We start from the raw sequence: 133,937 nt of genomic DNA, 5'->3' as shown, positions 1-133,937 counted from the left end.
GAGCAGCCCTGCAAGGGGAGGCCTGGTCCCTGCCAGCTCCCCCACCACCATCCTCCCCTGAGAGACACTCGCCACTAGGGTCTTGACCCAGACCCAGACACATGGAGCAAGTGCCTGTCCCCAAAGGCCTGATCCCCTGGGCCCTGCTTGGGAGGGGAAGACCCCCCGGATGTGAGAGCCCCCAGCTCACAGCCTGTCAGACACTGTCTCGCAGCAGAGCGACCAGGGAGGGGCAGGCTGGGAAAATCCCCCTGGCTCACCCCAACCCTTTGCCTGGTCCTGAGCCGGACCCGGCACCAGGCTCTGCACAGTGTGTGGGAGCGTCAGGCCGCTCTGCCCAGTGCTGCCAGGGATGCGGCCGGCTCAGCTAGTGTCTGTGCCCCCCAGGTGGAGGCATGCGGTGCAAGTCCAATTGGCGTCAGGGCAGAGCCGGGGCAGGGCTGGAGACATAAACAGGGTGAGCAGAGGGGGTGAAGGTCCTGGCAGCAGAGCAGCAAGTGACTGGGGGGCCTGATCCCCAGCTCCCCTTGGAAAGCCCCTCAGTGGCCCTGCCCAGATGCTTTGTGGGGTCCTGTGCAAATAGCCCTGCTAGCCCTGAGTAGGAAAGGGGGGATTTCGGCCTGGAGTAATTTGGGAGCTTGCAGTGACTGAATCCAGGGGCTGGGCTGCTGCAGTGGCTATTCCCTGGCCACCCTGGTGCCCCCAGCCAGCCTGTCCTGGCAGCCACACGTCGAAGCACTCACACACACAGCTTGTTATGCAGGGACAGGCTTTACTACGCCCTTCTCAGGGTGCTGCTCTGAGGCAGAGCCGGGCAGCGGCCGGGCACATGCTCGCTCCCCCGCCATGCCCAACCAGCCTCCTGTGCATGGAGGCACCAGTGATGTCACGTGGCAGATGTAGCCCGAGGGCAGCTGGAGCAGCCAAAGGGGCTGGGCAGAGTGAGGGGAGCAGGGGGAGGTCCCTGGAAGCGGGGCCTTTGCAGGCTGATCAGTTCTCGGCAATTGTCTTGTGTGGGTCATGGGGGCGGCATGTCCCCTCTGGCACCTGGGTTCAGGCAGACAGGCGTTAGGGAGACCCTGGGAAGTAGAACGAAGCTGTCAGAGCCCTGCTCCCATATCACTGCTTCCCGCATGCCCAGGGCTCCCTGCGCTCACCAGCGCCGTGACTGGTGGGTCCATGTAAACTGGAGTGACACCAAGTGGAACTCCCAGCCCGGGGGTAGGGGCTGGCTAATGCGGCTGGGGCCCTGGCCCTTCACTGTGTTCCTCCGATTCCTCCCACCTGCTCAGATATGGGCATATCCCCCCTCCGGCCCTGGCAGCCCAGGCTCCCTGCGGAGGCAGGCATTGAACTCACCTCCAGACACTCGGGTGCACTGGTGGCCACACCCGTTACTGCAGCACTTTTCTCCTTCAGGACAGGAACCGTCGCTGGCGCATAACTCTGCGCAGAGCCCAGCGCCGAGCGGCTTTGGGCAGCTCCCACGGCTCCCTGGGACACAGAGGATCATGTGGCCATGAGACACCCACCCTGATGCTCAGCTGCCCCTGCTAAAGGCTCCCGGCTCGCTGTGGGAAACAGGCCAGAGCAGAACTGAAGAGAGACCCCAGCCAGGGAGCCCTGGATGCCGCTCATCCCTCTGCTCCCACTCAGAGCCACACTCCCCACTTCAGCCGCTGCGGGAGGGCAGCTTCACCCCCCTGGCTGCTCATCAGCCTTCTCGCTCTGTGGCAGCACCACGGAGTGGCCGTCACTGTGGCAATGCCGGTGCTTCTCTCATGGCCTCACGGCGCCAGGGAGCGTCGCTCTCAGCCACCTGTAGTGACGTGGGACCCAAAAACCTCACTGCTTTTTAAAAGCAGGAAAAGAAATTCCCCCCAGGGGTGCAATGGGGCAAACGTCTGAATGGCCCCTGCTTCCCAAAGACTGCGCTGCCTGACAGGGCCTGGAAAACCAGCACCCGAGAGGGGGCCCAGGCTGGAAGAGACTTTGTGTTCCCAGCAGGATGGCCCGTCTCAGCCTGAGCCAAAGGGCCTCTGCTGACAGCACGGAAATGCAGAGCTGCCTCTCAGCCGGAGTGCGGGGCCAGAGGGAGCAGGCCAGCCACAGGGCCGGTTCGCGTTAATGATCTCTGCAGCCCAGAGTTGGCAACAGAGGTCCCTTTCCTGCGCCATCTGGAGCCCAGGGTGCAGCCCACTCAGGGCCAGGGCCATTGGGCTCCTCCACCAGTGCAGTCCTCGGAACGAGAGTCCAGAGCTTGTGTGACGAAGCGGGACTGTTCTTAATGTTTCCTCTGAATAGTGTGGGGGTGCCTCAGTTTCCCCTAGGCAGTTCTTAATTGTCTAGGTGGTGGGATAAGGGTGTATGATCATTGCAGAGCCCTAGAGGGCAGGTGTGTGCAGGGGTCTGCACACAGAGAATGGCCGACACCCTGTTTCCTGGCAATGGATGGCCTGGGCCCTTCCCCCCTGCGAGGTGAGAGCTAAAGGGTTGGAGAACAAAGGAATCCGGTGACCTCCTGGCCTGGGAAAGGGACAAAGCCCAGAGGAGGAGGGGCTGGAGAGGGTTTTCAGTTTGGGTCTGGCTGGGGACATGGAGTGAAGTGCAGATGGGGTTGTCTGGCTCACTGCCCCCCAAAATGGACCCAGCTGAGGGGTCCTGTTCTCTGCACCTACAAGCTCTGTGTTAGACCATGTTCCTGTCGTCTAATAAACCTCTGTTTTACTGGCTGGCTGAGAGTCACGTCTGACTGCGGAGTTGGGGGGCAGGACCCTCTGGCTTCCCCAGGACCCCGCCTGAGCGGACTCGCTGTGGGAAGCGCAGGAAGGGGCAGAGGAGGCTGAATGCTCCGAGGTCAGACCCAGGAAGGTGGAAGCTGGGTGAGCTGTGTGTCCTGCAGACAGGCTGCTCACAGAAAGGAGACTTCCCCAGAGTCCTGACTGGCTTTGTGGGGAGCAGTTCCAGAGTATTGCCCGGGGACCCCGTGACAACCCCCCAGTGATGTGGGTTCCACAACCCCCCTCAGTCACCTATTCCAGAGCTTACCGAGCCTTAGAGTTAGAAAGCTTGTCCTAATATCTCAGCTAAATCTCCCTTCCTGCAAACTAAGCTGGTTCCTCCTTCTTCTACCCTTGGAGAACAGTTGATCCATCTCCTCTTTACAACAACCTTTTACAGATTTGAGGGCTGTTATTCCCCTCTCAGTCGTCTCATTTCTATACTGAAGATGCCCAGTTCTTTCAACCTTTCCTCATCAGCAGAGGCGGATTCGGGTTTTGTGGGGACCTGGGCCAGAGGAAGTGGGGGCCCCTCCCCACCCCTTCTACCTGTAGTCCCTCTTGCCCCTCCCCATGCTCCTGTTGGGGAAATGGGCTCGGGGTGTGGGGGCTTCCCCCACTCCCCAGCAGGAGCGCCAAGTTGGCAGAGTGGGGCAAGACCCCATGCCCCAACCCCACTCCCCAGCAGAAGCACTGGGCAGGCAGAGCAGGTCGGGGGACAGGGGCGCCCATTTTTCCAGGGCCCCCCAATTGCCTGGGGCCCCTGGGCCCAAGCCCCATTGGCCCAGTGGCTAATCCGCCACTGTTCATAGCTCAGGTTTTTCTAAACTTCTTATCATTTTCGTTGCTCTCCTCTGGACTCTCTCCAATTTCTCCACGTCTTTCCTAAAGTGCAGCACCCAGTGCTGAGCAGAGCGGGACAATGACCTCCCGTGTCTTACATACGACACCCCTGTTAATACAACCCAGAATGACTTGTACCTTTTTTGCAGCAATATCACCTTGTTGACTTATATTCAATTTGTGATCCACTGTGGCCCCCGATTGCTTTCTGCATACTGTTGCCTAGCCAGTTATTCCCCTGTGGTATGTGTGTGTTTCCCCCGTGCAGTACTTGGTACCTGCCTATACTGAATTTCATAAATTCTCTCAAATTTATCAAGAGATTCATCCGGGGAGTCTTCTAATCTGACATCTGTGTCACCATCTCTCCCTGTAGCTGTTTCCGCTGTGCTCAGCCCTGCAGTATCTGAGCTCTCTACACAGAGCTGAGAGCTAGGACCACTCTCCCCACCAGGCCTGAGCCTGGGACATCTGCCCCCCTCAGTGCCTGTCGCTCAGCATCTTAGGAACTCACAGTGTCCGGCCAGTCTGAAATTCTGTCTGCTGCTCCGAGGGAATCTCTTCCCCTCACCCTGGCTTTGCTGGGGTCAGTCCCATCCCTGTGCCAGTGGCTCTGACAACGGAGACATGTTTCTATTGGTCTCTGCATCAGGTCATGGATGAGACAAACCAACCCACTGCCTAATGGGTCAGGTATTTCCAAGCACCCACTGCCCCTGCTCCCTTCTCTGACGGCTGCCCGCACTCACCTCCAGACGCAGGCGGCAGCTGGGCCCAGAGGGCCAGGAGCCCCAGGAGCAGGAAGATGGCCCCTGACGTCATGGTGCTGCCAGGGGCTGGGTCTGAGTGCCCAGGGCTGAGCCGGGCAGGGATTTAAACCCTGTCCCTGCTGCAGCTGAGAGGGGAGGTGGCTCATAGTGACCTTTGGGCTCCTTCCCTGGGCCAGCATCCAACTCACTGCATTTCACAATAAACCAGTTTCACCTGTAAGTTCCCCTGCATGGAACGAGGAAACAACCCGGATCTTGTGGTCTGAGAAACCCCCCAAAGGAACCTGGAGAAACAGGTAGGCCCAGGCTCCAAGGTCCCAGTCAGATCCAGGGACTGATGGGAGAACATGCCCACCCCATCCTAGGGGACAGTCTCTGCTCAGTGCCCAAGACAAGGAGAAACCCTGGCATAAGTGTGTGTTTGTGTGTGTGTGCATGCACGCGCTGGCGTGTGTGTTTGTGTGCATGCTGGCACGTGTGTGTGTGCGTGCGTACTCGTGATTCCTTCCTGATCCTAGGTCTGGAGACAACCCAGCCCACAGAGGAGTGCGAGTCACCCTTTACTCCGGACACAGGGTGGGAGCCAGGTCACAGCCCGTTCCTCGCTTAGTCCCCAGTAGCTGGTTCTGCCAGCCCCGCTGGGGCCCAGGATCCCAGACGGGATTGGCTCTAGGTGGATTCCATTCCCAGCATTGCCATGTCACCCCTGGCTACTGCTTCAGCCTGAAAGATCCTCATCTAGCCATCACCCCTCCAGAGCTGCTGGTCCCCACGCTGCCCAGGGTTCAGATCTCTAGCTGAGACCCTCAGCAGCTGCTCATCTCTGCATCTTCTCCAGGATTTCTGCTTCCCTAGGAGCTGACATGCCCAGAGCTGCATGCAGGCGTCCTGGAGGGGCCTGTCCCTGGCTTTGGGCGGGGCTTCAGTAACATGCCAGGCGTGGAGGATGTTTGCATTGGCACACGCTGCGGCAGTGCACTGAGGAGACTCCAGCAGGGCTGAGCAGCGCAGGGAGTGTGACGCCCTGGTACCAGCAGGGCAGACAGCCTGTACCATGTCACCACGCCTTCGTTACACCGTGTCGCCTGCTACCCAGAATCCTCTTGTCCTTCTCAGCCCTGCTGCACAATGTGCCCCATCTCCATGCCCTGCTCACAGGAACCCTGGGTTCCCCAGCTCACCTCCCCGTCAGTCTCACTTTGCATCAGGCTGTCTCCCCACAGGGCGCTCTGGACCTCCCTGTTTCTCCAGGCTCCTTCGAGGGGGTTTCCCAAACCCCAGGATCCGGGTTGTTTCCTCGTTCCATCCGGGGGGACTGATTTATTGTCAGACAGCGCGTGCTGGGAGCTGGAGCATGGTAGGAGCCGATAGGTCACTGCGGGCACCTCCCCCCCGCTCCTGACCAGGTCCCACGTGGACTAGGCTTTAAATCCCAGCCTGGCTTAGCGCTGGGCACTCAGACCCAGCTCCCATCAGAACCATGGAGTCAGGCAGCATCTTCCTGCTCCTGGGGCTCCTCGCCGTCTGGGCCGAGCTGCAGGCTGTAGCTGGTCAGGGAGATAAACGTGAGTAAGGGAAGTTGCCCATGGCTCAGATGAGGGTCCCGGGAGCTCTCTCTTTTGTAGAAGAAGTCACAACTTGCAGTGCAAGAATTGCCCTTAAATGTGCTTTCCCTGGGGCCGTCGCTCCCAGACCCCAGGGCTCAGAGTCTTTGCTGGAGGTGGAAGTGGATGTTTCTCTCCTGTGGCACCCACTTTCCCCGGAAGAGCTCTCAGGTCAGGAGTGAACGGCCACACCATGCAAGGCAGAGGCACCCTGCCGTCGCCTCCCCCCAGAGAGCACACGCGTGTGTTCAGGGCCATCCAGTGCAGATCTCTGCTCTCATCACAACCCATCTCCTCTCCTCAGGTGACATTTGCCGACTCCCGCCTGAGCAGGGCCCTTGCAAGGGACGGATCCCTCGCTACTTCTCCAACCCGGCCTCCCGGACGTGTGAAAGCTTCATCTACGGAGGCTGCAAGGGCAACAAGAACAACTTTAAGACGAAGGCAGAGTGTGTGCGTGCCTGCAGGCCTCCTGGTGCGTGGGACAGAGCCCGGCCTCTCCCTCGGTGGGGCGGGGGCAGGTGCTGCCCAGATCCACACCATAAACTGGGGGGGGAGGAATTACATTGGGGCTGGTCTCCAGCAGTTCAAGGAGCCCTGGTATCTCTCACGGTGGGAGGTCTGGTCAAATAAAAGGTCCCCTGAGTTCCAGCCCTGCTGTGGCTGGGGAGGGACCTGGGGGGTCCTAAATCACAGGGCTCGGAGCCGTGGCCCTGTTAGCCAGGAAGTCCTGAGTCCCAGTATAGCCTCCTACTGCGCGGCCCCGGGCAGTCACTGCCACCCTGTATCACGGCTTGACCTGCCTCCTGAAGAAGCTAATGGACACATGGGGCAGCCAGGGACCCAGGTCCCCGGCCATGAGCCTGGGCAGGGGAGACCGCGCTGCTGGCATCTGACTCCAGTTCTGGCACAAGTGGGCTGTTCTACTGGGGTCGTGCTGGAGGCTTCACTTCCACCCGGAAATCCTGACAGCAGAGACTAAACGCCCGGCCCCTCGGACCCAGCTGCCCGCTCTGCCCGTTGTGCAGCGTGGTCTGGCTGCGCTGGGTAGCAATCGCGGAGCTCTGAGCGAGAGCTGGCTGTGCAGTGCCATGGGCTGAGGCTGTCCTCACACCTGCATGCAGCACTAGGGCTGATAGCACAGGGGAAGGGGCCAGAGCGCTGGGCGGGGGGACAGGCAGCTCTGCAGGGGCAGGGGAACAAAACCCAGTCCCATGAGCCTGCCATACCCGATCCCAACTCCCAGGCCCCCCAGCCCAGACCTGTCTCAGGAAGCTGGAAGTGTCTGCTGCCCTGGACCTCTGCCCAGGGGGCTGCCAGTTCAAGGTCCTAAGGCAGAGGCTGGGAGTCTCTTTGGCTGGTGCAGCTAAGTGACAAGGCTGGTGTCTCCCTGCTGTGCCCATTCTGCATTGCAGAGAGACCCGGGGTTTGCCCCAAGACCTCTGGCCCTGGCATTTGCCTGCATGGCTGCGACAGCGACTCTGACTGTAAAGAAGGACAGAAGTGCTGCTTTAATGGCTGTGGCTACATCTGCCTGACGGTGGCTCCACCAGGTGAGTCCCGTCTTCCGGCCACAAGGACACCCTGCGGCTCAGCAGCTGCCCAGAGACGCGCTGCGACCCCGTCCCTCCTGGCACGCGCACCTGTCTGCCTGGGACGGTGTCACCCTCATCAGTTGCCCTGTTGCCACGCCGAGCACAGGGTGTTCGGGGAGCAGCGATACGGGACCAGGGCGCTGACGGCTTCCTCCTATTTTCCAGGGTCTCCCTGACTCCCGTCTGCCAGGACGAGCTGCCTCAGCCCACAGGCCAATTGCCAAGATCGGATCAGCCCGAAGACAAAGCCCCGACCCCCAGGGTCTCTCCCCCATCCCCGGTGCTCTTGCCAGGAGAACAGGTCGAGGTTTCCTGGGATTCCTTCTCTTCCTCAATAAATATTTCCTGACGTCCCAGCACCTCGGCCTCTGCTTCCGTTCTCCAGGTCAGGCCTCTCCCAGCCTGGGCAGCCCCCACCACCCACCCCGCCCCTCTGGGCCTGTCAAGCTGGATCCAAGGCAGCTGCTTCTGTTCAGGGCTGCAATCCAGAGACTGAGAGACGCTGATTGCCTATGGGGTGCTCCCGGGGGTGTTGTGTTTAAGCCCCCAGAGGCTCCGGGGGGGTCAGAGCCTAGAGGGGAGGGCACCTCACACACCCAGACACATTGCTGGGGTGGCGACGCACAGCTGCTCAGCACCTCGAGGGGAGCAGGGCTGTCTCCACAGAACCCCAGACAGCACCTCTGGGAGGGGCTCAGGGGACACAATCCAGAGTCGCTGGGGAACAGGCATTTGAGTGAAAGGGTCGGGAGAGGATTTTCCAAGCCGGCCCCTCCCCAGTAGCTCTGGGGGGAGTCGCTTCGGGGAGGAAGCCCCAGCTCAGAGCCTGTCAACCCCGCTCTCCCCAATGGGGTCGGTCCCTCTCCCCAGCAAGACCCAGTTCTGGGGATCCAGCCGTATTATTGCCATGCAAGTCAGGCACCTCCTCCAGGTGTCCTGGTGGCGAGTGTCTCACGGAAGAACAGATGGGGGGCCAGGCGGACTCCTCCCTCCGCTCTGCATCGCCCTGGCTGGTGTGGGCAGGTCGGGCCGGTCCCCTCAGGTGACCAGGCCTCCGGCCCTGCAGGACTGCTCTGGACCCGCCTGGCTGGTTTCTCAGGGAGGGCGGCTCTGGGCCCGTGTCAGGCTCTGGCAGTTCACAAGGGCAGCAGCACAAGCCCAGTGTGTCCACGGCTGATCCCCCGTTGCTCTGGGCCATGGCCATTTCCTCGTTCCCCTGGGCAGGGTTCCCCGTGTTGGGAAATGGAAGGGATGGGGGCTGGGCCATGGCACCACAGTCCCTCTGGTCAGTCCCTGCTGGAAGACGCAGCCAGGCTGCAGGGCAGGGGCAGCTGAGCAGTAGCCAGGGGTCCAATGGGCGCTGCTGGGAATCGAATCCCCCGCGGGGACTTTTTCCAGAGCCGGTCCCGTCTCCTGGGCCCCAAGGGGGCTGGCGGAACCAGCTACTGGGGACAAAACGGGGAAAGGGCCGTGACCTGACTCCCAGCCCATGTCTGGGCTTAAAGGGTGACGCGCACTCCCCCATGGGCCAAGCTGTCTGTACCCCTGGGGCCAGGAAGGAATTACACATGCGCACCCCCGGAGCCACTGGCAGGAGCCAGGGATTTCCCTTCCCTTGGGCACTGAGTAGGGTCTGTCCCCTAGGATGGGGCGGGCATGTGCCCCCATCAGTCTCTGAGACTGCAGCCAACGGGACTTTTGGGCCTGGACCTCCCTGTTTCTCCAGGCTCCCTTCAGGGGGTTTCCCAAACCCCAGGATCCGGCTTGTTTCCTCGTTTCACCTGGGGGAACTGATTTATTGTCAGACAGCACGTGCTGGGAGCTGGAGCATGGCAGGAGCCGAGAGGTCACTGCAGGCACCTCCTCCCCTTCTGACCCGGCCCCACCGGGTTTAAATCCCAGCCCGGCTCAGGGCTGGACACTGGACCTGGCTCCCGGCAGCACCATGAAGTCAGGGGCCATCGTCCTCCTCCTGGGGCTCCTGGCCCTCTGGGCCCAGCTGCCACCTGCGGCTGGGGGTAAGTGCAGGCAGCAGGCAGTGGAAGGGGAAGGGACCAGGGGATGGAGGGAGAAACCCAGCTCAGAATGGCTTTGCTCTGCCTTTCAGACACTTCTCTCTCTGCTCTGCCCTCAGACCTTTGTAGACTCCCTGCTGACCCCGGGTCCTGTTATGCCATGATCCCTCGCTGGTTCTACAATTGACAGGCCAAGAAGTGTGAGAAATTCACATATAGAGGTTGTGATGGGAACGACAACAACTTTGAGACTCAATCAGGATGTCTCAGGAAGTGCGGAGGGCACGGTGAGGCTCAGGGCTGGGGGCTGGGCCACCCCTAGTCCTGCAGGACAGTTTGGGAAGATGGCCGGGCCACTGGGGCTGATCTCCACTCCCTGACCTGAGGGCCCTGAGCTCTCGCATGCTGAGGGCCCCTACACCTGCTAACTCAGGTCCAGCCCTGCTTTGGACAGGCCACAGATGGGAATGGGGGCAGGATATTCTAAACACAAGCGGTCGGCACAAACCTGTCCGACCCCGTGCCCTGTTCCAGCCTGTGACAGAGGGCTGCCCGTAGGCCAGGGTACCTCCCTCTCCCACTGGGAGATACGAGGAGAAATCAGTTACTGACTGACCATGGCCTGAATGATCCAATGACCTCAGGGGCTCGGGGTCTTTGCTGAAGCAGGAAGAGGGTACTGGTCATTTCTGGGATTAAATGTTTCCGCAGTGAAGGAGTGAGTCTCTTCAAGGCTCATCCCGATCTCTCTCGGGTTTCACACTCACGTCCCTAGGGACTGCAGTGGAGTCACCCCGTTTACACTGAACTCTGCAGTCACAGAGCTGCTGAGTGCAGGGAGGTTCTCAGACCCGGGATCCGGGTTGTTTCCTCGTTCCTTCCAGGGGGACATATTTAGTGTCAGACAGTGCGTGCCTGGCGCTGGTTCGTGGCAGGAGCCGAGAGGTCACTGTGAGCCACCTCCCCCCATCCTGACCAGGCCCCACCTGGGCCATTGTTTAAATCCCAGCCTGGCTCAGCTGGGCAGGGCACTCAGACCAAGCTCCCCGCAGCACCATGAAGACAGGGGCCATCTTCCTTTCCAGGGACTCTCAGACTTCCAGACGTCCATTTCCGGGTCCACGTGCAATCCTTTGTGCCATTCCTCTAGCGCTGGGAGGGGCAATGCCAGCTCTGCAGGGGCAGGAGGGACTCTTCCATCCTCTGGAACACCCTTGCCCCAGGGTGCTGAGTCTCTGCTGAAGCTGGACACGGATATTTTTCCCTGATGATTTCTCACTTTGGGTGGTAAAGGCCACATCACATTGCACAGAGACGCCCATAGGACAAGCCTCTGCTCCTGCGCCCTCATGCCTACCCTCTTCATCTGGGTGTGGGGGAGACAGATCCTTGGCAGAAGTCCCTGCTTCTGAGTCCCTTATCTCTCTGTCCTGTGTCCGCAGAGATCTGCAGCCTCCCCACTGAAGTGGGCCCCTGTACTGCTGCCATTCCTCGCTGGGTCTACAACTGGCACTCTAAGAAGTGTGAAGAATTCTCTTCCGGTGGCTGCAATGGGAACAAGAACAACTTTGAGACTAAAGTAGATTGTCTCCAGGCCTGTGCAGGCCAGGGTAAGACCCATGACAACCTGGACAGGTGCTGCTCCTTATACAGTGCAATGCTGGGAACACACCAGGGCCCCCAGGCTGCTCTCCAGTAAATGGGGCCCCTCGTGTATGCTCCCTACCTATTCCGACGGTGCCTGGGTGTAGTCTCGGTGTGTTTCAGGGCTGCTGCAGTTGGTATGGAGCATAGAATCATAGGACTGGAAGGGACTTTGAGGGCTCATCTAGTCCAGTCCCCTGCACTCATGGGAGGACTAAGTATTATCTAGACGTGGAATATGCACTGTACACGGACAGCGCGTGCATATCTGATGCGTGGAGACGGTGAATGTGTGTGTACCTGTGGTGGAAAGGGAAGCCCTCACTGAAAATGCCAAGGTCAGGACAGGCTGAAAAAAAAAGACAGATCCTCCCAAAACTGGAGGTTAACACTGAAGTCAGATTCACCAACCAGTCACAAACTGTGCTCCTGATCCCCCACACTGGTTACCAGGAAGCTAGAAAAGAAATCACACAGCCCCCTTATTGCATTCCAATTCCCTGGCTCCCAATCAGCAGCTCGGTGCAGTAAGGTGAGGAGTTATTTGAAAACTCTTCTCACTCTACAAAATGTTCTTCTGAACCCCAAAGGGCCAGTCACATTGCCAGGTGAATATTAGGTTGGATCTTACCCAAAATACCAAACTGCCAGCCAATCCTTTAGCGTCTAAAACTAAAGGTTTATTAGAAAAGAAAAGAACAAGAGAGCTGTTAAATGGTCAAAACAATCAGGTCCATACATATGACTTCAGAGTCCATATATCAGGTTTTTAGCAGCATTGGTGAGTTTGCTGACTTGTAGAGTCCCTCTGGAACACATCCACAGCTTGGATGGGTTATTCAGTCCTTTGTTCAGAGCTTCAGTTTGTAGAGAAGTTACTCCAGAGGTGAGAAGCAGGATTGAAGACAAAAATGGAGACGATGCAGCTGCCATTTTATATTCTTTGTCTTGTGGCTTGTAGATCCTGTGTCCCAAACACAAACCTACAAGCACATGGGCATGGAAAAGCAATTGCAGGCCCCTGTCCACAGACTCGTCCCTACATGTCCTGCTGACTCATAGGTGTAACCCCTGCCATCCCTCCGTGGGTTCATTGTGTAGCTGGCTGGATAGTGCTGATGCCAATCTGTCTGGGGGTGTCACCCAGAAACACAGCACAAGTTTGAAATACAAATATACCGCACATATTTATAACTCACAATACAAATAGGATCCATACATATAAACATGATTATCATATTTAGCCAATCATAACTTTTCCACTGATACCTTACAGGGCATATAGAATCATAGAATATCAGGGTTGGAAGGGACCCCAGAAGGTCATCTAGTCCAACCCCCTGCTCGAAGCAGGACCAATTCCCAGTTAAATCATCCCAGCCAGGGCTTTGTCAAGCCTGACCTTAAAAACCTCTAAGGAAGGAGATTCTACCACCTCCCTAGGTAACGCATTCCAGTGTTTCACCACCCTCTTAGTGAAAAAGTTTTTCCTAATATCCAATCTAAACCTCCCCCATTGCAACTTGAGACCATTACTCCTCGTTCTGTCATCTGCTACCATTGAGAACAGTCTAGAGCCATCCTCTTTGTACGATTCATTGCAATTTTGTAACACTGGTATCAATAACATTATAAATGGTCACGGCTAGTCCATACAGCATCACACACTGCATACATGGCCCATCTCTCACTGTCCCATAGCTGCAGACTGAAGGGAGCCCATCCCGTCCTGTCCTCCCACCTGCCCCCACCCTCCAGAGCTGGAAGAGTCTCAGTTCCTTTCTGCCTGCAGCTCTAGCCGTGCGAGTGACTAGCCAAGGAGATGGAAATATACCTGCTGGGTGTGTAAGGCACCCGGGGTCAATGCACCCTGATGCCAGGGGCAACTGAGGGTCAGCTCTGAGTCCTCAGCGCTGAGCCGGGCTGGAATTTAAACCATCTGCAAGGCAGGACTGGTTAAGGAGTGGGGGAGGTGCCTCACAGTGCCATGGTACAAGGGCTCTGATGGCTTTGTCCTATTTCCCAGGGTCTCCCTAACTCCCGTCTGCCAGGACCCGGACTCCTCAGGGGACGAGCTGCCTCAGCCGCACTGGGGTCAATTGCCAAAGATCGGACTAGCAGGAAGACAAAGCCCCGACCCCCAGGGACTCTCCCCCATCCCCGGTGCTCTTGCCAGGAGAACAGGTCGTGGCTTCCTGGGATTTCTTCTCTTCCTCAATAAACAATTCCTGACATCCCAGCACCTCGGCCTCTGCCTCCGTTCTCCCGGTCAGGCCTCTCTCAGCCTGGGCAGCCCCCACCACCCACCCCGCCCCTCTGGGCCTATCAAGCTGGATCCAAGGCAGCTGCTTCTGTTCAGGGCTGCAATCCAGAGACTGAGAGATGCTGAGTTGCCTGGTGGGAAACTTTCCCAGTAACCACAGACAAGCTCTGGGATGTGCCTGGGGAGCTCTGGGAGCAGCCACATGGAGCAGACCAGTCTTTACACTAGTGCCCAGGTTTTCACAATTGTGCAGGTTTTTTGCCTAATTTGGCCTGTGCAGCTGCACACCTGGCTGCCTAGTGCAAGTCACCCATTTGCACACACAGTCACGTGCACTGGGCTCCCAAATGCACTTGTATATTTGTGTACAAGCAGCTCTGGGAACGTGTCCCAGTGCCTGCTCGGTCTGAGGCTCTTTGTGAAGCGGCTGCCTCTGGGGGAGGTCAGGATCTCCCACCATTCCCGCCTTTATTTGGCTGCCTCTGTGTGGCTGTTTTAATGAAACCCTGGGGAGGGCTGGGTCCGGCGGGCAGGCTCCCCAGGGGTCTCGAAACGCTCACATGCCTTGGGGCACTCAAACCACCAAAGAACAAGTAGAATTCCTGGCAGATGAGTCCCGGCACACGAAAGCAGTGGCAGAAAGACAAGGTTCTGTGGCTCCCATCTACACTCGCACCCTGCTCAGGTGTCTTCTCCCTAACACTGCCATCTTCCCCCCCTCCTTCTCTGGCATTTTGCTTTGGCCTTTGGCCTTTCACGCGTCGGGGGTGCCCTGACTGGGCTCGGGGGATAGAATGTGTGGGCACAGGAAGGGGTGAGGGTTCATATTAGTGCAGATCTAATTTGCCACTAGAAATTGTACTGCAGGGACTAATTTGGGGCCCACTCCTGCAAATACCTCTGTGTTTGGCTTTTGGCCCATGACTAGTGTGATGAAGTGGGACTGTTCTTAATGTTTCCTCTGAATAGCGTGGGGGTGCCTGAGTTTCCCCTAGGCAGTTCTTAAGTATCTAGGTGGTGGGGTAAGGGGGTATGATCGTTGCAGAGCCCTAGAGGGCAGGTGTGTGCAGGGGTCTGGACACAGAGAATGGCCGACACCCTGTTTCCTGGCAACTGATGGCCTGGGCCCTTCCCCCCTGCGAGGTGAGAGCTAAAGGGCTGGAGAACAAAGGAATCCGGTGACCTCCTGGCCCGGGAAAGGGACAAAGCCCAGAGGAGGAGGGGCTGGAGGGAGTTTCAGTTTGGGTCTGGCTGGGGACATGGAGTGAAGTGCAGACGTGATTGTCTGGCTCACTGCCCCCCAAAATGGACGCAGTTGAGGGGTCCTGTTCTCTGCACCTACAAGCTCTGTTTTAGACCATGTTCCTGTCGTCTAATAAACCTCTGTTTTACTGGCTGGCTGAGAGTCACGTCTGACTGCGAAGTTGGGGGGGAGGACCCTCTGGCTTCCCCAGGAGCCCCGCCTGGGCGGACTCGCTGGGGGAAGCGCACGGAGGGGCAGAGGAGGCTGAATGCTCCGAGGTCAGACCCAGGAAGGTGGAAGCTGTGTGAGCTGTGTGCCCTGCAGACAGGCTGCTCACAGAAAGGAGACTTCCCCAGAGTCCTGCCTGGCTTCATGGGGAGCAGTTCCAGAGCATCGCCCAGGGACTCCGTGACAAGTCCCATTGAAGTTAAGCATCTGAGTATGTGCAGGATCAGTGTGTTCCTCTGTGTTCCTGGACACTAACTGAGGAACTAGTGAAAAGGGCGTCCTATGGTACCCTGAAATTAGGCCCAATAGAGAAGAGAAGCTCCTGTTTGGGAGGGCAAGGGGAGAGCACAGGCCAGGGACACAGGCTTATGAAACCACAGACAGACATTCACAGCAATATCCTGGCAGGGGTTATTTTTAATATCCACATTTATTGAAGAGAGGTTTTCATTTCTAAAAGAAAGAGACCAAGCTACCTCCCAGCGCACGTCACATGGCAGAGAACACACGCTGCATCAACCAGACAGGAAGGTGGCTCGGACACCCAGCTACACGCAGAATGGTGGGCAAAGCAGCAGAGATAAACACACAGCTCCATTAACAACAGTGTTACGGGGAGGGGACTTTTTACTCCAAGGAAGAGAACGGTGAAAACAAGAAGGGTTTTTACAAAGCCGGGCTCTTTGTGTTCCCTGGTGTAGAGCACACGTACGGCCTAACTCCCCAAGGACACTGGCCGAGCACCTGCAGAATTGTGTCTCTGATCTGCAGGCACCATTACGATGTCTGTCCATGCAACGTGCAGATTAGCCTGCACGGGTGGCCATTTGAACACCCAGTTGCCAAATACACAGCTTGAAGGTGTATCCTCAACACTTGTTCATGGAAATCAGGCAGCCTACGACTGCGCCCAGCACTGGGCTGGTGACTTGTGCAGAATCAGCCCCTACAACCCTACACACAATTTCTTCCCCTACATTCTAAGAGTTACATGTACACATTTACTAAGTGCTGTACTGGTGAGTCCTCAGAGTCCCCAGGAGGTAGGGTTCCCCCCCCATTCCACCCCTGGGGAAACCTACACACAGATAGACAATGTCTTACCCAAGCCAAACAGTTACACATGGCAGAGCTGAGGTTACAAACATAGCAGAGCACAGAGGGAATATACCCAGACCCAACCCACTAGGCCATCCTGGCTCTCTTTTTGCATGTTTCGTAAAGACATGACCTAGTCACACACTGTTAACCCTGGATTCGGGTGCCAAGTGTAAACAGCCTGTTTGCTCGCTCCACAATCCTTTCTCAGTAGCCTGCCAGGAATGGAGCTCAGTTTTTATGTGCACAGCTGGGTAACGGAGTCATACGTATGGTTTCCAACACGTTACCTCAAGTCTACACCGTCCCTAGGAGAATGGAGCGGCAGAGGCCCGTCCAAGCTGCCCAAACCAGGGCTATGATTGCTCTTAGCCAGAACGTCTGGCTGACCTCGGGACAGGGGGAGCCACATCAGAAGGGGAATTTATGAGTAAATGAGTTTTCCTTCAGCTCGGAATTCCGGCTGCCAGAGGAAGACACTGGCCCCAGGCCCAGACTGAAGGTGTCCGGAGGGAATGGCTCTGGGTGCACCATGCGATGGGACAGGTATCTGAGAAGAACTGGCCTGAACCTGGAACACTGCTAGGAGTGGAGAACATCAGTGCCAGGGGCTGGCTAACCCATCAGGAAAGATTTAATAAGAAAGAAAATATATCTCAAGAAAAAATGACCTGAAAGCTGAATCAAAGTGCTCAGACACTAGGGTGACGAGCTTAGAGTAAGAGCCTAGAGAGAGAACCCCAACGTCCCCTTGCACCCTACTCAAGCCAGGGAGCGAAGATCCCTGAACATTGATTTCCTTCACCCAGAGAGAGTGATCCCTGAGCAGTAACCTTGTCATTCGAGGAGGCAGCATGTTCCCAGGCAATCAGTAGTAAAAGAAAAGGGACAGCTGGAAAACGTCAAACAGGAAAGAGAGGCTCTTGTTGCCAGGAATGTATTTGGAGGCTGATCTGGTATCAAAAGTTTTCCAAACCATCAGCTGTTTAGAGCCACCATCCCACAGGTCAGAATTATCACCTCACTTATCACAGTCTTCAGCCCCATCAGAGCCCCCATCCCTCAGAGAAGAATCCTCGCTCAGGTCAGCGTCACCAACTCCCCCGTCCAAGTCATCCTCGCTCAGGTCAGTGTTGCCATCTCCCCCGTCCGAGTCATCCTCGCTCAGGTCAGGGTCGCCATCTCCCCCGTCCGAGTCATCCTCGCTCAGGTCAGGGTCGCCATCTCCCCCGTCCGAGTCATCCTCGCTCAGGTCAGGGTCGCCATCTCCCCCGTCCGAGTCATCCTCCCTCAGGTCAGGGTCGCCATCTCCCCTGTCCAAGTCATCCTCGCTCAGGTCAGTGTTGCCATCTCCCCCGTCCGAGTCATCCTCGCTCAGGTCAGGGTCGCCATCTCCCCCGTCCGAGTCATCCTCCCTCAGGTCAGCGTCGCCAACTCCCCCGTCCAAGTCATCCTCGCTCAGGTCAGGGTCGCCATCTCCCCCGTCCAAGTCATCCTCGCTCAGGTCAGTGTTGCCATCTCCCCCGTCCGAGTCATCCTCGCTCAGGTCAGGGTTGCCATCTCCCCTGTCCAAGTCATCCTCGCTCAGGTCAGGGTTGCCATCTCCCCCGTCTGAGTCATCCTCGCTCAGGTCAGCGTCGCCAACTCCCCCGTCCAAGTCATCGTCGCTCAGGTCAGTGTCACCATCTCCCCCGTCCAAGTCATCCTCGCTCAGTTCAGGGTCTCCATCTCCCCCATCTGAGTCATCCTCGCTCAGTTCAGGATCGCCATCTCCCCCGTCTGAGTCATCCTCGCTCAAGTCAGCGTTGCCAACTCCCCCGTCCAAATCATCCTCGCTCAGGTCAGGGTCGCCATCTCCCCCATCCGAGTCATCCTCGCTCAGGTCAGGGTCGCCATCTCCCCCGTCCAAATCATCCTCGCTCAGTTCAGGGTCGCCATCTCCCCCGTCCGAGTCATCCTCCCTCAGGTCAGCGTCGCCAACTCCCCCGTCCAAATCATCCTCGCTCAGGTCAGGGTCGCCATCTCCCCCATCCGAGTCATCCTCGCTCAGGTCAGGGTCGCCAACTGCCCTGTCCAAATCATCCTCGCTCAGGTCAGGGTCGCCATCTCCCCCATCCGAGTCATCCTCGCTCAGGTCAGGGTCGCCATCTCCCCCGTCCAAGTCATCCTCATCAGCTTCTCCACCAGACACAGGTTTTTCATCAGATCCAGGTTTTAAAACAGACACCGGTTTTCCAGTTGACTCAGGTTCTGCTCCAGACACCGGTTTTGTTGCCCCCAACACAAGTTTTTCCTTCAGCTTGTCTTCTTCTGATATGTGCTTCCCTGGGTCATCGCCATGGAGAGGAGAAGCTGTGCCAGGGATCCCTGAAAATGGGAGAGAAAACAGGAGAGTCAGAGACCCAAATATGCCTCAGTCACATATGGCTACTGCCAATCCACCCTATGCACTTTCTTCACGCTGCAGCAACCTGTCCACAGGATATGAGCATTGCCCCTTACCTTGGACAGTCCCTATGTAGTTATACATATGGTAGCTGATTCTGTTCTATTCAGGTTCTTATACTGCACCCATCCCTGTGGTATCTGAGCAACTTCCAGAAGTGCAGTAAGTGACATGACTGAAGCCCGTTGCTCAAGCTCTGTCTGTCTCTCAGTCTGACCTCCTTGGTCAGATGCCAGGTAAGAGCCCGGGCTGCTTCCAGCAGCCAGCTCTTCTTCCCCCACCTCACCCCCTCCAGTCCTTTGTTCTGGCCAGGAGATAGGGAGTTAGAAACTGACAAAAAACAGATACTGGGAGTCAAGGCAGGGTGGAGACAAGGAGGAGGATTTTTACAGGGATGCAGTGTCTAAGGAACACTCCTCCTGGTGCATGATGTGCTTGCTTTTAGACAATGGTGGGCCCCAAACCAAAATGGAGTCACATGTGCTAACTTTTCCTTAACAGTTCTCGAGCTGAGGGATTGTGCTCAGCTTTCCTCATGAGAGGTGGAGAAATCTATATCCCTCTGCATCACTGGTGGCTAGGTGTCTATGACTTGGTGATTGGATTTTCCATTGTCTTCTTAGGTACTCCATTGGTATGGGGACTGAGGCCCAGACAGCGAGGTGACACTCATATTTATGTTTTTTAGCCTGCCCTGAGAGCAAACAGTCCTTTTCCCCTTACTTGGTAACAATGCAGCATACAGGGGAAATTGAGGCACACACCAGAATCATAAAAATATTACAGAAAATATCCACTTTGTCACACTGAAGTATTGCTCAGACCAGGTCCTCATCTGTCAATATGGCATGGAGTCTCCTAGCCCATCAGAGACAGCAGAAACTGTGACCTGGAGACGCTGCCCTGTGAGAGCTTAACATCAACAAGGAATCCTAACTCCTAAACTACAGACTGACTTGACTTGACTGGGGCATGTATCTTCAACCAGAAGAGGATGAATGGGGGCTGCAAACTCCAAATTAGTTCCCCCTGATAACCGTGCCTGCTAACCAACATGACTGCTGTCTTGCTAGGTTTCAGTTTCAATCAGTTCTTCTTTGATGAGCTGACCCCAACCAAGCAGTGGGCCAGCTTAGTGACAGTGCTGTTGTTGTATGTTGTGAAGGATAAGATAGAGCGATATGTCATCTGCATACTGTTGGCATCTGAGTGATGTCTCATCAGTTCTCCTAGAGGCTGCATGGAGATGCTGAATAGGACAGGAGACAGAACTGATCTTTCAGGCACTTCACAAGTGAGGGTTTAGTGGCAGGAGTGCGACTTCCATCACCATCCTTTGGGTGCGTCCTTCCAAGAACACTCAGACCGTTTTTCTGCCTCCTCCTGAGCCCTGCCTCCACCTTCAAACAGGGAAGAAGTATCTGACAAACACTGCAGAGAAGTCCAGAAGAATAAGAATGGACGCCTGCCCTCTATCCGCAGCAGCAAATCATCCATCAGTGCCAGGAATACTGTTTCGGTTCCATGTCTTGGGCTGAATCCACACCGTGCTGGGGCTAGGATATTGGCTTTGCCTAGATAAGCTTATAAGCAGCTTTCAGCTAACATCTCTGAGCTTGCATAGGAATGGTGGGTTTGAAACCAGGCAGTAGTTAGCTAGGTCCAGTGCATCCAGGGTGGGTTTCTTTATTGTTGGCTGGACTCTTGGGAGTTTGAAGGAGGGAGGGAAGATTTCTTCAATAAAGGAGGCACTAGCTGTTTCAGTCAGGAGAGGCACCAGTTACTTGTGGCCCTTTTTTATTAGCCAGGAAGAACAAGCCTCAAACTCCCAGGTCTTTGCTTGAGTCTCCTTCAGGGTGTCCAGTGCTCGTGGCATCAATGAGCTGAGCTCATGGAAGCAGGTTGTTTCTTGGCTTGCACAAGGGGATCAGATCCTTGAAGCCCAAGAAGACTTCCTGGATGTAGGTGATCTTTTCTCCTCATAGAATCATAGAATATCAGGGTTGGAAGGGACCCCAGGAGGTCATCTAGTCCAACCCCCTGCTCAAAACAGGACCAATCCCCAACTAAATCATCCTTGCCAGGGCTTTGTCAAGCCTGACCTTAAAAACATCTAAGGAAGGAGATTCCACCACCTCCCTAGGGAACTCATTCTAGGGCTTCACCACCCTCTTAGTGAAAAAGTTTTTCCTAATATCCAACTTAAACCTCTCCCACTGCAACTTGAGACCATTACTCCTTGTTCTGTCATTTACAACCACTGAGAACAGCCGAGCTCCATCCTCTTTGGAACCCCCTTTCAGGTAGTTGAAAGCAGCTATCAAATCCCCCCCTCCTCCTCTTCTGCAGACTAAACAATCCCAGTTCCCTCAGCCTCTCCTCATAAGTCATGTGTTCCAGTTCCCGAATCATTTTTGTTGCCCTCCACTGGACTATCTCCAATTTTTCCACATCCTTCTTGTAGTGTGGGGCCCAAAACTGGACACAGTACTCCAGATGAGGCCTCACCAATGTCGAATAGAGGGGAACGATCACGTCCCTCGATCTGCTGGCAATGCCCCTACTTATACAGCCCCAAATGCCATTGGCCTTCTTGGCAACAAGGGCACACTGTTGACTCATATCCAGCTTCTCATCCACTGTAACCCCTCGGTCCTTTTCTGCAGAACTGCTGCCGAGCCATTCGGTCCCTAGTCTGTAGCGGTGCATGGGATTCTTCCGTCCTAAGTGCAGGACTCTGCACTTGTCCTTGTTGAACCTCATCAGATTTCTTTTGGTCCAATCCTCTAATTTGTCTAGGGCCCTCTATATCCTATCCCTACCATCCAGCATATCTACCTCTCCTCCCAGTTTAGTGTCATCTGCAAACTTGCTGAGGGTGCAATCCACACCATCCTCTAGATCATTTATGAAGATATTAAACAAAACTGGCCCGAAGACCGACCCTTGGGGCACTCCACTTGATACCGGCTGCCAACAAGACATGGAGCCATTGATCACTACCCGTTGAGCCCGACAATCTAGCCAACTTTCTATCCACCTTATAGTCCATTCATCCAGCCCATACTTCTTTAACTTGCTGGCAAGAATACTGTGGGAGACTGTGTCAAAAGCTTTGCTAAAGTCAAGGAACAACACGTCCACCGCTTTCTCCTCATCCACAGAGCCTGTTATCTCGTCATAGAAGGCAATAAGATTAGTCAGGCATGACTTGCCCTTGGTGAATCCATGCTGACTGTTCCTGATCACTTTCCTCTCCTCTAAGTGCTTCAGAATTGATTCCTTGAGGACCTGCTCCATGATTTTTCCAGGCACTGAGGTGAGGCTGACTGGCCTGCAGTTCCCAGGATCCTCCTTCTTCCCTTTTTTAAAGATGGGCACTACATTAGCCTTTTTCCAGTCGTCCGGGACTTCCCCCGATCGCCATGAGTTTTCAAAGATGACGGCCAATGGCTCTGCAATCACATCTGCCAACTCCTTTAGCACTCTCGGATGCAGCACATCCGGCCCCATGGACTTGTGCTCGTCCAGCTTTCCTAAATAGTCCCGAACCACTTCTTTCTCCACAGAGGGCTGGTCACCTCCTCCCCATGCTGTGCTGCCCAGTGCAGTAGTCTGGGAGCTGACCTTGTTCGTGAAGACAGAGGCAAAAAAAGCATTGAGTACATTAGCTTTTTCCACATCCTCTGTCACTAGGTTGCCTCCCTCATTCAGTAAGGGGCCCACCCTTTCCTTGACTTTCTTCTTGTTGCTAACATACCTGAAGAAACCCTTCTTGTTACTCTTAACATCTCTTGCTAGCTGCAACTCCAAGTGTGATTTGGCCTTCCTGATTTCACTCCTGCATGCCTGAGCAATATTTTTATACTCCTCCCTGGTCATTTGTCCAATCTTTCACTTCTTGTAAGCTTCTTTTTTGTGTTTCTTTTTTTCTTTTTTTGATCAGCAAGGATTTCACTGTTAAGCCAAGCTGATCGCCTGCCATATTTACTATTCTTTCTACACATCGGGATCGTTTGTTCCTGTAACCTCAATAAGGATTCTTTAAAATACAGCCAGCTCTCCTTCTGTGAGAGTTAGGAAGATCCTTCCTAGCAGGTGGCTGAACTGCTTCAGAGGAAATGAAAAGAGGCCCAAACATCTGACATGTTTGTAGTTCACCTACCCCCATTCCCAACCGGCACCAAAACCTGTTCCACTACCACCGTCCCACTCCTCCTCATAGGCACAGAGCAAAATGTCAAAAGCTTCAATCTCAGTTCTGCCAGGAGCTTAAAACAATACTGCTGAGCGATGTGAACTGTCCCTATTAATCTTGAGGTAGGTTCCCCCTGAGTCCCAATGACAATACACTAAATTCCAACTTTCATATCAACTTCATTGGTGATCACATATGCAGAAGCATCAGGTTAATGTACTTAGCCGGCATCATTTGATATCGTGGGAGGCACTGTTGTGGAGTGCAGTGGGACAGCTTGTCAAGGGTCACAACTGAAGTCTCTCCACTCCCCTCCAAACCTGCCTGAAAGAAGGGTGGAGAGAGGAGGTGCTCTTCCCCCAGGCCTCCAGTGTCAACCGCAGTTTGTGTGATCAAACACAACCCTGACATGCCATCTCTGTTGCTATAACCCCAAATGTCCTCTTTCCAACCGCCAAAACCTCCACCTTCTTGCAACAAAGTCTATAAAGCACTTACTGGTGGACAATACAAAAATCCATGGGACACTGAAAATGGAAAAGCACAGTAAAATAAGCTGAATTTCATATCAAAATAAAGAACACAAGCAATGCTGCACTGACTGTACTATCCTGTGAAAACCTCCATTTCAGAATTCACCTGAATCAGCTACACGGTTTCTAGTTTGCTGCAGAATTCAGGCCTGGTTTATAGGCTCCACACTGCACCTGTGCCATGCTCACTGACTCCACATCATAATTGTGCCATGCATACAGAGCTGCAATGCACATGGCATCATGCACATCTGAGTCCCTCTCCATCCCAGGACCTTTCCTTCACTATTCAGCCTCTGCTCCAAGATGCCACACTGCTTAGACAGGAGGAAGTCATTACCCTCCACAGGGTATCATGTACTCCAAGCATAGGAGGCCTTATGTTCCCAAGGAAACATAGAGCAGGATAACTTGGTGTGGGTCTCCAATGGGAATCCACTGGCATAGCGGGATGTGGACAGAAGTCTCAATGGTTAGAGGGCCATGGAGTTTATTTCCTCTTGTCCTGAAGGGACTTTAAAAGCTAGAATTCAGTGAGTCAGGAACCATGGACAGTCCAGATTAAGGTGCTTGGGGAAGGGGCTGTGGGGAAGATGGGTTATGGTATTTTGGAAAGGATAGATTCCAAAAGGCATTGCCACCAGAGTGTCTCTCTTTGATGGGAATTTCTACATCCCTTCATGTAGGGGGCTGCAGCTGGCCCGCTGCCCACACAGCCCCAGCTATCCTGCTGTTTTCAGCACCCAAGCTCAGTCAGAGCGAGCGTGGGTACATCTACCCGAGTTGGAAATTACTCCTCCAGCTCCAGGGACCGGTGGCATTAACTGCATCTCAGCTCAGCACTGGCAGGGTCTCTCTGGTGAGCCACAGCCTGGTTGTTGTTTTATTCTAGTATATAAAGTCTCTCCATTTAGAAATGTAAGTGGCAAAATGAATGGCCATGAAACAACAGCTGCCCAGCCCACAAACACAACCACCACCCACTCAATAACCCGACGCAGGTCAGCCTTCCTTCTGAAAAACCAGCTCGTCCCTCAGGCAGCCAGTATATCAGCCTGGCAACAGGCCTCCGTGACCTGTCTGAGTTCTGAGCAGCCTGGGAAGACACTGCTGGGAAAGGTTATTCAGAGAAGTAGCGGGTGGCACTATGGATCCATCATTACAAGACAACATATTAAGGGCCATCAAAACCTGGTGGGTGGGGAGATTAAGTGCTGGACTTCCACCTGGCCTAACAAACCAGATGGGCACATAGCACCAGGCCTATCTAATGATCTCTCCATGTTGTGACTCTTGTCCTCCCACTTGTCCTCCCCAATTAAACTGGAAGCTCCTCAAGACAGGGACCTGTCGTGTTGTTTTTCTCCTCAAAGTGCCGTGCGCCATACGTAATAGTAAGTGAATGCTTGCCCAACAAGCAGACTTTGGAGGGTGTGAGTCCCTGTGGGAGGGGCTGGCCGGCATTTCATTTCCAGAATCAATATTCTTTGCATTGTTTGTGTCACTGTTTTAAAACATCCTACTGATCATTTGTACAGGATCAGCAGGGAGAGGACCATGCTGTTCCCAGTTCCTGAGTGGGAAGGCTTCTCCCACACTTGCAGCCACTGCATGGGGCTACAGATACTGGGAGAGGGGTACAGAGGGACTCTCTTAAACAGTAGATTATTCAAAGAGAATTTAAGAATGTCAGCGCTTCCCTACTGGGTCAGACCAATTGTCCATCTAGACCAGTGTCCTTTCTCCAACAGTGGCCATGCCAGAACTTCAGGGAGAGTGTATAGAGCTGGGCAATTCTGGAGTGATCCACCACTGTCTTCCACTCCTGGCTTCTGGCATTCAGAGGTTTAGGGTCACCCCAAGCATGGGGTTGCGTCCCTGACCATCTGAGCTAATAGCCGTTGATGGACTTATCCTCCATGAACTTCTCTAGTTCTTTTATTAACCCAGTTATACTTTTGGCCTTCACAACATCGCATGGCAATGAGTTCCACAGGTTAATTGTGTGTTGTGTGCAAAAGTACTTCAACTTATTTGTATTAAACCTGCTGCCTATTAATTTCACTGGGTGACCCCTGGTTTTTGTATTGTGGGAAAGGGTAAATAACCCTTCCCTATTCATTTTTTCCACACCAGTCATGATTTTATAGACCTCTATCGTATCCTCCCTTTATCTTCTCTTTTCTAAGATGAACATCCTTAATCCAATGGAAGCAGCTCCAGACCCTTGGGCATTTTTATTGCCCTTCTCTGAACTTTTTCTAGTTCCACTGTATACTTTTTGAGATAGAGTGACAAGAACTGCACAAAGTAGTCAAGGTGTTGTCGTACCCTGGATCTATACAGTGGCAATATTTTCTGTCTGATTTTCTATCCCTTTCCTAATAGTTCCTAACATTCCGTTAGCTTTTTTTTACCATAGCTGCACATCTCCTTCCTTAGAAGGTTTTTTAAGGTCAGGCTTGACAAAGCCCTGGCTGGGATGATTTAATTGGGGATCGGTCCTGCTTTGAGCAGGGGGTTGGACTAGATGACCTCCTGAGGTCCCTTCCAACCCTGATATTCTATGATTCTATGATTCTATGATTGAACTGAAGTTTTCAGAGAACTATCCACAGTGGTCCAAGATCTCTTTCTTGAGTGGTAACAGCTGATTTAGAAGCTATCATTGGATATGTATAGTGGGGATTGTTTTTTTTCCAAAGTGCATTACTTTGCAGTTATCGATGTTGAACTTCATCTGCCATTTTGTTGCCCAGTCACCCACCTTTGCGAGATCCCCCTCTAACTCTATGCAGTCAGCTTTGGACTTAACAATCTTGAATAATTTTGTATCATCTGCAAATTTTGCCTCTTCAACTCCCTTTTCCAGGTCATTAACAGACATGTTGAACAATACAGGACCCAGGACAGATCCTTGGGGGACCCCCTGTTTACCGCTCTCCATTCTGAAAACTTACCATTTATTCCTATCCTTTGTTTCCTATCTTTTAACCAGTTACTAATCCACAAGAGGACCTTCCCTGTTATCCCATCATAGAATATCAGGGTTGGAAGGGACCTCAGGAGGTCATCTAGTCCAACCCTCTGCTCAAAGCAGGACCAATCCCAACTAAATCATCCCTGCCAGGGCTTTGTCAAGCCTGATCTTAAAAACTTCAAAGGAAGGAGATTCCACCATCTTCCTGGGTAATGCATTCCAGTGCTTCACCATCCTCCTAGTGAAAACGTTTTTCCTAACATCCAACCTAAACCTCTCCCACTGCAACTTGAGACCATTACTCCTCATTCTGTCATCTGCTACCACTGAGAACAGTCAAGATCCATCCACGACTGCTTAGTTTCCTTCAGAGCCTTTGTTGAGGAACCTTGTCGAAGGCTTTCTGAAAATCCAAGTACACTATATCCACTGGATCACCCTTATCCACATGCTTGTTGACACCCTCAAAGAATTCTAATGAACATAAGAATGGCCACGCTGGGTCAGACCAAAGGTCCATCCAGCCCAGTATCCTGTCTACCAACAGTGGCCAATGCCAGGTGCCCCAGAGGCAGTGAACCTAACAGGTAATGTTCCAGTGATCTCTCTCCTGCCATCCATCTCCACCCTCTGACAAACAGAGGCTAGGGACACCATTCCTTACCCATCCTGGCTAACAGCCATTAATGGACTTAACCTCCATGAATTTATCCAGTTTTCTTTTAAACCCTGTTATAGCCCTAGCCTTCACAACCTCCTCAGGCAAGGAGTTCCACAGGTTGACTGTGCGCTGAGTGCAGAAGAACTTCCTTTCATTTGTTTTAAACCTGCTGCCCTTTAATTTCATTTGGTGGCCCCTAGTTCTTATATTATGGGAACAAGTGAATAACTTTTCCTTATGTAAGCAGTGTCAGGATGAGCTCCACCCTGACATCCGGTGGTGAGGTGTGCCAAGTTGTGGAAAAGAACTTTGGGGGGCGATCTCATTTGCATAGGCACACCCACCCCACCTAGAATGGGGCCATAGCTGCCCAAATGGTCACTTTGGCTGCTGTGGGATCCCCAGTGTCTCTGTTATTGGGGCAGGAAGAATAAATTGTTATTACCCTGATTATGGGAACTGTGCTTGGCCTTTTGTTATGATGAAGGGACTCACCATCAACTAAGTAGCACTCGCTAGGCAAGGGCCATGGGTTCCAAAACTCTGTGAAGGGAGAGAGGCTGGGGACAGGTATTAATACTTGGTGGCATGGGCCCCTTGGTGAGGGCCTTACATGCTAATTGCACTTCCTCCTCTCTCCACTGTGGAATATCAGAGCTAATTTTGATTCCATTAGGAGTCTAGTTACAGGCTGCTGAGCTCACTTTGGGCTAATGGTGCACCAGCACTGAGACTCCCCTACTACAAGCTGAGTTCACCAAAGGGCTGAACCGACTAAGAGCTGAAATCACAGAGCGTTGTGTTAAGGAGTGGGGGAGCCTGACGATATATCGTGGAACAGTTTGCGGGACGGCTGGAGTGCCTTGTGGACAGGCTGGTGGAGCAGTTCATAGGATGGCGGGAGCTGCTGGTGGGACGCGGAGCAGTTCATGGATCGGCTGGTGGAGCAGTTCGTGGGGCGGTGGGAGCTGCTTGTGGGCCGCAGAGCAGAGCAGAGCTGAGCGAAGGAGTTCGTGGGGCGGCTGGCAGAGTGGAGCGAAGGCCTATGGAGCTGTGGGGCAGTCAGCTTCAGATCATGTAAGGTGCCTTTTACCCCTGCCCCCATCTCCACCCAGGCTGGGAGGTAAAGCTCTGCAGATAAACTTTTGAACTCTGGGGCTGCCCTGACCAGGGACAGAGACTTTTGGGTCATTGGACTTTTGGGACTTTGGGTGATTTGGGGTTCCTGGACTCAAGAACCAAAGGGAAAGGGCATGCCCCAATTTGCTCGGGGTGGGTTTTTTGCTCATGGGTTGTGTTATGAATCCTGTTGGTGGTGTTTCCCCAACATAACGCCACATTGTTTCTCTCTGTTATTAAAAGGCTTTTTGCTACACTCAGACTAGGTGCTTGCGAGAGGGGAAGTATTGCCTCTTGGAGGCGCCCAGCAGGGGTGGTATATATTTGTCCCAGCTCACTGGGTGCGGGCTCGAGCCGGTTTGCATTGTGCTATTGGAATGGATCCCCTAGATATTGAACCCGGCCCTTGTTGCTGCCAACTCTGATGGGCAGAAGGGTTACACTTATTCACTTTCTCCACACCACTCATGATTTTATAGACCTCTATCATATCCCTCCTTAGTCTCCTCTTTTCCAAGCTGAAAAGTCCTAGCCTCTTTAATCTCTCTTCATGAACCTCTTTAATCTCTGTAATGGATCTAATGGATTGATGTGACTTCCCTTTACAAAAGCCGTGTTGACTCGTCCCCAACAAATCATGTTTATCTAGGTATCTGGTCTTTCTATTCTTTACTGTAGTTTCTACCCGTTTGCCAGGTGCTGAAGTTATGGTCACCAGCCTGTAATTGTCAGGATCATCTCTGGAGCCCTTTTTAAAAATCAGTATTATATTAGCTACCTTCCAGTCATCTGGGGCAAAGACTGATTTCAGAGATAGGTTACGCACCACAGTGAGTAGTTCTGCAATTTCATATTTGAGTTCTTTCAGAACTCTTGGGTGAAGACTCTCTGGTCCTGGTGACTTATTACTGTTTAAATTATCAATTTGTTCCAAAACCTCCTCTATTGACACATCGGTGTGGGACAGTACTTCAGATTTGTTACGCAAAAAAAAATAGGTCTGATGTGGGAATCTCCCCCATATCCTGTGTAGTGAAGACCGATGCAAAGAATTCATTTAGCTTCTCTACAATGGCCTTGTCTTCCCTAAGTGCGCCTTTAACAACTTTGTCATCTAGTTGTCCCGCTGCCTGTTTGGCAGGTTTCCTGCTTCTGCTGTATTTAAAGATTTCTTACTGTTAGTTTTTGTATCTGTAGTAAGTTGTTTCTCAAATTCTTTCTTGGCCTGACCACCTTCTTCCAATGCAGTTAGACAAACAGACATACAACTCCAAACTCATCCCATGGGTTTGTGGCATCAGCAAATAGCTATACACTGTGTGATCATGCAGATAATGTGGAGCTTAGAAACTCCTTGGAATGGATTTTTAGTAAGCTGCTTGAGAAATGAAAGCCACACATTTCCAAACCCAGGCCTCTAAACTCACACTTAGGAACCTAAATAAGTGGCCTCATTATCAGAGGTGCTGAGCACCCACAGCTTCCATGGAAGTCTATTTAGGGGCCTAAACACAGAGGAAGGAGCCTGATCCCCGGCACTCAAATTCGAGCCTTTGGGCTGAATTAGCTAAAAGGACTCTACAGGATGGTCAACATGGAACATGGCAATACGTGGCTGAACAACAAAGGACCTGATCCAGCTGACTCCAATGGGAGCAGTAGCAGGCTCACAGAGATGCAGGGCATTTCTCCAAAGCACATGGACAGCATGGACATTTCCACCATTCAGGACTTCGCAATCCCCACCTTTGATTTTCTTCAGCCACAGGAAAGTGACCTTCTTTCCCTGAGTATATGCTCTGGGCCAAGGGAGACATTTCCGCTCTTGCCCTTTGGGAGCTAACTGAGGGCCTAGCAACATGGGCACAGCTGATCAATCAAGGAGGAATCAAGTGTTTTACATAAAGCGCCCCACTGGGAAAAAAGCAGAATAGATTTTGTTTGGCTTTTTCTCCAAATACCCCTTTGAGCTGACACACGGCACACAATGCTCCAAACCAAACGGACCCTTTCTCAGAGGTCTGAGCAAATGACCAGAGGCATTTCAGTGGTGGCTCAGGAGTGTCACTAAGGGCTGCGCTGTCATATGGGGATGCTTTCCAGGTCTGCAAAGTTAGTGTTTGGCTGCTGAAATGCCAGCAGGACCCCAAGGTTTGGTTTGTGTTAACAAACCCCGCCAAGAAGAGGGTACGTTGGAAGCAGGTCTGTGTTTCCTGAGCAATCAGGAGTACCCAGCAGCCCACGTTTGAGACGAGAAACAGAGTTCAGAGCAGAAACAGCCTTGGGGACCCATGTGAAGTACCATGGGTAGAGCCTCCCCTCTTCTTTCCCATCTATACCTGGGTTCCTCAACCTTAGACAACCCTGTTCCCCTCGCTGACTCCTGCCTGCCAACCTACAACCAGCTCAGATTGTGGCTACTTCCCTCCCACCCATTTACATGCCCACAGCTTCTGGGGACTGCTCTCCAAGAATCAGAGAGTCGGTAGGTGGAGCTCAGATGCGTCTTCCCGAACAGGGAATTGGGGAGGGCAGTTAGGGACGATGTTCTGTGCCAAAGGCCGCAGGAGCTGGAGCCAGGTGCCAGTGTGGATGAGGAGTCTGAGATGATGAAGCTCTGGCTGGCATGCTAGGCATGAGCATGGTGCACAGCCCCCATAAGACAGTGGGATGCTGTAGTGTAAAGTTTGGGCGCCTGCATATTCTTATATTGATAATAAAAGCCTCCAGTTAAAACAGTCCAGAGCCTGCCAGCCTGAGCCCTCGGATGCCTGGCCCTCAGTGACTGTCACTCAGCATCTCGGGAACTCGCAGTGTCTGGCCAGTCCAGCTGGTCTGTAATTCTGTCTGCTGCTCCGAGGGAATCTCATCCCCTCACCCTGTCTTTGCTGGGGTCAGTCCCATCCCTGTGCCAGTGGCTCTGACAATGGAGACGTGTTTCTATTGGTCCCTGCGTCAGGTCACGGATGAGACAAACCAACTAAAGTGTCAGGTATTTCTAAGCACCCACTGCCCTTGCCCCCTCCATGCCAGGTCTCCCCTCCATGCCCTGCTCCCTTCTCTGCCTGTACTCACTTTGTGTTGGTGCACCCTGTAGCGCTGTCCAGAGGGTGAAGAGCCCCAGGAGGAGAAAGAGGCCCCTTGACTTCATGGTGCTGCCAAGAGCTGCGTCTGAGTGCCCAGAGCTGAGCCAGCCTGCAATTTAAAGTCGCACCCAGGTGGAGCTGGTTCAAGTGTGGGAGGAAGCAGCTCACAGGTGATCTATAAGGACAGCCCATATTTTAGCCTAATTCCACATTCTAAGGAGCCAGCTCCAGATATCTGTCCCTGCCCACACAGAATAAGGATATGAACAGGTCCTCGTCATGCTTAGAAATTGCCTTGGAAGACAAAAGCAAAGAAACCTAAGGAGGAAAGCGGAGGGACTGAGATCCACCAATGCCCAGGGTCATTGGTGACCGCAGAAAACGGGTCATGTAGGATATACTCCTTTGAGCCCAGCAGAGAGTCCTTGCTCCAGGCTTCAGAGGAAGGCAGTAGCTTCCCAAGTTCTTTACCAAGGCCACCTGTGGGGGACTTCTTCTGGAGCCCCAAGAATCATGCTGATTTGCACTGGCCTATGCACAGATTAGGAGACTGATTCCATTTGTTTACTGACAAGCCATGGGCACATGTACAACTCCTCATTTCCCTGGAGGCCCAATCAGTTGGATTGTATCAGCGCCTCCCTGGGCTGAGGATTGGAAACAGCAAAAGCCCTCTGTGCATTTTTAATGCAAATATCATTTCTTTTTCATCCCCAATGACAGGAATTTCCATGAGTCCCCCTTCCTCACCCAAGTCCCTAAGAGGTGCTGAAATGCTATAAAATCTTCTCCTCCCCACCCCTCGGAGCAGAGGTGGGCAAACTACAGCCCAAGGGCCGGATCTGGCCATCAGGGCTTTCAATCCAGCCCGTGGGATTGGTAGCCCTGCGGCGCAGTGGGGCTAAGGCAGGCTCCCTGTCTGCCCTGGCCCTGTGCCGCTCCCACAAGTGACCGGCACCACGTCCCTGCGGCCCCTTGGGAGGCGGGGCAGAGGGCTCCATGCGCTGGCCTCGCCTGCAGGCACAGCCCACCGCAGCTCCCATTGGCCAGGAATGGGGAACTGCGGCCAATGGGAGCTTCGGGGGTGGTATCCACAGGCAAGGGCAGCACACGGCAGAGCCGCCTGCCCCGACCCCACCCCCAGGAGCCACTGCCAGACATGCTGCCCACTTCCGGGAGCAGCACGGGGCCAGGGCAGGCAGGGAGCCTGCCTTAGCCCTGCTGCGCACCACTGCCACCCTGGAGCCGCTCAAGGTAAGCGGGGCCAGTCCAGAGCCCACACCCCAAACCCCTCCTGTACCCCTCACCCCAACCCCCTGCCCTGAGCCCCCTAACCCCCTGCCTTGAGCCCCCTGCTGCACCCCTCCTGCACCCGAATCCCCTGCCCTAAGCCCCCTCCTGCACTCCGCCCCCTTTCCTGCACCCCAACCCCCTGCCCTGAGCCCCCTCCTGCACCCGCACCCCCTCCTGTACCCCAAGTCCCTGCCCTGAGTCCCCTCCTGCACCCCGCACCTCTCCTGCACCCCAACCCCTTGCCCTGAGCCCCCTCCTGCACCCTGCACCTCTCCTGCACCCCAACCCCTTGCCCTGAGCCCCTTCCTGCACACCGCACCCACTCCCACATCCCGCACTCCCTCCTACACCCAAACCCCTTGCCCCAGCCCTACATTCATGACCTTGCATACAATTTCCCCACGCAGATGTGGCCCTCGGGCCAAAAAGTTTGCCCACCCCTGCCTTGGAGCCTTCTCGTCTCCAGACTGTACAGACGTAGGATCTCTAGCTTGTGATCAGAACTAAGGATCTCCATAGATGTGATTAGTTCAGCAGCTCTTCTCTGCCCCTTCTCCTGAATTTGTGATTCTGTAGGGTGATGATGTGCCCTGAACTGCATGCAGGAGTCCAGGAAGGGCCTGTCCCTGGCCTTGGCCAGGGCTTTATAACATGTCTTGTCTGCTTTACAATACTCCTTCTGGTGCAGAATACAATCCTCTTGGTCTTTCAGGCTGCAGCTGAACAAACAGCAACCACTTTGTGGCAATGCTAACATAACCCCATGAGTCCCTTTCATTATCCACAAAGTCATCCTTTGGTCCAAGTGGATGACTTCCGATTTATTCCTGCTATGCCCACCAACCCTTGCCTAGCCTCTCCTGTAACAGGTTTAAATCTTCTGGATAGTGTCTGTGACCATTCTGCTCTACAAGCTGGTGCCATTTACAGGGTCCTTTTGTTTCAGTGACATCCATTTAACTAAGCTTCTGCTATACCCAGCTTACATGGCTGTCTTCTGCTCCCAGACTGACTCGTGCAGGTTATGTGGCACATTTGCTAATGCCTAAATCTAAGGGCCAGATCTTGAAGCCCTGAAGCAAAGCTCCAACTGAAGTCAATGGATAAAGAAAGAGCCAAGACAACATGGAAGGACATTCAGTAACCAGCATTATCCACATTCACCTCTTCAGGAGCTTCTTTGCCCTCTTCAACAGGAGATTAGATCACTCCGGCATGTACCAAATTGGTTTCTGCTAATAATTCCTGTCTCTGCAACCTCTTCCCTCCACCCACCCTTGCTTATGGTCTCCAGAGTTTTACTGACAACTGAATTTAGATTCACTGACCTGCAGTTTCCTGGTTTATATTCTTTCCCTTTTTTAAATTGAGAGGCAATATGAGCCCTGCCCACATGTTTAGGTCTTGCGCATAGTACACTCTACCAGGAACAGGCTTCCTACTACAAACGTGCCTAACAGATGGGTCTGAAGACACTTGGATGGCAATGGGTGCACCATCAAACCTAGACAGACAGGGCCATTCATAGCGACTCCGCCTAGCATTCCACGGTGTACCCAGACAGCCATGCAGGACCCCTAGTCTTCCACTCCCTGGGACCATTCGGGGGCCGAGGGGAGAGGTGACACGTTCGGAGCATCCACAAACTTGACCTAACAGTGCAAAGAAAGTGGCATTAAAATACTAGGAAAGAAAGTACTGAGAGAATCCAGAGGCAAGCCAGCTTAGAGTAACTCCCAAAGCGGAGTCCCTCCTCAGCCGCTGTGCCCCTGCAGTGGGAGAACGCAGCAACCAGCACTCAGACATACACACACCTTGTCTCACCAGTTCTGGTATGCAGTTGTATTTTGAAACAATATACAGAACTCTGAGAAAAACAACAGAAGTCCACGTCCAACAGAGAGCAGATGGCACCTCTCTTTCTCCAATCTCACCAGCTTCTTCTCTGTTGATCATGTTCACTCCCTGCCTCAAAGCAGCTGCGGAGATTGGAGTGAGAGTCTTGTGTCTGGATATAAACGTTCCGCACGTCCCCCAAGACCTGAGCTTGGCGTTGGGACATTCAAGGCAGACACCGCATTTTCCAAAAGGAAGGATTAAAAGCAGACTTGCAGCTGTGGGCAAAGTTAGCTGACTTCAAATCATTCAAAGCTACTGGAGTCGTTTAAGCTCTGACCCTACTTACAGTGCTAAAGGTTCACGCTGCAAATGCAGCTGCTCCTAGTTCCTGCAAGCAAGTTCCAAGTCCTCTGGCAGAGAAGCAAATCTCGGTCTTTCCATCGTCTCCTCACTTCTTCCTTAAAAGCTTTCTCCTGCTTTTTTCCTTCTCTTTCCTTTCAGAATGAAGACAACCGCCTAGAGAGAATCATTAAAGCAGAGAGGTTATTAGCTCCTGAAATTACAGCTTCAGCCTTAAAGGCCACACTTCCAGCGGGCCTCCACTCACCCTCAGACTATGTGCACATAAATGGCATTTGCACGGGCAGATCCGGAGGCTGAAGCCTAATTCTCCCCTTTGCAAAGGCAAGTCCCTTTTGCACTTATGTTGTTGTTCCATATTCAAGCAGTATTCACATAGTTTTGCATTTACAATATTTTAAAAGCCAATTTTGGAAAACAGGACCCTCTATCTGAGACTCGCCTCAGTCCATCCTTACCCAGAGTACTCCAGGCTGGATGATGCTTTGCTCAGTGTGCTGTTGGAACCCACTGGGTTTTGGAGTCTGGATTAATGAGGGCAAAAATTTCATTGCTGAGTGGAAGCCCAGATTATTCCGCAGCACCCTGGACTCCCTCCCCACTTGTTCTCTCTCCTCTAGGCTTGTCCTCCGTCTGACCCCCCTTTGGCTGTAGTGTAGCACAAAGGGGATAGACACATACTCACACAGAGGAAAGCAAACTGTATTCAGGATAGCCGTTCTCCCACCCCTCTCCAGGAGGCACTTCTTCCTGCAAGCCCCAGCAGGCACCATCTCTGGAGAGACACGGCAGGGGGCTGGCAGAGCAGGTTCGCTCTGAAGTTGCTCTCCGTCTGCAACTTGATTCCAAGTGCAGCATGTTTATAATTTTCTCAAATCCCATCAGTAAGCAGCTCCTCTGCCCCAACCAACTAGAGACTCATTCCCAGTGGGGCTTCATGTCATTTGGCTGGGACTCCCTTTCAGAAGGGTGAGATGAGAGCTCTCCCTCACAAATTGCAGCCTTGAACTCCCATCTTCGCTCCCAGGCCAGTTGACCCTGTAAAACCCTCCTGGCTACACAGAGACTCACCAGAGTGAAGGCAAGGCTGAGCAGCCCTTTCCCCAAGTTGACAGCCAACAGCCCCAGGACAGTAGCAAGGACAGGAACCGGTTTCCCCCAGCAGCAGGTGGAATTAGGGCTCATGCTGCTCCCTTGTTCTGAATCCAGCAGCAGAGTCTCCCTGGGTAATGTGGCTGACTGGAGAGTCGAGCACTCTGAGAAGACAAAAAGCCAGGTACAGGCAGTGCTAGTCCTCGGGCTAAGGTCAGACCAAAAGAAAGTGACCTCCCCCAGCCCCTACTACTGACAGCTAGACTTCATGCTGGGGGAGAAAGGGGTTCAAAAAGCTGGGATCTATATGAGGCTTCCACACTCAAGTTACAAACTGCCATAATTGGTATCTGCAACCCCACCTCTGATTACTGCGAGGGGATCTGGTGCGTTGTTATTCCTGAGTAAATTAAAAATAAATATACTGTCACCACATTTACCCTCCTTTTCCTTGGGTGTGATTTCAGGCTGACGGGCTATCTCTAAGCCGTACCAGTTAGTGGGTCAGACCATGGCTTCTGTTACTGGGACATTAACTGATTTAAATGGAGTTACTCTGCATTTACACAAGTTTCAGAGTAGCAGCCGTGTTAGTCTGTAACCGCAAAACGAAAAGGAGGACTTGTGGCACCTTAGAGACTAAATTTGTTAGTCTCTAAGGTGCCACAAGTCCTCCTTTTCTATTTACACAAGTGTGACTCAGGTCAGACTCTGGCCCAGAGTATTTGAGGGCAGACAAGTAGAGAAAACCTCCCTACTCAATTAACTGGCCAACAGGAGGGTGGGTGAGAGAATGGGGGATGAAGCATGTCAGGAGGTCCTAATGATCAGCCTGCACAGGACACAAATGCACCAGCCACAGGGAGGAGATGAGATACCAAGCCCAGAAATGGCTGAAGTTTGAAAGCTGCAGCTTGGCCTGGCAATAGTTTTTATTCCCCCGAACTCCGAGGAACAAGGTATGCAGGAGGAATTGGTTGGAACTGGACATTATTTCTATACCTCTGAACCACTATGTGGCTCTTCACATGAAACCTAGAAAGACAAGAGTCCTCCCTGCCTCAAAGTGCTTCAGTCAGACTCAGCGAGAGGGAGCCATTCAGGGTGGCAGGCTGCTGAGGAAATCTGTGTGGGAAGGCTCCTTGCAAGAAGCAGGTTTTAAGTACAGGTTTACTCCACTCTTCCCAGCTGTGGCTCAATTCTGATGTCAGCACTGAGTGATCCACCACCTTCTATTGCATTTCCAGTATTCCACACCTTGCAGCTTCATGGCTTTCATCCCAGACAGTCAGTTGTTTATCCTGCATTGTTGTTGTTAATCGTTGTTAGACTGAAAACACCATTGAGTTAATTGCTCCATCTACGTGGCTGATGCCCTGAGAGGTGAGAACTGCAGCAAATGCATCCGATGAAGTGAGCTGTAGCTCACGAAAGCTCATGCTCAAATAAATTGGTTAGTCTCTAAGGTGCCACTAGTCCTCCTTTTCTTTTAGCAAATAACAGCTCACTCTGGACACACCCAGCTATTGATCTGAAATATCAAACTACCCCAGCAATAGCACATAGTGATCAGATTTCAATGTACTGAGACTTCACAGCCTGAAGCCACACTACTGAGGCATGGTGTTAGATCTCAGAGCTAAGTATGACCAGGCCAGGTCAATGCTTAGATGAGAGACCTCCAAGAGAAACCCAGGTGCTGCAGGCAGTGGCCCTGGTGATACTCTTCCTTCTGAGGCAGTTCAGAACCCATGCTCCACCCTTAGAGGTCCCTGGATCCTTTTCTCAAGAGCAAGGGTGTTTGCCTTGGTTTCTTGGCCAGATTCCAATGCAGGAAATTACAGTTTGGCTCCCTAAATCCCTGCCTGGATTTTCAGATTAATCAAATATGTGTTGTGCACTGGTGAATAGAAAGTTGTACAGATTTCTCACCCAGACATGGCTGCATATAGCTCCTGGGGGAAGTGACATCTATCTTTGTTCCTATACGGGCCTAAACTGTCCGTCAAGCACGTTGTATGACAAATGTTACCGGTATTCAGGGACTGGTGGTAATTATTAGGCAATCATTTCCATAACCTGGAACCCAAACCAATTCCTCCTGCCTGCCCCAGGGCACTTTCACAAGTTAGCAATGCAGCAAACAAAGACACTGGGCCAAATTCAGCCCTGAGCAGATGTGACTCACTGATTTCAATGACGTGGCACACACTTACACCAGGGCTGCATTTGGCCGCTCGGTGGACAGTCCCACAAAGGAGTCCAAAGGCCCTTCTCTGGGAGGGCACTGTCCTGCAGCGCTAGGAGCCAGTCACAGGCTTCTTGTGTTTGAAAACAACTCACCGTCTCTAGCCTGCATCCTTTTTCCACTTTTGTACATGTTAATAGTTTTGAACCTTTGTAAAATGCTTTTGTTAGTGTCAGTAACTCCATCATTGTAACACACATTTCGTTATTGAAACGCGCACAGAGAGGTGAATCTCGCACCACTTCGTTTTCACAGACATGGGGCAAGATTGTACCCTGGCCCTGTGTGGCTATGCAGGGGAGCAAGGCCTCACGCCCTGTGGGTGACCTTCCTGGGCCCAGGTGCAGGGGCAGAGCAGAGGCAGCGCTCTCCCCCTGGGAGCAAGTGGGCAGAGTCATGGCTGGCCTGGCCAGGCATGAGCAGGGAAGTAAGCTGCATGCTCAAAAGGTGTCACAGCTCACTTCCCCCACCCAGTGCAAGAGCGGGAGCAGGAGAGGAATGGTGACTCTCCAAATCACAGGTCCTTCCTGGCCAGGAACAACTCTATACTGCCCCCTACTCAGGGCTGAGCTTAAAGGCTCAGTCCAGCCCATGGGAACTACAATGAACTGTATCTGGGTGACAGGTTTCAGAGTAACAGCCGTGTTAGTCTGTATCACTCCAAATCTCACTAGTTTCTTTAGCCCATTGCCTTTTGCTGGAGGAGGGCAAAGCTCTGTGCCACAATGTCTTTTTTCAAAGCTCTTTTGTATCCCTGTGATGTTTGGCTGTGATTCCAGCCCTTTTAATATGGTGCTGTGACGATGTGACGCAGCAGGGAGGGGGGAGTGTTGACCTGGGAATGTGCCCTGGGGACGGGAGACCTGAGAGCCTGTCACCTGAGCCAGGAGGGGGAGGGGGAGGTGACACCTCTGCCCGGGAATGTGGACAGAGGCTGCAGGAGGGAGCCTGCTGGGGGGGTTTAGTTTCAGTTTGGGGCTGGGTGGAGGAACACAGGGAACCCCAGGGCTGGGGTCTAAGCTCCCTGCTCCCCCAGAAGGACTTCACTGAGGGGTCCTGGGTGTACCCACAAGCTCTGTTTTGGACTGTGTTCCTGTTGTCCAATAAACCTTCTGTTTTACTGGCTGGCTGAGAGTCTCAGTGAATCCCAGGAAGAGGGGTGCAGGGCCTGGACTCCCCCACACTCCGTGACAGGTGCTGCCAACTCACCTGATATCTGCAGGATAATGTCTGCCTGCTGATTGAAATGCCCAACTCTGGCCCACAGGGAACAGCGGTACGCACCAGAGTCCTCCGGCTGGACCTCAGGAATGACCAGCGACTGCTGCACATCCATCAGGAACTCCCTCTGGGTCCCTGAATACACATGTGTGCTGTTCTCATGTCTCCGAATCAGCCCCATTTCATGACTCTCATTGGCTACCTGCAGTGCCCCAACAGAAGCCCCATTAGCATGTCAGACGTTGAACAGGGATAAGCAATGGGCTATGTTGCCAGAGATCTTAGGTCCAAACATGCTGATTTCCATTTTTGTGCAAACATTTGCATGCACAGCTGACTGTGATCATACAAGTGGGTGACCCCCCATTTGCTTGTATAAATTAGATAGTGGGTCATCCAGCTAGCGGAGCTGCATGTGCAAATGAATGTTTCTTTCATATGAAACAGGTGCAGCCCAATTGAGACAACGTGCTAAAATGCACCCCCAAACCTGGAAGCTGGACATGAAGATGAGTCCTTTAATGTCACTGAAGGGAGAGCCCACAGCAGCTACATGGAGGAGCTACCACCTCCTCCAAGAGTCAGGAGGAATAAGACAGAAAGAAGCAATGCCACAGTCCCTCTCTGGGTCTATTCCCCTATCTGCCCAACATTCACGGCTTGTGAAATAATGTAGAGAGGACAAGATCCCAGGGAGACACGCGCTGGGTTTGGTGGCCATGAGAAGCTTATAATTAAATTTGTTGTGTCTCAGAATGGTTGCGACTTTCCAGGACGGTTAATAATATGGTTACCTTGTACCAGCCAATGGCCCAGTAGTTGTGCATCCCTCCAGCAACAGTGGGACACGGTAGGACTGCTGTTTCCCCACACTGGACTTTTATGGACCCAGCTGCCACAGCTGTTCTTTGCAGGAGAAGCCATAGGCAACAAAGAGCTAGAAATGAAAGGCGAGAATCAGGGTTATGAGCGGCCTGCTTCCCCAGACTTATATCCAGGAAAGGCCACCAATAAATCCACTTCAGAATTCCTTATAGCAACAGGAGCTGTTTCCACCAGGGCTGGAACCCAGGTCACTTTGGGAGGATTTCTCGTCAGTTCTGTGCCTGCCCACTCACATGCCTCTTGCACCTCCTGGCGCTTACAGGTTCCAGCACACCTTCTCCATCTCTACGTGGCACACGCCTCATCCCCAAGTCCTCTGAGCTGTCAGAGGAGTTACAGAAAGGTGACTGTTGTTTCTCTGAGTTGCTATGAATTTATTTGAAAGAGACTTCTGACATTTAAAGCACCTTGGCAACAGCAGAATGAGACCGAGGTCACTCAGTGGCCTTCAAAATGTGTTTTTAAATTTTACAACTATTATGAAAATCACCATTTGCCTTTGTTTTACATACTGACAAACATGTTCAGACCTGGCTGCCTAAAGGTAGGCCCCTACATCCAAATTTAGCCACTTAAATTAATTCTCAGGGTATGTCTAAACTACGAAATTAGGTTGATTTTATAGAAGTCGATTTTTAGAAATCGATTTTATACAGTCGATTGTGTACGTTCCCACTAAGCGCATTAAGTCGGCGGAATGTGTCCTCAATACCGTGGCTAGCATCGACTTACGGAGAGGTGCACTGTGCGTAGCTATCCCACAGGTCCTGCAGTCTCTGCTGCCCATTGGAATTCTGGGTTAAGCTCCCAATGCCTGATGGGGCAAAAACATTGTCGCAGGTGGTTTTGGGTACATGTCATCAGTCGCTCCTCCCTCCGTGAAAGCAACAGCAGAGAATTGTTTCGCGCCTTTTTTCCTGGGTTACCCGTGCAGATGCCATACCACGGCAAGCATGGGGCCCACTCAGCTCACCGCTGCTGTTGTGAGCAGTGTAAACACCTCGCGCATTATCCTGGAGTATGTGCAGAACCGGGCTAAGAGACACCAGCACGAGGGTGATTGTGATGAGGACATGGACACAGACATTCCTGAAAGCACGGGCTGTGGCAATTGGGACATCATGGCAGCAGTGGGGCTGGTTGATACAGTGGAACGCCGATTCTGGGCCTGGCAAACAAGCACAGACTGGTGGGACCACATACTGTTGCAGGTATGGGATGATTCACAGTGGCTGCGAAACTTTTGCATGCGTAAAGCCACTTTTCTTGAACTTTGTGAGTTGCTTTCCCCCGCCCTGAAGCGCAGGAATACCAAGATGAGAGCTGCCCTGACAGTTGAGAAGCGAGTGGGGATAGCCCTGTGGAAGCTTGCAATGCCTGACTGCTACCAGTCAGTCGGGAATCAATTTGGAGTGGGCAAGTCTACTGTGGGGCCTGCTGTGATCCAAGTACCCAGTGCAATCACTGACATTCTGCTACCAAGGGTAGTGACTCTGGGAAATGGGCAGGTCATACTGGATGGCTTTGCTGCAATGGGGTTCCCTAACTGTGATGGGGTGATAGACGGAACGCATATCCCTATCTTGGCACCGGACCACCTTCCCAACCAGTACGTAAACTGCAAGGGGTACTTCTCAATGGTGCTGCAAGCACTGGTGGATCACAAGGAACATTTCACCGACATCAACGTGGGATGGCCGGGAAAGGTACATGACGCTTGCATCTTTAGGAACTCTGGGCTGTTCGAGCAGTTGCAAGAAGGGACTTACTTCCCAGACCAGAAAATTACCATTGGGGATGTTGAAATGCCAATAGTTATCTTTGGGGACCCAGCCTACCCCTTGCTCCCATGGCTCATGAAGCTGTATACAGGCAGCCTGGACAGTAGTAAGGAGCAGTTCAACTATAGGCTGAGCAAGTGCAGAATGGTGGTAGAATGTATCTTTGGCCGTTTAAAAGCGCGCTGGCGCTGTTTGCTGACTAGGTCAGACCTCAGCGCAACCAAGATTACCATTGTTATTGCCACTTGCTGTGTGCTCCATAATATCTGTGAGAGTAAGGGGGAGACGTTTATGGCAGGGTGGGGGGTTGAGGCAAATCGCCTGGCTGCCGATTTTGAGCAGCCAGACACCACAGCAATTAGAAGAGCACAGCTAGGCGCACTGCACATCAGAGAGGCTTTGAAAACCAGTTTCATGACTGGCCAGGCTACGGTGTGACAGTTGTGTGTGTTTCTCCTTGCTGCAAACCCACCCCCTTTGTTGATTTTAATTCCCTGTAAACCAGCCACCCTCCCCACTTCGATCACAGCTGGCAAAGGAAATAAAGTAACTATTGTTTTGAAACCATGCATTCTTTCTTTATTAATTAAAAAAAAGGTGAGATAACAGACAAGGCAGCCCAGGTGGGGTGGGGTGCAGGAGGAAGGAAGGACAAGGCCACATTGCTTATTGTAGCCACACTACAATTCAAAACTGTTTGAATGACAGCCTTCTGTTACTTGGGCCATCCTCTGGAGTGGAGTGGCTGGATGCCCAGAGCCTCCCCCCTCCCCCACGTTCTTGGGCATCTGGGTGAGGAGGATATGGTACTTGGGGAGGAGGGCAGGCGGTTATACAATGGATGCAACGGGGGTTTGTGCTCTTGTTGGCTTTCCTGCAGCTCCAACAGACGCTTCATCATGACCGCTTGCTCCCCCATTAGCCTCAGCATTGCCTCCTCTCTCTGCTCTTCGCGCTCACTTAATGCTTTCCTGGCCTCTGCCACTGAATGCCTCCATGCATTAAGCTGTGCCCTATCAGTGCAGGAGGACTGCATGAGCTCGGAAAACATGTCATCACAAGTGCGGTTTTTTCGCCTTCTAATCTGCTATAACCTCAGGGACACAGATGATAGGGGGAGCATAGAAACATATGCACCTGGGGGGAGATAAAAAGGGAGAGTAAAATTTAAGATGATACATTTCTGAGAACAAAAGGGAGACCCTTTCACAGTGAATCAAGCAATTCACAGCTGACAGCACATGTGCTTTAGGTACAAGGTCGCATTTTGCCTTTTATATTGAGTGCCTGCCGGTATGGTGACACATCACACATGGCTGGGCAACAGAATTCGGTTTCCAGGCAGCCATGGTAAGCCTTTTGGTATGCGGGGTTGGCTTCTTACGCCTTCATAACATGTGGGAATGGTTTCAAACTGCAGCGCCATCCTTTCCCACAGCAAGCAATGCCGGTTGGGTTTCATATTTAAAAGGAGGGGCTGCGGTTTTCGGGTGGATGTGCAGCACACACCTCCCTGCACCCCACTGTGTGACTATTCTCTGGGATGATCCCTTCACCCCTCCCCCCACCGCGAGGCTATTCTGCAGGATGATCCCTTTTAGCCTTTGTTCCCTTACAAAAATTCCCCTATTTCAACCAGGTGACCATGAATGGTATCACTCTCTTGAGGCTAACACAGAAAGATAAAGACCAAATGTTGTTCGAATGCAACCAAAACCCAGGACCATTCGCTGCCATGCTTTGTGCTGCAGTGATTCCAGACTGCTTGCTATTGGCTTGGCATGGTAAAGTGTCCTACCGTGGAGGACGAAATAAGGCAGCCCTCCCCAGAAACCTTCTGCAAAGGCTTTCAGAGTACCTCCAGGAGAGCTTCATGGAGATGGCCCTGGAGGATTCCCGCTCCATCCCCAGACACGTTAACAGACTTTTCCAGTAGCTGTACTAGCCACAAATGCATCCCAATTCTTCAGGGCAAATCAAACATTAAACACTATTGCTTTTAAACCCTGTACTGTAGTTACAAATGTGCACTCACCAGAGCTGCCTTCTCCGCTTCAGGCTTGGGGATCCCGCCTTGGGAGGGTATTGGCTTCAGGGTGATGAAAAGGTCCTGGCTGCCGGGGAGAACGGATTTACTGCTTGCCTGCTGCGCATTCTCCTCCTCCTCCTCATCCACAAAATCCTCCTTCCTGTTGCGTGAGACTCCCCCCCTTGCAGGTGTCCACGGACAGTGGTGGGATAGTGGTAGAGTCCCCCCCTAGAATGCCATGCAGCTGATATAGAAGCAGCATCTATGGGGCTCTGACCTGGAGCGACCATTTGCCTCCTTTATCTTTTGGTAGGCTTGCCTGAGCTCCTTGATTTTCACGTGGCACTGCTGTGTGTCCCTGTTATAGCCTCTCTCCACCATGCCCCGTGCAATTTTGGCATATATATTAGCATTTCTTCTTTTTGATTGGAGTTCGGCCTGCACAGATTCTTCTCCCCATAGAGCAATCAGATCCAGTGTCTCCCGTTCGCTCCATGCTGGAGCTCATTTGTGATTCTGGGGGGACTGCATGGTCACCTGTGCTGCTGAGCTTGCCATGCTGACCAAACAGGAAATGTTTCAGAGTAACAGCCGTGTTAGTCTGTATTCGCAAAAAGAAAAGGAGTACTTGTGGCACCTTAGAGACAAATAAATTGGTTAGTCTCTAAGGTGCCACAAGTACTCCTTTTCTTTTTGCAAACAGGAAATGAAATTCAAAATTTCCCAGGGCTTTTCCTGTGTACCTGGCTAGCGCACCGGAGTTGAAAGTGCTGTCCAAAGCAGTCACATTGGAGCACTCTGGGATAGCTCCCGGATAATTGCGTCTGCACTACCCCAGATTTGACCCAGCAAGGTCGATTTTAGCGCTACTCCCCTCGCCAGGGAGGAGTACAGAAGTCGATTTTAAGAGCCCTTTAGGTTGACGGAACGGGGTTGGTTGTGTAGACACATTCATTTTAAAATCGACCTAACGCAGCTAAATTCGACCTAACCCTGTAGTGTAGACCAGGGTTCAGAGGAACTGAGTACCAGCCATTCCCACTGGCTTCAAAACAAGTTGTGGGTGATCAGTGCCTCTGAAAATCAGGCCAATTTTATTTAAGCCCCTAATTTAGTTTTTGTTTTGTTTTCTTCCCTTTCTTACCTTCATCAAAATACTTTTTAAAAATGCTCTCAGCATGGCCAGTGACCCATGGACACTTACTCATCTCTAGGTGGGCTAAGAGTTTTGGTCTCTTGACTCAGTCTAGTCTTCTTTGTGGCAGCCAGGAACAGTTGACATGTACTTACTTAGGGCTGGTCTACACTTAAAAGTTTTGCTGGCTAACAGAATGTTGGGAATCATGAAGAAAGGGATAGATAATAAGACAGAAAATATCATATTGCCTCTATATAAATCCATAGTACACTCACATCTTGAATACTGTGTGCAGATATGGTCACCCCATCTCAAGAAAGACATTTTGGAATTGAAAAAGCTTCAGAAAAGGGGCAACAAAAATTATTAAGGGTATGGAACAGCTTCCATTTGAGGAGAGATTAATAAGACTGGGACTTTTCAGCCTGGCCAAGAAATGACTAAGTGGGGATATGATACAGGTCCATAAAATTATGACTGGTGCGGAGAAAGTAAATAAGGAAGTGTTATTTACTCCTTCTCATAACACAAGAACTAGGGGTCACCAACTGAAATTAACAGGCAGCAGGTTTAAAACAAACAAAAGGAAGTATGTCTTCACACAACACACAGTCAACCTGTGGAACTTGTTGCCAGAGGATGTTGTGAAGGCCAAGACTATAACAGGGTTCAAAAAAGAACTAGATAAGTTCATGGAGGATAGGTCTACCAATGGCTATTAGCCAGGATGGGCAGGGACGGTGTCCCTAGCCTCTGTTTTCCAGGAGCTGGGAATGGGGGACAGGGGATGGATCACTTGGTGATTACCTGTTCATTCCCTCTAGGGCACCTGGCATTGGCCACTGTCAGAAGACAGGATACTGGGCTAGATGGACCCTTGGTCTGACCCAGTAGGGCCATTCTTATGACATATCTATGTCAGTTAGAAGTGTGAAAAAAATCACACCTCTAACTGACATCACTATGCTAGCAACAGGTCCAGACACAGTTACACCCGCAGAAAAGTCATTTTGTTGATAAAGCTTATTTTGTTCAGGGACTAAATACAAACTCTACTGGCAATATACTGGCTTATATCTTTTGCCAGTATAAGCTGCATGTCCACTAGGAGGGTTTGCTGATATAGCTAAACTGGTATAGCTATACTACAAACACTGTCTAGTGTAGACAAGGCCTTAGTAAAAAAATAAACAAAAAAGTTCAAAACTAGTAGGAAAGAGAGCCGTTGCATCCTTGCAAGCCAGAGGTATGGAATTCTACACTGTCCTTCAGATGTTCTGTTTCAATTAATCTGTTTGTTTGAGTCACACTACAGGATCATAACACAGGAGTCTCAGACACCGGGGAGAATGAACGAGAAAGCAGTGCTTGGAGGCACTTCATAGAAGCGAGTATCTTCAATGGCCCCCATTGCCGTAGTCTCTGAGCATGTCTCAATCATTACATGATTTATCCTCACAACATCCCTGAAGCAGGCAAGTACCATTATTCTCATTTCACAGAGACTATCTGACATGCACAAGGTCACACAGGAAGTCTGTAGCAGAGCAAGGAACTGTGTCTTGGGTCTTGTCTACAAAGAGACTTAGAGTATGTCTACACTTTGAGCTAGAGGTGTAAATTCCCAGCTCAAGCAGTCAGACCTACACTTGCTCAGAGTGAACTAGTGTATGAAAAATAGAGCATAGCCACAGCGGAACTAGCAGGGAGTGGGGTTAGCTACTCAGAGTATGCACCTAGTGTCTCGGGAGGATCACATTCAGGGCAGCTAACCCTTCCTGCTGCTCATGTCGTGCAGCTATGCTCTATTTTTAGTGCGCGAGCTTCATCAGAGCTAGTGTGAGTATGTCTCCTTCAGCTGAGAATCATCCCTCCAGCTCAAAATGTAGATGTACCCAGAGTGAATGGCACGCCCACTCCTGGAGTCAGCACTAACAGCACGTTAGCTTGCCACGCACTAACTGGCCACATAGACCCTGCTACCACGCGCTAAGAGCTCTGTAGGGTAGGGTTTTTGTTACCATAGAGCCTTGAACACATCACAACCACTACTGTATTTAGTCTCAACCCCTCTGGAAGTAGGAAAGTATTATCCTCATTTTCCAGGTGGGAATATTGAGGCTCAGAGAGATTAAGCAACTTGTCCAAGATCTCAGAGTGAGTCTGTTTAGAGCCAGGAACAGAACCTAAATCTTCTTAACCACAAAATCATCTTGCATCCTTCTTTAGGAGACATCTGGGGCAGAGGATAGCTCCCCATGTATCTGGCATATTATTGGCACTGCCAGGATGCAAATAAAACAATAATAAGAGAGGAGACTATTAGAGGAGAGGCTCTGATTGAATTTGGATTTAAGAATAAATTCCACTCCCAAGTTACAGCCACTCAGACAAGTAATAACATTCCCCCTGGAATGTACAAATAAGCCACACAACTCACGATCCCGTAGGGCAGCAGTTCTCAAACTGTGCATCAGGACCCCAAAGTGGGTTGCGGCAGCCCCATTTTAATGGGGTCACCAGGGCTGGCTTAGACTTGCTGGGGCCTGGGGCCAAAGCCCAAGCCCAACTGCCCGGGGCCAAAGCTGAAGCCTGGGGCTTCAGCCCTTGGGTTTCGGCTTTGCCCCTCCTCTACCCCTCCCACGCCTGGGGTTCAGTCTTTGCCACCACCACACCTTCCCCCCACCCCACGCCCTCGGCAGCAGGGTTCAGGTGAGCTCAGTCCCCACTCCTGGAGTCATGTAGTAATTTTTGTTGTCGGAAGGGGATCGTGGTGCAACTGAAGTTTTAGAAAACCTGTCCTAGGGAATTCCACTTAACATTGACCTGATCTGCTTCACTGTCAGGCCCTCATCTTGCTGGAACACACAGCCTGTTGCGGGGTACACTCCCCACCCTCCTTGTATGGAATACAGGCAACAACAAGAGAAAGAAATACAAAGGTGATGAATAAACGCCTAATGAGGACTCACCCAAATGCAGGATCTGCATGGTCTGGGCAGCTTGCAGTCGCAGGAGTACTTGTGCCCTCTAAGCTTCCTGTTCTAGTAAATGGAAACAAGTGGGCTTGGCTTTTTAGAAAATGAAAGCTGGCTCTTCATCAAACCCTGCAACACAATATGACGTACTAGCTGGAACCCTAAATGCCACACAGTCTGAGCATGGGGACAGAGGAATAAGACACAACTTCATCAGATTGTGATAAGGAATTTATTAAATTGTAACTGAGCATCTCCCCACTCACACTCCTAGGGCCATTATTTCTTCCTTTCAGACTTGGGCAGCCATTGTTCTGCTCCTCCCACAAAGGGTTTCATGCTCCCTCCATGTTGCTTACTACATATAGAACTGATCCGTAATGCCAACACATTCTCCTCTTTCAGACTCCTCATCCACATTTCTGCTGGGATGTCGTCCAGAAATCAGCCAGTCGATGGTAGCCATGTTGAAGGGTGCTTAGGAAGAGCTGATATTATTGATTGATTGTGGGGAAAAAAATTCTAATTATTTCAAACCACCACGTTACCCAGGAAATGCCTAATCCTGACCCAATTAAGTCAAGGACAACACTCCCATTGACTTCAATGGATACAGGTTCAAACCTCCATTGAGCCTATGTGGGAGTATGAGCTTATTACTAGCCTTGTCCTTCCTTCCCACTTCTCTCCTCTTGTTCATCACACTCACTTCCTGTGTCTTATCTTATATTAGACTGTAAACTCTTCAGGGACAAAGACAGTTTTTTCCTGTATGTATGAAAAGCGCCACAGTACATGGGGGTGCCAATTCTGATTGATGTCTTTGGGTGCTATTTTAATGCATGCTGATAGATAAAATATAAGCATAGGCAGATAAAATCTGGCCAACAAATTAGTAAATCTTTGTCAAACAACATAATACAATATAATACACGGTAATGTTTCTTTATGTTGTAGGCTGGAGGCTTTGGAGAAGTCCAGTGCCTCCAGCATCTGTGAACTAGGCCTGAATGAAGAGTTTGAAAGAGACAATCCTCTCAACACTTGGCTCACTTTACTAGAAGAAATGGTAAAGTTTCACCCACCCGTATCAATAGAAAGGGTTTTTGTTTGCCTATATCCAAACCTTTATTGAAGCAAAAAAGTTTAGTTCATAAACGCGTATGTTGAACCCTTCTGACTGTGCTCTGCTTTGTAACTGATCAAGATGAAGTTTTAAATCAGATTACAACACAGAAGAGAGACATCTTTCAGGTTCATCAGATCCTAATGTTCCCTGGGCTATTGGGGGAGATGCAAGAGAGACGACAAGCTCCAGCTCCCAACGGAGGATTGGAGCTGCAGTAACTTTTTTTCCCAGTTAAATTCCAGCTTATTTTAGATGGAATGATGGAAATATTTACTGATGATATGATGAAGCAAATGGGTTAATGTCTACGATTGTGGTCCCTCTGACATCCAAAGGGTGAACTGAGTTAGAGACCAAATCCAGTCTTTATAAGATCCCTCTATTCCTGATTTGGAATTAATAGTACAATTTTTCTTACATTTTTCAAGTTTAAAGCTATCTTAATGGGGAATATTTTACTAGGCAAAGCATCCCACTGCTCTTGTAAATTTAGCAGTTACAAGCTGTGTACGATTTTGGACAACTACTCGCTTTTCTTTGCATATACATAAGTTTTTATAGGTTTAATACAAATGACCTTGTGTAGAAAGACTGTTTCTTCATGTAGCATAAGATTTAAAATATTTAAATAGTCATGCAAGTTCTAAGGGCTGGACTTCCTCTTCATTAGCTCCCCATGACATGCTTGTGTTTCATCTGCACACTAAAGTGCAGTTTCAATGCACTTTTCTCTCCTCTTGGTTTATTTATTTGTATTTTGCTGCAATACTGCTTTAGCAAATACATATTTCAAGGACTGTAAATGATTGTAAAGGTCTCTGCAGCTGCTCTGAGTATGGGTTACACTCTCATACTCCTCTGAGCCAATCTATAGGCAGTTTAACACCTAGCTGCTTTATGGAACCAGCACCAGACAGGAAGTGGGAGAGATGACAAATAACCACAGCACACAGTCTCCAGTTCGTGTTGTCTTCTTTATGAGCCCCTTTTGGGTTGGTGGAAAGAAGACCCTGCTAATTTGCTTGATTTAAAAATCATCTTATGTAAATTTCAAGTGCCAAATTTCCCCCAGACTGGTCTGTGGGGAGCCTGTAAGGATGATCTTTGAATGGCACTGGGTTCCAAGTGCAGCAGCTTACACCTTGTCCAAAATCCTTCTTGTGTCCCAGGATATATCTACAACATAGAATCACAGAATCATAGAATATCAGGGTTGGAAGGGACCTCAGGAGGTCATCTAGTCCAACCCCCTGCTCAAAGCAGGACCGATCCCCAATTAAATCATCCCAGCCAGGGCTTTGTCAAGCCTGACCTTAAAAACTTCTAAGGAAGGAGATTCTACCACCTCCCTAGGTAACATCTGCTGCCCAATGCGTGCCTGAGAATTCTGATGCAAAATCCTGGATTTTCATACACACACACATGCAAAACAGGCAGTGTGCACATACATTTGAAAATCAAGATCTGTGTTGTTTAAAGGGCATTCGGAGGGGTTGAGGTAGAGCCAGCTGCTTCTCATTAGCTGCCCAGCATGCTGGGCACAGGCCATGGCACAGTAACACACAGACTGCACCCTGGCTGCTAGCATTTCCAGATGTTAACAAGAAGTTAGTTAGTAAGAGCATTGCCAGCAGATCAAGGGAAGTGATTATTCCCTTCTATTCAGCACTGGTGAGGCCACACCTGGAGTATTGCATCCAGTTTTGGTCCCCCCACTACAGAAAGGACATGCACAAATTGGAGAGAGTCCAGCGGAGGGCAATGAAAATGATTAGGGGGCTGGGGCACGACTTATGAGGAGAGGCTGAGGGAACTGGGATTGTTTAGTCCGCAGAAGAGAAGAGTGAGGGGGGATATGATAACAGCCTTCAACTACCTGAACGGGGGTTCCAAAGAGGATGGAGCTGGGCTGTTCTCAGTGGTGGCAGATGACAGAACAAGAAGCAATGGTCTCAAGTTGCAATGGGGGAGGTCCAGGTTTGATATTAGGAAACCCTATTTCACTAGGAGGGTGGTGAAGCACTGGAATGAGTTACCTACGGAGGTGGTAGAATCTCCATCCTTAGAGGTTTTTTAAGGCCAAGCTTGACAAAGCCTTGGCTGGGATGATTTAGTTGGTGTTGGTCCTCCTTTGAGCAGGGGATTGGACTAGATGACCTCCTGAGGTCTCTTCCAACCCTATTATTCTATGATTCTAAATCCCGACATAACATATGGATTGGTAACTCGTTAAAAGATAGGAAACAAAGAGTAGGAATCAAGGTCAGTTTTCAGAATGGAGAGAGGTAAATAGTGGTGTCCCCCAGGGGTCTGTTCTGGGACTAGTCCTATTCAATATATTCATAAATGATCTGGACAAAGGGGTAAACAGAGAGGTGGCAAAATTTGCAGATGATACAAAACTACTCAAGATAGTTAAGTGCCAAACAGACAGCGAAGAGCTACAAAAGGATCTCACAAAACTGGGTGACTGGGCAACAAAACGGCAGATGAAATTCAATTTGATAAATACAAAGTTATGCACATTGGAAAAATAATCCCAACTATACATATAAAATGATGGGGTCTAAATTAGCTGTTACCACTCAAGAAAGAGATCTTGGACTCATTGTGGGTAGTTCTCTGAAAACATCCACTCAATGTGCAGCGGCCGACAAAAAACCAAACAGAATGCTGGGAATCATTAAGAAAGGGATAGATAATAAGAGAGAAAATATCATATTGCCCCTATATAAATCCATGGTACGCCCACATCTTGAATACTGTGTGCAGATGTGGTCGCCCCATCTTGAAAAAGATAGGGGGTCTGGAACGGCTCCTGTATAAGGACAGATTAATAAGACTGGCACTTTTCAGCTTGGAAAAGAGACGACTAAGGGGGTTATAAAATCATGGCCAGTGTGGAGAAAGTAAATAAGGAAGTGTTCTTTACTCCTTCTCATAACACAAGAACTAGGGGTCACCAACTGAAATTAACAGGCAGCCGGTTTAAAACAAACACAGGGAAGTGTGTCTGCACAATCCAGAGTCGACCTGTGGAACTCCTTGCCAGAGGATGTCGTGAAGGCCAAGGCCATGACAGGGCCAATAAAGAACTAGGTCGGTGCACGGAGGACAGGTGGCCATTCGCCAGGCTGGGCAGGGAGGGTGCCCCGAGCCCTTGCCTGCCCGGAGCTGGGGATGGGTCACTCCCTGGTTCCCTGTTCTGTTCACTCCCGCGGGGGCGCCTGGCCCTGGCCACAGTTGGCAGACAGGAGGCGGGGCGAGAGGGATCCGATCGGATGGGCTCACAGCGCACCTCCGGCCCGGCCTCACCTGGGGTGAGCGGCACCGACAGCGGTGGGCGGGTGGGCCGGCCTGTGCACGCTCTGACGGGCCCGGCCGGGAATCATAGAATATCAGGGTGGGAAGGGACCTCAGGAGGTTCTAGTCCAACCCCCTGCCCAAAGCAGGACCAATCCCCAACTAAATCATCCCAGCCAGGGCTTTGTCAAGCCTGGCCTTAAAAACCTCTAAGGATGGAGATTCCACCACCTCCCTAGGGAACCCATTCCAGTCCTTCACCACCCTCCTAGTGAAAAGGTTTTTCCTAATATCCAACCTAAACCTCCCCCACTGCAACTTGAGACCATTACTCCTTGTCCTGTCATCTGCTACCACTGAGAACAGTCTAGAACCATCCTCTCTGGAACCCCCTTTCAGGTAGTTGAAAGCAGCCATCAAATCCCCCCTCATTCTTCTCTTCTGCAGACTAAACAATCCCAGGTCCCTCAGCCTCTCCTCATAAGTCATGTGTTCCAGTCCCCTAATCATTTTTGTTGCCCTTCGCTGGACTCTCTCCAATTTATCCACATCCTTCTTGTAGTGTGGGGCCCAAAACTGGACACAGTACTCCAGATGAGGCCTCACCAGTGTCGAATAGAGGGGAACGATCACGTCCCTCGATCTGCTGGCAATGCCCCTACTTATACATCCCAAAATGCCATTGGCCTTCTTGGCAACAAGGGCCCACTGCTGACTCAGTGATAGGGGGTCACTGAGCCCCAAACAGATGGGGCCGGGGGCGGGGGCCTGGCTCGTGCTGTGCGGCCTCAGGCCCCGCCGGAGAGCGGGGGGGGGGGGGAGCGAGCCCCCGGCACTGACTGGGACCCGGGACCCGGGACCAGGGACCCGGAACCCAGCCCCGCAACAAGATGGCGGCGCGGTTGCCATGGCAGCCCGTCGCGCTCCCTCCTGGCGAGGCGTCGCGGGTCTGATGACGTCCGCTCGGCCCCGCTCCTTCCGGTGCGGCGGGTCGGGGGCGCTGCGCAGTCGGGATGGGGGCCGCCCGGGATCCCGAGCAGCAGCCGGGGCCGCCGGGGGAAGGGGGCCCGGAGGAGGGGGACGGGCAGCTGGTGAGCACGCTGAGAGCCGGCGGGGCGGAGCCGTCGGTGTCCGCCCGGCCGGCGCCGTAAGGCAGAGCCCGGGCGCTCCAGGCTGGGGCCGGGGGCCGGGGCCCGGGGCCCGGGGCCGGGCGGCCCCTGCGCTCGGAGCGGTCTGTAGGGTTTGCCTGACAGCCCAGAGCACCCCCCCCGATCTAGGGGGGCCATCTGTGCCCCCCCCGCTGGGCCCTGAAGTGGGCGGGGTGCGGGCCCCTCTCTGGGCACTTCCCGCTCCAACCCCCCTCTGCTCCTCCCCCTGCAGAGCCCCTGGAACATCATGATCAAGCACCGCCAGGTGCAGCGGCGGGGTCGGCGCTCGCAGATGACAACAAGGTACCAGCTGCCCCCCGGGCTGGGGTCGTCACGGTGGGGTGCTGCCAGGAGGGGCCGCGCTGGGCAGCCAGCGCCCAGCCTTGCTCGTCCGGACACAGGGCTCTCCTGGCAGACTCGAGATGCCCTGGGCTTGCTGACGGGTCTCTGGCGTGTGAAGTCGCTGCATCCCGAGGTGTGCAGGCGCTCAGGGATTTTCCCCTCTCACGCAGTTAAAAAGAACCTCCCCTGCCACCCACCAGACCCACTAAACAATAGGATTAAACCCAAACAAATGGGGTTTGATACCAGGAAGAAGCAACGTTGTCTAGAGGACTGAGGAAAGGCAGGTTTCAGAGTAACAGCCGTGTTAGTCTGTATTCGCAAAAAGAAAAGAAGGACTTGTGGCACCTTAGAGACTAACCAATTTATTTGAGCATGAGCTTTCGTGAGCTACAGCTCACGAAAGCTCATGCTCAAATAAATTGGTTAGTCTCTAAGGTGCCACAAGTCCTCCTTTTCTTTTTGAGGAAAGGCAGTGTATGGGAGCTCCCAAATTCTAATCCTGGCTCTGCCATTAACTCCCGATGCGGCGCTGAGCAAGGCATTTTGGTGATCTGGGTCTTGGTTTCTCTGTCTGTAAAATGAGGCTTTTTACCCAGGGAAGTAATGTGCATAAAGTTCTTTGAAGACTGAAATGCTCTACAATTGCTAAGTGATGGTGGTCACTGTGAGATGACCCAGAGTCTAGTGGTAGCACAGGTCACTGGCTCAGCAGCCTGTTCAATCCTGGTGAAATGGAGATTCAAATGAGTATAAGAACGGCCATTCTGGGTCAAACCAATGCTCCATCCAGCCCGGTATCCTGGCTTCCATCAGAGGCCAATGCCAGATACCCCAGAGAGAATCATCACAGAAATTGTCAAGTGATCCATCCCCTGTCATCCAATCCCAGCTTCTGGCAGTCAGAAGTTTAGGGACATCCAGAGCGTGAAGTTTGGTCCCTGACCATCTTGGCTAATAGCCACTGATGGACCTATCCTCTCGGAACTTATCTAGTTCTTCTTTGAACCCAGTTATACTTTTACATCACTTGCAAACCCCACTCCTCTCCAGCTGACACTTGAAGCAGTGATGAATTCAGAGGGGTGTTGTATCCAGCACTTCTCTTCTGTTGGGAGACCTAGGTTTGGAGTCAGCAGGTAATTGTGCTGCTAGGTTTGGTGTGGAAATAGGCTTGCAGCCTGTGTTGTTAGAGTTGTGTCCTTTGTAGAGGTCTGTGAACTCTGATGGACATCCATGTGGATGAGAACATTTGGAACAGCATTGTAGAGTGGGATTCTGGGCCTTGAGGATTTTCTGAGCTGTGTGGGGCAGTAAGGGCGGGTGGAGTAATTTATCTCATGTTCAGCTTTACAGATCCTGCTGTCTCCATGGATTTGCTGCGAGCTGTTCTGCAGCCTAGTATCAATGAGGAGATCCAAATAGTCTTCAATAAATACATGAAGGTAAAAGCTCACTAGGAAAGGGAAATCTCTTGGGTGGACCTCAGCCTTTTCCTACCTCCAGCCTGTGCTACTAGGCACTGACCCAGTGAAACCCCAGCCCTGTAGTCCTCTTTACATACACACCACAACCTTGTGAACTGGATAAGAAAGGCAGGTGGGGGCTGCTCAGTCTAACCCTGAAAGGGTCCCACGCAGAGGGCTCCCAGTCCCTTCTGGAGGAGTCGAAATGCACACAGTTAAGATGAAACTTCAAAACCAAGTTCTGGTGGACAACAGCGAGTGACCAGAGAGGATGCAGTCTGCTCCCAAGGGGCACGGAACTTCCTGATAGGATTGCATCCCGGGTGCTCAGTGCTGACCCTGATGACCATACAGTATTTGGTTGTAGCATGAGCAGAAGTGGCTCCTGGAGTCACCAGCCCTGACTTTGTCTGTGCAGATGAGAGCCTTGTCCCCAGGAGGCAGCCTCCTCTGGAATGAGGTTAGAGCAGCCAGCGTCATTCTAACCATCTCTTGGGCCCCTTTCCAGTTTTTCCAGAAGGCAGCGGTTAACGTGAGAGAGAATGTCGGGGAGGAGGTGGACCCAGAGCAGCTCATCCAGGAAACATGTCGGAGCTGCCTAGAACAGGTAGGGCTGTGCCATTGCCACACACAGCTGGGGTCACCGCCCTCTGGGAGTAGCCGTGTAAGAAAGAACACAGGGGTGGAAATATCTGCCCCACAATCTCCTGAGGATGCAGAGAATCACAGGCTGGGTGCCCAAAACCTCACAGTACAAAATGTCCTTGCTTACATGCCTTTGTATCTAGGTCAGGGATACTCAGACTGCGGCTCACCGCCCACCAGTGGCTCCTTATTGTGTCTCCTGCAGCTCTTTGCAGCACACAATATTAAGAGGTGTGTGATTTAATTATTAACCAATCAGGGTGCTTTTACTATGTTGTTAAGCAGTTGTAGCTAATAACATAATACATGCATCTGATGAAGTGAGCTGTAGCTCACGAAAGCTTATTGCTCAAATAAATTGGTTAGTCTCTAAGGTGCCACTAGTACTCCTTTTCTTTTTGCAAATACAGACTAACACGGCTGCTACTCTGAAACATAATACATGGTCAGTCATTTTGCTGTAAGAATTATACAGTAAATGAAACAATGAATTCACACTCCTGTGGCTCTTTTCGGTAATGTTGATCGCTAATTTGGCTCCTGAACCACTGGGGTCTGAGTATCCCTGACCTAGGGAGAGCTGGTTGTAGGGATCAGCCAGCAGAGGGCTCTGGTGGAAGGAACTGCATGCTCTTCTCCAGCTCATGCACACTGTGGTGATGTTGGCCTCATAAACATGACATGGATGAGGAGCCGGGGTATGGAGCCAGCTCTGAGCTGCTTCTCCTCTCCCACCCCTTTCTCTAGTTCTCTCCAAGTCTGGTTAATGCAAAGCCAACCAACAAGGAATTTCAGGAGTGATTCTAGGCCTCCAGCAGCGGTGGGATGATCCCATCACCGCTGTAACCCAGTCAGCCTCACACCAGCCATGCCTGGCCAGGAGGTCGGGATCTTTCTTTCACATCCCGATCTTGACACTGTTCTCCAGGCCTGAGGCACCTGAAGATCAGACTATTGCCGTGTGCTCGGCATGGGGCTGCCCCTTACAGCCAGCTGGAGACTGGCGGTGGTGCAGAACGTGGCACTTACTTACTGAGCGGGGCCCTTCTCTGGGAGCACATGACCCCATGCTCCGGGTTCAGCACTGGCTGCCCATTGGTCTCTGCAGCCCTAAATAGCCTGGGACTGGCCTTACCTCAGGGATCCACACCTCTCTCCCTGGGCCAGGCCTCCACCGCCTCTGTTGGAGGGGCACTCAAAGTGGATCCCTTTAATTATAGAACAGAGAGGGCGGTTGGCAGGACACTGTCTGTGAGGGCCCCCTGGATTCTGAAACACCCAAATGTGGTGACCTTGGAGGCACTGTGCCCAGTCCTCTGTTTGGCGTGGGTTTGGAGGGGCTGAGGTTCTGCTGCTCAGAATGAGGAAGTGGCGGGGAGGAGCCCACTGTGTAGGTGGCTGACTGACTGAGTTCCTATCTCTGAGATTATTCTAACACTGCTAGGGTTTGTTTGTGATACTAATTATCTGTTGGGGCATCTACATTCCAGGAGAGGCGTCTCTCCGATCTTAAATTGAAGTAAATAAATTGATCTTAATTAGATTTCACAATTTTCTGCTCATTAATAGAAAGGAGCTACAACCTCCTAGTGAATGATCAGCTTTGCCTTTCCTCTGCCAGAGTTTGCACCCTCTAGAGTTGGAGAGCGCTTACTAACATGTTACATCAGAACGGGCACGTTGTGCGGGGCAGCAGAAGCCACTCTCTGCACTGAAGCATATCTGAGTCTTCTGACGGGTCTGACGTGAGGGCTCGACTGATACATAGTTATTGTGCCCTCCTTGAAATCATGCCAACCAGAGTGGGCTTACGGGAAACAGATCCTGTGACACTAACTTGGTATCTTTTTGGTGAGGTTATAAGTGTGGTTGATAAAGGCAATAGTGTTGCTGTACCTCGTACACACTAGTGTGGCTGTAAAAGGCATTCGACTCCGTACCGTACATTTCGATTAAGAAACTAGAATGATACAAAATTAACATGGCACACATGAAATGATTTCAAAAGGGGTAAGTGACAGCTCTCTAATGTAAACGGGTACTCATCATCAAGCAGGTGTGCTTTGAGTGGGGTCTCGCAGGGATCAGTTCTTGGCCCCACCCTGTTGAATGTTTTTATCAATGACCTGAAAGAGAACCTAAAATCATCCTTGATAAAGTTTGCAGATGACACAAAAATGCAGGGAATGGTAAATAATGAAAAGGACAGGTCACTGATAGAGCGATCTGGATCACTTGGTAAGCTGGGCGCAAGCAAACCATAGGCATGTAATGTGGCTCAGTGTAAATGTATAAATCTAGGAATACAGAATGTGGGCCATACTTACAGAGTGAGGGACTCTAGCTTGGGAAGCAGTGACTCTGAAAAAGACTTGGGGGCCATTGTGGATAATGAGCTGAACACGCGCTCCCAGTGTGATGCTGTGGCCAAGAGGATGAATGTTATCCTTGGATGTAGAAAGAGGGGGAAATCAAATAAAGCGGTTACATTAACTCTGTATTTGGCACCGGTTCAGCTGCTTCTGTGGCCAGTTCTGATGTCGACAAGTCAGGAGGGATGCTGGACAGGGGGGATCCGAGATGAACTATGGGAATTATTAAGGGATTGGAAAACCTGCCTTCAAGGAGTTCAATTTGTTTAGCTTAAAGAGAAGGTTAAGGGGTCACTTGATCCCAGAGTATAAGTACCCAACTAGGGCACAGAAGTTTGATGGGGGCTCTTCAGTCTAGCAGATGAAAGTCTAACACAGTGCAATGGCTGGAAGTTGAAGCAAGAATATTCAGACTGTAAATAGGGTGCAAATTATTAACAGCCAAGAGTAATTAACCATTGTGACAATGTACGAAGGGTCGTGGTGGATTCGCCATCACTGGACATTTTAAAATCATACTTGTATGTTTTTCTGGAAGATCTGCTCCAGTTCAAACAGGAATTAATTCAGGGAAGTTCTCTGGCCTGTGTTATTGGGGGGGTGTCAAACTAAATGATCGGCCAGGTCCCTTCTGGCCTTTGAGACTCTGTGTTCATGTTATTCCAGTGATCTGAGCCAGATAGGCCACGTGTAAAAGCTGTTACAGGAATCAAACCCATCTGTGAATGCCTCTCGGGGAGAGAACCTGTCCCACATCCAGCCTCCTTCCTGACCCTCCTGGAGGCCCTGAAGTACAGCAGCTTCCTGGAGGCAGATAACCCTTCCCTCTCTCCCCACAGGCCAAGCTGCTGTTCTCTGATGGCAAGAAGGTGATACCCAGACTGACCCATGAGCAGTCAGTGCCAAAGGTAGAGCTGCTGTCACAGAGGGCTGAACTTCAGGGACCTGGCCTGGGAGACTGGGGTTGGGCTTCTAATTGCTTTTTCTCTAGCAGTGGCTTGGCAGGAGCTAGGAGAGGCCCCTAGCAGTATTAGATTCTTACGTGCTGATAGTGATTATCAAGAAATGGAACCAGAACAAGTAAGGGGGTGGAGCAGGGATCTCCTAGCCAGTCTGTCCTTTGTAAAGCCACCTGACTGCAGAGGAGACCTCTGTGTAAGTGGATTTCTTGCCTCTCTGTCAGTCCTTCTGATGAGGAAATGGAATTGGGGAGAGTGAAGGCTGGGACAGGAGGGGCCCAGGCCTGGTCTCTGCCTTGGGCAGGTAGAACCCCGTGTGCCCATCTCTAAGGATCAGGCTGGGGTGACGCTACCTGCTTGAGTGGCACACATTTCTGGGTGCAACGGAGAAGAGGGTAGTTGTCTGGGTGGCTAGGGTGCTTCCGTGAGAGAGAAGGGCTGTGTTCATCCCATCGCTAATTTCTTTGCCAGCGTGCCCGGCAGATGGAAGAGGAATCCAGTCGGCGAGGAAGCCCTGTTCCCAAAAAGGTAAGGCCCATGCAAGGACTCCACCCCAATACACTGCCTCATGAGGAAGCTTGGCCCTCGTTTCTTGTGCAGGCCTCACTGGCTGCTCCCTTCCTATAGCTGAGAGAGGGTTAGGAAGGGAGAAGCCCCCAGGGCAGCCTGTGGCCCCGACTCTACTCAGGAATGCTGGCTCCTTTTGCCCAGTCTCAGCATTTCTTAATAGCTGCTCTTAACAGATTCCTCATGTGGCTGGGAGACCCGCCTTCCCAGCAGGGAATGCACATGTGTGCTTCTCAGATGAGTGAGCTAATGAGGGATTTCTCTCTTGCAGAGGAAGGGACGACCTCCAGGGCAGAGCCTGCTGAACGATCGTGGAGCCTCAGGTGTGGCCACGTAAGTGTGGAGATAAGAGGCGAGACACAAGGTTGGCTGAGGAGGGCGTAGGGCAGCCCAGCTCTCTCTCTCTCCTGGTGTGTCTCACGCAAATGGATCACGCAAGTGGGCAAGATGCTTTCAGCTGAGGTTGACTCGTGCTCTTTCTGAGTCCAGACCCTACAGGGAGGCAGTTCCAAACATGAGAGCCGCAGGGCAGAAGGTTCTTGGCTATGGTGAGATTGTGCATATGGGCAAACAGAAGGCTCAGGCGAGGGGAGTGAAGATACACATGGTCGGCTGGAGCCTGGCCAAGCTCAAACAAGCGAATGAGGAGCTTGTAGATGGGAGCGCTATGGCCCCGCTCCCTGCCAGTGAGAAGGCAGAGGCATAGTGCATGTGCTGGAGACAGGAGGGCGGGGACTCAGAAGCCATAGAGAAGGAAATTGCAGTAACAGAGGTGACGAAGCTCTGCTGAGAAGATGGAGACCTGCGTAGGATTTGGGCTGAGTCAGGGCAACTGCACACAGGGGCAGTGTGTCATGCAGGTGGCAATGACAGATTTGCAGCCATGGGGGATGTAGAGGGAAACTCATGGTCAAGCGTGGCATTCAGGGCAGAGCCTCTGGAGGGAAATGGAAGGTCTGAGTCAAGAAGGAAGAGGAGTGTCTGAAGCTCAACTTGGGGGCTCCTCCTGGCCAAGAGAAGCATTTGTGTGTGTGAGACCTGCCAGCTTTTCTTCAGCTAAATGAGCCAGGTCGTGGGGGAGGGTTACGGAAGGGCCTGAAATATGTGTGGCTGAGTATTGTCAGGGTAAGGTTCAAGGCAGGGATCAGAGGAGCCAGGGGAGATACAAGAGAGCAGAGGGCTGAGAGTCTTGTGGGACTCTGGAGAGGAGAGAGGTTGATGCGGAAGAGGAGCCAGCACCAGAGAAATGGGTGTGTGGGGGAAGAGGGATATTCAGGGGTGCTCTGTCTGTCTGGAGAGGGGGAGGGGATGTATGTCCCGATCAGGAGAGCAGAATCGTTTTAGGCTGTAGGCAGCTTGGATTAGTAAAATCTATGGCTGGCAACACACTGTGGATGACCAGCCCTCCCCACAGGATCTGCTCCTGGCAGGCCCTTTCCTAGTGCTTTTTATCCAGTGTTGATTTAAATTCTTTTGTGGCTTCTTGGCATGAGCCTTCTGGGAATTCAGGACTATTTTGTGTTTTTTCCCCTTCAGGTGGAAGCTCAAATCCTGTGAGCCAGTGCGCCGGGAGGGACCAAAGGTACAGTGTGCAGCTGGCTGTCCTTTCTCTGGGCTTGGCTCAGTAGTGCTCCATGCAGCCTCCCTTCTCCCCATTGCCTCTGGCAGTGATCGTGCTGCCACCTACAGGAACAGAGGCTGATTCTAGGCCAGGCTTTACCCAGCTCTGCCACCTCCCTGCAGTGACAAAGGGGGGAGAGCAGTGGGCTGGGTGGAGGCCCTCATCTGCTGCCTCCATATGCACAGCCTGCGAGCACTCCCCGGTGCAGCCCAGCAGCTCGGAGGAAGTAGATTCCTCCTGGCTATGGATGATCTGTCCCAGGGCAGCACGTTCTGCTGGCAAGGCCAGAGAAACTCCGCCGCCTGTTCGATCAGTCAAGGTAGGAGGCGTATTTTCCCCTCCATGGAGCCCACCAGAGCCAGCGGGGCCCCTGCAGGAGTTTGCTACAGAAATCTGAGGCTCAAAGAAGGGGTGTTGGATCTGGATCTGTTGGGTTTCTAATCTCTGCCGCTTTCCCAATCGTTCTTTAGTGGGATCCAGCCCGGCTGACTGAGTCCACAACTTTTGTGCTGGGATCTCGAGCAAACAAGTAAGGAATCGCCCTGTGGGGTGCTGGCTGTGTGCCCCAGGGTTCTGCGTAAGGGGAAGAAGGGGGCAGCAGCACTGCCTCTGGGGCTGGAGCCCATGGTGCTCCTCTCACGAGTTAAATCTCTCTGCACTCTGAAGCAGAGTGGGAAGGGCACAGGCTCTGGGGACAGAAGGAAGCCTCCATACATCACACTTCAGCTGCCCCTGTGCACAGGCCTAACCCCCTCCCCCCTGCCATGTTCCTGTTTCAGGGCCCTTGGAATGGGAGGAACCAGAGGGCGACTCTACATCAAACACCCCCATCTCTTTAAGGTCAGAAACCTCAGCACAATGCTTCTTTTGGGGTTTGCTCAGAAGTTGCCTGTGACAGGGGTGGGGAATGTCTACTTGTGCTTGTATGTTCTGCCCCCTCACACCCTGCTGACGTTGCTTGTCGGCTCCCGGGGCAGGGACTCGAGTACATTGTGGATGTTACCTCACAGTAGATTGAAAAATTGTATTAAAGCGAATGTAATACACTGGACTTGCTTCCTGTGGGGTGATGAATTTGCCCGGCACAGGAGGCTTTGCTTTGAGGAATAAGCAGGATGGGGCTGAGTCCTTATTCGTAGGAAAATCTCTTACTGGGAGACATGGGGTTACCCCTGGGTTTCCACCGAGGACTGGGCCTAGACTCTGTGTCCACACCCAGAAGTTGCCCCATGATGGTAGCTATAGATGTTGGTATGTTGATCGTGGCGTTCTCACCTTGCTGCTCTGTTGCAGTATGCGGCTGATCCTCAAGACAAGCACTGGCTGGCAGAGCAGCAGCACATGAGGGCCACAGGGGGCAAGATGGTGAGTGTGGCCAGGGCTGGCTCCTGCCACAGCCTGGGACCTTGGTGGGGACAGGGAGAGAATCATAAAGTAGACTGGCTCAGAATTAAAGTGTGCAAATAAGCTGAACCCAGTGCAGTAAGCAACAGGGATTCCAGGGGTCTGGGTTTTCTGATGGGCTCATCCATGCTGTAGCCCCTTCAGAGCACTGTCTGGCAGGCCACTCTCTGCTCCTCATCACTTGGGGCTGAGATTTAGCGACTGTTGCTTCAGCCGAGGAAGTCATCAGCTTTGATGCAACTGTTATGACGATGAGGGTTTGGAAGAGTGAGCAAGGTGGAACCATGAGATGCAGAAACCCACTTCCCCTGGACTCTCAGGAGCAATTCTGCTCACACCTGACCTGGTTTCTTTGAGGTATTGGGGCGTGGGTGCTATTTACAGAGCTAGCGCCGCTACTTCATGCCAGCAGATCTCATTTCTGAGTAGCCAAGTGGAAAATCTTCTTAGTCTGTGTATGTTCAACCAGAATGGCTCCTAACCATCTCTTGTTTCCCAACTGCTGCAGGCCTACCTCCTCATAGAGGAGGATATTCAGGATCTGGCTGCCAGTGACGATTACAGGTGAGGCAAGGAACCAAGACTTCAGCTGTGCTGAAACCCCTGCCATCTCCCCTTTATGAAACTAGAAATGACAGGGGGAGGGGATGGGGGAAGTCATCATGTCCACAGGGAGCAAGAGAGCGAGCAAGGCCAGGAAGCAGAGTGGGTCCTGCCTAGTATTATGCTCTACCAGATGATCTTGTGCTCAGCACCCACGACTGGGATGAGACTTCTCAGCACCCAGTGTGTGCCCACCATGCTGCACTCTCCTGAAAATCAGGCTTCTCATGGGAGCCCCCTTCTCTGGAAAATCTTACCTGAGTAGTGGGTGCTGAGATTTCCTGAATCTGACCAGACAGTGTCTGTGTCCCTCCCACATGCTCACGCCTGTCTCCCACTTGCTCACCAGGAGCTCTCTTGATTTGAAGCTGGAGGAACTAAAACCTTTTATCCCACCTGCATGGATGACTGAAAAGATGCAGAAATATATGGAGACACTTCGCCATGAAGGGGACCCACAGCCTCCAGAGGGAACCCATGAAACATAAGAAACCTCACCCTCCCTGCCAAGCGGCATCCAGTCACAGCCTGTCACAACATGGACTCTCGCCGGGGTTTTTTTTTTAATCTTTCCTTCCTTGGTGTTTCACTGGACATGTTGGGGCTTGTGCTTTCAGTGGCCCAGGTAGCAGAATGCTGCCCACAGGGAAAAGCAGTGCAGCAGCTGTGATTAAACCTCCTGAGAGCTGTTTGGGCCATTCCCCTGAGTCAGTGGTGGCTGGCAGTAAGCAAAGTTACTGGCTGCTTTCTGCTTCTCCTCAGAGCTGCACTTTTCTATGTGAACTTCCTGTTTCAGATCCTCTCCGTGTACAAACAGATTTGTAATAAACGCTGCTGCTGGAGCTTGCTGTGCCCATGCAAAGGCCTTGACCGTGGCGGGGGGGGGGGGGGGACAGCTGTGGGGGGAAGGAGGGAGAGGGAGCTGTTCCTTGTACAGGGCTCATGAGGGAAGGAGAGTTTCTCCCTCTTGGGGCCAGGAGCTGGGGAAGAGGACGGGCAAGCGGCTACTCCTGCCTCCTCCCGGAGCAGGTTCTTTAGGTCCTGCCCTGGTCCTCCGGGCTTTGGCCACAGCCAGCCCGCTGCCACCCGCCGGCGGCTGTCTGCGCGAAGGCTGGGCCCGGCTGTGCGGGAGGGCGCGGCCAGCCCCGCCCGGCGCCGGGCTGGTGGAGTAACGCCCTGGGTCGGCCCTGCGCCGGGCGACACGTGTTCGGCTCCCGCGGCCGCCGGCAGAGCGGGCCCGCGCCCGGGGAGCCCGCGCCGCGGCAGGGGCCGGAGTCGGGGCGCCCTGGCTGGGGCGGGGGGCTGGCCTGCCCCTCTCCCGGCGCCCCGCCCGCCAGCCCCGGCCGGGAGGGGAGCGGCGGCTCCCTAGGGCGGCGCTGCCGCCCCGCGGGTCACTGGCCCTTTAAGGGCCCCGCCCCGCCTTCCCGGCCTCGGCCGCCGCCCTTCGCGTCACGGCCAATCCCGGGTAATTGACGCTGCATCGGGCCAATCCTGGGGCCCATCGGGCCGGAGGCCGGTTGCCTGGCCGCCCCCGCGCCCGACGAGCCGCGATTGGCTGGATCGAAACCAAACGGGCCGCTGATTGGCGGAGGGGCCGGGGGTTCGTTTCAAACGCCGGCGCGGGAGCGAGCGGCTGCGGGAGCGCGGGCGGGGCGAAGTAGCGCCGCGATGGCCTCGCAGAACGCGGACCCCGCCGCCCGCCCCGGCGCCGCCCGCAAGGGGGCCGAGCCCGGCAGCAGCGCGGCCCGCGGCTCCGTGGGGAAGCGGTGAGCGGGGGCCGGGGCGCTGGGCTCGGGGGGCCGGTTGGGCGGGGGCTGCTGGGGGCCTGGGCGCGGGGGGGCTGGTTGGGGGGCGCGGCGCGGGGGGCCTGGGCGCTGGGGGGGCCGGTTGGGGGGCCGGGGGCTGCGGGCCACGCCTCACCGCCCGTGTCCCTCTGTCCCGCAGGCTGCAGCAGGAGCTGATGGCGCTGATGGTGAGTAGGCGGCGCTGCGGCCCGACCGGACCCCGGGCCCGGCAGGGCTCAGCTGGGCCGGGTCCGGCCTGGGCCGGGTCCTGCGGGGCGGCCCCCGGCCCGCCGGGGGGGCTGCGGCGGCGGGGGGGGCCGTGTCGCCCGCTCCTGACCGTTGTCCCGTCTCTGCTCAGATGGCCGGCGACAAAGGGATCTCCGCCTTCCCCGAGTCGGACAATCTCTTCAGATGGATCGGGACCATCGACGGCGCCGCTGGGACGGTGAGCCTGAGGGGGGACAAGCGAGCCTGCCCTACGGCCCCGCCCCTCTGTGCTGTGCAGTGAGGCCCCAGGGGTCTGCCTGGCCTCCCTGGGGCACGGAGGGGCCTGGGTCCGTCCTGCTAACTCTCTGTTTCCTCCCTCCCCCAGGTGTACGAGGACTTGAGGTATAAGCTTTCCCTGGAGTTTCCCGATGGGTATCCCTACAATGCCCCCACTGTCAAGTTCCTCACCCCCTGCTACCACCCCAACGTGGACACGCAGGGCAACATCTGCCTGGACATCCTCAAGGACAAGTGGTCTGCGCTCTACGACGTCCGGACGATCCTGCTGTCCATTCAGAGCCTGCTGGGAGGTGAGGCTGCCTGGGGATTGCCCCATGGTGTCCTGCAGCTCTGAGTTCCTGGGCTTCCCCTTTCCCACTGCAGTCTCCTCTCGCTCCCTTCACTCCCCTTGCTTGCCGAAAGCATGTTCTTGCCTCCAAGTGATTAGCCCACAGGTGGGCTGTGACTGCAGCCCATCATGCTGACCAGTATTGCTTCATCATTTCCTTGTGTCCCCGTCCGTTGTCTCATCCGATACTGGGACCGTCAGCTCACTGGGGCAGGGACAGTGCTTTTGTTAGGTTTGTACAAGGCCGGGTATGATTGGGGCTTTGTCCGTGGCTGGGGCTCCTAGGCGCTACCGTGATACAAATAGAATGACAGCTACAGCTGACAGCAAGCAGGCTGGGGTGTGAGCTAGGGGAGGAGGGCACAGGGTGTTGAATGGAGCAGGGCATCACGGGGGGGGGGGAGCATGTGACCAGATGCTAAACAACCAGTGGGGCCACTGGACAATCGAGGTGCTAAAGGAGCACTCAAGGACGATGAGGCCATTGTGGAGAAACTAAATGAATTCTTTGCATCAGTCTTCACGGCTGAGGATGTGAGAGAGATTCCCAAACCTGAGTCGTTCTTTTTAGGTGACGGATCTGAGGAACTGTCCCAGATTGAGGTATCATTAGTGGAGGTTTGGGAACAAATTGATAAATTAAACAGCAATAAGTCACCAGGACCAGATGGTATTCCCCCAAGAGTTCTGAAGGAACTCAAATGTGAAACTGCAGAACTACTAACTAGTCTGTAACCTATCATTTAAATCAGCTTCTGTATCATATGACTGGAGGATAGTGTGACGCCAGTTTTTAAAAAGGACTCCAGAGGTGATCATGGCAGTTACAGGCCTGTAAACCTGAGTTCAGTACCTGGCAAACTGGTTGAAACTATAATAAAGAATAATATTGTCAGACACATTGATGAACATAATTTGTTGAGAAAGAGTCAACATGGTTTTAATAAAGGGAAATCATGCCTCACCAATCTACTAGAATTCTTTGAGGGGGTCAACAAGCATGTGGACCAAGGGGATGCAGTGCATGTAGTGTAGTTAGATTTTCAGAAAGCCTTTGACAAGGTCCCTCACCAAAGGCTCTTATGCAAAGTGAGCTGCCACAGGATAAGAGGAAAGGTGCTCTCCTGGATTGGTAACTGGTTGAAAGATAGGAAACAAAGGGTAGGTATAAATGGTCAGTTTTCAGAATGGCGAGAGGTAAATAGTGGTGTCCCCCAGGGGTCTGTTCTGGGACCAGTCCTATTCAACATACTCCTAAGTGATCTTGGAAAAAGGGGTAAACAGAGAGATGGCAAAATTTGCAGATGATACAAAATTACTAAAGATAGTTAAAACCCAGGCAAACTGCGAAGAGCTACAAAAGGATCTCTCAAAACTGGGTGACTGGGCAACAAAATGGCAGGTGAACTTTAATGTTGATAAATGCAAAGTAATGCACATTGGAAAACATCATCCCAAGTATACCTATAAAATGAAGGGGTCTAAATTAGCTGTTGCCACTCAGGAAAGAGGACTTGGAGTCAGTGTGGCTAGTTCTCTGAAAACATCCACTCAATGTGCAGCAGCTGTCAAAAAAATAGATATAAGAGAAAATATCATGTTGCTGCTATATAAATAAATCCATGGGACGCCCACACCATGAATACCGCGTGCAGACGTGGTCGCCCTGTCTCAAAAAAAAAAAAAAAAAAAAAATTGGAATTGGAAAAGGTCCAAAAAAGGGCAACAAATTATGTGGGGTATGAAATGGCTTCTGTATGAGGAGAGATTAATAAGATGGGACTTTTCAGCTTGGAAAAGAGACGGCTAAGGGGGGATCTGATTGAGGTCTATAAAATCATGAGTGGTGCAGAGACAGTAGATAAGGAAGTGTTGTTTGTTACTCATAACACAAGAACTAGGGGTCACCAAATGAAATTAACAGGCAGCAGGTTTAAAACAAACACAAGGAAATATGTCTTCACACAACGCACAGTCAACCTGTGGAACTCCTTGCCAGAGGATGTTGTGAAGGCCAAGACCATGACAGGGTTCAAAAAAGAACTAGATAAATTCAGGGAGGATAGGTCCATCAATGGCTATTATCCAGCATGGGCAGGAATGGTGTCCCTAGCCTCTGTTTGCCAGAAGCTGGGTATGAATCACTCGATGATTCCCTGTTCTGTTCATTCCCTCTGGGGCACTTGGCATTGGCCGCTATCAGGAGACAGGATACTGGGCTAGATGGACCCTTGGTCTGACCCAGTAGGGCCATTCTTAAGGAGTGGGGTGGGTGTGTTGCTGTGTAAGAAACAGGCAGCCTCCTCTGTCCTCACACTGACCTCCCAATCCCGTCTCCCAATCCTCAGAGCCGAACATTGAGAGCCCCCTGAACACACATGCGGCCGAACTCTGGAAGAACCAAGCAGGTGAGTGTCTCCTGTTGGGGTCCATTAGGCACTATGGCTCTGGGCTACTTCTGGCTGAGCTGCCTGCAGGCCCAGCACAGGGTTACAGCTGCCCTCCAGCACCTGGGCATGGAGGGGAGGACAGCTGCCTTCAGACCTGTTTGGGTAATAATCACCCTCCCCAGGGACTGTTCCTGATGGGGGGCCTGGGACTTGGCCACTCGCTCAGCCTGGCTTCATTGCTGTGCTCTGGCCTAGTAGAGGAGGATGTCTTCCTTCCCAGCCTGTCACAGGGTGACTTCCTCTCACCAGCTGCAGGAGCTACAAAAAAGCCCAGGGTGAGCCCCTGTGGTCCCAGAGTCTGCCCCTCTCCAACAGCTCTCCCCTCCCTCCCTAGCCTTCAAGAAATACCTGCAGGAAACATACGCAAAGCAGGCGAAGAGCCAGGAGACCTGACGCTTGCCCGAGCCACAGCTGTTTGTCTGTCCGTCCCTGTCTGCTCTCTGGAACTGTCCTCTGGCTGCTCTGTACAGGACTCTGTATCATAAGCTGTTTTAAATTAATTCTGCAGGTGGAACCCACGGTTACTGTATAAATAAACTCTCGTTTTTTAACTTTGGTTTTGCACAGATCGTAATACTTGCATTTAGCTGCATGGTGTCTTGGGTCACAGTGACCCCCTCTGGCTTGGCTGCCATGCCGCAGCAGGAACTGAGCCCAGGGCATTTTGAACCAAGAGGGCCTGACCCTGCCTTGAGGCAGCTCTCAGCTGCTGATCTCCCACTGCCTGGGGCCAGTCACCCCAGCAGATGGAGATTCCAAGCACAGATCTCTGTGACCTCCATCACTGCCACTGCTGTGGGTGCGGAAATGGTTCCCTAGGGGAGGGGCATTTTGCAGGCTCTACAGGAATGAACACAAGTGGGAGAACAATGGCGTTTATTAATCCCCCCACGGTCTCCTCTGCCATGGCTCCTCTTAACCACCTGTTCCCTCGGCCTGCAGTGCTCACCCAGCTTGCCAACGCTGTCCCACGTGTTCACTGAGCTGTCTGCCCTGCTGGCAGGGGTGCCCTCAGCCAACTTGTTCCTACCCCAAGCCAGAGCCCTCTTCCTGGTTCTCCCTGTGAGGCTCTGTGTGCTCCAAGGAATTTGTCTCTCTCAGCTGCTGTGGCCAAGGGTCCTTGTTCTGGGTTTTCTCTTGCCCCTTGGCATGGGTAGATGGTCATGACAATGTGCAGCAGAGTGCAGGCCAGTCCTGACACTGCCCACAGCACCCTAGGCCACCTGCCACCTCTGCAGTCTGCCTCTCGCTGCATGACCCCTCTGCCTCAAAGGCCAAGCTGCTCTCAGGCCCAGTCTCTTCTGTGGCCTCCACTGTCCAGACAGGGACATTGACTCTGGTCTCCATCTCCAGCAGCATGGCCCCCACATACTCAATCTGCTCCTCCAGGCTGGGGGCAGCTCCCAGCTGCTCTGTGCTCCTGGTGCCCTTGCGGCTTGGCCTCCTCCAGGGCTTGTGCCCTCCATCTGTGGTCTTCCCTGTGACTCCAGTGCTCAGCAGCTGCACCCCCCACCCCTGCAGGGGGAAGAGTTGGCAGAGATGATGGGCTCTGCACAGGTCTTGGTGGAAGAGCTCCAGAGCTGACAGGGACAGCACCCACAGCCTCTCCAGCTCCTGCCGCTCCTCTGGGCTGGCCAGCGGCTGCTGCAGCCCGGCTAGGAGCATGTTCCGCAGGCCTGCAGGGAGAGGTGCATTCAGTGTTACCATCCCTGGGAGGGAAGCCAGCAGAGCAAAGCACTGGATGGGCTCGAGTGGAAGGTAATTGAACAGCTGTCCTAGTAAGGAGCCAGCTGTGATGAAATATCCTGGTGATAGAGGGCTAAACTGTGAGCACTGAGTGCCAGCTGTGTGCTTGTCCAGTGGGCTTGCCCAAGACATCTGCATGGTGTGTTCTCACCTAGGGGTGTGGTCCCATGCACATCCTTGCAGGTGCAAACTCTGCCCTCTGTTACTAGAAGGAAACCCCCAGCCACCAAGTCTAATGGGGTGGGGGGCAGTGGGAGGAGGTTAAAGAGTAACTCTCTGAGGGGTAACAAGCAACCTCCCCATGGCTCACAGAGGGGTGAGCTCTGGACTCAGTGCCACAGCTCGAGCCTCTACCACCTGAGCTCCGTAGGTCCGTTACATGGCAATGCTAGCTGGCTGTTACTCTCCATGGGGACAAGGCACTGGTGGGGGATGCAAGCATTAGCTCTCAGAACTGCCCATTGCTGCTGCTGTGTGACCGGCCTGGCTCTGGGGCAGAAGATGCAGGACAAGAGGGAGGCGGACATGGGGAGCGGGCTCCCATTTGAATGCAGAGGAAAGCAGGAGCTGGCCACAGGCAGGGTGGTCTATGCTCTTTGCTAGACCAGCCCAAGCTGTCTGAGCGCTGTAGCCCCGGGCCTGGGGAAGAGCAGGTGCCCAGCGCACAGCCCCGGTGCAGCGAGCACCCAGGGGCTGGGCTGGAGGCTGCTCTGTCTTTGTGCTGCCCTTCAGCTGGGATCATTGGCCGTGCCTCCTGAGCTGCTCCATGGGACGGGGCAGCCACGGGCAGGGCAGCCTGGCATCTCCCCTCCTCTCTTGCCCTGCTCCTGGCAGGCAGTCCCCAGGCGATAACAGGCTGGGCTCAGTTCCTTACCCTTGCTGAGCTCGTGCGCCTCCTTGCTCCGCTGCTGCAGCTCATCCCGCAGCTGGGGCGAGTCCGACGTGCCCCCCAGCTGCAGCGCCAGCTGGTTGTGCCACACAATGACTTTGCTCAGGGAGGTGTGGGTGGCTGCACACGCCCCCCTCACCTCCCCCACGCTGTGGGAGTCAGGCGTGTGGGACATCTGCCAGGGCAAGGACCTTGCTGTGGGGTGGTCCCTCTCCAGCGCCCGCATGCAGCCCAGCCAGGACCTGCTCCACCAGGGCCTCAGCTGGGCCTCGCTTGCTCCCGCGCCTGCTGGTGGCTGGGGAAGCGGCACCAGCCAGTGGGTCGGGCTGCACAGCGGGCTGGTGCCAGGGCCTCCACGCCTGGGTGTAGCTGGTGGGCTGTGCCACAAAGGGCTCTCAGGGGCCTCGTGCAGGCTGGGGGCTGCTGTTGTCTGTGATGCAGGACTCCTCGTCGGCTCCAGCTGCTCTCCGAGAGGCAGGGACCAAGTGGGAAGGTGGCCTGTGCCGAGCTGTTCGCTGTGCACTCCCTGGAGGAGCCGGACTCTCCCCCCCGCCAGCAGCGCCTCCCTGCTCCAGTCCTGTCACCGCAATGCAATGCAGTTCCCTCGGGGGACAGGCCTGAGCCAGCCCTGCAAACTCTGGCTGTCGGCCGCCGCACCCCAGCCCCTCGGCTTCCCAGTCCCAGGAGCAGCGCCCTCGCTCCCCGCTGCTGGAGTCTCCTCTGGCTGGCCAGGCTGAGCCTGAGGCAGATTGTCAGGGGCGGGCTCAGGGGTCCCAGGGGAGCTGCGGCAGGTCTAGGCAGGCGAGAGGCGGCACTGGGCATGGCGCTGCCTCGCTGTTTTCTGGGGGTGGGTTTAACTCATGAGGCCCGGGGGGGCTGGGTGGGGGGGAGTCCTGGCCTGTGAGGCTCCCAAAGTTTCATCTTCCTCCTAGATGGGAGCCTGTCTCCGGATGCCGTGGCGAGGAGCTGCTGTGGCCTGTGCTTGTGCCTCTGGGCTCCCTGGCTGTGGGATCCCACCTGCTGACGGGTTGGGGGGGGCCTAGCCATGGGCAGCAGGGGGGGTGACGACAGGCCCTGCCCCCTGGCCCAGGGCCTGCCCTAGTCTGGCTGTCTCCCTCCCCACCCTGAATGATTTAGGGGCTGTTTGAAAGTGATCCTCTAAAGCATGAAGCCCCTCCATGGGGGAGGCAGTCCCCTGGGGCCATGCATGTGGCCCTGCAACACAGGGGCTGGCCCAGGACCCGTTGGGGTGGGGCCGGCAGCCCGAGCTGTGATCGCTCTGGTGACTGGAGCAGAAGCGGTTCCTGTAAGGGAGAGCAGAGGGGGCCCTGGCATGGGGTCACTGTGCAGCCTCTCTGCCACGCCAGGCTGGTGATGGCTGCCGAGGTTCCTGGCTTGGAGGGGCTCAGTGTGACTCAGCCCCCCCAGAATAAGAGCACCCCCATGTTCCCAGCCCCTGCGCCCTGTGGGCCAGCCGTGCCCTGTGGGCCAGCCCTTCCCTGAGGTAAAGGGATTCCTCAGTGGTGCCCTGGTCCTGGGCCCTGCCCCCTCCGGCTGTCCCTGCAGCCCCACAAGGGAGGGCCTGGGTGGCTGCTTGGTTCCTGCACCGCAGCCCCTGTGCTGAGATGCAAAGCTGCCAGCGAGTGAGCTCCTCCCCTGCGGAAAATCTGAGCTCACTGCTGGCCTGGTCCCCAGCGGCCATGTGGGAAAGGCAGCCCAGAGTGCAGCCCCCCTGCCCCGCCCAGTCGACCTGAGCCCAGCTGCTCCCTGCATGCACAGGGGGCCCAGCTGCGCCCCGTGCTTGCCTGCATGAGCCCCGCCTGCCTGGCGCTAACCCAGGCTGCGAGCACGGGGGCAGGCGCCGCTCGTCAGCGGATGGCAGCAGTGTGGGGCACAATGGCCCTGCTTGTTGAGTGGGGCGCCAGGTGCTGCTATGAGCAGTTACCAAGTGCTGTGAGCGGGGCTGCACCAGCCACACATGGTGATACCCACCCCAGGCACTGGCAGTGTTCCCCCCACCCTGCCCCAACGCCAGTGTCATGCCCCTGGGGGGACCTCACATCCCCCCACCTGCTTCCTGCAGACTCCTCCCGGGGTGCCTGGGCTGGGGTCTCTGGCCAGAGGGTCCCCTGCCCGCTCCACTCCCCATATCAGAACCAGCTAGAATCCAGGCTCCAGCAGGTTCAAACCTTTGACCCTTTTAATGAGGCTTCAGTACTATACACAGCGTTTACAGATGGGGGAAAGGCTCTTTCCAGCCATGTGAGAGGTGAGTCCACAGCGCACCAGCCCCGGGGCACGGCCACAAGGGAGCTGGTCTCGGGGAGCAGTGAACTGTACAAAGCGAGCGCTTCGCGGGGCAGGGGAGACCAGGTGCTCTGGCTGGAGGCTGCTCCCAGAGTGGGCTTGGCTTTGCTGTGCAGTGATGGAGCAGGGCTGGAAGCAGGGTCTGGCTCGCAGGAATGTCCATCCTTTACTGCACACCTTCCATCATCTTCAGGAACTCTGCAGGCACAAGCAGCCAGACACCTGGTCAGTGCTGGGGGGCCTGGGGAGTGGGTGCTGGGAGCTCAGGGGCTGGGTTGGGGATGGGGAGGGTGCACCATGCCCGTAATGCAGCACAACGCTCACTGGCGCTGGGCTATCAGGGTACCCTGGCCCCCACACCCAGCTGTGGCCCTTCTGTACGCGGGGGGCATCCCGCAGCTCAGTGGAGAGGCTGGGAAGGTGGAGCGCTTGGGGCTTAGGAGAGCTCTGAGCACAGATCCGCTGGGCTCAAGGTGGGCTGGGGAAGGGAGGAGCCCAGCCAAGGGTGGGGGCATGAGAGCTGCCCTGGCAGCCCCACAAAGCCTGGGTGAGGGAGCCCTGGGCCTCACCATCAAAGTCGATGCGTCCGTCATTGTTTTTGTCCCCATCTTTCATGAGCTCCTCAATCTCCTCCTCAGTCACGCACTCGCCAGAGGATCGGAAGATCTCGGCCAGCTCCTCGGCATCGATGTACCCGTCCGTGTTCCTGTGGGGCAGGGCATGCGGCTCTGAGCAGGGCTGGCCGGGCAGGCGGAGAGCAGGGGCTGCCGGAGACTCTGGGCCCCCGGCCTGGCCCCTGCTCTAGCAGCCGACCCACTTGGTGCAGCCAGCGCAGGAGCCTGGAGGACTGAGGCTCAGGTGGAACTTGGGGCAGAGACGGGCATCCCCTGGGCTGAGAGGGAGGCAGCAGCGCTAGTCAGGGCACAGGGGTCTGTGGCCACGCGTGAGGCAGCCTGGTCAATGGCCACTGGGCCAGGGACCTTCCTGCAGCCTGCGGGGACAGCGGGACTCAGAAGAGTTCGGCAGTGCTGTGACCCCCCCACGCTGAGCTGGTCACTGCAGGTCCCCGCCCCCAGCCGCGCGGGGGGAGACGCGCGTCCTCCGAGCCAGGCCGGCGGAGCTGACTCACGTGTCGAAGACGCGGAAGCACTCTGCCAGCTCCTCCTCCGACTTGCCCTTGGCATCCTCCTTCATCTGGCGCACCATCATGACCAGGAACTCTTCGAAGTCGATGGTGCCGCTGCCTGCGGGAAGAAGCCGCCCTGAGGTCAGGAACCGCCAGCCCCAGCCCCCTCCCCAGGGATTGTTCCGAGAGGAAGATGCTGCTCACCATCTTCATCCACCTCCTCAATGATGGCATCCAGCTCCTCCTTGGTGGGACTCTGCCCCAGCATGCGCATGACGGTGCCCAGCTCCTTGGTGCTGATGTCCCCACCGCCATCCGCGTCAAACATGTCGAAGGCGGCCTTGAACTCTGCAGGACAGGCCCGAGTTAGCAGGGAGCTTGCCCAGCTCCCAGCAGCTGAGAATGATCCTCAGCTCTGCCCAGTGCTCGGCTCTGGGCCCCTGGCATCCCCCGGGTACCAAGGGGTGGGCAGAGCCATGGAGACAGCCCAGTGCCCTCCCAGGCTTGGGAGTGGGATGTGCTGGTCAGGTCTATCGCCCTCTTCCCTTCCCAGGAGAGGGCAGGTCCTGCAGGCAGGTCCCCCTTCTGCGTCACCCTGGGCCAGCAGCTCCTGTCCTTTCCCCTCTCTGCGGGGAGCTCTGACAGCCCCTCCTGCCCAGTGCCCAGAGGGGCTCGGTGACACTCACCCGCAATCATTTCCTCGCTGAGGAAGGACCGCGCTTCTGCCTGCTGGTCCGTCGTCTGCAAGGCAAACAGAACAGCTGCTCACCCAGAGCCCCAGCCCAGGCCCTGCTGCCTCTTCTCTCAGCAGGCAGGGAGGAGCTGCCGGGTCTGTCCCCTCTCTGCAGCAGGGTGCAGCCGAGGCAGGTCCCTGAGCCACACAGACCCAGACCCCCAGGCTGAGCACTGCCACCCCCACCCCCAGCACAGCCCCAGCACCTGAGCTCAGAGCCATGCAATTCTGGACTCAGCCGCACGTCCCAGAGCCCTGCCACAGAGCACCTGCCACCCAGGCCACTGCCCACCGTGGTCCATGGGCATCCCATGGCCTGGGTGCCGGGCGTGTGCTAGGGAAAGGCAGGCGTGGGCGTGTTACATGGGATTTACACAGACCTGTCAGCTGTGCACTGTCCTGGGCGGTCCCCAGCCAACCCCTGCAGGGCTGCCAAGCATCCTGTGAGCTCTGCGGCTGGCCCCGAGATCCTGCAGGCCGCGGGGAGGGGCCTGCGTGAACAGGCCACTCATGGCCAGTTGCTGCTGCTGGAACCCGGCTTCCCCCCTGCCATGACCTGCCCCCAGGCTCAGCTCCAGGGGCAGCTCCCCCACTCCCCACAATCCTCTGCCCCCCGCAACTCCTCTCCCTCTCTGGTCATTGGGATTGGGGGGAGCAGCCTCGCGGCTGGGCATTAGCCTGAGCGCCCAGCTCCCAGCTCTGCTGGCTGCCTGGTCACTAGCCTAGCCGAGCCACTTGCAGCGGGACCCGCGGGCTGGGGGTTCCCAGCCCTGGACGTGCGCGGCTATTCTTAGCAGAGACTCGGCTCCCTTTTAGGGGACCAGCAGGACGCCAGGCCCACGCACCTGTTGGGAATCGGATTGAGTTACTCCTTGAGGGCCAGGCCCATGCAGCTGGCGGGAGCTTGCAGGCCTGCAGACGGGTGTCTTATGACCCAGAGCTCAGCTTACTGGCCAGCCTGCTGTGCTCAGCGCTGCTCCTGAATCCCAGCCAGACCTCTGCTTCCTCGGAGTCGAAATGCAGCCTCCTGCCCCCAGTGCAGCACTACCCCACCCCCAAGGAATGGGATGCTAGGACGGGGCTGCCTCAGGACTTCCTCTCCCAGCTGAGTGAGATGGGAGCAGCCCCTGCCCATTCCTCACCCAGCCCTCTGGGCCCCTTAGTAACCGTGCCCTGTTCCACACCCCTGGGTCGGCACCGTTCGGGGGGGAGGGGGCGGGACAGTATGGGACGAAACTCTGCAAATCGCAACATCATCGCCTTGTTTTCCCAAATGCCCCAACACCCCCCACCCGCAGGGACCTTGTCCCTGCAGCCCCGATCCGCCTTGATCTCATACAACCAGCCCAGCCGACTTCCCCCTGCTAAAGCTCTGATCAGGAGCCGCCCTGTGCGCAGCGCTCTCGCCCGCGTGCATGTTCCCGTAGGCAGTGGCTCCTCCTGGAGCATAATCTCTGCCCTGCAGGACCTGACCGTCCCATGGCTCCTGTGCCAGCCTCTCCAACGGGCACACGCCTGAGCTGGCCATCTCCCAGCGGGGGAACGCGCCTCCACCACGCACAGGTGCCCCCAACCTCCAGCCCGGCTGCAGCTCCCCGACGCCAGACTCTGCCGGCACAAGCCCAGGCCGCGCCAGGCTGTTCCCGCACAGGGTCTTACCATGTTGACTGGTCGCCCTGCAGCGCCCACAGACCAGAGTCACCGCAGCCTGCAGCACACAGACCCCAGGAGCTTCCCCTCCGCCCCTGGCCCCCCAATTTGTACTGTCCTCGACCAACATCCTGCCTCCCAGCACCACGCCATTGGGTGTCACCGGGTGCGGCTCTTGCAGCAGCCTATCAGCTGCCTCCCGTTAGCCCTCACCCCCTGATTGGTGCCTGGGCCATTTTACCTAATTTAGCAAAAGCTTTATTGGCCGAGCAGTGGGGATTAAGAGCAGGTCAGGGAGCCGGCGAGGAATTCGATGCCTCCAGGGGGCAGGACACTGGAGACACGGCTCCTCCCGGCTGAGCACCTGCCGTGGGCTGGCCCAGGAGGGAGAGGGTCCCAGCTAGAGCCAGCTGGCTCCCCGGGAAGAGCCAAGGAAGAGCCCACGGCTGCCCGAGAAAAGGGGGCCTGAGGGGGAGAACGACCTTTTGCCTTTAACGCAGCAAAGAGGGTGACTTCCATATGGGCCCCCAGGCTGGGGCGGGGCTGGGGAGGGCAGGGGAGTGAGGCGGGGGGGCAGGGGCAGGGCAGGTAGAATGGGGGAAGGAGGATGGATAGGACAGGTGCCTGCTCCCTGTCCCAGGCCGAGAACATCTCCTGCTTTTGTGCTATAAGCTGAGGAATCCCTGTGAGCTCCAGGCCCCCCGAGAGGTGGAAGCAGCTGTGCCACACGCTCTGACCCCACCCAGCCTTCAGCCCCCCCATCCTTTCCCAGGTGCCACTGTCCCATGGCTGGCTCATCTCCCAGCCCAGCCGGGCCATGCAGCTTGGCGTATTTATCCCTTTTTCCAGATGATGTGGGGTCTCTGCCAGCCAATGTCTACAGCTATTTGGGGGGGCAGGGTTTATTCCTTGTTTCTAGCCCCCTCACCCCCCCAGTTCTCAGATGTCCCTGCGTCGTCCTGTCTTTCCCCCACTCCAGTGCTCCCTCTACCCCATGGCTCCCTTCCCTGCATTCCTGTAACTGGCCCCTCAGGCGGGGGCCAGAGCCCATCCTGACTGTCCTCCAAACATCTCACCCCAAGATGCCTCCAGCCGCAGAGCGCAAGGAGCAGCAGGAACCTCCTGGCTCTGCACCCGGGGAGTGGAACGCCCTGCACTGAGAAGCCTGACATGGCAAAAGAGGGGACGGGACCAGCTCGGCTCCAAGAGGCCCCGGCATGGTGGCCGAAGGGCCTGGCATGACATCTGTCTAGCACTGGGTACTGCTGGAGCATCAGCCGTGCCTGAAGGCGCTGTCACAGCACCATGGATGGACACACCTGGGGAGTGCCAGCAAAGTGCCCAGGGCTCTGTCCAAGGAGGGGAGGAGGATGCCATGGGACTACAGGATCCTTGGCTTGCTTCTGGCCTTGCCAAGCCCATCCACTCCACAGCTGAGCCTGGGAGCTGGGCACAGCCCTTGTGAGAAGAGCCAGGCCTGGATTTTCTCATCCACCCAGCAAACAGCATCTTCCCCATCCTTTCTCTGGGAGCGGGCAGCAGCACAGGCCAGAGGGGAGGGCAGGAGCACGTCTCCCCATGCCACTCCATGCTGTGGGAGTGGAGCAGACACCAGGGGCTGGAGGAGAGGCCAGTAGCCCCGGCTAGGTCGCCTTGTCCTGCACGGCGGCTCAGATTCCTGGCGCCCTCTGGAGCTCTCCTGTTGTCACTCTCTTGTTTACATGGGGATCCGGTTTCCCACCCAACTAGGGAAGGGTGCTGTCCTTGGGAACACAGCAATAGCAAAAGAAGTGGAACCCCAGTCCCCTCCGACCCTGAGGGCCCACGGGAATGGCCAGGGCCAGGAATGGCTGCTGGGAGCCCAGACTGCCCCAGCCAGGCCATTCCAGACCCTGGAGTTGGTGCCATGTTTACAGCCATGACTGAGAGCAGAGGGGGCACAAAGGGTCCATGCTGGCCGCTGGCTGAGCGGATGATCCAGGGGCACTGCAAGGCTGGGAACTGGCACAGTCAGTGCCCAGGTGTGTGACGCTTTGGGCATCAACAAGTGTGCTACTCTGGAAGCAGGGTCATCAGCGAGAGTCCATCCCCATTCCCTCTGTTCCTGCTCCCCATCCCCCCTTTGCATGCATAAAGCCCTGGGGAAGGGCACAGAGCTTCCCCCAAATTCCTGTTGTGTCCCTGATGTAAATCAACCTGCGTCTGACATGGATCCCTGCCGGGTTTGTGGAACCGGGGGCCCGTTTGCACTGTCTCATTGCCTAGGGCCCCGCCCTGCTCAGGGCAGAGACAGGCACGGCCTCTGTGGGAGGGAAAGCAGTGGTTCTCGGGCTTTAGGGTAGATGCTGCCCCAGGGCTGAGCCTCCTCCAGCCCTGGATGGCAGCTGAAGGGTGGCGGCCCATGGCCCGAGGAGGCAGGAGTGGGGACAGGGCCCGGGGGCACACTGGGCCAGCTCCGAGGGAGGAGTCCGACTGATGGGAGCAGCTGAGCTGGGCTCCGTCTGATATTAATAGACATTCCTAAGAAAACCTGCCGAGGAGGGAGTGGGTGCATCTCTCTAAATAAGGAAGGGAAGCAGCTGGATCCAGGCTGGGGCTGGGAAGGATGCCCAGGCTGTGGCTGACTTCCCAGTTTGGAGAGACGCAGAGCCCTGGGGAGCCAGCAGCTTCTCACCCATGACAGGGACAGGCCTGCGGGCCCCAGGAATGGGGCTGTGAGCGTGAGTGTGTCTCTGTACCGTGGCCCCAGGACAGTACGTCTGCCAGACCCCTGGCACTTGCCCTCACTCTGCCAGCTGCTCGTGCCAGCTACTGAAACACTCATGTCCCTGTGGGGAGCGCATGGGGGAAGGGGGGTCCCCCTCAGGCTCAGGCTGAGCCCCCTGGTGTGTGGTGCTCCCTGAGGGTCTCTTGGATGCACTCGTGCACTGGGCAGTTTTTAGATAAACCCACCCTGGGCGGAATCAGATCCAGATACTTTGATCCGGGTTAGAGCTGTGTGTAGAGAGCCCCTGGGGCTGGATCCAGATCCTGGGCATGGGGCATAGAATCCTGCTAGATCGAGTTAGAATCCGGACTGGGCACTCCACACACTGGGTTCGATCTGAATTGACTCTGGATTGGCTGGATGGTTGGGGGCGGGGTGGGGGGGGGGAGAAGGCTGTTGCGGTTGGGTGCTCTGCGCACGGGGGTCCGGGACACCCAGTGGAAGACAGGGATGGATCCGGATTGGTTGGGTGCCGTTGTGTGGCTCAGGATTAACTCCGGATTGGGCGGCGGAGGCGGATCCAGATGAGGCGCCGTGCACAGAGGGGAGCCCGACCGGGATCAGCCAGCTCCGGGCTGGGCAGGATCCGGGTTCCCGGGCGGAGGCGGAGCTGCGGCGGGGAGGATCCAAGGAGGAGCCGCGGCTGAGCGGCCATCGCAGCCCGGACCGCGGCCCCGGTGAGCAGCTCGGGGGCCGGGGAGCGGCTCCTGGATAATGCGGCCCGGCCCGGCCCCCACTGACCCCCCAGCTCCCGCGGGCGGCCCGGCCCCCACTGACCCCCAGCTGCCCCCCCTTGATGCTCCATTAACCCCCTAGCTGCCTCTGCCCCCTCCCCTTTGGCCCCCAGCTGCCCCTCCTTCCACCCAGTTACCCCCGCTCCCTCCATGGGGTACCGAGCTCGCTGCCCCGCAGCCGGGCAGCTCCTGGCTGGTGCAAGGCAGACAGAGGGAGCAGCGACCCTGGGCCTGGGGCTGGGGCCGGGGCCGGCTCTGTGCCGGAGGGAGCGTCTGTGTCCTGGGGGGCGCGGGGCCCTGGGGCCTCATTTCCCTGCAGGTTTGTAGCGAAAACCGCAAAGCACTTGGAGCACCTGATTGGGAAGCTGCTGCCTGCACCTGTCGCCCTCCCGAACCCTGGCCTCAGCCTTGACCCCAATCCCGCCCCCCCTCCACCCTCCCACTGCTCAGCCTGTGCCCTCCTCCTCTGGGGTCTCCCTGGACTGTGGCAGGTGCAGAATTGCCCCCGCCGCCATCTCTGACTGCTGGCCACGGTCTCACCTCTCCCTGCCCCATCCCTGGGTGCAAGCACCTTCTCACACGCAGGCCCGGTTCATTGCCCCCCTTCCTGACCAGCCTCTCCTCCTGCAGCTGCTGAGCCGAGCCCCATGGCCTCCCGCCTCCTGCACCGGCTGCGGCATGCCCTGGCTGGAGAGGGCGAGGGTGACCGGGAGGGACAGGGCGGAGGCGGCTCAGAGGCGGAGGAATTCCCAGAGAGCTCCGAACTGGAGGACGACACGGATGGGCTGTCCACGCGGCTCAGCGGCACCCTGAGCTTCACCAGTAATGAGGAGGAGGAGGAGGAGGAGAATGAGGAGGATGCTGCTAGCCGGGAGCTGGGGCTGCCCAAGAACCCCGGAGCCATGGAGAATGGAGGCAGGTGCAGGGTCCCCTAGTTACTCGGGTCTGGGGTGGGGGTGCTGACCCAGCCAAGACCCTTTTCTGCTGGGGTGGGGATGGAGGCTCTGTTATTCCAGTAGCGCTGGCGAGGCCCAGCCATGGGCCCCTCGTGCTAGGTGCTGTATAAACCCAGAACAAAGGCAGCCCCAAGGAGCGTCCAGTCTGAGTGCATGAGGAGACAACAGCTGCCGGGAGAGCACGAGGAACCAGCGAGACCACACCGGCCAGCCTGCCGTCAGGTTGGTTGTAGGCCCCACAGCGTGTGCCTGGGAAGGCAGCATGGGAGAATGTGGGCTGGCATGAGGGGCCAGTGCTAATGGACTGCTCACACCTGCGCCCAACAGGGAGCCCTGCACTCCCCAGGCCTCTCTCTGCAGGAGGGGGCCCTGGGCCACTGGGGGCGAGCCCTCCCCCTCCCCTTACCAGGGTGGCTGGCCTGCGGGGTGAGTGCTTGGCTTGTCTCCGGTGCAGATCAGAGCCCCACTCCAGCTGAGCACCTAGGCAGTAACCTACTGACACGCCAGCTCCACGACTTCTGGAGGAGATCGCGCAGCAGCCTGGCTCCCCAGCGCCTGCTCTTTGAGGTCACCAGCGCCAGCGTTGTCAGTGAGCGCTCCTCCAAATACGTGGTGAGTGACACTGGCCGGGGGGGGGGCCAGGCTGGGATTCTGGAGGGGGTGACGGGGTACAGGCTGCCCAATCCTGTGGGTGCTGGATGCCCCCTGCTCCTCCCACCCAAGCACGCCACTCATGAAAAATGCTTGGGTCCCAAGACCCTTGGGAGTGTGCTGTCCCCGTTGGACGGAGAGGGAGGGCAAGGCGACCGGGGGGGCTGGAGCTGATTCTTGTCTCTGTCTCTCCCTGTGCTGCTCGGATGGCGCTGGCGGCTCAGACGAGCCTCAGGTAACTATTGCTGCTGTTACCCAGCCTGCTCCCCTCCCCCTGCTCCCGCCAGCCCTTCCCTGCCCCAGGCAGAGCCACCAGCAGGTCTCTGCTGCCTGTCCCCTTCCCCAGCGTGTGCACCCAGGTGCAATCGGTTCGCTGCGCCGCCGTCCCCAGCGTTCCCCTCCTGCGTGCTGAGTCTGGGGGCAGGCGGATCCTGGAGAGCCTGTGCACCCCAGCTGCTTCTCGCTCACGGCCCTGCTCTCCCACAGCTCTACACCGTCTACCTGATCCGCTCCGGACAGTTTGACAAGGCCCCGGCCGCCATTGCCCGGCGCTACTCGGACTTCGAGAGACTGAACCGGCGCCTGCGCCACCGGTTTGGCTGCGACATGGCAGGCGTCTCCTTCCCCAGGAAGAGGCTACGCAAGAACTTCACAGCAGAAACCATCGCCAAGCGGAGCCGGGCCTTTGAGCAGTTCCTGTCCCACCTGCACTCCATCACCGAGATCCGCCGCTCCTCTGACTTCCTGGAGTTCTTCTTCCTGCAGGACCTGCAGGCAGCACAGCGCCTCACCTGCAGCGGCATGTACCGCGAGGCCCTGGCCACCTGGAGCAACGCCTACCGGCTCCAGGACAAGCTGGGCGTCTGCAGCTCGGGCCGCTTCCTCCTCACGCTGGCTGGCCTGGTGGTTTGCCACCAGGAGCTGGACGAGCTGAGCGAGGCTCATTGCTACTGCGAGCAGGCTCTGCAGCTCCTGGAGGCCCAAGACAGCCACCCCTTGCTGGAGCCCTTCCTTCAGGCACATGTCCACCTGTCCTGGAAGGTGGGGAAAGACAAGCGCCAGTCGGAGGCCAGGCTGCAGGGGCTGCAAGGAACTGGGCTGGCTCTCCAGCAGCAGCCCACCCTGAAGGAGTTCTTGATCAAGGAGGCTTTGGACTGAGTGCCCAGGCCCCCAGCACTGGGGCTGGGCGGGGACCAAGCAGCGTGGGTCTCGAGGAAGGAGGCTGCATTGTCCATGGGGACTGGAAGAGCAGCAGCGGCTGTAGGTCAGGGATGGGGTGTGTCTTGAGCCTAGGCCTAGAGTGGTAGAAGGGGAGCTGCAGGTCAGGCTAAGTGTGCAGTGGCAGGGCTTTGTCTGTAGGGTGCAGGGGGGAGAGCGGGACACTGGCAGAGGGGTGGGGCGGGGCCCTGGACTGGCCCAGCACCTGCCTGTCCTGGGACCTGTTCTCTTGGAAATGTGCTTCTCCAAGTATGTGAAATGGCCCGTCCCCCAGTGCTGGGCGTGCAGCCTCCCTAGTGCCAGGTCAACTCCTGGCTCCCTTAGGGGACGGAGCTGCTGCTGGGCCATATTGATACAGCACTAAAGGGATTCACTGGCACCAGGCAGAGTCTGGGGCTCTCCTTGGGAACTTTTAACAATACTTGAAGACTTGGTAGGAAAAGGGGCCGAAACTCCCCAGAGTGTGTTCAGATTAGCCCTCCCCTGGCCCCATTGCAAGGAGAAGCTCTCCAGCCTTTCAGCAACAACCCTAGGGGCCAGGGCAGCAGCGGGGGCTGGGAGGACAGATCCCCAGGACCCACCGTGCCTTGTGCTTTGGCTGAGACGTGAAGACAGTCAATCCTCCTCCGCCTCTACCAGGCCTTACTGTGCTAGGCTACTGCTGGAGTGGCTGAGACTCCCCTGGGGCCTCTCAAAGCCTGCCCAGCCTGCAGGGAGAGCGAGAGCAGGGGCTGCAGCTGAGCCGCTGGGGAGGAGAACTGAGAAAGGGAAGCTGCAAGGGCTCTGCAGCAGCTTTCTTCCCTGGCCCAGCCAGAGATGCCCTGCAGCCTGAGCTCCAGCCCCTTGCTCTCCTCATACCTCCTCTGGGTCTCTGCCCCTCCTCCAAGCCCCTGGGGGCTCCCTTCTGAGTAGGTCATAGCTCCAGCAGGGTGCTACTCCAGAGCAGATGTCTAAATGCCATGGAGGGTGGGTGGGCCATGGAGGCTTTATTAGAGGGAGGCGGGGGACAGTGTCTGACATGCCGCTCTAATCAACAGTCAATAAAACGGATATTCCCACGGCTGCTGTGACTGCGTGGTCCCTCTGGTGCAGCCCTGGGCGGTTGCAGACTGGGCTGAGGCTTCCAGCAGCACGGAGCTCCTGCTGGCTTGAGGCTTCTCTCCACTCCTGCCCCAGATCTTGGTCATGCCCATCTTGGCGCGGGGGCCCAGCACTGCCAGCTGCCCAGCCTGCACCCCCAGAGCAGGGGTGGATGTGGCTGCTGCTGACTTGTCCAGCTACAGTTTGCTCTCAGCTGGGCTCTGCGTCACCCTGATGACTCCTTCCTGCGCGCAGGTGACAGCCAGGACTCCATCCCTGCGCCACAGCCGCCCATGCACCAGCCCTCGGCACCCACCTGCCCGGGAGAGAGAGCGTCCATTACCCTGTGGCCAAGCAGCTCCCCAGCACCTGCAGCAGGGGGAGGACTTACCGGCCCAGGGGCTCTCACACTCGTACAGCATCCAGTGGTCAGCGCGGAAGGGGGCGTGGAACCACATGGAGTGGTCGAGGGACACCATGAACTTGACAGGATGCTGCCGGTGCGGGAGCAGAGCTGTGCCCAGGAAGGCGTAGTCGGAGATGTAGGCAGCCACGCAGCAGTGCAGCTTCATATCACACTCCCCTGCCAAGCAACCAGAACCCAGCCTCAGTTCAGAGATGAGCCCTGACGTGCCATGCTCATCCTCGCGGAGCGGGTGCCTTGGGGAAACGTCTGTGGAGCTGCTGAGGGTTCAGCTCCCCTGAGGGGTGTGGGCCAGGCCCCTCCGATGCTGCACTATACCTGGCCACTGAGCTGATGAACACAGTGAATGAGTCAGCAGCTGCAAAAGGCGAGTCCCTGCTGCACCCGAACTGTTGGCCTATCCTGGGTTAGGGAGGCAGTGGGGCTGTGCACGCAGGCCATCACAGGCTTGGGAGCAAGAGGTGGGAGATCACCGGCAGCTCCCCCTGCCCAGAACACGGACTCAGCAGTGAGGCTACACCCAACCTTGACACAGCCTTGACCGGGCCTGCCCCTTCATTCCAGGTGTGGGCAGGCAGGCTCAGCAAGGCAGATCCAAGTGTAGAGGGGCTTAGTGTGTGCAAGTGGGGGGATCCAGGTGTGGGTGGCTCAGTGGGGGACCTGGATGCACAGGGGCTTGTCGCAGGGTTTTGAATGCAATGGCAATGGGACTCTGCAGGGGAGTCCAGGTGAAGGTAGTTGGGGCTCAGCAAGGGGGTCTGGATGTGGGGGGATAGAGCTCAGCAGGAGGGTTGGTGTGGGAGGAGCAGTGGGGGATCCAGGTGCAACTGGTTGGGCCTTAGTGGGGTGGGAATCTGGGTGGCTTGTCGGGGTGGTCCAGGGGGAGTGGGGCTCATCAGGGTGCGGGGGTACTGAGTGCAGGGGGGTGAGGCTCAGTGGGAGGGTCCGGGTACGAGGATGTCTGGATGCACGGGTGTTGGGCAGATGGGGGAGCAGCTCCCTGTACAGGGATCCCTCCCCCTGCAGCTAAGGAGCGACAGGTGCAGGAAGCAGAGGGGGGAATTTGCAGAGCTTCCTGTACCTGGGGGAGAAATCTGGGAATGGGTCTGACCTGGCCCTGGATGCCGTGCAGGGAAAGAGGAAGTCCCATCCTCCCCAGCCAGGACTAGCAGCTGAGCCAGGCGCAGGGTAGGCGCCACCAGCCGGGTCTTCCCTAGTCTCACCCTCTGCCCCACAGTGATTTACCTGGGCACTTGAAACATACTGCTGTGGGAGTCACGTGACTGCTCTTTTGGCTTCCCTTTGCTTCCCCATCAGAAAGTCATTTTTCTGCAGGGAAGCAAAGAAATCTGCAGGGGACATAAATACTGCACATGCACAGTGGTGCAGAATTCCCCCAGCAGTCAGCTTCTCTGTAAAGCTCCAGACCTACATCTTGATTGTGTGGCCACAGGGCCTCAGGCCTCTGCCAAGGGGCACTTCTCTGGCCACCCCAAGGTAGCGGCAGTTACCAATTGCATTGCAGCACTTGGCCCTTAGGATGAAATCCAGTGTCATTATCCCCACGTTACAAAGGGGGACACTGGCAAGTGTTGACTAAAACTTGCTCACGGCCACAGAATGAGTCCATGGCAGAGCTGGGTACAGGCCCCAGGAGTTCTTGGCTGCCATTCCCTGCTCACCTACTAGGCAGCAGAGTCTTTCTGGGAGCCTGGAGGAAGTAAGGGGATGCCCTGGGGGTGCACGCCGAAAGCAGGTACTTAGTCCTTGACACAGGACTTACCAATGTAGCCTCGTGCCCGAACCCAGAGCAGCTGCTTGGGCTCCTGAGACAGCTGGCAGAACGTCTTCGACGGGCTCACAGGCTTGATCTCAACTGGTACCTCCTGGGCCAGGATCTTGTTGAGTCCCAGCCTGTATTTCTCCACCAAATTGGGATCCCTTTAGACAATGAACACAGTGACACTAGTGCTAGATTTCCAGCAAGAGCTGCTGTAGTGACGTCAGGGCTACAAGGGCAGCCCACTAGCCAAGTTGATTTGGTGGGGAATCCCCACATCAGCTGCGGTAGTGTCCGCTCACAGCCCCAGGATGGAGGTGCTCTGGCAGAGCTCTCAGGGAGCTTCCCATTGCCAGACAATCACATGGTCACTCTCCTCTGCTGAAGCTGGACCCCTCTCTCAGGAGGTGGGTTTCCTCCCTCTGGGCTGACTCTGCTTAGCAAGCTGTGAGAGCTGCCTCTCCCCAACCATTCCCCAGCACACACAAATGAGGGCAGAAGCTGCTGCCCTGCTTCCTCTCCGTTCACTCACTGCAGGTATTTCTGAATTAGCTCTTCTTGAGACAGCAGCTCCTCCGGGGGTGGCACAGTGGGCATGGTGAACTGGTGCTGCACAGGGCTCTCCTGGGTCTGCTGGAAGGAGGCCTGGCAGATGAGGATTGGCTTCCCATGCTGAATGGCCTTCACTGAGCGAACAGAGAAGCTCTTCCCTGTGCGTGTGCGCTCCACCTGGTATAGAACCGGCACCGTAGGATCCCCTGGAACAGGGAAAGGCCGTGTGACATAGAGCAACATCTCACTCCTGGCTACCCAAGGGCAGCCCCGAGCACCTGAGCGCTAACAGCTGCTGTTCAAAGGGGATAACATTTACAGAAGAAGGGACTCTCTGCCTGGCCCCCATCATCTGCATTAAGATCAGGACTTGAATCCAGAACTGCCTTGGAAGCTACCAAGATACCTCCTTGGGTAAGTTTCCTACCCAAGGATCCCTCAGTGAGGAGCAGTTTCCTAAGGCATTCCCATGAGGACTCTTTGCTGCTGCCAATGTCTGCTTCAGGCTCACAGTCCCTGGAGGGGACTGGCTTTGCTGGGTGACTAACACACAGAGCAGTGCACTAATTCCCACCACCCCTGAGCTCAGGCTCTTTACCCATTTTACAGCTGTATAAAACAAGGCAGAGAAGTGATCTGCAATATGAAATCCCAAACCCACCACAGATAGGTGCTGTTCCTCCAGCCAGTAAAGGGCCCCAGACCTGGATGACTCTGAAGATCATGTATCATACCTCAGCTTACTCTGCATGTACTGGCAAGAGAAGCTCCCTCACTTTACCCCAGCAACAGCTGGGCACTGCACCCAGATCGGAACACCCAGGGGGCTCCACCAGCTCCTACTACTGACCTCAACATCCTCCCCCACCACACTACAGTGACTCCAGGTGAAGTGTTGCCTGGAGCATCCTTGGCAGATTAGCCAGGCAACCTTTTATTGTATGTAAGTTCGTATACAGCGCTTGTCACCGCAGTATCGGAGCACCTTCCAGTCCTTCATTAAGTGACATGACTATTATGTCATGTGGTAATAGTTCTCTCATCCTCTGACCCCCAGGGGAGAGGTGTCTTGTTTCTGCAGCTACATACAGTAACTCCTCGCTTAACGTTGTAGTTATGTTCCTGAAAAATGCTACTTTAAGCAAAACGATGTTAAGCAAGTCCAATTTCCCCATAAGAATTAATGTAAATAGGGGGGTTAGGTTCCAGGGAATTTTTTTTCTCCAGACAAAATAAATAAAAATATATATATATATATACACACACACACACACACAGAGTATAAGTTTTAAATAAACAATTGAACACTGTACACAGCAATGATGATTGTGAAGCTTGGTTGAGGTGGTGAAGTCAGAGAGTGGGGGGATATTTCCCAGGGAATGCCTTACTGCTAAATGATGAGCTAGCATTCAGCTGAGCCCTCAGGGTTAACATATTGTTGTTAACGTATCCTCACACCCTACAAGGCAGCACGAATGGAGGGAAGAGACACAATAGATGCATAGCAGTGGCTGCAAACATTCCCTGCGGAAACTGAACAGTGATGAAGAACCCACGCTATCCCACTGGAGCACACCACTCCCTCCACTTTCCAACGTGCCGGGGGAGGGGATTGTGTGTGTGTGAGAGCACCACACCTAGCGTGTGTGTCTGTGTGTGAGAGAGAGAGAGACGCGCATTGCCCCTTTAAGTATGCTGACTGCACCGTAAGTACACTGCCTTTTTAAGCAGAACAGCAAATTGACAAAGCAGCTGCTGCCAGCAAGCTCCCTCCCTCTTGAGCCCTGTCATGTGTCATCTCTGTGAAGATGGGGTGTAGGAGTGGGGGGAGAGGAGCAGCAGGAAGGAGACACCCTGACATCAGGACCCATTCCCCCCCCCCCGGGGGGGCTGTGCGCCAAGCAGGAGGCTGGGGAGCAGCACAGGGCAGTGGGGGGAGGGACGGCTGAACAGGGAACCCAGGGGGGCTAATGGGGGGCTGCCGGCCCACCCTGGTTCCAAGTCCCCGGCCCCAGCGCCAAGGGGCTGCTCTTCCTGCGAGCAGTGGACAAAGCAGCCGGCTGCCAAACGACGTTCTGGGGAGCCTTGCGCGACTTTAAACGAGCCGCGTTCCCTCATAGGTCAGCGACGCCGAAACACCGTTCACCGGGAGGAGCCGCCGCGTTCCGGCCAGGCAGGTCGCTCTTTGGGCCAGGGCAGCCGGTCCAGGCCCAGGAAACGCCCCTTGCACTTGGACCGGCGCCAGCCCCCGGCCGAGCGCTCCGGCTTCCCGACGCCGCGTTTACCTGCTCGCACAAAGTAGCAGTGCAGGGAGTGGGCGTGGACGTCCTCGCTCACCGCCTCGGCGGCCGCCACCAGAGCCTGGCCCACGATCTGCCCGCCGAAGAGCCGCCGCGTGGCGGGGACCCAGTAGTGCCGCCCCCTGCGGGGACAGGAACGAGGCCGAGATCAGCCCCGGGACACCGCCCCGTGGCGCTTCCCGCCGGCGGGGGACCGGGCGGAGCGGCCTCCGGTCCGCGCTCGCTGGCCGGCCGCTTCCCGGCCGCGCGGGGGGGCCCGGGGGAGGCGCCACGCGGCTGCCGCCGGCCCTGCCCCGGCGCGATTCTCCGGCGGCGGCGGGGGGGGGGGTACGGGGGGGGCGCGGAGGCCGCGCGCGCGCCAGGGGCCCCGGGGAGCGGCGCCGCCGGCACCTGAACAGGTCCAGGTCCAGGGGCTCCAGGCTGAGGACGCTGGTGACCAGGACGCTGCGCAGGTCGCCGGGGGGCGCCGGCTGCCCCGCCTCGGGCCGGTCCCCGCTCCCGGGAGACTCGGCTCCGGCCCCCGCCGCTGGAACCCGGAAGCCGCCGGCGCTCGTGGGGGCCGCCATCTTCTTTAGTCACGTGACGCGAAGTCTACCCAGAAACGACCTCCAAAGGCGGGCTGCTAAAGGCGTTAACACGAGTGCACCCACTGATTGGCTGTAGGAGCTGCCCATCATCCTGTACATCCGGTATCTTCTTGAAGAAGCGGGAAGTACCCGCCTAAGATATGGGGGCGGGACGTGCGATCTTATTGGACTGCTCAATTGTCAGTCACTTGTCACGTGATCCCCAAGTTCTGTGTTGCTTGGTGAGGTTGCTGTCAATCTGGCATCATAGCCGCTGATTGGCCAATTCTCTGAGGAGGGCGGTGGCTGTGGCTGGGTTAATATGAGCTGAGCTGGCTCACGTACCGTCTCCATCTTCATCAGCAGCTGTAGAGGCAGGTGGGGCTCAGTCCCCGCCCCCGGGTGAGCCCCAGCGCAGGGAGAGGGGCTCTCCTGCCTGCCCAGGCCCAGGCAGTGCTGGGGGCTGGGCTCATTGCAGGCAAGGGGGAGCCGGGCTGGGTGAACCCAGCTGGGGCCTGGGGCGGCGCCCAGCGAAGGGGCTGCCTGGGGGGCAGGGAGGGTTAAGCTCAGGTGCGGCTCGGGGGCCTGGGGAGAAGTCCAGGAATCCGAGAAGGGTTACAGAGGCCCTGGCTCTGAGGCACGCGGGACGTGGCCCGCAGGAGACGCTGAGGTGTGTGGCATGCTGTGCAGCAAAGCTGGAGCTCTTCTAGCACCGTCGTATTCCAGCTCTAAGCTTAGGGTGAGGCTCAGAGAGCCTAGGCGTGGCCACAGGGCACATGCAGGGGACTGAATAGCCATGGAAGTTGGCTCATGCTTTAGAAACTACGATGACTTCAAGGAGTGTTTCAACACTTACAAGAAAGAGAACAAGTGTCACTATGGCTTAAAGAACTGTGTCTCTGTCCGCTTTTACAACCGGAAACATGGGACCAGCATCCGCGAGGACATCACGTAAGGCTCTCTGTGCTCTAGGGGTGGGAGGGAAGGGGACCTCAGGCACTTATGAAAATACTCTCCTGTTTCCTGAGGTAAGACCAAGATCCTTCCTGACCCACCTGTGGTCATTAAAGATCCTCTGGCCTTCTACCAGGGATAGGATATTAACCTTAGTGCCCAGCCAAGTCCCAGCACGGGGTCAGTCTGTGCTGCCTAACTAAATAGCTTCTGCAGTCTACATTGAAAATGGGGTTCTTTTTCACTTTTTGTCTGAAACTGCCATGCAGTGTTACCATATGTAGTTAAATAGCTGCCTTGGTCCATCCCAGAGGTGGGTGTGCTTCACTGGGGAAGAAGTGGGTCCTTTGAGAAGTGTTCTGGGACAATAACAATATCCAACTCTTCTCTGCACTTATTAGTAGATCTCAACATGCTTTACAAAGGAGGTCAATGTGACTATCACTGTTTTATAGAATGGGAAACTGAGGCACTGATCAAGGAGATGTCATGCCCAAGGGTCACCCAGCAGGCTAGTGACAGAACGAAAAATGGAACCCAGGTCTCCTGAGTCCTAGTATGGTGCTCTATCCACTAGGCATGAGAGTTATTTGTACCTGTTTGAAGTGATCAGTTGTGGCTGTGTCACATCATCCTTAAAAATCATGGGCCAGATTTTCAAATTTGTGTGTGCTTAAGTTAAATGCAAATACCAGTATGCAGGCACTCATTGGGTATCTGCCATACTTGCCAGTTTCAAACTCTCATCCTGTTTTGAGTCAACATTCATTTCACACCTTCACCTTTTACTAATGTCTTTTTGGCTAGTACCTATCTCTTCCCATAATATACTCTCTCACTCTCCCCTTAATTCCTCTGGTAGTATTCCCTCATTTTGCGTTTTTTGTTGTTCATAGTTCTTTCCCTGCTGCCTGAACTGATTGTTTGTTAGTTTGAGGGCATGCTCACCCCCTCTCCCTCCCCTGCCTGCCTTTCATTTCCAGGACAGCCTTTTTAACCTTGATCGGTGAGCTGATGACTTGTGAGACCATACACGCTAACTTTTATTTCTTGCAATTTTCTTTTTCCAAGGAACTGTCTGTTGTGTGCCTTAATTAGTGTCGATTAGCATTCCCCAGTCACCTTCACACTAATGGGTTTTAGTATTGCCTTCCATTGCACCTTACTTAAGGTCTGATTAAACAGGTCTTACTTACGTGAGCAGCCCTATTGAAGTAATGGGCCCAATTCGCCGCCTTTATAAGTTAGTGGAGTCACTCATGTGAGTAAAAGGCTGAACGATCAGACTCCAGTTTCTTAATTCCTCCAAACTTGCGTTCTTGAAACATAAATTCCTGATGCATGATAGGAAATGCTTCCTTACTATGTTGAACTAAAGTAACTTGTCATCTGCGCCTCTTGATGCAGAAGACAGCTGTAGGAGTGATTTGGGCTGCAAAGGAATATAATAAGAGCAAATAAAACTTCCTGAAATGATTTGTGTCAGTGATATGCTTTGACCTTGCCACCTCCGAGGACTGGGAGTGTCTGAGACCAATTGCAGAGGATTCGTCAGAGATGGAGATTTCAGTCTAACCTAAGACAGTGATCAAACATTATAAGTATCACTTTAGCCTCTTCTTTCTTGACCTGTATGTAGAACACTAGCCATATTCGGTGAAATCTTTTCATCCTAACATCTCCTATTATGATGGTATGTGCTTGTCATGCAGTCCTTGGCTACAGTGTTGGCATGTCAGAGAGGGAGATGGCTCTGCACCAGTACTGTTTGGTCAGACTACGTTCTGTTCCATTGCTAACTGTCTCTCCACTTCCCCAGGTTCATCCAGGTGAAGTTTGGCTGTGTCCGGACACGGGAATACAGTAAGAAGAGGAAACCACAACCCAGCTTGTGCCCAGCTTTTTTTGTCCTGCAGTATAATGAGGAAATAGACCGGCTGGTGATTACTGAACTGAACAGTAATCACATCCATGTAGACCCGGGGGGAACTTCCTTGGCCCGTACTAGCTCTTCTCTAGTGACGAGAACCACAACCAAAATTGCAAGTTGCATGGCAGATGGCAGCCCTGCAACAAAACTGCGTAGACAACAATCAAGAGAGGCAGAAGCCACTGTAACAATCAGTGAGGAGTGTGTGATGGCTGACATGACTTTGAATGGGTCACCTGCTCCACTTAGCAAGGTTGCTATGCAACCTGAGGCAGTGAAGGAAAGTGTCTCAACTTCAGCTTTAGTCAGAATTGCAGAGGTCATGAAAAACTTCCTGAGGGTGGACATGGGCTCATTGGCCTCTATTAGCGTGGGCAGCAACCAGGACCTAGACAGACTGAACTTCCAGACCAGCAAGATGAGGAGCCTGTTTGTCAAATTTCCTGAGAGCCTTTTGCTGCACAGGGTGCAGAGTGAGAGAGGGCATGTGCTTTATGCCTTCCTTGTGGAGAGTAAGGACCGAGTAGGGAAGATGGTGCACTTTGCTGTCCTGAAGGAGGACACCGGTGAGAATGTAAGCAAAATGCTGACTGTCTTCAAAGAGTTCAATCCCGAGTGGCAGAAGGTCAAGGTGGTCTTTGTGGACATGTCTTTCCTTCACAAAGCCACCATGCAGGAGCTCTTCCCCTCAACCCAGGTGCTTCTCTCTGTCTACCACACTGTCAGATTCCTTGAGAAGAAAGTAAAGGAAACAGTGGCCACTGTTTCCTTCAAGCATAAACTGAAGTTGGCTTTGAGGGAGGTGGTTTTTTCCACCTCAAATGCAAATCTAGACATCTTGTCTCAGCTGGTAAAGCGCTTGGTGGACAAAGAGTTGTACAACTATCTTCAGGCCAACTGGTTCTCCTGTGAGATGCTGTGGTACATGCATGCAAAGAAGGGCCTTCATTCCTGCAGCACCTACGTAGACAGTCTGGATCTCATCACTCATAAAATATCCAGTCTCTTCAACAAGCAGTTGTCCCTGGAGACCAGCATCCTTCACTTTGTTGAATATGCCGACTGCTTCAATACCAAAGGTCTGGAAAACCTGAACCAGGGTTTCTCAAGTGTTGAAGAAGAGAATCAAAGCAAACGTGTGGAAAAGCCGAAGGTGCGTACCCGTGCCTCCATGAAGCGTACCCCTGTTGCTGCCTCACAGCCCCAAAACAAATGTCCTGAACCGCCCAACCAACTTGCCAAACAGAAACCTGCAAATACCCCAGGCACTATGCTGGCAGCAATCCGAGAGTGTTGCACAGACCTAGGCTACCAGCTGTGTCTGAATGAGTGGGAGGTGGTGCAGAAGTCAACTCAGCTCATTAATGTCCTGAAAGACAATATTGTGGTTCAGCTGTTAGAAGACACACACCAGGTCAGCAAAGACTGCAAGAACTGCAGCTGTTACTTCCACTGCCGGTACCAGCTCCCCTGCAGGCACATCCTGTCTGTGCTGCATGCCAACAAGAAGGCTGTGGAGGAAGCTATGGTATGCAAGCGTTGGCAGAAGAAGTACCAGCACCTTTCAGTCTTGGGAGATAACCTCCTAGATGATATTGGGCCCTCAATGGGTAGCCAACCAGCAGCAGAAGAAGAAAGATATGACAAAATCCAGTCCCTCAGCAAGGAGCTTGCTAATCTCCTGATGCAGTGTGATGGGGAAGAGCTAGAGGAGCGCAGCTCCACACTCAAAATGATTGTGGATATCTGGGCTAAATCCTCAGAGCCAGTGGAGGCTGGGAAATGCTCTACCTTCAGAAATGTGGGGGATTTGCCATTTCTTTGGGTAAAGCAGGAGGAAATAGAAATGGAGGATGCAGGTGCAACCTCTGAGAGATCACTGACAGGTACCAACATGTTCCTGATTTGAAATGCCGGACGTTCTCGATTCAAACTTGGAGATTCAACAAGCTGTTAGTGGGAGCTGATGGTTTAATCCTCTCCCAGCCTCTTATGGTTCTCTCCCCATTCCCAGTCCCAGGAGACTCAGGGTTAACTGTTAACTTCCAAGACTGTTGAAGATCTCAGTAATAAACTTGAGACTTTCCTGTGTGCTCGTGTGTCTTCTCGGACTAGCCATGTTGTGGGTTTCGTTTTTTGGTTTGGTTTTTCTGGTAAGAGATTATAGGTGGTTAGACGATGGCAGTTCCTACTTGCCAAGTACATGCTAGGTGTCTGTGTAAGAACCTCAGGGCTGCTGAAGTCAAGCCAGTAATGCTCCCTGTGGGATGGTCTCCTTAGCCCAGTCATCTGCCACAGAGGCCTGAAAACTAAGCTGAACCTGGTATAGAGGGCCTTACACTCAAAACCTGGTTATAGTGATTAAATTGAATAAGTTTCCTAACTCACTACTTTGGTTTCTGAAAACTAATTCTTGGTTTTTAAATTTGGGGTGAACTTGTTCTCATTCCTTGCTGGGTAAGGCTTCAAAAAAAAAAAAAAGTACTTGGCTTTGAACAGGCAGAGATGCAAGTCCAGCTGCCTTCCTCCCTACATCCTCTGCTGTGCACTATTTCAGGGCTGTGCCCTGCTCTCCTCTAAATAGCAGCTGGAAGAAAGTGCAATAATGCGTTTATGGTTTGTATGTTGCTGTTTGTGCTGAGACCACTGCAAGCAGTGGTCAGTTTGCTGCTGTGTATTTAGACCAAATTAATTGTTAAAATATGGTTCTGACTTTGTTTTGTCATTAAATTTGTTTTCCATTTTGTCTTGGGCCATAGCCTGTCCTTCATGCTTGGCTTAAAATGCTTCTTTGCTTTTAGTCCCATAGTGGTTTCTAACCAAAAGCATGTAAAGTAGTACTGAGGCAGCTATCATCTCCAGTCTTTGAACTTCAGCCCTATAAACATGAAATATGTGCCTTCCTCAATTGCATTCAATGTGGTGGTGTCCTAAGGGGAAGTGGCTTGGGAGCTCTGGGTGGAAGGGTTGTTTTTCCCACCATTACAATTGTTAATGTAATATCTTTGTATACAAATAACTTACTTACTTGAGGATTTTTGTTTCTGTAGTAGAACCAATGTCCATCCTAGAAAGGAAAGAAAAACAGGCCCTTTCCCTTCAGTTGATCAGGATGGACCCTGCTTTCCTTTGTGTGCTGCCAGGGGCCTCTCCAACTGGAAAACTTGGAATAACAGCATTGGGCAATGCCACAAAAAGCAAAACTAACTCCCCAGAGTGGACTCTTGTCTGCACTAAACTGCTGCTAAGCCATTATCACGCTCCAGACCCTATGTTAGTCCATGGTGGCTTTAAGGGGAGCTTTTTCCCATGTGTGTGAGGTTTCAGAGTGGTAGCCATGTTAGTCTGTATCAGCTAAAACAACGAGGAGTCCTTGTGGCACCTAAGAGACTAACAAATTTATTTGGGCATAAGCTTTCGTGGGCTAAAATCCACTTCATCAGATGCATGGGGGTGGAAAATACAGTAGGAAGCTTATATATATCTGTACATGAAAAGTTGGTAGTTGCCTTACTGGGGTGGGGTGGGGGGGTGGGGAGTGTGTGTGTGCACGCATAATGGAGGTTGTTTTGCCTTTCTGAAAGCAACAGAAGGGAGAGACCTAGCTGTATTGTTTGATCAGCGGAGCCCTGTGAGTCATCTGTAATGATCCTAAAAGCTCATGCTTCAGAACTTCAGCTGGTCACCTCCAAGGGCCAGGAAGGAAACTCTTTTCCTGTGACCCCCATGGCATATTCCGAGTTTCTTTCCTCCTTCCTTCCAAGCATCAAATTGGGATATGGGACAGAGTGGGCCAATGCTCTGTGGTGGTACAGAATTCTTTTTCCCAAGTGCTTGGGTCATGGGCCCATCTGAGGCTCTAACTGATTTCCCTATTCCAGAGTGGGAAGGAATTTTTTCCCCAGTCAGATTGGAAAGAAATTTAGGTATGGGTGTCCCCTTCCACTGCAGCATGGAGTGGGGGGTTGCAGGCTAGGCTCATCTGCTTATATCATTGTCAATTCCCTGCTATTTGCAAGGGCCTTGGCCAGTGGTGAGCCTCGCTCCCTCCAGTTCTCTGCCTGTGGCACACTTTAGCTTAGTGTCCTGAAGGCTGCAATCTATGGGTCTCATCCTGTTGGTTGATTTGGGCTTGGTGCAGGGGTTGCTGGGTGATGCTGAGTGGCCTGTGGTATACAGGAGGTCAGACTAAATGATTGGGTGCTGTATGTTAACCTTAAACTGTATGACCTTGAGGCCCATTTTTAGGTCAGAGATGAGCTTGTGTGGAGGTGCCCAAATCCATCTGTCACTGGCACCATATCTCCTGGGCAGGGACTAGTTCTGGGCCTCCCTGAGGCAGCAGCTGCATGGTCTAGATTGAAGCAGGGCCCGTGCAGGCCAGGGCTATGCCTTGGGGTAGGCAGTGGTAGATTACCACTAGGATGATGGGGCATGTGCATGGGGCCTTGGCCCCCCAATCCCTGGCAAGAGAGCTGGATAGGAGTGGAGTGGGGAAAGCCCCCATGCCCCAACCCTGCTTCCCAGCAGGAGCAGTCCCCAACTGGAGTGCTGGGTGGGCAGGGAAAGCGCCCAGACTCCCTGCTGCGGACGAGGGCAGCTCTCATGGCCAACTGGGGCCTGGGGGAGGGAGTGACAGAGCTTCTCTGGTCTTGGAGCCACAGGGGGTGGGGAGAAAGGAGCAAAGTGGTTGTGTGCTGTAGTGGGGGAGGGGGAGGCTGCTGGGCAAAGAGGCAGAATGGAACGTGCTCTGGGCTCCACAAAACCTTAATCCACCTCTGCTGGGGGTAGAGGTTGGCCTGAGCCTCCCCAGCTACCGGTGGGCTGGGCCTACTGCTGCTGGCTGTAAACTCCAGCAAACTTTGAGTGCATAAGAACAAATGCAGAGTCCTGCACTGCTACAGACTAGGGACCAAGTGGCTTGGCAGCAGTTCTGCAGAAGAGGACCTAGGGGTTGCAGTGGACGAGAAGCTGGATATGAGTCAGCAGTGTGCCCTTGTTGCCAAGAAGGCCAATGGCATTTGGGGATGTATAAGTAGGGGCATTGCCAGCAGATCGAGGGACGTGATCATTCCCCTCTATTCGACATTGGTGAGGCCTCATCTGGTGTACTTTGTCCAGTTTTGGGCCCCACACTACAAGAAGGATGTGGAGAAATTGGAAAGAGTCCAGTGGAGGGCAACAAAAATGATTAGGGGACTGAAACACATGAGTTACGGGGAGAGGCTGCGGGAACTGGGATTGTTCAGTCTGCAGAAGAGAAGAGTGAGGGGGGATTTGATAGCTGCTTTCAATTCCCTGAAGGGGGATTCCAGAGAGGATGGAGCTGGCTAGTTCTCGGGGTGGCAGATGACAGAACGAGGAGCAGTGGTCTCAAGGTGCAGTGGGGGAGGTCTAGGTTGGCGATTAGGAAACACCGTTTCCCGAGGAGGGTGGTGAAGCCCTGGAATGGGCTCCTGAGGGGGGGGGTGGAATTTCCTGCCTTAGAGGTTTTTAAGGCCCGGCGTGACACAGCCCTGGCTGGGACGGTTTGGTTGGGGGTTGGCCCTGCTCTGAGCGGCGCTTGGACGGGAACCTCCCGCGTCCCCTCCCCCCCCCCGGTGCCCTCGCTCAGCACCGCCTGGTTGGGGTCGGGGGGGGGGGGGTCACATGACCCAGCCCAGCGGAGGTCTGAGACATGTTGTTGGGACCTTCTTCACCGCTCCCATTGGAGGACGTGTAACCATGGAGACCGGACTCCCGCTCACGGCCATGCTATACTCTGATTGGTTAGTCTGTCCGTTCTCTCTGTACTCTGATTGGTGTATTCGCCTGAAGAGAGTCGGGATCTCTTCTGATTGGCTGGCGTTCCGGAACAGCCGCTTTATGATTGGTGGTTTGGTTGGCTGTCAGTCTGTGCCCCGGGCCAAGCAAAGAAGATGGCGGCGATGACGGACCAGGCGCCGTGTTAAGGTGAGAGGGAGCGGGCGAGAAAAGGAGAGCGGCCGGGACGGCGCCTGGCGCGGCGCGGGGCGGGAGCGGGGCACGCCGGGACATTCTGTCGCCGTGCGGAGGCCTCCTGCAGGGTCCGGGCTCGAGCAGTGCATGCCGGGAGGTGGGGCCAGCCCTCCCCCGCCCGCGCGCACAGCCAGGGCGGGGCTGAAGCAGTGCATGCCGGGAGGTGGGGCCACCCCCTCTCCAGCCCGCGCGCACAGCCAGGGCGGGGCTGGAGCAGTGCATGCCGGGAGGTGGGGCTGCCCACCCCGCCACACACACGAGGGCGGGGCTGGAGCAGTGCATGCCGGGACCTCTCCCTTCCCTTGGCCCCACCTCCGCAGTCCAGTTCCGGGGGGGGGGCGATCTGCCCCCCGCCAGAGATGTGCTGCCCCCTGCCGGTGGCACCCCGCAGCTGGGCTTTGCTCTGTGGCTCCCTGGCCCGGTGTCTGCCCATGTGGGCGAGCGCCGCTGGCCACGCGCAATGCAGCGTCTAACTCCGCCCTTCTTCCGCCTTCCCAGTAGGCCCGTCACCCGCCGAGGCCGTGTGGCTGTTGGGATGGTCACCAGGACCCTGGCATTCCCAGCGTGGATGGATCACAGGGAATCGCCCAGTCATAAAGAGAGTCGGGGCTGAATGCTGTAAGGAAAGGGGGAATAGACCCCTCATATTAACAATGGCCCTCGTTACCGTGAAGGAACTGCTGAGCTTTGATTGTGGCTCCCTGGTCGCTTATCAGTTAGATAAAAACTCTCAGCTGGACTCTATCAGCTTCCAGACCGTCCTCATGAGGAACATATTTGTGCATTTTCCTGATGTCATATTCATCCACAGAACCCACAATCCGCGGGGCAAAGCTCTGTATATGTTCATGGTGGACAGACCTTTCCTGAAGCTGCAGGGTGAGATGACAAAGGTAATTCATTTTGCTGTCCCAGCTAAAGAATCTGCAGAAAGCCTGGCTCACATGTATAGGACCTTCAAGGCCTTCAACCCTGAGTGGAAGAAAATTAAGACCTTTCTGGTAGATCCACACTTTCGATTGTTGCAGACGCTTTCTGAAGCATTCCCATCTGCAGAGGTGCAGCTATCTGTTTTCCATGTATGCAAGCACCTGCAGCAGAAGATTCATCAGATGTCTTTGGAATGCATCTCAGAGAGACTGATCTTAAATGCCTTGAGGAACACTATGTGTGCAGCCACTGAAAGCAACCTGAAAATGATGCATACCATCCTGAGTGACTTTGTAAAGCCAGATTTGCTTCCCCAGCTTCATACTCACTGGCTTCTCAATGACAAGATATGGGCTATGCATAGATGGAGGAATTGGATGGAATGCAATCAGTATTTTAAAGACTTGGAGATCATCACACGGGGCTTAAGCCAGGTCTTCTGCACTGGACTGTCTCTGGAGATCTGCATCACTTCTCTGGCGAAACACTACCAGAAGTGTGTTTCAAAGAGGCCACCTGATGCTGTGCTGTTCTCTGTTAACCCTCTTAGCAGTACCATGTCTACTGAGACAGTTTTTCAGAGCCTGCCAGCTCAGGACTCACCACCAACCTCTCACAACCCCCAAATAGCTCTTCAGAATCAACCAGCTCAGAGTTCTCCACCAGTTTCTCCCAGTCTCACAGCAGCTCATCAGAAATGGCCAGGTCAGAATTCCCCTCCAAATCCCCTGGTTCTTCTTCCGCATCCCCTGGCAGCTCCTCAGAGCCCCCTGCTTCTTCAGAATCAGCTGGCAGCCCCTCAGATCTTCCCTTTTCAGAACGAGCCAGCTCCGTATTCTTTGCCAGTTTCTCTCAATCTCACAGCAGCTCATCAGAAATGGCCAGGTCAGAATTCCCTTCCAAATCCCCTGGTTCTTCAGAATCCCTTGCCTGCCCCGCAGAACCAGCTAGCAAACCCTCAGAGCCCCTTGGATACTTTATCCCATGAAATTAAACTGGAGATCATCACTGAAGACCCAAAGGGTGACCAAGATGTGGCGTGTAACCAAGAGACTGAAGACTGCATCAGGCAGTCACTGAGAGACATTTGCACAGAGCCTGCAGCCAGACTATGCTTGAACGAGTTTGCAGTGGCACAAAAGTCTGTGCAGCTCATAGGCACCAATGAAGACATAGTCAATATACAGATCCTCGAAGACACCCACAAAGTGAACCAAAGGGGCCTGAAAAGCTGCACTTGCCACTTCAATCAAGCTTTCCAGCTGCCCTGCAGGCACATCCTGGCTGTGTTGAACTCTGATAAGAAGATCTTACAGCCAGAGATGCTGAGCGAGCAATGGCAGAAGGAACCTAATATCTCTCAGGCAGGGCAAAATGGGACTGATGGCCTTTTGGAGGTTCTGAAAAGCTCCTGGAATGAGTCTCTGGATAAATCCTTAGCAGTGTCCTTTCTTACAGCGGAGATTAGCCGGCTTCTTACCCAGTGCAGCAGGGAGGAGTTTGATCGGAGGTACAACACCCTCCGAGAATTGGCCGATAGCTGGATTGGACCTTATGTTCAGGTGAAGCTGTAGTTGAGAACTGGAGAGCTCTGTGCCTCTGCTCTAGGCCTCTTCAAGGTGTGACTCTCCAGCTTTCTGGGCCTCTGGGAGAAGTGAGGTGTGAAATACTACAAAAATGTCTGTTAAAATGTAATCTAGTGGTATGTCTTCTCTAGTGGTATGTCTTCCACTTTATTCTCCTTAGAAACTATAAATGTGAGCCTTAAATCTGCATCATGGTAGTTTTTCCCCTTTGGCTTCAGATCCTAAATATCTACTGGGTGAACACTTCCTCTTGCCTATGAGACCTAAGGAAGTGGACTTAGGTAGGAAGTCTGTCTCTGGCCCAGCCAACAGGAAACCCTGCTGGGAATGGAGTTGGGGAGGAGGGTAATACCTGGGACTAACTTGCCTGAACCATAGTTCATGCATTCAGACCCTCATGGGATCCTTTTGCTATCTGTTATTGCAGCAAGGTTCATATGGTTTAGTCCCAGGTGTGTATCTGTTGTGGTGTGTGTATCTGAGCCAGCCTGTGGTTCCCCGGGCTTCCCACTAGTCTGGTAGAGCAGTATTTGCTCATGTGAAGTCAGACCTTTGTTTTGAAACCACATCTTTTGTTTTTTCTCATCTCACTTCATTGCCTCTAATTATTTAACTGAACCTGCTTGTTAAGGAGCCACAAACCTTGGAGGGTAGCAACCCATGCTACCAGGGAGCTGCTATCTGCAGCCTCTGCTATGAGCACTGGAGTGGTTTGGCTGGTTATGGCAACTCTTAAATTTGCCCTCTATCATCAACAGGCGTGTCACTGACATGGGAGGAGGGAACAAATCAATGTTACCGTAAATCTGAAATTAGAGTTACTGGAAGACAAACTGGGAAGTGGAGAAATCAGATATACGGTAGTGGGACATGTACTGTAATGGGACAAAGGGGGCATGCAGAGGAGAGAGCAGCCACAGTCCCAGCCAGTAAGAGCTGTTTCATGACATGGGGCTATATGGATGGGTTGGTGTGCGGTCCCTTTCTGGCAGCTTCAGGCAAGGAGACCCTGGGGGCAGGGATATGTAGATATAATATTCTGTACCGGCCAGCAGGGAGTGGTGAGGGAATAGGACAGAAGGTGCTATTTAGGTAAGTAATTTGTCCCATCCTAGCTAGCCTGATTTATTCATGTCACATCAAATTGGTTGTGGTTTTTTTTTATCAATGGTTCATTCACAGTTTTGTTAACCTCCGAATCAACACTCCATTCACGGGAACAGAACTACTGTATGGTTAGATATTTCCTTTTGAGCTAGAGTTCTGTAATATAATCTCCTTTATGTAAATATAGCATCCAATATTTTCGTGAAAGCCTTTTGCTTTGAATTGTGAATTTCTCCTTGGCTTTACTTCTCAAAGTGTGCTATGGAAAGGGGCTGGAAGCCTGTGTCTACTGGCCTCTTCCTTGGTCTGTCTGTCTTCCAGAACTGTGCATCCCCTGTCCTTTTTGGAGTTATCTCCCCCTGTACACCTTGCTCTGGATTCTCTGTCATGAAGTTCTGTGCAGCTCTGATCAGATCCTCCTCTTTAATCCCTGGCACAGGCACTGTGGGGATGCCAGCTATCATCATGGCAAGAGTGAGGATGCAGATGTCTGGAGGAGGGTTCTGCACTGACTGTCCACCTCTGTTCTTACTGAGTTTTATGGGCATAAGAAAAGCACCTCTGGGAGGAAATCCACAGGTAGCCAGTGGGAAGTCTCCCCCTGGGCTGCCTAGCTCACCAACGTGCTGCCCATTCCTTTGCTGAGTTGGAGGATATCCTTTCACAGAGGCACTTGGATACATGCCAGAGGGGCCACATGGCCACTTGTCTCTGACCCGTTCAGATGGATAATCCCATACAGAGATCTCATCCTGTTTATGCTGGGGAAACTTTCTAGAGTACCTTCCACAGTAGTGTCCACTGTAAGGCTCCCACCTTGCGTCCCTGTACCCTGATCTGTTACTGAGAGGGAACCTTGGAGTCTGCTGGGCGCCACTACAAGGCTGCTTTAGTGCCTTCTCCTGATACAGAAGGGTTGCTTCTATGTGTGAAGGAGCTGCAATTTCCTGTGGTTTCCGTCTGAGCACTCCTGGAACCAAAACCCCAGCAGGAAGAGATGTCTCCCCAGACTGATAAACACTTAGTAGGTTGCTTTTTGCCACTTGGAGCTGTCTGCTGGCATCTGTGAGGGGGAAGGAAAAGATAAAGTGTAGGAGAATGGGCTTCTGCCAATCCTCAACAGGTGGGCTCCAGGGCTGAGGCAGGTCTGTGCACAAACAGCCTTTCAACCACTAAAATAAAGCGGCCATGCTTTCAAAGGAGTCTCGCTGTGCTCTGTAATTGAGCACATTAACATTCTGTGGTGTGCCCCAGCACTGGAAATTGCAAATCTGAGGCCTAGCTTTGAAAATGTAGTCCTGCATGTTCCTAGATAGGTGCCTGAGGAGCAAGAAGTCAGTTTGTGGCAGAATTGATTTACAATATATATAGTTTGTACCAGGGTCTCCGCTGCATTCATACCCCAGGGCTGTCCATTACATCTACCATTACATGTGAAACACTGGAAATAATTCACCACTATTTTTAAGTAAACATCTTTCCTAAGAGAAATTACACCAGTGGAATGAGAACTAGGGTGTAATTTTCATTCCAGTTGCAGGGCTCAGGAGACACTCTCCTCCTGCATCCCACTCCACCCTGTGAGCTGGAAGCCGCATGGGTGAGTGATCGCGCATTGCATTGGCAGCTGCATTCCAATCCCAGCTCTGCTGTATTTTTTCTTAATGAGCTAGGGCCCGATTTTCAAAGAGAGGCTTGCTTTGTGTGTGCAAACACCTGCCCAGCCATTGGTGGGATTGACAGACATAGTCTGCAAAGAACTGATCCTCATGTGGTGCTGGCTCTCTTTGTTTCCAGCTGAAAGAAAGGAGTTGGGCTTGAGGCCATTAGCCTCTCTTCTCAGCCCCCTCTCCATAGTGTGGTGAGTTAGTTAACATTTGGCCAGTGCTTTGAACATGGAGAGTGTGTTGTTCATTCTGAGGGGTAGCAGGCAGGCTTTCCTGCGGAATTTAATAAGGAAGGTCTTGCAGACTTGGATGTTGCTGCCCTACTGTGGGACAGAGCGACGCTGGCCCATCAAGAGTGTATTATCTGTACAAATGGACCAGCTAATCTACAGCTAGGGGTGGGGGTGGGGAAGGGTGGGGGTGGAATCACCTCCCATCCAGATTGGGATGGAGGATTAGAGCTCAATTACGGGAGCTTTGACATAGTTAATATGCAGCTTGGTTTTGCAGGGCAGATAGGACTATATGACTATAACTTCCTGGACCATGGAAAGGCCTTGTACAAAGCAGGGATTGCTGAGATAATTATGATCTAGTCATGTCCTGTTTACATGCTACCTCGGGGTGGTATTTTATTTGGGCCTCCATATGAAGTGTGGATTGTGATGTAACAAGCCCTTAATCCTAAATCTTCTATTTGATGGGTAAATTTGCCATGCAGCAAACAGATCTTTGAGCCACCTTCCAATCACTTTCTGGTTTCTGTACAAAATGATTCCATATTGGAAGGAAAAGCAGTTACCTTGGATGGAAGTTAAAAAACCCGAAGAAGCTTTTTCCTTCATAAAATAAGACATTGCCAGTGTAGGACTCAGGCTGGTGCCTCTTCTCCCCATAATGTACCAGCACTGACCTCTCCCCATTCTAGAACCAGCATCACAGGTCCTGACCTTACCTCACACTGGAACCAGCAAGCCACTGACCTCCCTGCCGGCTTATGCCATGATTCTAACTCTCTGTTCATCCCCACTGAGATCCCATGATCCTGCAAAGCAGGGAATTATACCCCTGCTTCATCTATTCCATTTCTAATGGCTCTGAGTCCCTCTGTGCCTGGAAGAAGCAGCCAGGGCTCCACATTTACTTGGATTGTCCCTTCAGAACCTTCTTATGCAGGATGCTGATGGGAAGTGAATATCCCCCAACTCCTTTGGTTAGGGCAAGTTTATTAACTCTGAAGTACCTGAAATTGACACAACCTCAGGGGGATATTCTGTGCCACCCTCTCCCCATTGCTATGTGGAGGAGTCTGAGACTAGGCCACACCAGTATTCCCAACAATTTGCTTCTGTTTTGAAGCACTTTATTATCCTCTCATTTTTATAACAACAATCTGGCACCAATACCTCCATGTCCCTTTGTGTGCAGGGAATCCCCCCACTGCTGCGATTCCTTCCCTTCTGCTATCGACTGTCTGTGCTGTAAGGCTCTGCCATTCCAGTGGTCTCTGTGCCATTTTATGGCACAGCAGACTTCCATGGCACAATGTGTGTCAGGATGGGTGTAACTGCTGAGGTTCCAGTCAGCTGCTGTGGGGTGGGGGTGGGGTCACCTCTGCTCCTGGGGCTCCTTGGTTGAAGATGGAAGAGCAGTTCTGGAAGCATGGATCCCTTTCTAGAAGGCCATTCTTGGTCACTCACAGGGTCTGCAAGTTTGAAGAGCCTGCCTGCTGAAGGAGATCTTGTCATCTCATTCATATTTACAGAAGTTCTTCAACAGTGGAGGCAGGTCCAGCCCATCAATGGCCAATCGGTGGACAATGTGCTTCTGGATGACCAGTCTACAGAGGGTCTGTAAGGAAGGGACTGAAAGAGGAAGGAAAGGAAGAAGCTGAGCTTGCTGCTCTGAGGGCATTTGAATCACCCCAAGCTTAGGAGGGAGGTGGCACTGTCGCAGAAGAGAAGAGGACAGTGGCTCCTAGAAGGCAGTTTGTTCTGGGACAGCAGCAGATTAATCTGCTTCAAGGGCACGATTAATTCAGACTCACAAAGATCTGCCTGCTGATTATGTTGGGGCAAGGCTCTCCTGGCAAATAGTGCTGCCCCTTGGGAGAGCTACTGATGAGAAGCACGAGAGTGAAGGATGGAAGTACTTACTTTTCTATCCTCCCAGTAAACGCTAGGAGAGCAGTTTATGTGCCTGTGCTGGTGCATTTTCATGATGGATTTTGAAAAGGCCCTATTAATTCATCTAAACTCTGCATGAACTTCTGCTCCCCAGCCCTCCCCTCTCTCTCTCTCTCTTCCTGTCCCTGAGTTAGCAAACACGCAGGATTGAATGTTGGATGCCTCAGAGGTCTGGCTGGGGTTTCCCCAAGAGACTGGTTTCACAACAGTGTTACGATTAACTGGTTAGAGCTGGTTTAGTCAGTGAGTTCTCTGTTCCCTTGCAGCAGTGCTCCTGCTGGGCTGCAGGCTCTGATCGCACCCCCGCCCCCCAAAGTCCCATCAGATTCCCTGTAAGGTACTCAACAGAAAAAATAAAATCTACAGGGTGCTTCTAGACATTTTCTTTCTTAATTCTTTGAGTTATTTGAGTTATTCTGGTAAAAGTCACCAGAAACTCCTGGAGAGTGAATTCGCTATCCTTAGTACAGTCTAGGCAGCAGCAAGGCCTGCTCACCCCATGTTATCCTGCTACAGTGCCCCACCCCTGACTACAGGACCATCTCAGAGAGATGGAGAGTTCAAAGGACAGAATGATCTGGCCATTGTGTCAGCCCTGTGGTTAAGAACCCGTCAGCTGTGATTAATCTGAACTCTTGCTCAATGTCTCTGTGTAAAATGGCTGCCGTAAGTGCTGGTGACTTCTAGGAATTCGAGGTGCAGTCTGAGGCAGAGATACAAGTAGAGCACTGCTGAGCCCAAACATCTTACCACTGTTCAGAGGATGTGTCTGAGCTTGGGAGTATTTTCAGATAGTTTTGTTTACCTTAACGTGGGGGCACTGGGCGCTCGGGTTGTTATGACCAGGGGACTAGGTAAGAAGTCTCCCTGTCGCTATCTGCAGCAGTGTCCTCCTCCCCATGTCCACTCGCCCTGAATCTCCCTTGAGACACACAAGCATCACCAGTGGTGGCAGCTTCTGCTTTCTGTGTTTACTCTGCAAACTGGCTCCTGGCCAATAAACAGGGGCAGTAAAACTCTTTATATGCTAAGAAAGCTTTGCAGAAATAGAAATTACTGAAGCTTTAAGTTAAGTGAGAGACGAACCACAGTCTGCCTCCTGCATGAATTCCAGCCATTTTACGAAGCCCGAGTGAACATCCTGAGGCAACCTGCCTGGTATTGCAACTGCCCCCAACAGCTTCCAGCCTAGAGGGCTGACAGGGAAAAAGATATTTATTCACATTCTGAGCTGGACACAGGCCCTCCACAAAAGGTGTGGTCCAGTCCAGGAATACCATGAGAGGCTGCTTGCTACCAAAGTCGCTCATTAGAGCATTGAGGTCATGTTAGATCAAAGTAGTTTTAATGATTGGTAATTGCACATGCAAATACACAAGTCAGGTTCAAAATATCATCCTAGGACTGAAAAGCCTGCACAGCAGAGCACATCTTATCTCCCTGTGTTTGGATATTCACAGAACTAACTCTAAACAACTAGCTGAGAAACCACTGGACTTTAGCCTTGGTGCCAAAATAATCTGAACTTTAAGCCAGTAAAACAAGGGAAGGCTTCCCCTACATCGATAAGTCACTCTTGTGCCTGTTCCATATTTATAATTGTTCTATGGTTTTATCGTAGTGTTGTACATGTGGCCTCACATCTAGAATCCAGGTCTCAGTCAATAAGCACTGTTCCATTACAACAAATGTGGCATATTAGCTAGCATAGCAATTCTTATGTTACTAGCCATTAACTTCTGTCAAGAGTTCTCACACAGTCTCCTTGTCTCACTTAGTACTTGGCCTCTCTAAGGTAGCTAACGAGGTGGCTAATTAGCGATGGTGGATTTTGTGACATGGCCACCTGTCCCATCAGGAGTTTGACTGAGACACCAAACTAATTTCACACATGGCCCACTGAACAGCTGTGCGGTGGAAATGACTTTACCACTACTGGAGTGGGCTGGATGGTCCTATACCCACTATCCCTATCTATGAACATCTTCACCAGAGGCCGTAACACAGGAGTCCCTGGAAGTTCTGCAGCACATAAATGGCAACACACTGTTTCAGCTCACTGCACCCAAACCTCAGCCCAGAACTGCCTCTCTAAGCTGATCCCAACGTGGAAATGTCACAAAAATGAGAGCAGTCAGGAGGAGCTCGGGGACTAGAGGTGGGCAGGGCAGGGAGGCAGAAACTAGAGCCATGGAGATCAGGATACAGAGGTGAGAGCCTCCGGAGTGTAGAGAAAAGAGGCAACAAGGCCAGGGTGCCAGAAGATGGAGAGGTCAGAGATGCAGGAAATGGAAGGTCAGAGAAATGAGTGTTGGGGAAATGAGCTAGGTCTGATTTTCAGGGGTAAAGCTGTATCCAGCAGGAAATGAGTGCTTTCTCCTGTCTAATCTGTCAGTCTCATGCCCAGCACCATGGTATCTGAGCTTGTGCCCCTTGTAGACTGAGACATTTAATCTTACTGGATGTAAGTAGTTTTTTTGAGCCTCACCCCACTCTGACCTTCCTGAACTCTGATCCAGCCAGAGGGGGCCTGTCCAGCATAGTTCTACAGGGAGGGGAGGAAACACAGATACCTACAGCCATATTCCACTTGAATGACACGGACGCTCTTCGTTGACGCAAAGACATCAATCACTGCGTAGAGTGGGCGGGAGGCAGGGAGGCTCCTGGCACTCGGTCCCATGTCCTCTCCATTGATGATGATGTGCATGTCTGCCATCCCGTCAGACCGGATGGCATACAACACCCCAATCCTGCTCCTCCGGGCTGTCGGGGGCAGCACATTTGTCTTGTACAAGTCATCCAGCATGTGGCTGTACTGGCTGGGCCTGCTCCGTCCCACTAGCTTGTCTCGGGGAATCCTGACTTGTTCTATGAGCAGGTAGGGGTCTGAGAGGAAGCCTTGGACCCGGGCCTCCGAGCCATCTGGAGTAACACGGTTGTGATGCCTGGTGATGGCAAAAACCCAGGTGTCCCCCATATTGACCAGGTCTGGGAGCGAATACTCTGGCACCACATCCAGGCTTCTTGGGTCATGTGCTGTTAGCCCCACCCGCAAGTGGCCACACCAGCCCAGCTCCTTCTCCTCGATCTCCACCAGGAAGATCTGTCCAGGCTCCAGGGGCTCCTGGCTGAAACATAGCCCGTTGGCAAAGCTCTCCACCCTGGTGGCCTGAGTGTGGGAGGGGTCGATGCGGATGTTGGTGCCATGGACGAGGTGGAAGCGGGTGGGTGGGTGGCAGGCAGCAGCCATCTCTGTGGCATTCCCAGAGAGCACAGGGTTGTGGCTATTTTTAAGCAGGCCAGTCAGGCTCAAGCACCTGGCTCGAGTGGTGACATTTGTACACTCCTAATCGGGAAAGCAGAGCCCCACTCAGGCTCTCAAGGGTCCTAGTGCCACCAAGCTGCGATGGAGAGCCTGAGCGAAGCTGGAGAAAATAAGCCGGCATCGTGTCGTGTGGCCCTGAGCAGCGCGGAGCTCACATCGCTCATGGGGCTGTGGGTGGACAGTGCTGCTACAGCCGGCACCCGAGCATGAAAATTAAACACTTTGCTACAGCTCAGCCCGTTGTTATTGCCCTTCCTTCGCCCGGGCACTGCCTCCCCTTCAGGGCCCGGGGCGGGTTCCCCGCTGCTGTGGCCCCCGGCGCTGGGCTCGCCCAGGCACGCTGCATTGGGTATATTTCCGAGTGAGGCAGGGCCTGGCGATCTGTGCCCGGGGGCATCTGCTACCGGGAGCTTGGAGCGAGGGGGGCCAGACAGCAAGTGTGAACATCGGGGCGGGGGGCTAAGGGGCCGCTATCTAAGAAAAAGCCTCAAATATCGGGGCTGTCCCTAGGGGATGGGGACATGGGGTCACGCGACTTGGCGCACAGGGCTGGCCTGGCTCACAAGCCCCCCACCGGCCCTTCTGCAGACAGGGAGACCCGGCTGCAGGCTGCGCTGGGGCCCAGGTCTCCTGCTGCCCGCCCCCGACGCCCCGCCGGCCAGGGCCACGGGACGGGGCGGGTCCGTCTGCGCCCCGCGCGTCCCCCCGGCCCGGCCCGACGCGGCTCTGCCCCGCCCAGCGCCCGGCCCCTCCGCCAGGCGGCGCTGCTCCCGCACGGGACAGAAGCCGCACTTGAGGGCGGGGACTGGGCGCCGCTGGGCTCTGATTGGCTCTATTCGGGATTGGCCCCGCCCCTCCGCGATCAGCTGCGCCCAGCGTCACGTGACGGTCTCGGTTTATATGAACGGGAGTCACGTGCCTTGCCTGCTAGTGAAGGGGAACCTGCTGCCGGTGCCGGAAGGTGAGAGCCGGGCCGGGGGGGCCCTGAGCGGGGCCGGGGGGGCATGGGGGTGGAGCTGGAGGTCCCTGGGGCCGGGGGGTCCTGGTTCTGGGGGGCTCTGAGCGGGGCCGGGGGGGTCCTGGCTTGGGGGGGTATGGGGCTGGGGCCGGGGGGGCTCTGAGCGGGGCCGGGTGGAGTCCAGGGGGGTCCTGGGGAGCGGGGGGTCCTGGCCCGGGGGCTGGGGTGGAGTCCGGGGGGCCCTGGGGATGGGGCCCTGGGGGGCCTGGGGCCGGGGGGCTCTGACTGGGGGTGGGGGCTGGGGGGGTCCTGGCCCTAGGGGCAGGGCAGAGTTTGGGGGGCCCCGAGGCAGGGCCGGGGCTCCCCCTGCTGTGCTGACTCTCCTCTACCCTCCTGCAGATGGGGCCCGTCCTGCTCTGTGCGCTGCTGCTGGCGGCCCCCCGCGTCGGGGCTGCGCCCCCCGCCGACGAGGTGACCTACCTGCCCGGGCTGGCCAAGCAGCCCTCCTTCCGCCACTACTCGGGCTACCTTCGCGTCGACCCGCACAAGAGCCTGCACTACTGGTAGGGGCGGGGCGCGGGGACTCTCCGCCCCTCTGCTGCCCTCCCTTTGCCCCGTGTGGGGTCCCGGGGGGGATGAGCCGTGGGTTGGGGTCTGGGCTCATGGGGTACTTTGTCCATAGCAGGGATATTCCACTGGGGGCGGCTCTGGTGATCCTAAAACACTGGGGATTTAGCCATTAACCAACCAGGCTGCGTTTACTAGGTTGTTAACATGGGTGGCGCTACCCCTCCCCCCATCTCCTGCTAGAGTCCAGAGCCCCCCACCCTGGCTGCTGGGGAGGGAGGAACTGCCCAGAGTGCTGGGCCATGGGGGGCAAGAGCAGGAAGTAGGAGGCAGCCTTGGAGTGGAGTGTGGGCAGGACCAGGCCTGTGTAGTTGATAAAATATATGTGGTCAGTCATTTTGCTGTGAGAATAAGATCTGTGCACTAAATATTTCCATGTCCTACTGTTTCACTATGAATTGATCATTGCTTTGTTTACTAGAGCACTAATTCCCACTCCTGGCTTTTTTGGGTAATCACTAATTTTACTCCTAAATCACTGAGGTCTGCGTATCACTGTGTCTGTAGGTTTACAGAGGCTCAGAGCAACCCTGAGAGCAGCCCTCTAGTGCTGTGGCTGAACGGGGGACCTGGCTGCAGCTCCATGTCTGGCTTGTTGACAGAGCATGGCCCCTTCACCGTAAGTAACCACCATCCCTCTCCTTGGCCTGAGCCACCCTAAGTCCCCCGCCCTTGCCCTGGTTTGCTGGGAACAATATCTCTCCAAGGGTTGACAGTGACTGGGCTGTAACTGCAGGGAGGGGAACCTTGCTATCTCCTGAACGCTGCTGGTTCAAGCCACCTAGGCACTGGGTTTGGGGATGGTTCTGCTGCTTCCTCCAAGGGGGACAGGCTGGCTAGCATGAGGGTGCATCTCCTGCATTGGCTCTTCTGTTATGGTAACAGAGGCTTCTCCTTTATCAGATTCAGCCAGATGGAACCACCCTGCAGTACAATGACTATTCCTGGAATAAGGTATGGACTCCTCTTCCTGAAAGGGACTGTCTCCTCCACCCTTGCCATGGGAGTGGAACGGCTTGTCCTGTGCACCTGGCAACAGCTGTGCTAGGGTGCTGGGCCTTGTACACATTGTGGGAAGCCCTAAGCCTTGCCTTCATTTTTCCCATAGAAATGGAGCCTCTGGCAGGTTCTCCCTTATTTCCTTCCATCTTGCCTCCTAGGTTCTGTCTAGACTAGGACACAAAGCTATGGTGCTAGGGAGTTAGCCAGCACCAGAAAGAAGTGAGACTGAGACTTTAACCTGACCATGTTAGCAGGTGCTATGGTTAGATTGGAAATCGAGCTAGTACCATGATCTGGCACCTTCAGAGCCTCAGAGTGGAGGGTCTTGGCTGTTACCTATTCTCCCTGAGTGATCTGTGGCTGTCTCTGCAGATTGCCAACATGCTGTACCTGGAGTCCCCAGCAGGTGTTGGCTTCTCCTACTCTGATGACAAAGAGTATGCCACTAATGACACCCAGGTGAGTGAGTCTGGGGCTGCTAGCAGTGACACTTGTCCCCTCCCTTACTGTCCAGCTCCTGCAGCAAGGAGCTGGTTCCAGAGCGGGGGGCCTAAAGCACAGCCTGCCTCAGCCTCCTCTCTGATTGCAGGTGGCCCATGATAACTACCTGGCGCTGAAGGAGTTCTTCCGCCTCTTCCCGGAGTACAGCAAGAACAAGTTCTTCCTCACTGGGGAGAGCTATGCGGGCATTTACATACCCACGCTGGCCGAGTGGGTGATGCAGGACGCCAGCATCAACTTGAAGGTAAGGGACATGCAGGCTCTGGCCCCTTCCCTGGAGCATGTGGTGAGGAGAGAGGGCAGCCATGTGAATCCCACTAGCCTCATGGTTTCTTCCTGCTGCTGCACATTGTAATGTGGGCCAGTCCTTGAGCAGATGGGGAGGAGCAGGGGGAGGGACCAGGTGGCCTCAGTGGAGATGCCTTCCAGCAGAGGGAAGAGTGTGCCAAGGGGACAGGTCTCTCCCCATGGCTTTGCATCATACCATGCCCATGCTGCGGGGTCTTAAACTGCTCCGGGTTATCCACCTCCAGTGGGGGGTTTGTGGAGACCCCATTGCCCAGACCAGCTTGCCCCGCCCCGATTCCACTCAGTGGGTGCCTTGGTCCCTACTCTGGTGTGGAAGAATGCCCAGCAAGTTCTGCCTGCTGCACCCTGTGTTCTAGGGACTCGCCGTGGGAAATGGCCTCTCCTCCTATGAGGTCAATGACAACTCCCTGGTCTACTTTGCCTATTACCATGGCCTCCTGGGAACCAGGTAAGAATGTGCAGGGGCTGTGGGCTACTGAGCCTCAGCTAGAGGGAGCTGGCCTCGAGTGCTCAGAATCTGAGTGCAAATGGGAGAGTCAGTGGCCATTCTCTGCTCTGGCCCAGCCTTCCTGGCCAGGGTGCTGCCCTTGAAACTTGGTTCCCCCAGCACAACTGGGGCACCAGCAGGCCAGTTCCTCGCTGTTGCTGGGGGGTTGCAGCCTTTCCAGGGACAGGGATCTGCTGTGATGAAAGGGCTTGGAAGACTAGCCCATGCCCCCAGGACTCTGCTTGCTGGGGATTGCATTCTCTTCTACTTGAGGTCTCCCCCCCACCCTCCTCTCTGCAGTGTCTGAGCACTGGCTGGGCATGCAGTAAGTGATGTGACTGACATCTGTCACATGGGGCATGTTCTTCCTCCCTCTCCTCGGGGAGGGTTGCATGCAGTGGAGGGGTGGTTTGGGTTTGGTTTCTGTGCCGGCGCTGCTCTGTCACACTGGAGAAGGCTGGTCGGAGCAGTGTGCTTGGCACAGGAGGTTTGGGGTGGTCCCTTGTCCCACAGTCTGGGGCCACTCCTGAGGCAGCTCTGTCACCTGCTTTTCCCTGATCGGGACAGCTCCATTGTGTCTGAGGAGTGGAGTTCTTCTTCATGATTGTCAGCCCAGAGCCTTAGGTTTGTAGCTGTTCTGCATGCAGGCCAGTGAGTACCGTGAAGATGAGTCTCCTTGCTGTCCTGTGGGAGCAGGGGACAGCAAGATGTGCCCCTGGAGCCTGTGTAGCAGAGAAGTGCTGCAGTGCTTGGTAGTCATTGGCGTTTCCTACAGGCTGGTGGCTTCATGTCCTGGCCTCTTGCATTGTTCCATGTACTCACAAGGGTCTCTTGCTCCAGGCTGTGGACAGATCTGCAGCGCTTCTGCTGCTCCCAGGGAAAATGCAACTTCCATAAAAGCTCCAACCTGAACTGCACACTCAGGGTGAGTATTGGCCAGGGCGTGCTGGGGAGGTCCCGGCGCACCACATAGCCTGTTGTAGCAGTGCTCTCATTCCCTAGGGCAGCGCAGGGTCTGGCTGATCCCTGCGCCCTGTGTTGGGTTCTGCACCAGCAGCAAGGTCCTTACCCTGGCTGTTTGACCAGGCCTGGTTCCAGGAGCAATTGGATCCAAGGGCAGGGTTTAAAGGGACAGGTGGCTGAGCAGGTGGGCCCATGGCAGCTCCTTGAATCAGTCAGTGCCCTGCAGACCATGGTAGCACCTGAGCTATGAGTTGCTGTAACATGCCTGCTGGATTCCAACCCACATGGCTTGTTCCAGATGCAAGAGATGATCCAGATCGTGGAGGAGTCAGGCCTGAACATCTACAATCTCTATGCCCCATGTGCTGGCGGCGTCCCTGGAAGCTACAGGTAGGAACAGCTGGCTCCAGCTCCTCTCCAGGTGGCTGACTTGAGTCTGGAGAGATCAGCACCACTTCAAAGTCCTGCAGCCCAGTAGCCAATGGGAGGAGTGCAGGAGTCTGCCAACCTGTTGCAAATAGGTCCTTGCTGGCCATCTCGGCAGGGGCCCTGGAGAGGATCCCTCCAGGAAGCGGCTTGGGTTGGGGTTTCCCGGCGGCTGTCTGGGGCTCTGTCCTCCCTCAGTAGGATGCCTAGACCAATGGCCTAGTCTAATAATCTGCCCTAGAAAGGGGAACCTGAGCAAGTGAGGGTTGGGGGTGGAGGCGCTCGCAGAGGGGCCCAGGCCTGGTTCTGAGGCTGCTCTTGCCCTGGTTGCAGGTATGATCAGGATCAGCTCATCAGCCATGACCTGGGCATCTCCTTCATCCAGCAGCCCCTGAAGTACTCCTGGAGGCAGGTAAGTGTCAGGGCTCCTTCTCTCTGGGGTGTAGGGAACAGGTACCTGCCAGCCCTGACGAAGTAGGAGCAATGGTCTCAAGTTGCAGTGGGGGAGGGTTAGGTTGGATATTAGGAAACACTATTTCACTAGGAGGGTGGTGAAGCACTGGAATGGGTTATCTAGGGAGGTGGTGGTGGAATCTCCTTCCTTAGAGGTTTTTAAGGCCCAGCTTGACAAAGCCCTGGCTGGGATGATTGGTCCTGCTTTGAGCAGGGGGTTGGACTAAAACCTCCTGAGGTCCCTTCCAACCCTGATATTCTATGACTGAGGGAGCCCTGTCCTGCTGTGCTAACCTAGTATGACCTCTGGGCAGGCTGTCTCTCAAACTCTGGGGCTGGCACTGGCTCTGGTCAGCCTGCAGTGCTGCCCATGGTGGGCCAGGGCAGAGGAGGCTAATGCTCCCTGCTGCGTTGTGCAGGAGGCTTGGGGGAATTGGGTCTCTGCCCCACGGCTGCAGCTTTTCTCTCTCTTATAACTCTTCCTCTCCCAGAATCTGCTCCGGATGCCAGCAGCCAAGAAAGGGGTTCGCCTGGAACCCCCTTGCACCAATTCCACAGCCTCCACCACCTACCTGAACACCCCGGAAGTGAGGAAGGCACTGCACATCTCTCCAGAGGCACCTGAGTGGCGCATATGCAGGTGGGGAGGCTTCTGTCCTGGAGGGGACCCCGCTTCCTGGCCAGGACCGGGTGGGTCTCTGCCAGGGTAACTCTGCCTGTTCCTTCGCAGCTCTGAGGTGAACCACAGCTACAAGCGGCAGTACCTGACTGTGACCGACCAGTACCTGAAGCTGCTGGGCACCATGGTGAGTCTGAGAGGTCCCAGACCCCAGCCTGGCCCCGGGGGAGAAGTGACACCCGAGGTGGGGTTCAGCTGCAGGCGTGTCTGACACCAGCTCCGCAGCCAGCTGCTGAGCTTGCCCAGCCCCTTACCTTGGCTGCCAGGTGCTCTGAGCAGATCCCGAGGTGAGGCACAGAGCGGCTGTCCCTCCGCCTAGGTGACGCCCTTCTGCTCTTGGCAGAAATACCGGATCCTGGTGTACAATGGTGACATTGACATGGCCTGCAACTTCCTGGGGGATGAGTGGTTCGTGGACTCCCTGGACCAGAAGGTAGGCAGGGGAGGGGGACTTGCACCCCATCAGCACATCACTGCCCAGCACTAGCCTGGGACTGCTGCAGTGACCAGGCATCAGGGTAAAGCTATTGGCAAAGAGCCAGTACTGGCAGGAGTGTCCAGGGAATGGCCTGCCCTGCCCAGAGCTGGGGGAGGGGACACCTGGGGAGAGCGAGGGGCCAGATTGGCACAGGGTCAGCTCTAAGGCTGCTGAGCTCTGGTTCCAGGTGCAGGTGGCCCGCAGGCCCTGGCTGTATAATGATGGGACTGAGGACCAGATCGGGGGCTTTGTGAAGGAATTCACCAACATCGCCTTCCTCACCATCAAGGTAACCAGCCCCACCAGCATGGCAGGGTGGGACCCTGGGCTGCAGGCAACATGTTCATAGCAGCAGCTGGGAGCTGAGCTGCCCCACACAATCCCCTAATCACCCCTTTGACCTCCCTGCCTTCATCCTCATGCTGGGGCGAGATTCAGCAGCTCCTCTGTGTTTTAGCCTGAGGCTGAGCTGGCCTGGGAGGGGAGGCCAGGGGGCTGGAGCTGTGGCCTCACACACCTTCTGGGACCTAGCGACCTTCAGCCTTGCAGGCAGGAGGGTGGCTGGGCTGGTTGCAGGGAGAGTTGGGATATCTTGTGGGAGGGGGGCCTGGCTGGCTGTGGCAGAGGTTGAGAATCACTGGCCCACCCATTAAGGCTGCTTGGATGCTCCCTCCAGCCCTGCATGGCTGGTCTTGACCTGGTGCTTTCACCTGTCTTCTGCAGGGAGCTGGCCACATGGTGCCCACAGACCAACCGCAAGCCGCCTTCACCATGTTCAGACGCTTCATTCAACAGCAGCCCTACTGAGTGCCTGGCAGAGCGGGGCCTGCACTGCTGCCTGGGGCAGCTCCTTGCCTCACCTCTCCCCTCCCCAGCCATGGGCCACTTCCTGGCATGACCAGGGCCTCTCGCTGCTCAGCAATGGCAGCAGATACGGGTTTTCCACAGTGCTGAGCAAAGTCTCTGGCTGCTGGCCCAGGCCAGTGTGTGCCCTACTGCTCCCTAGCTCCTCCACCAGGGGAAGACTGGCCTGGGCTTCCATGCTTCCTGGGGGTGCTGCCCTTTGCCTCTCATGGGGGCCCTGCCTGTAGGCAGTGCAGGCTCGGTACCAGTGCACAGCAGGGGTAGAACTCAGCGGCTGGGAGGCTGCCTGTCCCAGCGTGGCTGGTCTTACTCCTCCAGAGCTCCTGCCGTGGCCTTTACCTCGTGGGGTTCTGCTGCCTCCTGCCCTGGAGCTGCCATCTCACCTTGGGGGTGGAACAGCACCCCCACCCCACCAGGCCTTGTTCTGCTCCCAGGCCCCCTGCACATGTCCCATGGGGCTGGCTTAGGCATCACACCCTGTGCCTGCAGGAGGCTGTGCTGTCTCAGGTCTGCCCTGGGAAAGTTCTCACGTGTCCTGATGAAGGAGGTTTGAAATGAAGACATTCCTGGCCCTGCCCCCACTCACTCCCTGGGGCATGGGCTGCTTCCTGGGCCTTGCAATAAAATGTCACACTGAACCTGGATCCTTGTGACCGTTGCACATTTCTTCCCCCACATCCCCACCAGCTCATGGGGCTAGAGCTTGGAGCCTGGATGTCTAGGGGGCCCATGTGAGCCAGGGGTAGGAGTAGTGGAAGGAATAAAGTTTCCTTAGTCAGGTGAGAAGCAGCTCCCCAGTGGCTGGGGGAGACCTTCATAGTCTCCCCCCTGCAGATGTTCTTGGCCCTTGTGGGGAGGGGCTGTGGTGAGGAGGCTGCTGGGCCTCACCTCTGCCCCAGTCTGGCCATATGCTCCCCAGGGGCCAACTAACTCTAGTCCTGCCACTATTGCTGGGAAGTGCAGTGCAAGCCTGTGCAGCAGCCGAATGGCACTGAGGGCCCCAGAGGGAAGGGGGCAGCCTGCAGCGGGGCAGGGGTGGGGCTAGGCTATTCCAGCCTGAGGGGTGAGGGAGCAGCTGGGCTCCTAGTACTAGCTACCCCGAGCTAATAGCTCTTCCCTACAGTGGGGATGGGGCCAGCAGGGGCTAGCTCCAGAGGCCGAGGTTGTCAGGCAAGAGGCCCTGGGTTCAGAGGAACACCTCCCTCTGGAGCCACTGTCCTACCCCAGCCCCTGAGAGCTACTGGGCCAATGCAGCTATGCTCCAGGGGGTCCTTAGGGCCAGCATGGAGCTGAGTTTGGGGTGGGGGTGGGTGCATGCAGAGCCCTCTGGGCCCAGGAGCCCCAGATTTCCCCACTCTCAGCGGGGGCTTGGTTACTGCTGGGCTGTGTTCCCCAGCTGGCTCTAGCACTGGTTCCTGGCCTCCCTCAGCTCAGCGGGCAGGGGGAGCAGTCTGACAGCTGCTGGGAAAGGCCCCTCCCCCAGTGATGCCCAGACTGCCCCGGCTGGGTCTAGCCCTGTTTATTAGTGCAGTGGTGCAGTTGCTGCCATGCCCCAAGCAGCTGCATGCGGGGCCAGGTGTGGCCTGCAGGGGCTGGCTGGCTGCTTTCTCATGAAGACTCAGGCAGGCTGGCCCAGGGTGCCGTGGTGGTAAAGGAAATCAGCAGGGAAGGGTTAAAGCCCAGCTGGGGTTGTTGGCTCTGGGCTCGGCGGACGGCTGGCCTGAGCAGGCTTGTATTTCTCAATCACCTCCCGAAGTCCCTTAGAGAAATGGAGATCTGCCCCCACCGTGATGAATCCCTGTAGGGTGTGAAGGGAAGGAGCATTAGTACTGCAGGGGCCTCACCTCTGCCCCCCTGAGCCGAAGAGTCACAGGGGCCCAGCGCTCTGGCACCCCAGTGCCTGAACACAGCTGGCCTGTGGGGGTGCAGAGAGCTTAGGATAGCACTGTGGGGCCCTGAGCTGCTGGGCCTCTCCTACGAGGCACACGTACCACATGGCTAGTGACTATCTCCTTGGTGAAGTCCATGCCCTCAGGTAGGGGGATCGGGACGCCCTTCTTTGTCCTCTCTGCAGAAAAGAAAAGGGAGCCTTTGAGAGTGTCCTTGGGCCAGTGCCCAGGCCAAGCCCAGCCCCCTCCTGCAGCACAAGTCCCTACCATTGAGGATGGGCATGATCACCAGCTGCAGCAGTGTCTTCAGGGGGGCCTGCAGTGGGAACAGCTGTGGGGAGAGAGGAAGAAGTGTTAGAGCTGGAAGTCACACGGGGAGGGGATTCTGGTAGTGCACAGGATTTAGTCTATAAGTTGCTCAGTTACAGCAATCATCATGTAATTCAGTTTAATATCCTGGGGGGCGGCTGTCAAAGAAACCCACCCCAGTAGCATTTAACTTCAGAAAGGGGAACTGCACAAACATGAGGCAGTTAGTTAAATGGAAATTAAAAGTAACAGTCACGAGTGAAATGACTGCAAGCTGAATGGAAACCCTGTAAGAGAGGCTCAAACTAAATGTAAATCCCAAATGAGATAAAACAGTAAGAGGACCAAAAATGCCACCTGGCTAAACAGAGTAAAAGAGGGGGCTAGAGATAAAAAGAACAGGAGGACTTGTGGCACCTTAGAGACTAACATTTATTTGAGCATAAGCTTTTGTGAGCTATAAAAAGGCATCCTTTAAAAATTGGAAGTCAAATTCTACTGAGGAACATAGAAAGGAACAGAAACTCTGGCAAGTCAAGCGTAGAAGTATAATTAGGCAGGGCAAAAAAGACTTTGAGGAGGAACTAGCAAAAAGACACACAAAGCTAACGCTTAAGTACATCAGAAACAGGAAGCCTGTCAAACAGTCAGCGGGGCCCCTGGACGATCCGGGGCCCCTGGACAATCCGGGGCCTGAAGGAGCACTCAAGGAAGACACAGCCATTGTGGAGAAACTAAATGAAATCTTTGCATCAGTCTTTGCTGCAGAGGATGTGAGGGAGATTCCCACACTTGAGCCATTCTTTTTAGGTGACAAATCTGAGGAACTGTCCCAGCTTGAGGTGTCAATAGAGGAGCTTTTGGAACAAAATTTTATACTAAATGGTAATAAGTCACCAGACCCAGTTGGGATTCACCCAAGAGTTCTGAAGGAACTCAGACATGAAATTGCAGAACTGCTCACTGTGCTATGCAACCTGTTGCTTAATTCAGCCTCTGACTGTACCAGATGATTGGTGGATAGCTAATTTTTTTTAAAGGCTCCAATGGTGATTCTGGAAATTACACGCCAGTGACCCTAATTTCAGTACCAGGCAAACTGGTTGAAAGTACACTAAAGAACAGAATTAGCAGCCACATAAATTAATACAATATGTTGAAGAGGCACATGGCTTTTGTAAAGGGAAATCATGCCTCCACCATCCATTAGAATTCTTTGAGGGGTCCACAAATGTGGAAAAGGATGATCCAATAGATATAATGTACTTGGACTTTCAGAAAGCCTTTGACAAATGTCCCTCACCAAAGGCTCTTAAGCAAAGGAAGCTGTCATGGGATAAGAGAGAAGGTCCTCTCCTGGATTGGTAGCTGGTTAAAAGATAGGAATCAATGGTCAGTTTTCACGGAAGAGAGGGGTAAATAGATCCCCCAAGGAACTGTACTGGGACCGGTGTTGTTTAACATGTTCATAAATGATCAGGAAAAAGGTAAACTGAGGTGTCAAAATTTGCAGATGATACAAAATTACTCAGTATAGTTAAATGGAAAGCAGACTCTGAAGAGTTACAAAGGGATCTCACAAAACTGGGTGACCAGGCAACAAAATGGCAGATGAAATTCAACATAGATAAATGCAAAGTAATGAACACTGGAAAACAATCTCAACTATATATACACAATGATGGGATCTAAACTCAAGAAAGATCTTGGAGTCTTCTTGGATCGTTCTCTGAAAATATCCCAGTGTGCAGCAGCAGTCAAAAAAGCGAACAGGATGTTGAGAATCATTAGGAAAGGGAGAGACACCAGTATATTAATCCATGGTAGGCCCTCACCTTGGCTACTTGGTGCAGTTCTGGTGCCCCGTCTCAAAAAAGACATATTAGATTTGGACATGGTACAGAGAAGGGGCAACAAAAATTATTAGAGGAATGGAACAGCTTCCGTATGAGAAGAGATTAAAAAGACTTTTGATATGGTCTCCCACAGTATTCTTGCCAGCAAGTTAAAGAAGTATGGGCTGGATGAATGGACTATAAGGTGGAGAGAAAGCTGGCTAGATCATCAGGCAGTGATCAATGGCTCCATGTCTAGTTGGCAGCTGGTATCAAGCGGAGTGCCCCAAGGGTTGGTCCGGGGGCCAGTTTTGTTCAGTATCTTCATTAATGATCTGGATGATGGGATGGATTGCACCCTTTAAGCTGGAGGGAGAGGTAGATATGCTGGAGGGTAAGGATAGGGTCCAGAGTGACCTAGACAAATTGGTGGATTGGGCCAAAAGAAATCTGAAGTCCTGCACTTAAGACGGAAGAATCCCATTCACTGCTACAGACTAGGGACCGACTGGCTAAGCAGCAGTTCTGCAGAAAAGGACCGAGGGGTTACAGTGCATGAGAAGCTGGATAGGAGTCAGCAGTGTGCCCTTGTTGCCAAGAAGGCTAATGGCATAGTGGGCTGCATTACTAGGAGCATTGCCAGCAGATCGAGGGAAGTGATTATTCCCCTCTATTTGGCACCGGTGAGGCCAGATGTGGAGTATTGGGTCCAGTTTTGGGCCCCCCCACTACAGAAGGGATGTGGACAAATTGGAGAGAGTCCAGCGGAGGGCAATGAAAATGATTAGGGGGCTGGGGCACATGTCTTATGAGGAGAGGCTGAGGGAACTGGGATTATTTAGTCTGCGGAAGGGAAGAATGAGGGGGGATTTGATAGCTGCTTTCAACTACCTGAAAGGGGGTTCCAGAGAGAATGGATCTAGACTGTTCTCAGTGGTGGCCGATGACACAACAAGGAGTAATGGTCTCAAGTTGCAGTGTGGGAAGTCTAGGTTGGATATTAGGAAAAACTTTTTCACTAGGAGGATGGTGAAACACTGGAATGCGTTACCTAGGGAGGTGGTGGAATCTCCTTCCTTTGAGGTTTTCAAGGCCAGGCTTGAGAAAGCCCTGGCAGGGATGATTTAGTTGGGGACTGGCCCTGCTTTGAGCAGGGGGTGGGACTAGATGACCTCCTGAGGTCCCTTCCACCCCGATCCTCTGATTCTATATGCCTGGGACTGTCCAGCTTGGAGAAGAGACGACTGTGGGGGGATGTGACAGAGGTCTATAAAATCATGGCTGGGGTGGAGAAACTGACTAGGAAGCGTTATTTTCCCCTTCACATAACACAGGAACCAGGGGTCACCCCATGACTGACCAGGCAGCAGGTTTAAAACAAACACAAGGAAGTACCACATCACCCAACGCCCTGTCAGCCTGTGGGACTCGTTGCCAGGGGATGCGAAGGCCAAAACTATAACTGGGTTCAAAAAAGAACTGGATAAATTCATGGAGGATAGGTCCATTACCAGCTTTTAGCTCAGATGATCAGGGATGCAGCCCCATGTTCTGGGTGTCCCTAAGCTTCTGACTGCCGGAAGCTGGGACTGGCCGACAGGATGATCACTCAGGAATTGCCGGTTCTGACCATTCCCTTTGAAGCGCCTGGCCACTGGGCCAGGAGGACTGTTCTTGTGCCCTCTGCGCTTGGCCTGGGTAATAGGTTTGCTGGACCGAGGCCTGTGTTGGGGTCACGGCAGAAGGCAGAGCAGTTTAGGGCCAAGCAAGGGCAGCTGCAGGCCTTGGGCTGGGTGTTCTTTTTTAAAGTGAGAGCCCCCCCCCCCATCTTTGGGAATGTCCCACCTTTTCCACACGCTGCCCCGCTTTAGGCACCGCCCCCTGCCAACCTGGATGTTTCCCCACTCCCCTCACCACCCCGGGGCCCCCCATTTTCTCCCCAAATCTCTTGGTGGATTTTCCCTGGGGATGCAGGGAGAAGAGCTGGTCCCCTGCGGCTGTGCCACAAGGCCGGGGCTCCCTGTCTGGGAGCTACACAAAGGGCAGCTGAAAGGGAGGGGCTCAGATCCCAGCTCCAGCCCAGCCCTGTTCTGCTGGATCGGGCCCATCCGCTTGAGGCCCTGGGCTCCATGCAGGCCGCCTGCCCCACTCACCGCCAGGGACTCCAGTGCCGACTGCTTGGAGTAGATCCGGAACCTGCCCGGAGGGAGAGAGAGCACTGTGAACACAGCTTCGAGCTCCAGCCCTGGGACGGCTCTGCAATCTGAGCCTTGGGACGCTGCCCAGACGCCCCAGCAAGAAGCTCCCAGGGACAGGGGAGTTACCTTCTCAGATCCAACTGCACCTCCAGCGCTTTCCCTCGCAAAGACACCTTGGCACTCAGCTTGGCATCCTGGAGGGGAGACAAGGCCACAGCCCCATTACTGCCCACCCCAGGGAGCAGACAGCCCTGCCCCATGCCTCCCTGCCGCTCTGCAGCGGCAGGTTCGCTGCTGGCCATGGGCTCATGGGACCAGGTTCTGCACAGCTGCATGACCTGTAACAGGTGGGGGCTGGGCCCCCTGCTGCCCCGGGGAACAGCTCACCATGGTCATGCTGGAGAGCTGGATGGCGGGGTGGTCGACGGGCACCAGGGAGATGTTCAGGACGGCAGCGACCGAGACGGAGGTGCCCGTGGGTTTGATTGTCCAGAGTGGAGGAGCTGACGCTTGCAGCACCAGCTTCAGGGGCGCGTCCACCACAGCGGGGCTCTGCCGGGGGAGAACAGGGTCAGGGGGGCGGGGGAGCAGGCAGCTCAGGGGCTGAGCCGGGTCCCTGAGGGCAGCTGGCTCTTCTCACCAGCTGGGCCACTGCCATCCTCCTGGGGCCTGGGCTCGCACTGCACCCCCCACCCAAGGAGCTGCGCCACCTCCACAGGAACGGCCTCCTCCCAAGGTTGCCCACCCCATGACCACCGATCTTACCAGCATGATGATGCTTCCGAAGAACGTGGCTCTCAGCAAAACCTCCAGGTCCTTGGGCACCTGAAACAATGTGCAGCCGTCCTGGGTAAGGAGGTTTCCCCGCGGTGCACGGCTGTTACCCAGCCCCTCCCTCCATGTGCACGCCCAGCGTCCCTGCCCCTTCTCCCCCATGTGCACGCCCAGCACCCCGCCCCCTCTGCCCTCTGCACACCCCGCGTCCCTCCCCCCATCTGCATGCCCCGCACCCCATCCCTCCTCACCTCCTCCCCTGCAATCTCCTTGCTCAGCGCCCCCGCCTGGTAGTAGGCGTCCATGGCAGAGTTGAAGAAGTACTCGGAGAAAGCCACGTAGACCATGCGCTCCGTCTCCTTGATCACTGGTGCCACCGCCTGGTTCACCAGCGTCTCGTTCGACTGGTAGTAGAACATGCCCTGGGCAGCACAGAGCTAGTGAGTCCCTGCACCGCCGGCCCCCGCCCCCAGAACAGGGCTCCCCGGGGCACTCGGCCATTGCAGCCCCGGGTTCGGGCCTGGCGTCCCCACGCAGTGGTATCTGCGCGCGTGCTGGGCCAACCCTGGAGCGCACCCCGGAGCCAGGGCATCACAGGACGTGGCCCAGTGGCTCCCTCGGCCACGCTGGAGCCGCTCCCCCACTGCCCTCCGTTACCTTGAAGTCCAGATCGAGGGTGTCGGGGGAGACGACGGGGTGGCTGAGGAGGGAGTAATCGATGCTGATGTGCTCATCCACCGGGCTGCGCACTGTGCCCAAGGAAGGCAGGGTCAGTGGCCTGGTGAGGCCTGACCTCGACCCAGCCAGGCTGACGCCCCCTCCTCCCCGGCTCTGGGCCCTTTCAGTCCTGCCCCCAGCTTCCCGAGCAGAGCCGTCGCTGAGCCCCAGCCTGTTCCCGCAGCTGCAGCCCACTGCCCTCCGAGCGTGGACCTGCCCCCCAGCATGGCAGCACAGTGCAGCCCTGCACCGAGGCCCAGGCTGAGCGGAGCCCAAGTCCAGTCTCGTTAATCCAAGCCCCCATCACGGCCCCAGGGATGCGGACTCACCCGACACCGTGTCCAGCAGCGAGTTCAGCTCCACACGCCCCGCGTAATGCAGCGCGGGGCAGATCTGAAACAGACACCACAGGCTGGGGACGGGGTCGGCAGGACGGGGCCAGGCACACAGGCAGGGAGCAGGGTCTAGGCTGGTGGGTGTCCCTGCAGCCTCCACGGGAGCGTCTCCCTCTCCCAGGGGCCCAGCCATCGACCCCAAGGGACCGGGACCGCCCTGCCCCAGCTCCAGGAGCTGCTCGTCCGACTTCGTTAAAGCCACAGCGCGAGAGGGCACCCGGTGCCCCTGAGCCGGATGGAGCGAGAGCACCAGCTCCTCCCAGGCACCGTGCAATGGCTGCGCCCCCCAACCCCGACCCGCAGCCCCCTTCCACCCCACCTCCCCCTGCTCTGCCTGCATCCCCCGAACCGCAGCCCCCTTCCACCCGTGCCCCCGAACCCCGACCCGCAGCCCCCTTCCACCCCACCTGCCCCACTCTGCCTGGGCCCCCCAACCCGCAGCCTCCTTCCACCTGCACCCCACAACCCCAACCCGCAGCCCCCTTCCACCCCACTCCCCCCTGCTCTGCCTGCACCCCTCAACCCCGACCCGCAGCCCCCTTCCACCCCACCTCCCCCTGCTCTGCCTGCATCCCCCGACCCGGAGCCCCCTTCCACCCGTGCCCCCCAACCCCGACCCGCAGCCCCCTTCCACCCCATCTCCCCCTGCTCTGCCTGCATCCCCCGACCCGCAGCCCCCTTCCACCCGTGCCCCCAAACCCTGACCTGCAGCCCCCTTCCACCCCACCTGCCCCACTCTGCCTGGGCCCCCCAGCCCGCAGCCTCCTTCCACCTGCACCCCACAACCCCGACCCGCAACCCCCTTCCACCCCACCCCCCCCGCTCTGCCTGCACCTCTCAACCCCGACCCGCAGCCCCCTTCCACCCCACCTGCCCCACTCTGCCTGCCCCCCAACCCGCAGCCTCCTTCCACCTGCACCCCCCAACCCCGACCCGCAGCCCCCTTCCACCCGCACCCCCCAACCCCGACCCGCAGCCCCCTTCCACCCCACCTCCCCCTGCTCTGCCTGCATCCCCCGAACCGCAGCCCCCTTCCACCCGTGCCCCCCAACCCCGACCCGCAGCCCCCTTCCACCCCACCTCCCCCTGCTCTGCCTGCCCCCCCAACCCGCAGCCCCCTTCCACCCCACCGCCCCCTGCTCTGCCTGCATCCCCCAACCCGCAGCCCCCTTCCACCCGTGCCCCCAAACCCCGACCCGCAGCCCCCTTCCACCCCACCTGCCCCACTCTGCCTGGGCCCCCCAGCCCGCAGCCTCCTTCCACCTGCACCCCACAACCCCGACCCACAGCCCCCTTCCACCCCACCTCCCCCTGCTCTGCCTGCACCTCTCAACCCCGACCCGCAGCCCCCTTCCACCCCACCTCCCCCTGCTCTGCCTGCATCCCCTGACCCGCAGCCCACTTCCACCCGTGCCCCCCAACCCCGACCCGCAGCCCCCTTCCACCCCATCTCCCCCTGCTCTGCCTGCATCCCCCGACCCGCAGCCCCCTTCCACCCGTGCCCCCAAACCCCGACCCGCAGCCCCCTTCCACCCCATCTCCCCCTGCTCTGCCTGCATCCCCCGACCCGCAGCCCCCTTCCACCCGTGCCCCCAAACCCCGACCTGCAGCCCCCTTCCACCCCACCTGCCCCACTCTGCCTGGGCCCCCCAGCCCGCAACCTCCTTCCACCTGCACCCCACAACCCCGACCCGCAGCCCCCTTCCACCCCACCTCCCCCTGCTCTGCCTGCATCCCCCGACCCGCAGCCCCCTTCCACCCGTGCCCCCCAACCCCGACCCGCAGCCCCCTTCCACCCCACCTTCCCCTGCTCTGCCTGCACCCCCCAACCCCGACCCGCAGCCCCCTTACACCCCACCTTCCCCTGCTCTGCCTGCGCCCCCCCAACCCCGACCCGCAGCCCCCTTCCACCCCGTCTGCCCCCGCTTTGCCTGGGCCCCACAACCTCAACCCGCAGCCACTGCCCTCATGCTGACCACAGTTCATGATTTGGGGCTGGGGACCTGCAAGGGGGAAGTGCCCTCTGTTGATCCACTCCCTGCCTGCTCAGCCCCCGCTGTCTGTGCCCCTGCCCCCGGCCCCACGGGCGATGTCTCTGCCCACATCGTACCTGCTGATTGAGAAGGAAGCGTATTCCTGTGGTGATGAAGGCAGACAGGAATTCATAGACCTTCCTGTGAAGACAGAATCACAGTCCTCAAACCCCTGCCCTCTTGCTAGGAGACCAGAGAGCCTCCTGGCATGAGAGCAAAGGTACCATGGGGGGTGATGGGGCTGCTGACCAGTGGTTGGGGGGCAAAGCACCGTGAGGTGGTGCCCAGGAGTGTGGGACCGGTGGCCCCCCAGGCGGTACCTGAGTGTGCCCGTGAAGCCAGTCTGCATCCTCGCAATGGAGGCATTACAGGTGATGTTAGAAATCTTGAGGCGCCCGGCCTTGTCCATGGAGAGCTTCAGCAGGGTGCGGACGTTGACACCTTCGGCAGAGGCGTTGATGGAGCCAATATCGTAGCTGGGAAGCAAATGGTTAAAGCAGGTGAGCAGCACCCACGCAAGCAGGCACCTCCCAGCGGAGCTGCCCCGGGGGGCCGCTGCCCCGAGCCTGCATGGGGTGAGAAAGCTGAGGGGTGGGGGGCTGGCCCAGCCAGAGCCCAGTGACTTGCCCAGCACCGGGGGCGTCAAGAAGCTGAAGGCAAATGTCAGAGTGAGCATCTGATCCCAGCACGGCGGGAGGCCTGACCGCCGCTGGCAGGGGAAGGGGGAGAGGGCCTGGGACCGGACCCCGGGCTGGTGGGGAGCAGGGGGAGAGGGGCCTGACCCTGCACTGTGGGCGGAGGGGGCCTGGGACCCGAACCTGCACTGGGGGGAGCGGAGGGGGAGGGGCGTGCTCGCTCACAAGAACCAGTAGAGCAGCTGGCGCCGGAAGCGGAGGCTGATGGAGGCATTGTTGATGTTGAAGGCAAGGTGCTGCGGGGGCTGGAAGTGCAGGTTGGAGAGCGCCAGCTGCAGGTCCGTCACCTTCACCCTGCGGGGGACAGAGGCAGCGTCAGCCCCAGGCCCCAGCCCTCTCCCTCCGCCCAGTCCCCCAGCATCTCTAGCTCGGCGTTGCCGCCCCAGCTGTGGCCATGACTCCTGGGCTCGTGCTGAGCCACGTCGGAGTCACTGCAATGGGAGAGGCCCCTGCACCCCTGGGCAGCATCACGCCCCGAGGCCTGGGTCTTCAGGGCTGCACCCAGTCCAGTGCTACCAGCCCCTCCCTGGGACCCTCCCTCCACCTCCTGCCATAAGCCAGCTCCACCCATCCCTGAGTCACGCCCAGCTGCCAGCTCCTTGCCCCTTTGCAGCCCCAGCCAGCCCCACTGCACAGTCCCAGCCCATTACACATGCTGCTGTCTCAGGCCCCTCCAGCCCCAGGTCCTGCCCGCATCATTGCTGGTGAAGGGGTGCCCAGAGGGAGCGTGGGATTCTGGGCCAGAGGCAGCAAACGCCACCCAGAGCTCTCCCCCCAGCCCTCACTTACCCGCTGATGTTGTACTGGAACTGCCCTTCCTTCCCGTGCAGGTCAGGGATGCTGATGTGCTCCAGCTCCTGCTCCACAAAGCGCAGCCCTTCCTGCTTCACTGCAAAACAACAGCCCCGCTCTCTGCCCCGGCCTTGGCTCCACAGGGAGGAAAGGAGGCCAGGGCCCTTCCCCGCCTCCCCTTCAATCCCAGGGCACTGGCCGGGCCAGGCCAGTTCTTTTCCTGGCAACCCGATTGTATGTAAACAGCACAGAGAGCCCACCCTCCCTGGGGAGGGAAGGAGCCCAATGGGGCTGGGGCAAAAGGACAGCGGAACATCCTGCCCCACCCCACCAGCTCAGCACCGGCAGCAGGGAGCATCCCGTCGTGGGGAACCCCAGAACAGTGGGCACGCCCTGGTCTGGTGCCACCTCGGGGTGCCAGGCCAATTGACTCCTGCACCGCCAGCTCCTTACCCAGCTCCAGGCCCTTGGTGGTGATCCGGATCTTGCACCCAGGGTTAGCAGCTGTCACTGCAGCGACCAGCCAGGGCAGCCCGAGGAGCAGGAGGTTGCACAGAGCCATGGCGTGTCTCTTCCTGGAGGAGGCCAGAGCAGGGCTGTCGAGACCCGCGGAGCAGGCAGCCGGGCACCATTCTCAGCCACCGAGTCACTGCACCTCCCCGCTGGCCGGAGATGCCCGGACGCCAGGCAGGCGCGGGCAGCCGGGGTGAAGAAGGCCCCTAGCCCATTACCATCCATTGCGTGGTCCTACCAGACTCTGGCCCAGGCCCCTGGCCGCCCCCCAAGCACTGTGGCTCCCTCCCTCAGGCACCCTGCCCAGATGCTCCCTCGATGGCACCCTGTGACTGGCTCCCCTTCCTCCCATGCAGGTCACTTGGCTTCCTGGGGCCACCCCCCCGGACCCCCAGAGCCACCTCGCCAGGGGTCTCCCAATGCGCTGCCCAAAGAAGGGCCCAGGGAGGGACAAAGAGTGTGTGAGCTGCCCTGGGGGGGCGCCCGGCCGAGCCAGCTGCCATGGGGGGGAGTGGTGTTGCTGAACCCCCACCCCCCGCCGCCCGGTCCTGGTGCAGCACCCAAGTCCCGGGCATGGGGGAGCGGGGTCAGGGCGCGGGGGGGTCCCCACCACTGGCTGCAGGCTCCGGCAAGGCCAGCCGCGTTCAGCCTCTGCCCCGATCTCCCGGCCCCCTCCACCGCCAGCTCCAGCCCGTCTGCGCGGGGCTGGGGCTCGGCACGCCGGCCCCTTCCCTGTCGCGGGGCCCGATGCTGCACCCCGGCCACCCCTGCGCCCCCCACCCTGGCCTCACGCCTGCAGCAGGGAGCCAGGGCCCAGGGCTGCAGGAAGGGGTGGAATCCGCGTCCAGCCCGCCTCCCCCCCCCGGCTGGCCTGGCCCGGCCCGGCCCGCCCCCCAGCCTCCCCCGGCCAGCCTGGCCCCTCGCCCGCACATGCCTCTGTCCCCAGGGGAACCGTTGCTGGGCTCAGAGCGCCCCGGGCAGCAAAACAAATGGCTGGTTCCTGCCAGCTTCCCGCAGCAGCGCCGGGAGGGACAGGGCACCCCCAGAGAGGGGGAGGGATAGGCACCCCCAGAGAGGGGCACAGCTGTCCCCAGAGGGGGGAGGGGATGGCCACCCCCAGAGAGGGGGAGGGGTTGGCCACAGGTGTCCTGGATGCAGTTGAATCAGGTTAAAAGTGGAGCAGAGAGCGTTGGTTCTGCCCGCTTGTGCCACCCCGTCCATTGGGCCTTGCACCCGCAAGGGACTGCGCATTGTGCTGTATGTACCTGGGTGAGATCAGGACTGCGTGGAACAGGCTGGGGCCTTGCCCCCGTCTTTGCCCTGGCCAGAGTGCCTCCTGCTGGGAGACATTCCCACACTCTGCCCCAGTGAGAACGCCTCCACTCCTCCTCGCTCCCTGACCAAGCCAGCCCGTCACCCCTGCCTCCCCCTCACTGCCTCATGTGCTCCTGGCTTTAACTCCAGCAGATTTGGGCAGATTGACATTCTTTGAAAATCCCCTTGAATCCTTGCCCCCTCTCGGGGCCGATTATCCACAGCTGCAACAGGCCAGCATTGTGTCACCCCCTTCCCCCCCAGGCACTATGGGCAGGTCGCTTGCTCTTCCCCCAGAGCTGCCAGGTCCAGGACTCCCACCCCAGCCCCTGCACCCAGACGTGTTCTGGAAACCAAGTCAGGGCCTCAGCAGTACTAGCCAGCCTGCCAGAGGCTGGGGCTGGAGCAGGGCCCCCGTCCTGTAGTGATAGCTAAGGTTGCAAGATCAAACACCAAACATGAGATTTGAACCCACAACTTTGCTATTAAGAGTCTTATGCTTTACCAGCTGAGCTAGTCAAGGTCAGTTGGTAAAGCGTAAGACCCGTAGCGCTGGGCACACTCAGAAAGCAGAGGCAGGGCAGGGGCAGCTGGCTGAGCTTGGTCTCCAGGCAGAGCTTCTGCATAACCCCTTTCCATGCCCGTCTGCTGGGCCGGGAGCAGCCAGCCAGTCCACACAGGTGCTCATGAATCTGCAAGGGTTCTGCCCACACCATGGCAAGCAGGATAATGCTGCAGCCATGGATGCGGTCGCCATGCCCGTCACAGGCACAGCAGGGCAGAGAGATCCATCCCATCCCCCTGCCCCATGCTGGGCACCCAATGAACAAGTACCCCCCACATCCACCTTATCGCAGCCTCACCCCTGCTCCTTCCAACCCGCACCTTAGCGCTCGCCCCCGCAGCCAGCGCTCACCCATCGGGAAGAGGGGAAAATCTCAGCTCTCCAATGAGGAATTCCCCCCATCCCCCCAGCAGCACAGCCACCCTCCAGTGGGGCGCCCTGTGCACACGGCACCTTCCGCAAAGACCCACAGCTGAGACGCTGTCACCCAGCTGCCCCCTCCTGGGTTGTAACAGGAGCGGAGTCCCTGCAGGCACTGTACAGGGACCCCCCTCCCTTAGTGGGGCCCTCTCCCTCCTACCGGTCTCTACAGCTTCTACTGGGCTCTGGCCATGGAGAGAACTTTGGGGCAGCCCCAGACACACACACTCCCCATCTGGTTACAAAGGGCACTTTCCTTCCCTGGGCCAGGGCTGCCTGTGTGGGCCTGGGGATTTGCCTGGCTGCACAATACCAGCTTCATTTCTTGTACTTACAGTTCCCTGGGGTTACTTTTTCCTGGCTCTCCCGGGGCTGAATCACGTGGAGGGAGGCAGGGCAGGAGAGAACCACTGGCTCCAACAGTTTCTCAGGGGCTGGCTGTGCTTCCCCTTCCTTTATATATCTCACTGTCTGCCACTCCTCATGAGCCCAGGGCTGGGAGGAGACAGTGGGCCTGGGAGGCAGCGAGAGGCGGAGAGGATGCAGGTCTCAGGCATGCCAAGACCAGACTCTGCCAAGCCAGTTTCCCCTGCCTATGGGCTGCCTGCCCAGGCACAAAGGGCCTGGGCTCCCAAACCAGCCACAAAGGGCCTGGGCTCCCTCAGCGTGTGTGTGCAATGGCCGTGAGCACGTGTGCAAACCACCCAGCGCACGCTCCCGAGGCCACAGCAACATTTGGCCTGTTGGGGGTGTGGGGGGCGTGAAGCAGCTGGGGGGGGCGTTATGTCTGCACTTAGGGGTCAGGCTTGTGTTATGCTCCCCGCTATTCACGTGTCCGAAGCGAATTCAGTGCTGGTGGGGGGGCCCTCGAGCCTATCCTCACAGCTGGCCCAGCACAACCAGCGTCCCACCCCCACGCTTTAGCCCTGACCTCTGGGGCCACTTCCAGGGGGCAGAGGCGAACACCGATGGCCTTGGCCCCTGCCGAGGCTGCAAACAGAGGCCAGGTTGCGCTCCTTGAGGCAGGAGCCGAGCTGGGGGCAGCCTGGTGTCCAGCCTACTGGGGCTACGCACTCAGCCTAGTCAGTCCCTGGGGGCTCTGGACACACCCCTCTGCCCAGCCCTACCTCTGCCTGCTGCCGCCTCCCCATGAGCCCAAAGGGAGGTGCCAAGGCCAGAGCCGAGGTTCTTAACCCCACAAGGGGCAGTCACCAGGGCTACCCCAGGAGTGTCCATGCTCCATGCCAGAGCTGCCCCACACCTGACCCAAGCTTGCTGGGATCTCACAGTCACAGGGAAAGGCTCCCCACGCTGGGGTTTCCCTGGGAATGGCCCCTGCTGGTGCCTTCAGAGACACTCGTGCAAACACCACAGACTGTTCGGAGAGAAATCGCATGAGCTGGGAGTTCTGCTCCTGGCCACAGATGCTTGCACAATCCCGTGCCTGACTGGCAGGCTGCCAGGCCCCATGCTCCCTCGGCTCCGGACGATCCCTGGGAGGAACCCCCTTCAGGGTGACAGCCCTCCGTGAGGGTTAGACCCTCTGGCCAGGCCACCCCCTGGGACTGCAGCCCCTCTGAGCCTTCTGCACGCTCAGCTTTCTCCAGGGGCCTCAACGGAGAGTCCCCACGCAGGGGGAACAATGCAACCCCAATCTCTTGCCTGCAGTGACCCTCAGCCAGCGTAACACAGGAGGGTTTCTTCTACATCCGAATGCAGCACAGGAAGTTCTCAGGGCCCTCGGGCCTAGAAACTCTCAGCACCGTCCATCTGGGTCTGCCTCCATCCAGCCTGCTCTTTGTCCCCAGTCCAGCAGCAACCCCCTTCCTTCCAGCTGACCACCCTATATCCCCTTCCCTAGCCCCTCCTCCACCTGGGCCCTCTCTCTTCCCTCCTTTGTTTCCGCTGGCCAGAACCAGCGCCTTCCAGATCCCCAGGGTCCTCTCTCCTCAGCCCTTTGTCCTCCCGCTGGCCAG

The 133,937-nt window shown here is 55.2% G+C and overlaps 14 protein-coding genes across 20 annotated transcripts; 8 read left to right on the top strand and 6 right to left on the bottom strand.

Moving 5' to 3' along the window:
* Positions 1 to 5,853: 5,853 nt before the first annotated feature.
* On the top strand, positions 5,854 to 7,945 carry LOC141997318 (chelonianin). Its single transcript, XM_074969628.1, has 4 exons — positions 5,854 to 5,958; positions 6,302 to 6,472; positions 7,413 to 7,550; positions 7,758 to 7,945. The coding sequence occupies exons 1-4, from the start codon at positions 5,874 to 5,876 to the stop codon at positions 7,766 to 7,768; spliced, it is 405 nt and encodes a 134-aa protein (XP_074825729.1). The 5' UTR covers positions 5,854 to 5,873; the 3' UTR covers positions 7,769 to 7,945.
* A 1,592-nt stretch (positions 7,946 to 9,537) lies between these two features.
* LOC141997319 (kunitz/BPTI-like toxin) lies at positions 9,538 to 13,359 on the top strand. The gene is given in 4 exon segments (XM_074969629.1): positions 9,538 to 9,610; positions 9,727 to 9,894; positions 11,050 to 11,217; positions 13,278 to 13,359. Coding segments are annotated over 4 exon segments (420 nt in total). The 3' UTR covers positions 13,289 to 13,359.
* A 40,009-nt stretch (positions 13,360 to 53,368) lies between these two features.
* DNTTIP1 (deoxynucleotidyltransferase terminal interacting protein 1) lies at positions 53,369 to 64,363 on the top strand. The gene is made up of 13 exons (XM_074970316.1): positions 53,369 to 53,493; positions 53,783 to 53,853; positions 55,241 to 55,337; positions 55,867 to 55,965; positions 59,215 to 59,283; positions 59,806 to 59,862; positions 60,173 to 60,234; positions 61,438 to 61,483; positions 61,993 to 62,051; positions 62,302 to 62,362; positions 62,816 to 62,887; positions 63,435 to 63,490; positions 63,879 to 64,363. Exons 1-13 carry the CDS (start codon positions 53,416 to 53,418, stop codon positions 64,015 to 64,017), a joined length of 966 nt encoding a protein of 321 aa, XP_074826417.1. The 5' UTR covers positions 53,369 to 53,415; the 3' UTR covers positions 64,018 to 64,363.
* Positions 64,364 to 65,197: 834 nt separating this feature from the next.
* Positions 65,198 to 69,133, top strand: UBE2C (ubiquitin conjugating enzyme E2 C). The gene is made up of 6 exons (XM_074969372.1): positions 65,198 to 65,295; positions 65,474 to 65,501; positions 65,672 to 65,758; positions 65,906 to 66,110; positions 68,497 to 68,556; positions 68,933 to 69,133. Exons 1-6 carry the CDS (start codon positions 65,198 to 65,200, stop codon positions 68,989 to 68,991), a joined length of 537 nt encoding a protein of 178 aa, XP_074825473.1. The 3' UTR covers positions 68,992 to 69,133.
* A 205-nt stretch (positions 69,134 to 69,338) lies between these two features.
* Positions 69,339 to 71,690, bottom strand: LOC141997842 (regulator of G-protein signaling 9-binding protein-like). Its single transcript, XM_074970318.1, has 2 exons — positions 71,219 to 71,690; positions 69,339 to 70,274 (listed from the first exon to the last, which is right to left on the bottom strand). Exons 1-2 carry the CDS (start codon positions 71,457 to 71,459, stop codon positions 69,760 to 69,762), a joined length of 756 nt encoding a protein of 251 aa, XP_074826419.1. The 5' UTR covers positions 71,460 to 71,690; the 3' UTR covers positions 69,339 to 69,759.
* Positions 71,691 to 73,437: 1,747 nt separating this feature from the next.
* TNNC2 (troponin C2, fast skeletal type) lies at positions 73,438 to 81,221 on the bottom strand. Of its 4 annotated transcripts, none has more exons than XM_074970319.1 (6): positions 81,091 to 81,164; positions 75,353 to 75,407; positions 74,871 to 75,014; positions 74,670 to 74,784; positions 74,110 to 74,246; positions 73,438 to 73,738 (listed from the first exon to the last, which is right to left on the bottom strand). In XM_074970319.1, the coding sequence occupies exons 1-6, from the start codon at positions 81,103 to 81,105 to the stop codon at positions 73,707 to 73,709; spliced, it is 498 nt and encodes a 165-aa protein (XP_074826420.1). In that variant the 5' UTR covers positions 81,106 to 81,164; the 3' UTR covers positions 73,438 to 73,706. The 4 variants fall into 4 exon arrangements, with proteins under 4 accessions (XP_074826420.1, XP_074826422.1, XP_074826421.1 ...); XM_074970321.1 differs by having other exon boundaries at positions 73,439 to 73,738; positions 81,122 to 81,221; XM_074970320.1 differs by lacking the exon at positions 81,091 to 81,164 and adding an exon at positions 77,059 to 77,135 and having other exon boundaries at positions 73,439 to 73,738.
* On the top strand, positions 80,275 to 84,432 carry SNX21 (sorting nexin family member 21). 2 transcript variants are annotated; one of them, XM_074970313.1, is made up of 4 exons: positions 80,275 to 80,493; positions 81,181 to 81,465; positions 81,961 to 82,118; positions 82,382 to 82,513. In XM_074970313.1, exons 2-4 carry the CDS (start codon positions 81,198 to 81,200, stop codon positions 82,394 to 82,396), a joined length of 441 nt encoding a protein of 146 aa, XP_074826414.1. In that variant the 5' UTR covers positions 80,275 to 80,493; positions 81,181 to 81,197; the 3' UTR covers positions 82,397 to 82,513. The 2 variants fall into 2 exon arrangements, with proteins under 2 accessions (XP_074826414.1, XP_074826413.1); XM_074970312.1 differs by lacking the exon at positions 82,382 to 82,513 and adding an exon at positions 82,644 to 84,432 and having other exon boundaries at positions 80,280 to 80,493.
* On the bottom strand, positions 84,337 to 90,104 carry ACOT8 (acyl-CoA thioesterase 8). The gene is made up of 6 exons (XM_074970314.1): positions 89,905 to 90,104; positions 89,500 to 89,636; positions 87,192 to 87,417; positions 86,663 to 86,820; positions 84,847 to 85,038; positions 84,337 to 84,771 (listed from the first exon to the last, which is right to left on the bottom strand). Exons 1-6 carry the CDS (start codon positions 90,078 to 90,080, stop codon positions 84,653 to 84,655), a joined length of 1,008 nt encoding a protein of 335 aa, XP_074826415.1. The 5' UTR covers positions 90,081 to 90,104; the 3' UTR covers positions 84,337 to 84,652.
* A 518-nt stretch (positions 90,105 to 90,622) lies between these two features.
* On the top strand, positions 90,623 to 95,635 carry ZSWIM3 (zinc finger SWIM-type containing 3). Its single transcript, XM_074970275.1, has 2 exons — positions 90,623 to 91,031; positions 92,854 to 95,635. The coding sequence occupies exons 1-2, from the start codon at positions 90,877 to 90,879 to the stop codon at positions 94,871 to 94,873; spliced, it is 2,175 nt and encodes a 724-aa protein (XP_074826376.1). The 5' UTR covers positions 90,623 to 90,876; the 3' UTR covers positions 94,874 to 95,635.
* A 2,992-nt stretch (positions 95,636 to 98,627) lies between these two features.
* ZSWIM1 (zinc finger SWIM-type containing 1) lies at positions 98,628 to 102,735 on the top strand. 2 transcript variants are annotated; one of them, XM_074970422.1, is made up of 2 exons: positions 98,628 to 98,916; positions 99,463 to 102,735. In XM_074970422.1, exon 2 carries the CDS (start codon positions 99,615 to 99,617, stop codon positions 101,463 to 101,465), a length of 1,851 nt encoding a protein of 616 aa, XP_074826523.1. In that variant the 5' UTR covers positions 98,628 to 98,916; positions 99,463 to 99,614; the 3' UTR covers positions 101,466 to 102,735. The 2 variants fall into 2 exon arrangements, with proteins under 2 accessions (XP_074826523.1, XP_074826522.1); XM_074970421.1 differs by having other exon boundaries at positions 99,460 to 102,735.
* Positions 102,736 to 102,826: 91 nt separating this feature from the next.
* On the bottom strand, positions 102,827 to 105,174 carry SPATA25 (spermatogenesis associated 25). Its single transcript, XM_074970067.1, has 2 exons — positions 105,054 to 105,174; positions 102,827 to 103,647 (listed from the first exon to the last, which is right to left on the bottom strand). Exons 1-2 carry the CDS (start codon positions 105,172 to 105,174, stop codon positions 102,827 to 102,829), a joined length of 942 nt encoding a protein of 313 aa, XP_074826168.1.
* A 451-nt stretch (positions 105,175 to 105,625) lies between these two features.
* On the bottom strand, positions 105,626 to 110,273 carry NEURL2 (neuralized E3 ubiquitin protein ligase 2). The gene is made up of 2 exons (XM_074970317.1): positions 109,015 to 110,273; positions 105,626 to 106,116 (listed from the first exon to the last, which is right to left on the bottom strand). The coding sequence occupies exons 1-2, from the start codon at positions 109,688 to 109,690 to the stop codon at positions 106,001 to 106,003; spliced, it is 792 nt and encodes a 263-aa protein (XP_074826418.1). The 5' UTR covers positions 109,691 to 110,273; the 3' UTR covers positions 105,626 to 106,000.
* An 849-nt stretch (positions 110,274 to 111,122) lies between these two features.
* Positions 111,123 to 118,172, top strand: CTSA (cathepsin A). Its single transcript, XM_074970311.1, has 14 exons — positions 111,123 to 111,286; positions 111,858 to 111,969; positions 112,254 to 112,304; positions 112,725 to 112,811; positions 112,942 to 113,097; positions 113,519 to 113,610; positions 114,490 to 114,574; positions 114,911 to 115,002; positions 115,372 to 115,450; positions 115,983 to 116,131; positions 116,222 to 116,297; positions 116,514 to 116,603; positions 116,836 to 116,937; positions 117,372 to 118,172. The coding sequence occupies exons 1-14, from the start codon at positions 111,123 to 111,125 to the stop codon at positions 117,453 to 117,455; spliced, it is 1,419 nt and encodes a 472-aa protein (XP_074826412.1). The 3' UTR covers positions 117,456 to 118,172.
* Positions 118,173 to 119,006: 834 nt separating this feature from the next.
* PLTP (phospholipid transfer protein) lies at positions 119,007 to 133,644 on the bottom strand. Of its 2 annotated transcripts, none has more exons than XM_074970310.1 (16): positions 133,624 to 133,644; positions 129,603 to 129,724; positions 129,147 to 129,246; positions 128,523 to 128,651; positions 127,983 to 128,138; positions 127,740 to 127,803; positions 125,564 to 125,627; positions 125,175 to 125,266; positions 124,769 to 124,939; positions 124,509 to 124,568; positions 124,131 to 124,295; positions 123,870 to 123,937; positions 123,699 to 123,741; positions 119,669 to 119,732; positions 119,504 to 119,580; positions 119,007 to 119,310 (listed from the first exon to the last, which is right to left on the bottom strand). In XM_074970310.1, exons 2-16 carry the CDS (start codon positions 129,709 to 129,711, stop codon positions 119,185 to 119,187), a joined length of 1,488 nt encoding a protein of 495 aa, XP_074826411.1. In that variant the 5' UTR covers positions 129,712 to 129,724; positions 133,624 to 133,644; the 3' UTR covers positions 119,007 to 119,184. The 2 variants fall into 2 exon arrangements, with proteins under 2 accessions (XP_074826411.1, XP_074826410.1); XM_074970309.1 differs by lacking the exon at positions 133,624 to 133,644 and adding an exon at positions 132,297 to 132,453 and having other exon boundaries at positions 119,008 to 119,310.
* Between the last annotated feature and the right edge of the window lie 293 nt (positions 133,645 to 133,937).

The sequence above is a fragment of the Natator depressus genome, chromosome 13 (genome assembly GCF_965152275.1).
Source record: "Natator depressus isolate rNatDep1 chromosome 13, rNatDep2.hap1, whole genome shotgun sequence".
Taxonomy (NCBI): Eukaryota; Metazoa; Chordata; order Testudines; family Cheloniidae; genus Natator; species Natator depressus.
This window is presented reverse-complemented; position numbering and strand designations above follow the sequence as displayed.

Bases quoted from the DNA above. Each gene is read 5' to 3' on its own strand.
- LOC141997318 (XM_074969628.1), top strand. From the start codon at position 5,874: ATGGAGTCAGGCAGCATCTTCCTGCTCCTGGGGCTCCTCGCCGTCTGG. The intron at 5,959-6,301 runs GTGAGTAAGGGA...TCCTCTCCTCAG, and splicing joins AGCTGGTCAGGGAGATAAAC to GTGACATTTGCCGACTCCCG. The intron at 6,473-7,412 runs GTGCGTGGGACA...TCTGCATTGCAG, and splicing joins GCGTGCCTGCAGGCCTCCTG to AGAGACCCGGGGTTTGCCCC.
- DNTTIP1 (XM_074970316.1), top strand. From the start codon at position 53,416: ATGGGGGCCGCCCGGGATCCCGAGCAGCAGCCGGGGCCGCCGGGGGAA. The intron at 62,363-62,815 runs GTCAGAAACCTC...GCTCTGTTGCAG, and splicing joins AACACCCCCATCTCTTTAAG to TATGCGGCTGATCCTCAAGA. The intron at 62,888-63,434 runs GTGAGTGTGGCC...CAACTGCTGCAG, and splicing joins GGGCCACAGGGGGCAAGATG to GCCTACCTCCTCATAGAGGA.
- UBE2C (XM_074969372.1), top strand. From the start codon at position 65,198: ATGGCCTCGCAGAACGCGGACCCCGCCGCCCGCCCCGGCGCCGCCCGC. The intron at 65,296-65,473 runs GTGAGCGGGGGC...TCTGTCCCGCAG, and splicing joins CGCGGCTCCGTGGGGAAGCG to GCTGCAGCAGGAGCTGATGG. The intron at 65,759-65,905 runs GTGAGCCTGAGG...TCCCTCCCCCAG, and splicing joins TCGACGGCGCCGCTGGGACG to GTGTACGAGGACTTGAGGTA.
- LOC141997842 (XM_074970318.1), bottom strand. From the start codon at position 71,459: ATGCGGGCGCTGGAGAGGGACCACCCCACAGCAAGGTCCTTGCCCTGG. The intron at 70,275-71,218 runs GTAAGGAACTGA...CTCTCCCTGCAG, and splicing joins GGCGCACGAGCTCAGCAAGG to GCCTGCGGAACATGCTCCTA.
- TNNC2 (XM_074970319.1), bottom strand. The intron at 74,247-74,669 runs GTGAGTCAGCTC...CCTGCCCCACAG, and splicing joins TGCTTCCGCGTCTTCGACAC to GAACACGGACGGGTACATCG. The intron at 73,739-74,109 runs GTGAGGCCCAGG...TTGTGCCTGCAG, and splicing joins CGGACGCATCGACTTTGATG to AGTTCCTGAAGATGATGGAA.
- SNX21 (XM_074970312.1), top strand. From the start codon at position 81,198: ATGGCCTCCCGCCTCCTGCACCGGCTGCGGCATGCCCTGGCTGGAGAG. The intron at 81,466-81,960 runs GCAGGTGCAGGG...TCTCCGGTGCAG, and splicing joins CGGAGCCATGGAGAATGGAG to ATCAGAGCCCCACTCCAGCT. The intron at 82,119-82,643 runs GTGAGTGACACT...GCTCTCCCACAG, and splicing joins AGCGCTCCTCCAAATACGTG to CTCTACACCGTCTACCTGAT.
- ACOT8 (XM_074970314.1), bottom strand. From the start codon at position 90,080: ATGGCGGCCCCCACGAGCGCCGGCGGCTTCCGGGTTCCAGCGGCGGGG. The intron at 89,637-89,904 runs GTGCCGGCGGCG...CTGTCCCCGCAG, and splicing joins CTGGACCTGGACCTGTTCAG to GGGGCGGCACTACTGGGTCC. The intron at 87,418-89,499 runs GTAAACGCGGCG...TCCCTGTTCCAG, and splicing joins CTGCTACTTTGTGCGAGCAG to GGGATCCTACGGTGCCGGTT.
- ZSWIM3 (XM_074970275.1), top strand. From the start codon at position 90,877: ATGGAAGTTGGCTCATGCTTTAGAAACTACGATGACTTCAAGGAGTGT. The intron at 91,032-92,853 runs GTAAGGCTCTCT...CCACTTCCCCAG, and splicing joins AGCATCCGCGAGGACATCAC to GTTCATCCAGGTGAAGTTTG.
- ZSWIM1 (XM_074970422.1), top strand. From the start codon at position 99,615: ATGGCCCTCGTTACCGTGAAGGAACTGCTGAGCTTTGATTGTGGCTCC.
- SPATA25 (XM_074970067.1), bottom strand. From the start codon at position 105,174: ATGGGGAGAGGTCAGTGCTGGTACATTATGGGGAGAAGAGGCACCAGC. The intron at 103,648-105,053 runs GTAACTGCTTTT...TCCCCCTCACAG, and splicing joins TTTTTTAACTTCCATCCAAG to ATGCCAGCAGACAGCTCCAA.
- NEURL2 (XM_074970317.1), bottom strand. From the start codon at position 109,690: ATGGCTGCTGCCTGCCACCCACCCACCCGCTTCCACCTCGTCCATGGC. The intron at 106,117-109,014 runs GTAGGTATCTGT...TTCCTCTTTCAG, and splicing joins CATTCAAGTGGAATATGGCT to TCCCTTCCTTACAGACCCTC.
- CTSA (XM_074970311.1), top strand. From the start codon at position 111,123: ATGGGGCCCGTCCTGCTCTGTGCGCTGCTGCTGGCGGCCCCCCGCGTC. The intron at 112,305-112,724 runs GTATGGACTCCT...CTGTCTCTGCAG, and splicing joins ATGACTATTCCTGGAATAAG to ATTGCCAACATGCTGTACCT. The intron at 116,132-116,221 runs GTGGGGAGGCTT...GTTCCTTCGCAG, and splicing joins CCTGAGTGGCGCATATGCAG to CTCTGAGGTGAACCACAGCT.
- PLTP (XM_074970310.1), bottom strand. From the start codon at position 129,711: ATGGCTCTGTGCAACCTCCTGCTCCTCGGGCTGCCCTGGCTGGTCGCT. The intron at 128,139-128,522 runs GTGAGCGAGCAC...TTTGCTTCCCAG, and splicing joins CAGCTGCTCTACTGGTTCTT to CTACGATATTGGCTCCATCA. The intron at 125,628-127,739 runs GTACGATGTGGG...TGTCTGTTTCAG, and splicing joins GCTTCCTTCTCAATCAGCAG to ATCTGCCCCGCGCTGCATTA.